The sequence below is a fragment of the Felis catus genome, chromosome B4 (assembly GCF_018350175.1).
Source record: "Felis catus isolate Fca126 chromosome B4, F.catus_Fca126_mat1.0, whole genome shotgun sequence".
Lineage (NCBI taxonomy): Eukaryota > Metazoa > Chordata > Mammalia > Carnivora > Felidae > Felis > Felis catus.
In genome coordinates, this window is record NC_058374.1 from 56,170,709 (window position 1) to 56,314,887 (window position 144,179).

At 37.0% G+C, this 144,179-nt stretch overlaps 1 protein-coding gene and 1 non-coding gene across 2 annotated transcripts; both read left to right on the forward strand.

The window, feature by feature from the left end:
* The first annotated feature begins 3,123 nt into the window (after positions 1 to 3,123).
* Positions 3,124 to 70,805, forward strand: ETNK1 (ethanolamine kinase 1). Its single transcript, XM_045061549.1, has 8 exons — positions 3,124 to 3,533; positions 23,185 to 23,444; positions 35,282 to 35,422; positions 38,448 to 38,590; positions 47,753 to 47,836; positions 49,998 to 50,158; positions 64,658 to 64,731; positions 65,072 to 70,805. The coding sequence occupies exons 1-8, from the start codon at positions 3,378 to 3,380 to the stop codon at positions 65,142 to 65,144; spliced, it is 1,092 nt and encodes a 363-aa protein (XP_044917484.1). The 5' UTR covers positions 3,124 to 3,377; the 3' UTR covers positions 65,145 to 70,805.
* On the forward strand, positions 9,221 to 9,352 carry LOC111561563. The gene has a single exon (XR_002744206.1). It is a non-coding gene; the product is annotated as a small nucleolar RNA SNORA72 (small nucleolar RNA).
* Positions 70,806 to 144,179: the final 73,374 nt, after the last annotated feature.

The window sequence follows — 144,179 nt, forward strand, 5'->3', positions numbered from 1 at the left end:
AGCCACAAAAATAACTTGTTGGGATTTGCATTGGAACTGCACTGTATAGATCAAGTTGATAAGAACTGACATTTCTTATATATTTTTAGGGTTTTGGTTTTAATATTAAGGTTTTTAATCTCCCAGAATTAATTTTTATACATAATGAGGAGAGATAAAAAATTTTCCCCATATGAATGGCAATTGTTCCAGTACCATTTATTAACTAGCCCATCCTTTTTTCACTAATTAAAAAAAAAATTAATGTTTTTATTTACTTTTGAGAAGAGAGAGACAGAGCATGAGCAGGGGAGGGGTAGAGAGAGAGACACAGAATCCGAAGCAGGATCCAGGCTTTGAGTGATTAGCACAGAGCCTGATGTGGGGCTCGAACTCACAAGCTGTGAGATCATGACCTGAGCTGAAGTCAGACACTCAATTGACTGAGCCACCCAGGCACCCCTTTTTTCACTAATTTTTAAAGCCACCTTTGTCACATTCAAAGTTATCATATATGTTTAGGTCTTTTTCTGGAATCAGTATTAGGTTCTACTGGTCTATTTGCCCATTCCTAAACTGTTATATAATAAATCCTACTAGGAGGGGTTCTCTCAACTTATTCTGCAGCCCTCCCTTCCCCACAAAAAAATTATAGCTGCTTTTCTTGGACAAAGTTTGGCATACATTTTAACGTCATTTAACCAAGTTCTGTGAAAAACCCTGTTGAGATTTTAATTATAATTGCATTATAGTTATTGATTAGTTCAGTCAAAACAAAGATCTTTATAAGTATCTTTTCTTTTTTATGAAAAGATTTCTCCATTGATATAATTTCATCCATAAAGGACTTGCACATCTTTTGTTAATTTTATTCTTAGGTACATAATATTTTTTTTTTTCTTGTGAAAGGATGCTTCTTTAAAATTACAAACTTATGGGGCCTCTGGGTGGCTCAGTCAATTAAGCGTTGGACTTTGGCTCAGGTCATGATCTCAGGGCTTGTGGGTTTGAGCCCTGCATGCGTCTCCCTGCTGACAGCTCAGAGCCTGGAGCCTGCTTCAGATTCTGTATCTCCCTCTTTCTCTTTGTCCCTCCTCTGCTCACGTTGTCTCTTTCTCTCTCTCTCAAAAATAAGTAAACATTAAAAAAAATTACAAACTTGTGCAGTTCTCAAAATAATTTTTTTCTTTGGATTTTATTTTTAAGTAATTTCTACACTCAATGTAGTGAAGAAATTACATTTCTTTACAACCTTCAAACTCACAACCCTGAGATCAAGAGTTGCATGCTCCACCAACTGAGCCAGCCAGGTGCCCCTCAAAATGATTTTTTTATAATTTGCTAGTAAATTATTTTACAATTCAAAGTATAGTTTAAAACATTTTAAAATTTCATCTATATAGTATGTATTATATGTACTACATATGCTATATCAGTATAAAATAATACAAATTATACAAAAATAAAAGAGATACTATCTAAAATGTGAAAGTATTGTTACAGCAAATACTTGGCGTCCAGGAAGACACAAGCAACAAGCACTAGGGGAATCAGAAAACTGTTTATTTCGCACCAGTGCTGGCCCAGTGGAGTCACCTCCAAAGGCTGAGCATCTGGCTCAGGTTTTACTGATCTTTTATACATATGTGTTTTAGTATTAGTATATTATTTCTCCCCAATTTGGAACGTATAATCTATTGTTTATTGTAGCACATGATTTAAAAAAATATCTGGAAAATGTGGATTCAACTCCCTTGCTGTATTATAATACTGTATTTTCTTTTTTCAGTTTATTTTTATTTTTTAAAAATTAAAAAAAATTTATTTTTGAGAGAGACAGAGACGTGAGTGAGGAAGGGGCAGAGAGAGAGGGAAGGAGAGAGAATCCCAAGCAGGTTCCATGCAGCCAGCACAGAACCTGATGCAGGGCTCCAACTCATCAACTCATAAAACCATGAGATCATGTTGAGGCGAAATCAAGAGTCAGATGCCTAACCAACTGAGCCACTCAGGCGCCCCTCTTGTTTTTATTAAATTCAAGTTAGTTAACATATAGCATAGTGTTGGTTTCAGGAGCAGAACCCAGTGATTCATCACTTCTATATAACACCCAGTGCTATTTTCTTTTTCTTCTTTTTATGAATTTACCTTTATTGACAGTGAGCTATTTATTTTGTGATTTACAAAGCTAAATAGGTTCGTTCTGAACAATCATTGTAAACTCATGTTAAGGAGGTAAACATTTGAATGTTAATTAAGCTGAATCCAGTTACTGATTTACCACTAATAAACATATTCACCATGTACTAAATGTTTCAGGGAAGACATAGATTAACAGATCATATCTCAGATCATTTTGCTCAATCATAATGAAGATTTGGAGGTCCCAATAAATTGTGGATTATCCAGTTTCCAATATTATCTTAACAGAGGAAAAGCTGCTATAAAACTTGAAGCTTAAAGTTTTAAGGTAGTTATTGTAAGGTCCATGCAGGAATAAATACCCTGAAACAGGCGTGGAGCCACTGTAAGTGCTGAGTCTCAAAACCATTTTTCTTCCCTTCCCTTTCATCTTCATCCTAGCCTATAACCTGTTTTTCCTGGCTCTGAATAATTCTCAGTATGGTTAAACATCTGGCATCAAAAATAAATCTTTAAGTGTTGTCGTCTTTACACAAATAAGTTTGTCCTAAATACCATGACTTCTGTATACTGTTTGCCCACCCAACTGTGTGGTCGCCAGTACAGAGCGGCTTCGAGATCAAGGCGAGCCAGTTAATATCCCATGCCCATATTCCGGCCAAATTCAAAGGCTGATCTGGGGGTTACTTCAGGGCACGTTCCTCGCTTCCGAGAAAAATTCAGTCATAACTCAAATTCAGACCCCAAACGCCCCCGATCATGTGATCTAAAGCTTCACAGCCTTTCGAGTCTTCGCAGAGCTCAGGCTCATTCCGGAAGAGGAGCCTGCGTTTTCAGATTAAAAGCAAGCGGGACGAGCTTTAGACGACCTAGGCACCGAGCTAGCTGCAGTCGCCCATTGTGCTTGGGGCTAGAAAGTCGTCTTCAGCCAACTGACGCAGGCGGAGGCCCCGCCCTGCGCGTGACGCTAGCGTCAGGCCAGTCCCGGCATGCTTCGCGGCCGCCGGCGGTGGAGTGCAGACGAGCGGAATTTTTCCCGTGAACATCTCCGGCTCAGTTGAGCTGCCGTTCAGACCTGGGTCGGTGAGAGTGTCGTGTCCAGCCGTTTTCCTACCGCTCGCCCGTCAGTCTGAGCGCCCCTAGCCCTCCCGCGAGGGCGCCCCGGGACGGAAGGATCCACCAGCCTGTCGGCGCCCGCCGTTCTCGTGGTCGCCGTCGCCGTCGTCGTGGTGGTAGTTTCTGCCGTCGCCTGGGCCATGGCCAATTACATCCACGTTCCGCCCGGCTCCCCGGAGGTGCCCAAGTTGGACGTCACGGTTCAGGATCAGGAGGAGCAGCGTTGCCGGGAGGGGGCCCTCAGCCTCCTGCAACACCTGCGGCCGCATTGGGACCCTCAAGAGGTGACCCTGCAGGTAACGCCCACATCTCAGTACGGGGTCTCTCACAGCCCAGACTCGGCCCCGGGGGGGTTCTCACAATCCCTTTAGTTCTCTGTCGACCCGAGAGAACCAACGGTAACGTCTTTTTCCTCAGTCCTCTGGGAAGTGACCCTGTGTTTCCTCCATCAAACCTAGGAAGGTCACTCCCCCTTCCTTCACAATTGCTTAGCGAGGTTGTCCTTAGGGCAGATTTTCTTTCTGGAAGCAGCTACGTAAGTGACGCACCCATTCACACCGGGAAAATCCCTGTTGATAGTTGCCCCTCCTCCCACTCCCCTGGCCTTTCTAACTGCAAAAGGAACCTTTTGCATTCCCCTTGCTAGGGGGTCCTCTTCAGTCGTCTCTAGTTACCTTCTCTCCTTACTCGGATAATGCTTTAATTAATTCATCTGGTCTTTTCCTTCCCCTTCCCACCCCTCCCCCCACCCCCTTCCCCCCGCCCGTACCCCCCACCCCCTTCCCCCTACCCCCTTCCCCCTACCCCCTTCCCCCCGCCCGTACCGCCACCCCCTTCCCCCACCCCCGCCCGTACCCCCACCCCCTTCCCCTTCCCCCGCCCCCTTCCCCCACCCCCTTCCCCTCCCTCCCCCCACTTTGCCTGCCACCCCTCCTGGCGGATAACTCCCCTGGAGGTCTCACCCTGCATTATCGTCTCGAACCTTCGGAATGGCGAGAGTATTCGATTTCAAAGTAATAACCATGGTCAGGCATTACTCGATTGAGTTCTTAGGTAGCTCTACACATATTTTATTTGAATCGGTGTTTCTGAATTTTTTTATTCGTCTTAGTAAAACTAGCAATGTCTGATGTTAGGTCGATCAGTGTGTCATATTGATAGACAAAAATTGGGAGAAAAATCTTTAGAGATCTAGGCGTTTTCTAATAACTTATTTCTAATAAAGTATGATTTAGTATACGTGACATTTTGAATATTAATTTAACTTTTAGAGTTTCGGGATCTGTGACAACGAACCTCCATTTTCCTTGCATACACACATGAAAGTCAATAATTTTGAAGGCTGAGGTATTTGGAATTTGTTTCAGATCTGTTTAAGAGGTAGCCAAATCATCTGGTTTGTTTTGTTGACTAATTTATTCATTAGTGTTATTGACTTCACAGTATTTCAGATTCTTTGCTAAAGTAGTCACCTATACAAAGATGAATAAAACATGAACAGTGCTCTAGGGCCCCGGAACAGTTCCTGACACTTGGGCTTTCAGGAGTGTTAGTTTCAGTTCTTGTTGACTAGAAGAGTTTTGAGCAGATTAAAAGGACTCATGTGTTTTAGGAAAAAAATTGTTCGGAATTTTGAAATTTTAAGGGAGCGTTAGCCAACTAAACAGGATGTAGTGACTCCAAAATGATTTTCATGTGTAATTAAAAAAAATTAGTATGCTATATTTCCTTTAATTAAAAAAGTTAAATTAGTTCAAACTTCCAAAATTGAACCTTCCAATTGAAACTCAGAACTCCTTATTTTATTAACTTATTGGTAGTTTATTACAGAAAATTTTTATATTTATTAAAATGATTTATACTCTGAAAGTCAATTATAAACTAAGCATACTAATTAAAGACAGTGCTGCTTCCTGGGAAACTTCGGTGCTGGCAAACTGTGCTACTTTTTAAGTAGAGAGTTTAAAGTTTTAAGCTTGAGACTCGTGTTTCTGTTGGTGTATTTGTCTGTAGAACAGTAAAAATAGCTATCCTGTGGTACCAGTGTTCCAGATTGTGAATTAGGTGATCTATATATTTTATCACTTAATCCTACAAACAACACTATTAGGTACTTTTTTTTTCTTTTTTTTTAGGTGGAATTAGTGAGATAAAGCCAGGGTATAGGTAAAAAAGGGACAAAATGGGAACTTTTTGGTTATTGGAAAGTACTTGGGATTGACTCTTGCCTTTTATCTACATAGCAACTTTTGACTTTAAGACCTTTGCACTCATAATCCAAATTTCTAATATACTTGTCAGTGAAGATAAATACTACCAGGGGTGTCTGGGTGGCTCAGTCGGTTAAGTGAACCACTTCGGCTCAGGTCATGATCTCTTGGTTTGTGAGTTTGAGTCCCGCATCAGGCTCTGTGCTGACAGCTCGTAGCCTGGAGCCTGCTTCAGATTCTGTGTCTCCCTCTCTCTCTTCTCCTCCCCTGTTCATACTCTGTTTCTGTCTCTCAAAACTGAATAAATGTTAAAAAAATTAAAAAAAAAAAAAGGTAAATACTACCACTTACTTTGCTGTAAGGATGATTATTAGAAATATAATCATTCCATGAGCAAACAACTCTTGATTAGAAAGTCTGACTTGGTGGTTATTTATTGGTGGTTTCTGAACTTGGGAAAATCTGACTCCCAAATTCCGTCATTCAAAACTCTTCTTTACTTTTTAAAAATTTTTTTTAAGATTTTATTTTAAAGTAATTTCTATACCCATTGTGGGGCGAACTCAGAACCCTGAGATCAAGAGTGTCATGCTCTACCAACTGAGCTAGCTAGATGCCCCTCCAAACTCTTCTTTATGATGCTTTAGGATTTCTTTAGTAAATCTCAATGGGAATATTTTTTTTGAGATTTGCTTTTATTTCCTTTGAAGTATAACGATAATCATTCACATTTCAGAAGGGAAGTATGTATCATATGGTCAACAGATTAATACTGGTATGTAGCCCATTTTTTTCTAAAATTTTTATGTAATGAAAATGTGCTTTAAACATACCTTACAGGCCAAGTCTACTAACACTTACTTTACTTGACGATTACTCATGTCAGCTGAACTGTTCAGAATATATTGGAAAATCCAGAAGCCAGCAAAAAAGACTTTGATGCAGTCAAAATGATATAGGGCCCAGTCTTTGCTCAGAACTTAAGAGACACATGGAATGCTGTATCTCATTTTAGATGGGATTTTAACAAGTTAAGTTTTTGGTTTTCCTATTCATACAAAATTGAAAGAACAAAGTATAAAAGGGGTGGTGAGCTTTTTGGAGTGTACTGTACTGCCCTAGAGTAGATAGAGTACATTTGAAACAATAATACCAGTCAGTGCTTTTTATTTCATAATATTTTACTGAAATTCCTAGTCAGATGGGGAAGATAAATAAAGTCATAATGTAGTGTTTTTAGAATGAACATTCATATTAATATGCGAGGATTACAGAAGAACATTTAAAAAGCATACGGTTTTTTCCCTTTTGTACTACAAGTTTTTCCATGTTACTGGATGCATAGTTTTGAAATCCCCCCTTTTTTTTAAGCATACATAGACTGTCTTGGAAACCAGTGCTGTGTTTGGTTTGTAGCTACATAGCAGTTTCCATATCCCCTTTCTTCTCTTTAGCCATGTTGGAAATGGTTACTAAAATAGTCTATTAAAAATCTATAAGCCTTCTTATTTTAATATCAATATTTGATATTTAATCTTTTAAATGAAGAATCAAAACATATATATACATAGAGAGAGAGAGAGTTCCAGTAAGCTGTGTCTTTACTGTTCTAACTTAATTCTCCCCCACCCCTTTTTTTTAAGGTATAGTTGACACACAATGTTACGTTAGTTTCAGGTATTTCTTTTTTTTTTTTAAGTTTATTTATTTTGAGAACGTACCCCCAAGAGCTTGCATGTGCAAGCAGGGGAGGGGCAGAGAGAGAATCCCAAGCAGGCTCTACACTATCAGCACAAGAGTCCCATAGTAGGCTGGAACGGAAGTGTGAGATCATGACCCAAGCCGAAATTAAGAGTTCAGCGAAATTAAGAGTTCAACGCTCAACCGACTGAGCCACCTGGGCTTTTTATTTTTTAATTTTTTAATTTTTTTTTTTAATTAAAAAAAATTTTTTTTTTCAATGTTTATTTATTTTTGGGACAGAGAGAGACAGAGCATGAACGGGGGAGGAGCAGAGAGAGGGAGACACAGAATCGGAAACAGGCTCCAGGCTCTGAGCCATCAGCCCAGAGCCTGACGCTGGGCTCGAACTCCCGGACCGCGAGATCGTGACCTGGCTGAAGTCGGACGCTTAACCGACTGCGCCACCCAGGCGCCCCAATTTTTTAATTTTTTATTGTATGCATTTATTTTGAGAGAAGGAGAGATAGTTTGTGTTGAGAGCAAGTGTGAGCCAGGATGGGGTAGAGAAAGAATCCCAAGCAGGCTCTGTGCTGCCAATGCAGAGCCTGATGACCCATGGCTCAAACCCACGAATCTTGAGATCATGACCTGATCTAAAATCGAGAGTCAGACGTCTAACCAACTAAGCCACCCAGGTGCCCTCTTTTCTGTTTTTAGAAAGATGAGTTTTTTCCTTACTTTGAGAAGTTTCTGAAAAGTCTTAGGTAGATTCAAGTAATGTATTAAGTATGCCAGGAGGATATGATATTTATAGGAACTAAGTCGTGTAGATAAATAATAAGGGTTCACAGTTTTTTCAACGTAAGTTTTATTTAATAAAAAAATTTTTTTTTACATTTATCTTATTTTTGAGAGGCAGAGAGAGTCAGAGCACAAGTGGGGGAGGGGCAGAGATAGGAGACACAGAATCCGAAGCAGGCTCCAGGCTCTGAGCTGTCAGCACAGATCCTGATATGAGGCTCGAACTCACAAACTGTGAGATCAGGACCTGAGGCAAAGTTGGACGCTCAACCGACTGAGCCACCCAGGCGCCCCTCGATGTAACTTAGAAAAAAATTTTTTTTAAACTTTTTTGACAGAAAGAGTGCATGTGCATGTGGGTTGAGGGAGAGGGGCAGAGAAAGAGGGAGAGAGAGAATTCCAAGCGAGCTCCCCACTGTCAGTGCAGAACATCATCCCCTGAATCCACCAAAGGTGAGGTCATGACCTGAGCCAAAATCAAGAGTCCAAGCTTAACCAACTGGGCCACCCATGTGCCCTTCAGCATAACTTTTAATATAAATGGTTGGGTCCAATTTTCCATTTTGTATTCCTCCTCTTTCTGTTTTCAGTGTTTTATAATAAAGTATTTGATGGGTGGTAGGCCCTAAGACTCTGTTGACTGTGGCTAAGAGAGATGTATGATGTTTGATAGGCTCCTATCAAAGATGTGTAATTTAAAAAAAATTTTGTTTTAATGTTTATTTTTGAGAGAGATACAGAGTGTGAACGGGGGAGGGGCAGAGAGAGGGAGACACAGAATGTGAAGCAGGTTCCAGGCTCTGAGGTTTCAGTACAGAGCCTGAGGCAGAGCTCCATCCCATGACCCGTGAGATTATGACCTGAGCCAAAGTTGGATGCCTAACTGACTGAGCCGCCCAGGAGCGGTTAATTTTTTTTTTTTTTTTTTTTTTAAAGTAATCTCCACCCAACATGGGGCTTGAACTCATGACTCTGAGAGCAAGAGACCCTGAGCCAGCTAGGCTTCCCAAAGATGAATGTTTGATAGGCTCCCATGTCTTTTATTAAGATGGGACTAAAAAGTCAGAAGCCTAATACGGTAGTTCATTTTCAGGTATTAACAGCTGTCTGATTTGGACTAAACAAGTAACTTGACCTGTTTTGGGGGGCTTCAGCATAATGTGGTAGAAAGAGGATGGTTTTTGAATCCTGATACTAGCTATTTGTAACCTTTGGCAAGTTTTTAAATCTCTGAAACAGGATTTTTATCTACCTTGGAAAGCAGCAGACTGGTAGAAAATAGTAGAATTTACCACTTAATACTACTTTATTGATTTTGTAATAATCAGGGCAGGCTAAACATTCGCTATATTAAGACCATGCATGTGTCCCCAGACTTAGCTCTTTCCCTAGGTCTGGTTTTAACAATGCTGGTGATAAACCAACTCTGACTTACATGATGCATCCGTGGAAAATGTCTGTGACTCTAGGTATCTGATCATCCTTGAGAAATGACAGCAAAGCTAGTGTAACAACTTTTGAAGATAACCATTGCCAATGTGATGATTACCAGTTGCCATTAAACAAATTGTAAAACTGTTATGTCTTATTTTCTAGAAAAAAAAATACTACTTTATTACTAATAGTAATTTTACTACTAGCACCAGTTTTTACTACTTTACTACTAATAGAATATCCTAAGGAATGAAATGCGTAAAGTTCTGCATGGTATATTTTAGTACTACGCGCTTCCAACTTTTCCCCTCCCATCTCCCCCAGCACCCTCCCCCATTTGTAAGTGGAATACTTCATCTGAATTGTAAGCTCCTAAAATTCAGTAATTCTTTTTTTTTTTTTTTAATTTTTTAAAAATGTTTTTATTTATTTTTGAGACAGAGAGAGAGCATGAACGGGGGTGGGTCAGAGAGAGAGGGAGACACAGAATCTGAAACAGGCTGCATCCAGGCTCTGAGCGGTCAGCACAGAGCCTGATGCGGGGCATGAACCCATGGACCATGAGATCATGACCTGAGCTGAAGTCGGACACCTAACCGACTGAGCCACCCAGGTGCCCCTGAAATTCAGTAATTCTGACATATATTTTTTGTAACAGGCACGATGCTATTTTATAACCTTTTTTTCCCAATATTTTTCAAGTTTGTTTATTGTGAGAGAGAGCGGGGGAGGGGGAGAGAGAGAATCCCAAGCAGGCTCCACACTGTCAGCACAGAGCCCAATGTGGGGTTCGAACTCATGTATTGTGTGATCATGACTGGAGCTGAAATCAAGGGTCAGACGTTTAACTGATTCAGCCCCCCCCCCCGCCTCCCCCCCTCCCCCAGCCCTAGCACGATATTAACTTTAAGCAGCATCCTTTTGTACAACTAACTGTAACAAAAGGTAGGCATGGGAAAATGTAGAAGGGAACACTTCCTAGAGGAGGGGATACCTGAACTGAGCTTTGAAGGAAATATATGGTCAGATGGAATGGGGAAGCATTTCTGGGCAATGAAAAAAACTACTTTCACAAAGCTAGACTATAAGGGGGAAAGAACAAAGCTAGACTGAATATTTTGGGCCAAATGGAGTGTGAACAAGAAGAGTAGGACTGATTTTTGAGAAAGGGAGTTGTTAGATATGAAGGTTTTGTGCTTCATTAAGGAGGTGATATTTTATTATCTAGGACATAATGGAAGCCATTGAATGTTTTTAAGGAGGTGAGTTATAGCATGTATTTTTTAAAAGCAGTAGCAGGCTATATTGAAGGCAACTGTAGTTGAATGAGATGTTTTGAATTGGGGAATAAGTGATCCACTTAGGACATTGGTTTTGAAACTAGTGGTTACTCCACATGAATAGAATGCTAAGTCAGCAGAGTGGGTTGAAACTACTACAGTTTAAAAAGATGAGTTAAAATAGGATGCAATAGGATAGATCAGAGAGTCTTGCAAATAATAAGGTGAAGCTTTTTTCATATGAAAGTATGGTACTGAATTAGATGATAAATATATTTTTGTCTGAGTATCACATTAAAAAATGTTGGAGAAAACCTTAACCTAGGAGGACTGTTAGTTCAGACAAGAGTTGCTGCTACTCAAATAAGGACAGTGGCCTTGGAGATGAAAATAAAGGGCAGATTGGGCATTTTGGAAAATAAATACGAAGGAGTTAATTGCTTGTTTGCAGGTGAGGGAACAGAGAAGCTTAAGGATTTTTTTTTTTGGGGGGTGACAAAGATAGGGAGGTAATAGAAGACCTATACTTAAGGAATCAGAGGCTAGATATCTCCCTTGAGAAATATTTTGTCTTCTGAGGAGTTATTTTGCTCTTTGATATAATAGATGGGCTGTAAATAAATTTTTATCATCCTTTTAAAAATCGTGAGATATAATAAACATACAGAAAAATCTATGAAACGTAAATTTTTTTGTAGAACAAATACTGTGTAACCCAAACCATGGTAAAGAAAATATCAGCAACCCAGAATATCTCCATTTTACTTCCTGGTCCTAATCTCTCCCTCCCTCTAGTGGTAGTCACAATAACAGGTTTTTTTTTTTTTTTTTTAATATTTATTTATTTTTGAGAGAGAGAGAGAGACAGAGCATGAGTGGAGGACAGGTAGAGAGAGAGGGAGACACAGAATCTGAAGCAGGCTCAGGCTCTGAGCTGTCAGCATAGCGCTAGAGGCAGGGCTTGAACTCATAAACCACAAGATCATGACCTAAGCTGAAGTCAGATGCTTAACCAACTGAGCCACCCAGGCGCTCCACAATAGCAGTTTCGTTTCGTTTCATTTCGTTTCATTTCGTTTCGTTTCGTTTCGTTTCGTTTCTTTTCTAACTGTTTTTCTTTAGTAATTTTTTGCAAATCAATTCTGGAAAACAGTGTGGAGTTTCCTCAAAAAATTAAAAATAGATCTACCCTATGACCCAGCAATAGCACTGCTAGGAATTTACCCAAGGGATACAGGAGTGCTGATGCATAGGGGCACTTGTACCCCAATGTTTATAGCAGCACTCTCAACAATAGCCAAATTATGGAAAGAGCCTAAATGTCCATCAACTGATGAATGGATAAAGAAATTGTGGTTTATATACACAACGGAGTACTACGTGGCAATGAGAAAGAATGAAACATGGCCCTTTGTAGCAATATGGATGGAACTGGAGAGTGTGATGCTAAGTGAAATAAGCCATACAGAGAAAGATACCATATGTTTTCATTCTTATGGGGATCCTGAGAAACTTAACAGAAACCCATGGGGGAGGGGAAGGGAAAAAAAAAAGAGGTTAGAGTGGGAGAGAACCAAAGCATAAGAGACTCTTAAAAACTGAGAACAAACTGAGGGTTGATGGAGGGTGGGAGGGAGGGGAGGGTGGGTGATGGGTATTGAAGAGGGCACCTTTTGGGATGAGCACTGGGTGTTGTATGGAAACCAATTTGACAATAAATTTCATATATTGAAAAAAAATTTTTTTTGCAAGTCAGTACTATGAGAAAATAATATACTGAGTATGAATTTCCTTTTGTAAGGGACATGAATGTGAAATAATTTAGTTTTACTACAAAGATATATCACAGTATTGAAAGTTTGAATAGGGAGAAAAACCATTTCTGATCCATATTTTATGAAAAAAAATCAGTTGTTTTTTCATTACCTTCTTTTGCATAGTTAGGATCATACCAAGTATATAATTATGTAGTCCTTTTTTTTAATGCGGACTTTCACTTTCCCGTGTTTGTATGATATTGACTATAATTTTTGATAGCCATAAATATAATATTTGGTCATGTTGAACATCATGTTCCTGAATTATTAAAATGAAGTTTAAAAATTTTTGAAGAGCTGTGCCTGGGTGGCTCAGTCAGTTAAGTGACTGACTTCAGCTCAGGTCATGATCTCACGGTTCCTGAGTTCGAGCCCCAGTCGGGATTGCTGCTTGTCAGTGCAGAACCTGCCTCAGATTCTCTCTCTCCCTCTCTCTCTGCCCCTCCCCTGTGCTCGCGCTCTCTCTCTCTCTCTCTCTCTCTCAATAAAAACCAAACAAACCAACAAAAATTGTGAGGAGTATAAACTAGAAAATTAGAAAGGTTCATATGCTGTCTAAACGTGTTGGTTTTGTTTAAAAAAATACAAATAATATATGCTCTTAATAAAATATTTAAAAAATATACAAGACTATGTAAAATGAAAAGTAAAAAGTGTAACTCCCTCAACTTCCAACTTCCATTCATTCTCCCCACAGTAATTTTGTGAGCAGTTTTTTTGAACTTCTAAAAAATCAGATTATGGGTTTATCCGGGCACATATTACCTATATTAATAAATATTAGTAAGTATAACCATATCCCTTTTGTAATGCAACAGAGTTATTCTGTATCTTGGATTTTAAAATAATATATCTTAGGCATCCTCCTGTGTCAGTATATGTAATCTACCTCATATTTTTTAACCTTTTTTTTTTTTTTAACTTTTTAAAAATAATCTCTACACCCAACATGGGACTTGAGCTCATGACCAAGATCAAGAGCTGCATGGTCCATCCACTGAGCCAGCCAGGCACCCCCTGCCTCATATTTTTTAAACAACATTGAATCATTTCTATTTTTTGCACGTTAAAGTAGTTTTGCATGAACTGCTCCTATACATATGTTTTGGATAACTTTTCTAAGTATATCCATAGAATAAGTTCTTACTAGTGGAATTAAAAAGTTAAAAACTGTGTGCCAGTTATGGGTATAGTATGTGGGCTTTATTTCAAAGAATTGGCTCATGTACTTGTAGAGGCTGGTAAGTCTGAAATATAGGGCAGGATAGTAGGCTAGAAACTTAGGTAGGAGTTGATGCTGTCATCTTAAGGTAGAATTTCTTCAGGAAAACTTAAAACTTATTTTATTTTTATATATCTTAAACTGATTGGATGAAGCCCACCCTCATAACTGATTGTACAGGTTAAGTGTAGCTACCGTACCTTCACAGTTGCATCTAGATTAGTGTTTGAATAAGTGGGTATTACAGCCAATCCTAGTTGACTCATTAAACTGTCATGCTGTTTCTCACTTTCGTATTACCAAATTGTCACAAAAGTTGCATTAATTTATACTTCTCAATACAGTGTTGGAGAACACGATTTTCCTTATACCTTGTCCAATCCCTGATACTGAATTTAAAAATTTTTGCCAGTGGGATACACGAAAATGGTATTATTATTTTACTTCTAATTTTATTATTTTGGAAGACGATGGAATCCAAGGGTTTCTTCCACAAAACAATTAACTGATAAGTATTAATTTCCACCTTTCTAGGTTTTTTAGTTGGTTTAGCAACCATTAGCTTAATAATTGAAACTTGCCTTTACTATTTGCCTTTACTATTTACTATTGGCATGAGAGTTTATTCATTTAAATTCAGTAGTTAACTGGTCATTCTAGACCATAAATACGTGTCAAAACAGGTTCCCTTTTTGGCATATTAAATCATTAGGACTAAAGGAGTTTCATAGTTGATATGTAGAATTTAATATTTTTACCATCTCAGGGTTTGTAGTTGCAGGACAGTGTCAAATATTGAAAGAAGTATTGAATTATGATTTGAGGGTCTAAAGAAGACCTTCAAGTTTATTAATACCACTGTAGCTTTTAAGTGTCAATAAAGCCATAATCTTGGGGCAGCTGAGTGGCTAAGTCGGTTAAGTGTTCAACTCTTGATTTCGACTCAGGTCATGATCTCACTAGGTGTGGAGCTTGCTTATGATTGTCTCTCCTTTCCCCTCTGCTTCTTCCCTGCTTGCACACTTGTGCTCTCACTCTTTCTGTCTTTCAAAAAAAACAAACCCCAAAAAACAAAAAAAAAAGCCTCACAACTTCCATTGTGTTGGAGCAAATAGATTTGCCATCTGTCTTATCTTTCCACTTCCTAGTGAACCATTCTAATTTTCTTGGTATTATTCCTAAGACCCATAAAGGGAGGCTTTAGACAGCAAGTCTGATACAGCATCCTGAATGGTTTCTTGCGTTGGTAACAGTAAAGTTACGTGGGGGACCCATATAGAAGGAGCCATCTTTTTTTTTTTTTTTTTATTAAATTTACTTATTTTAATAATAAATAAACAGGGGAGGGGCAGGGAGAGAAGGGGAGAGAATCCCAAGCAGGCTCCACACCAACATCGTGAGCGCAACACAGGGCTTGAACCCATGAACCATGAGATCATTACCTGAGCCAAAACAAAGAGTTGGATGCTTAACCAGTTGACCTACCCAGGTGCCCCATAAAAGAAGCCATCTTTATCATACAGTATTCATAGTGACCTGGGGGTGAGACATACTGAATATCTTGGTCACTGGAAAGCAAATCTAGTATGGTCTATGTATAGCATATCAGCCCTTCATCTGGATTATTCCACTTTGCATGCAAAGGAGGGACAGGACTCTTCCTCTTCTCAGGATAAACAAACTTTCTAGGCACTTTCATTCATTGTACCAGGCTGGCACTCTTGTTTGGGTTAGTCACTGCCATTCAGGAGCTATGGATCCTGCATTAGCTCAAGCATGGCATGGTCTTCATAGACTGCTCCTAACTTAACCATTCTTATGAGCCATGTTAATAAAGGTTCTTCAGGGAACCAGCTATATTGACCCCACTAAATAAGACAACTTTTACGCTATCTCCCCTGGTTTCAGTAGTTTCCTGACTTTGTCTCTTCGTTACCTGAATCATTTTGGTAAACAGCTGTAAATCTGCTCAGTATGATTTTTCTGTTTTGTGATGGTTTTGAAGTGAGCAGTTTGATGTTGGATTGGATCAGTTGGAATCTGGCTCTATTTAACATCACAGCCCACCCTAAAACTGTCTTTAGCTTTCTGTTCTAGGTAGTATGCTAACAATAGCCAGGGAATTGTGCCTTTAACCAGTTTCTTATTATTTTGCATTTTATTGTAGATTCAGTGATGAAACTCCTCTCAGGTTGGATCTGTTTCATCTGCTAGGTTTCATTTACTTTTACCTCCTGTAACAGATGGCAGCACGCCTGCTGTTTGATACTGTGGGTGATTTGGCAAACACCTGGCATCAAGGATTTAGCCTCTAACGCCTTTTATTTTCTCCCCCCAAAATGCTTTAGCAATATTACACTGAGTCTAGGATCATGCTAGCAAATTTGATATCCTTGGAACAGATTAATAGTCATAATACCAGCTTTTAACCTGTTCTTCCATTGTGTGATTTTGGATAAGTAAGGGAATTTATCTCGGCCATAATTTTCTCATTCTACAAACTGAGCATTTCTGAGGTATTTTACAATCAGTCTATACATAAACAAACATTTATTGAATATTTCTTTGTTGTAGGCCATTGTTTCTCAATCCTTTTAATAATTATTCTCGAAACAAAAATTAAAATGAAATTAATTAAAAAGCATTGTTGATTTCTATCTAACAGAAATTGTATACCAAAGAATAGGATTTTGTCAGGTAGTATTGAGCTTCGGTGAGCCACAAACCATTGTAATAGCTTTTTCTTGCTTCTTTGGTGATACCTGTTTTGAGAATGCATGTAATAGACTAAGAAATTTTATTTCATTTCATATATATGTATCCTTTGACTTCTGATGTGGTTATGTCCTGATAAACCCATTGTAAGTCAAAAATCCCCCAAATCGGAAATACATTTAACACATGTAACCTACTGCACATCATAGCTTAGCTTAGCCTATCTTAAATGTGCCCGGAACACTGACATTTGCCTACAGTTGGGTAAAATCATCTAACAGAAGGCTATTTTATAATAAAGTATTGAATATTGTATGTAATTTATTGAATACTGTACTGAAAGTGAAAAACAGAATGGTTGTTTGGGTACAGAATGGTTGGAAGTGCATTGGTTGTTTATTGTCATGATCATGTGGTTGACTGAGAGCTGCAGCTGCTGTTAACTATCATCATGAGAGGATCAAACTGCATATCGCCAGCCCAAAATTCATATTCAAAGTATGGTTTCTTCCAAATGTGTATTGCTTTTACACCTTTGTAAAATTGGAAAATCGTTGAAGGTAATGAGAAGATTAACGTGAAAATACATTCCTCCCGCTCTGAATATTGTGTTAACTCTTTAATAAAAGTCTATTTATTGTTGATAAGTGATACACATAATAAAAAGCACACAATTCATCGAATGTAGAACCTGATGAATGTTCCTACAAAATGACCATACCTGTGTAACTTATTACAGGAAATGGATTTGGGGAAACAGTACCCCTGAATCTTATGTTCCCCTGTAGTCATTATTCATCATCTCTCTCCCCAGCCAAAGATTACTCCTATCCTGATTTCTTACATCATAATTTTGTTTATGAATTTTTTAAATGGAATCATGTGGACTATTTTTGTTTTTTTGTTTTTGGGGCTGGATTTTGTTCAAATTTTGAGAGATTTATTCATGTATATATAGTTCTTACAATAACTTATTCCATTGTGAGAATGCACTTCAGTTTCTTTATTTCCTACTGTTGATGGACATTTGGGATGTTTTCAGTATTTGACTATTAAAAATTATGCTGTTACAAACATAATTATATATATTTTTGGTGAACATAAATGACCCTTTCTGTTAGGTGAATAGTTAGACTTGCTAGGTCATCTGGCTTAAGTATTTTCAGCCTCACTACATATTTTCAGTTTTCCAAAGTGGTTGTGCCCAGTTATACCCATAATGGCAGTATATGATAGTTTCAGTGTGTTTCATTTTTACCAACAGCTGGTATTGTCTTTATTTTTATCATTCTTGTGGGCATTAGGGATACCTTATGGGTGTAATTTGCATTCTGCTGGTGGCTAAGGGCATCTTTTTTGTGTGTGTGTTGGATATTTGGATGTCTTCTATTTTGAGGTACTTGTTCAAATCTTTTGCTGATTTTTCAGTTTTTCCTTTGTGAAGATGTTTATATGTTGTAGAGTTGAGTCCTTTTTTTTTTTTTTTAACGTTTATTTATTTTTGAGACAGAGAGAGACAGAGCATGAACGAGGGAGGGTCAGAGAGAGAGGGAGACACAGGATCTGAAGCAGGCTCCAGGCTCTGAGCTGTCAGCACAGAGCCTGACGCGGGACTCGAACTCACAGACTGTGAGATCATGACCTGAGCCGAAGTCGGCTGCTTAACCGACTGAGCCACCCAGGCACCCCGAGTTGAGTCCTTTTCAAATAAATAAATATTACAGTTATTGTCTGCCAAAATGTAGCTTGCACTTTCACTCTTAGTAGTATATTTGATAAACTTAAAACCAGTATTTGAATTTTTTTTCCTTATAGGTTGCTTGTTTTATGTCTTGAGATCTCTTCCTGTGTCAACCTCATGAAGATGTTCATTCTTCTGTATTTTGTACAAGCTTTATTGTTTTGATATTTTATATCTTGATCTAGAATTGTGTATGATGTTAGGTAGAAGGGATCATGATTAATTTTTTTCCATGTGGCTATCAGTTGACTCATTATTGTTTATTGAAAAGGCCATCTTTTCCCCGTTATAGTGTCATCATTGTCATAAATCAGGTTGCATTGTATGTGGGCCAGGTTATGTTGTTCTGTCCCTTTGGTCTGTTTTATCTGTTGCGCTGGTACTGTACTATCTTGATTACTCTCAGGCTTTACTATGGTTGTTGGAAGCTGATATAATTACTGTAGTCCATGATACAGGGTTTTAACTTTGTTCTTTAAAATTTTCTTGACTATTCTTGACTTTTTAAATTGCCATATAAATTGTAGACTCAACTTTTCAATTTTCACAAAAGAAACTGGATGAGAGTTTGATACTTTGTGGACTCTATAGATTTTTGAGAAGTAACATCATTAACAATATTGAGTCTCAAAATCCATAAACAAGGCATATCCCATTTATTTAGTCCTTTAATTTTTCTCCACATTTTTGCTTTTTGTTTTTAAACTTTAAAAAAAATGTTTACTTTTTTGAGAGAGAGAGAGCACGAGTGGGGCAAGGGCAGTGAGATAAGGAGAGAATCCTGAGCAGGCTCTGCACTGATGGTGCAGAGCCTAATGTGGTGCTTGAACCTACAGACTGTGAAATCATGACCTGAGCCAAAGTCAAGAGTCAGATGTTCAACCAACTGAGCCACTCAGGCACCCCAAACTTTTCTTTTTTTTTTTTAAAGTTAACTCTGCCCCTAATGTGGGGCTTGTACTGATGACCCTAAGATGAAAAGTTGCATGTTCTATGGACTAAGCCAGCCAAGCATCCTAGGAAGTTTCATTTTATTCTTAGTTGCACATGTGTTTATCATACATGAGTGTTGATTTTATGGTATACTTTTTTTTTTTTTTTTTTTGCTTCTCATGATGATTGCATGATTTTCCTCCATTTTTCTGTTGAGATGAATTACATTGATTTTTTAAAAAAAATTTTAATGTTGAAAACCTTTGCTTTTTAGAGTAAGCCCCATTTGGTTGTGACGTGTTCTCCTTTTTAAATATTAGTTATTGATATGTTTTTTAAAGTATTTATTTAAGTAATCTCTACACCCCATGTGGGGCTCAGACTCATGACCCCCAAGATCAAGGGTTGTATAGTGTACCAACTGAGCCAGTCCAGTGACCCTAGTAACTAATATTTTGATTGGAATTTTTGCAACTATGTTCATGAGAGTGGTCTTTATAATATTCTTGTAATGTCCTTGGCATGTTTTGATATCTTATTGATAGTTTGTTTTCTTTTTTTTTTTCCTTGATAGTTTTGCTTGGAAGTGATCAACCTTATCTTTAAAAATAACAATTTTTGATGGTTGAATTTTTGTGTTTTATTGATAATTTTGCCCTTTTATTCTCTTCCTAATATATATATATATTTGAAGAATTACTTATCTAGCTTCTTGAGCTGGAAGCTTAGATCATTAATTTTCTGCCTTTTTAATTTTTAATATTTTTATTTACATGACCCTGCAAGCATCCACAAGTTTTGAAATGTTTTTGTTATCATTCAGTTCAGAATATTTTTCGCTGAGCTAGTACTATCCTAAATATTTGACAAACAGTGCAAGATATAGTTCCTGAGAAAAGGAGCTCCATGAGATTTGTATTAGTTTTGTCCTTCCTCCATTGAGGTGAAAATTTACATTTCTAGTATATATCTAGTATATGTATCTAGTATATACCTAGTATATTTTACTGTATGTTTCAGAAGGTTCAGCACCTTCTGACTTTCCTGTAGGTTTATATATGAGGTGGGAACCATCCAAGGGCAAAAACCATTATCCATACATCTTTATTTAAAAAAATTTTTTTTATTACTTTATTTTTGAGAGACAATGAGACAGCACGAGGGGGGGAGGGGCAGAGAGAGAAGGAGATGCAGAATCTGAAGGAGGCTCCAGGCTCTGACCAAGCATTCAGCACAGAGCCCCACGTGGGGTTGGAACCCACGAACCTTGAGATCGTGACCTGAGCTGAAGTCAGACACTTAACGGACTGAGCTACCTAGGTGCCCATATCCATACATCTTTAAAGCCAGTGTTCTCCATTAAGAACACACTTTTAGCTAAACAAGTTGGGTTCAAGAGAGAACTTACACCACTAGGTAGGAATAGTAGGGATCTCAGTAAGTGGATGTTACAAAGGACTTAATAGGATTTGGGTTTGCTGATTTGGGAAAGTGTTCAAGTAAGCTAGGCTTTCCTCTGGATTTGGTGTTGTCAGGAAGTGGGGGCAAGTCTATGACTGGGGATATATTAATTTTATCTAAAGGACTGGAGGAATGAGGCAGGGCCAAAGCTGTGACTGAAAACGAAGAGCAGTCATTCATACTAGCCAAAATAGGGGGATATTTAGTCATTTTTGTGGTTTGAAAAAATTTTATGATTTTGTCTACATTCAGACATGATTACAGAATGGCTTTGTTTTTGTCTTGAACCATTGTGGTCAGAGTGGCCTCACCTGATGTTGGTGTTCTGTGAAATTATTTATGTTCAATAGGACCTCAAGGCTTTACTGTGTGTGCCAGGTCAGTTCCTAGTTGTTGGGCTTCTTTTCTGTTAGTAATTTAATTTTTCAAATGTAAACTAGGCTCATTGCAGGAAAATGAAAGTGAGAAAACATACATAAACCAAAAGGAAAAAGTTTAGAGAAACAAAACAAAAAACAAGATTTAACCTGTCTGCCTAATATTTTCTTGAATATCTTTGCAGACATTTCTATCCTTATTTATACATACAATATTTTTATAGATGTGAAGTGATATTATTCATGTATTTATTTTTTTACAAGAATTTATGGTTTATTATTTCATTGGAAGTATGTAATTGCACAGTAGAGGATGCTGGGGTTAGTTTCTCAGTCTTTGTTACAGTAAGTTGAAATATTTTATCGTACATCTGAAGTTACAGAATAATGTATATGAATTGATATGACCTTGTAGTAGACAGTATGCTTTTCAACACAGATTTTAATAAAATGATTTTCATTTAGTGTAAGTGCATATGCTTCTTGTCAATTCTACATACAATTTTGTGAAATCTAGGTGGAAAGCAATACTTGTATGTCTCTGCATACCTGAAAAAGTATTTAAAATAAGCCTCTTTACTTAACTCATGTAATTTACCTGCATTATGTGAATAAGGATAATAGTCAAGTCTTGTATATAATAAAAAAAATATATATATATAAACTAGTTGGGGTGACTGGGTGGTTCAGTCAGTTGAGCATCCAACTTCAGCTCAGGTCATGATCTTGTGGTCTGTGAGTTCAAGCCCAAAGTTGGGTTCTGTGCTGATAGCCTGGAGCCTGCTTTGGATTCTGTGTCTCCTTTTTTCTCTGCCCCTACCCTGCTCATGCTCACTCTCTCTCTCAAAAATAAGTAAACATAAAAAAAAAAACTAAAACAAAAAAAACCCCAAACCTAGTTAGCTGTGTATTATATTAACTTTAGTAAACAGTTCCAGATTTTCACCTGAAGATATAAGCCTTTTCAGATGTCGTTTATCATTACAATAATCTTATTGAAATGGAAACGTTTACATTTTTTTCTCAGGCATTAACTAAATATGTGTACATTTAAAACCTATCCTTTGGCTCTTTTTCCTGTTATTTTTTTTTGACAGTTTTCTTGGAAAAAAATGTCCTTAACTCTTGCTTACACTTTGACTTTTATCTCTTGTCCCTTTATTCCACCTGAGAGCCTCCAAAAGCTTTGAGCAAATAGAAAAATTAGTTTTAGTATCAAATAAGAGGAAAATAAAAATTGCAGTTTTTGAATAGATTTGAACTAACACTGCTAATCATCTGTTTGCCTTTTAAGTGTACCATTTGTGCTCAGATACAAAAAAGAACTTGACATACTTGACATAAGCTCTTGAAAAGTCCCAAAAGTCCCTTTTAGAAAATATTGTGGAAGTTTCTACTTAACCTGTCATTTCCTCTCATTAAGGTTGTACTTCTCTTTTTAGCCACAGTATTTAAGTTTAAAAAGTTATAACCTAAATGCTTACAACAACTTCTAATGCATGTTGTGTTAAGTAACCTTTTAAAATTGGCATTTAAAATTCATTTTTTATAAGTTGGAGATTTACCATAATTTGTAACGTATGGTAGATTTATATTTGTATATTTAAACTTGTGAACATTATTATTATTTAAACATTTTTATATCTTAGGGAGAGAGCTCGAGTGAGCAGGGGAGAGGGGCAGAGAGAGAGCAGATCTTAAGTAGGCTCTGTACTGAGCGTGGACATGAGGTTTGATCTCACGACTGAGATTATGACCTGAGCTGAAACCAAGAGTTGGATGCTTAACCGACTGAGCCATCCAGGCACCCCCTAAACTTGTGAATATTATTAAAGACCTTTATACGTTAAATGCCATGCTGAAAGAGGGCAGTGTCTCTGTTTTCAGAGAGTTTCCGGACTATTAGACATAGGAGATTGTGTGTGTATACACACATTTATAGTGATTGCAGTACAAGGTATACTTTGAGATACGATAGCATCAAAACATTGTATAGAAGTACTAGAGATTGAATAATTAATGCTTTTGGATCAAGAGAAAAGACATAATGTTATGGGAATTAAGGGCAACATATTAAGCGGTAGCATTCCTTTTTATTTAAATCTAGAATTAAAATTATAGACCTGTTTGGCAAAATTGTATTTAAAAATTTTTTTTTTATGTTAAAAAGTAGATGTTTCAGTTATTTTCAAGTTATCTGCTATTTCATTTGTTAATGAAGTGTATATTTGGTTTTTCACTCATTTTTTCTTTTTTTTTTTTTCCTTTGGCAGCTTTTCACAGATGGAATCACAAATAAACTTATTGGCTGTTACGTGAGTAATACAATGGAGGATGTAGTCCTGGTGCGAATTTATGGCAATAAGACTGAGCTGTTAGTTGATCGAGATGAGGAAGTGAAGAGTTTCCGAGTGTTGCAGGCTCATGGCTGTGCACCACAACTCTACTGTACCTTCAATAATGGACTGTGCTATGAATTTATACAGGGAGAAGCATTGGATCCAAAGCATGTCTGCAACCCTGCCATTTTCAGGTATATTTACTTTCTCTAAATTTTTCTTTCTGATGAATAAGAGTATTAAGTGTACTGGGGCGCCTGGGTGGCGCAGTCGGTTAAGTGTCCGACTTCAGCCAGGTCACGATCTCGCGGTCCGTGAGTTCGAGCCCCGCGTCAGGCTCTGGGCTGATGGCTCGGAGCCTGGAGCCTGTTTCCGATTCTGTGTCTCCCTCTCTCTCTGCCCCTCCCCCGTTCATGCTCTGTCTCTCTCTGTCCCAAAAATAAATAAAAACGTTGAAAAAAAAATTTAAAAAAAAAAGAGGATTAAGTGCACTAAGGAATTACATGTATTTTAAATGTTTATTTATTTATTTTGAGAGAGAGAGAGAGAGACAGAGGGAGAGAGAGAACCCCAAGCAGGGTCCGTGCTCAACGTGGAGCCCAACGTGGGGCTCGATTCCATGAACCATGAGATCATGACCTGAGCTGAAATCAAGAGTCAGATGCTTAACCAACTGAGCCACCCAGGTGCCCCAGGAAATATATTTTAAATATTTAAAAGGCAATTGCCTTTTCTTTGAGCAATTATTTGGTTAATTTAGAAACTTCTTTAGTTTGGACTCTGCTTTGTCTTTGCTGAAGAAGAAAAAAAATCCTTTCTGTCTGCCATCTCGTTATTGACTCTTTGCAAAAGAAAGGACTCTAACGTGTGGTTTTGGATTAGCCTGCTACTGAGTGTCAAGGCTTCCCCTTAATTTTTTAAAGTAGTGCGTGGATTAAAGCATCACACATTTCTTATTACTAACTTTTGTAACTCAGTTGGTCATATTTTCAGAGATTTTGCTTACTAAGATGCTTTTAATTCTGTTAGCGTTATATTTTTAATTCATTGTATTATGTTTTCTATAACGATAACGTCTTGCATATGCTTGATCATTTTTCTAAAATTGCTGTCTTTTAGAGTTCTCTTTCTTTTAAAAACTAGCAAATGAGCTTGATTTGAAAACTGCAAATTCATTCATAGTTTAAACCAGAAGTTCTCAGACATTTTGGTCTTAAGATCCCTTAACAGCTCTTAAAGGTTATTGAGGACCCAAAGAGGTTTTGTGAGTTACATCTATCAATATTTACCATGTTAGAAATTAAAACAACTTTTTTTTAAATTCAGGAATCTCACTTGCACATTGTTAGCTATCCGTGTGATAACATTATCACACCACTTCATGTAGCTTCTTGAAAACTATACTGTATACTCACGAGAGAGTGAAAAAGGTAAATAATACCTTATCAAAGTAGTTTTAACTGTATAAACTTGAAAGGGTTTTGAGGTTCCAGGGATCCTGGGTCATATTTTAAGAGTTGCTATGTTAACACAGTGATGAAAATGGAATGGACCAGTATTTATGTATTTTATAACTGTTTCAAATAATATTTAAAAATATTTTGGTATAGAAATCTATTCAAACCCCAGTTTTTAACAAGATAGAGTCTCCTCCCTTACATGAGTATAATGTTTAGTATGTAATTTTTTAGGTTTTAAGTAATCTCTGCATTCAACATGGTGCTCCAACCTACAGCCTTGAAATCAAGAGTCATACACTCCTCTGACTAAGCCATCCAGGCTCCCCTGTTTAGAATTTATTGAAGGATCCCAATTAATAGATAATGTCTTTTTTCATTTGTGTTACATTTTTTGTTGCGTTTAGGTTTGTGCGTGCGTGTGTATGAAATTTATTTATAAACCCTTAAGCTTGTTCACAGTGTCTGAAGTATATCAATATAACAGGATTAAAGGTGATTAGATGCATAAATTTGGCCAAAGGAAAAGCTGGAGTTAGATTCAGATACAAAAAGTATATTCCATAATGTTCTCTTCTCCATAGAGAAGGGCCATCTTACTAGTAACTAAAGCAAGGAGGAAAATAATGAGTCCTTGTCCAAGAGATTTAAGAAGAAAGTTGCTTAAAGCTAATACAACTTTAACTGGTATAGCAGTCTTCTTTTTTTTTTTTTTAATGTTTTTTTATTTTTGAGAGAGAGAGAGAGAGCATGAGCAGGGAAGGGGTAAAGAGAGAGGGGGACAGAGGGTCTGAAGCAGACTCTGTGCTGACAGCGGTGAGCACGATGCAGGGCTTGAACCCATGGACTCACAAACCATGAGATCATGACCTGAACCAGATTGGATGCTGAACCAACTGAGCCACCCAGGCACCCCACTGGTGTAGCATTCTTTTTTTTTTTTTTTTTTTTTTAATGTTTTTATTTATTTCTGAGAGAGAGAGAGACAGACAGGCAGAGTGCAAGTAGGGGAGGGGCAGAGAGCGAGGGAGACAGAATCTGAAGCAGGCTTCAGTCTCTGAGATGCACAGAGCCCGACATTGGGGTCACACTCAAGAACTGTGTGATCATGACCTGAGCCAAAGTTGGACACTTAACCAATTGAGCCACCCAGGCGCCCCTGGTGTTGCCGTCTTAACTGCCTTAATGTTGATATTCCTAAACTATCTTTAACACACTGAATTTAAACTTTTCGTTGAATTATTGGCAGTGGGTACTATCTGTTGGTCAGTAGTACATATTCAGAAGATTTCTCACTGCTCTTTATTCTATAATCATGATGGAAAGTAGATGCTCAGGACAGTTTTTTTCCTCTTTGATCGTGGAAAGTTACAGAATCAAAAGTCATGTGAAATTCTTTTTTTTTTTTTTAATATTTATATTTGAGAGAGAGGGAGACACAGAATCCGAAGCAGGTCCAGGCTCCATGCTGTCAACACAGAACTTGATGCGGGGCTCGAAACCATGAACTGGGAGATTATGTCCTGAGCTGAAGTCGGATGCTTACTGACTGAGCCACCCAGGTGCCCCAAAAGCCATGTGAAATTCTATATATGGCATTATACCTCTGCCACTATGAATATACAGTGGAATAAGACTGCTTCAGCTTTATGAGCTATGTGAAATTGGGCATAGTACTTAAACATTTTGTGCCTCAGTTTTCCTACCTAAAAAATGCGAATAATAATAGTACCTATTTCTAGGGGGTTGTTGTAAGGATTAAAGTTGTAGTGTATGTAAAAAGTCTAGAACAATGCCTGGCATGTATTAAACACTATGTAATATGTTAGCTTTTATAATTACAATTTTTTTCCTCAAGACTTCACATTTTAACTTATGGAGAGCTTTTAAGAACTTAGACATTAATTGAAGTATTAAATACTAATCAATTGACTTTATTATGCTTTTAGAAACATTTTATGAATTTTAAATTTCATAGAGTTTTTTTTTTTTGCTCTTGTGTACTATTATAACATTATATATTGTTCCTTAAGGTGTGAGGTGTATGCAAACAGCATGTAGATGTAGCATAGCAAGTAATCATTGCCGCTAACCCCCCCCCCCCCCCCACTTGTTTGTGATAGACAATACTAACCAGACTTGGAATTCTTTCCTCATGAACATGGGAGATTTCAGAATCTTTCTCAACTAAGCGATTTTAGGTACTTAATACTCATGAGTAGTCCCTTGTTTTAGTTTTTATTTTAGCTTTCTTGAAGAGACCATTTTACATTAAAAAGTTAAGATTTTATTTTACTTTATATTTTTAAAGTTTATTTATTTTGGAGGGGAAAGAGAGAGAGAGGGAGGGAGGGAGGATGAGCAGAGGAGGGGCAGAGATTGCTGAAGAGAGAATCCCAAACAGGTTCTGCACTCTCAGTGCAGAGCTCCAAGTGGGTCTCGAACTCATGAATTGTGAGATTGTGACATGAGCTGAAACCAAGAGTTGGATTCTTAACCAACTGAGCCATCCAGCCGTCCCTGAAGATTTTATTTTTAACTAATATTTTTAAAAAAGAGTAATGGGTAATAGAGTAACAGGTATGTTATAATTTTTATTAATTGGAGAAATGATATATTAAAGTGATGATGGTGGCTAATATTGATACAACACTTAATATGAACTGGACACTGTTCTGAACACCTTATGTATATGCATTTTCTTAAATATATTTTTTAATTAAGTAAACTGTATGCATGATGGGGGGCTTGAACTCATGACCCCAAGGTCAGGAGTTGCACACTCCACTGACTGAACCTGCCAGGCACCCCAAAACACCTTAAGTGTATTAATAAAGTCAACTCACAGTAATGCTAGGGAATAGATAATATTAAAATCCATTTTAATAGATGAGAAAAGTAAGATTTTAAGTAATTAGTCATGTGACTAGTACAAGTACATCCCAGAAGATAATGAGTAACTTAATCTTTTTACTTACTCACTGAGAAAAGAACATAAAATGTAAAGGAAAATAGTAAGGCCTTTATTACTCCACCTATTACAAGTAAAGTGAAAAAGATTCAAGAAGAAAATAAATGTAGCTTCCCCCATTTATTGATTTGTGATTATTCTCTATAATTAAATCATTGCTGTTAAGCTTATTATAGAATTTCTGTTTTAAAGGGAAAGCTTTTCATAATGGTATGTAATCTTAAGTAGAAAGATGGAAAATTACAGTTTTTGATCAAGAATACTGAATTTTTGTTAAGGCTCATTTTGGTATTTGATACCATGTCATAAAAATGTTTGCATTAAATCAACTACATGACATTCTGAAAAAGACCAAACAATGGAGACACTAAAAAAATCCGTGGTTGCTAAGGGTTAGTAGGGAAGGAGGAATGAATAGGTGAAACAATTTTTAGGGCAGTGAAAATGTCTGCATGATACTTTAATGGTGGATACCTGTCATAAATTTGCTCAAAGCCATAGAAAGTACAACACCAAGTGTGTACCCATATGTAAACTATGGTGATAACAATATGCCAGTATGGGTTCTTCAGTTGTAACAAATGTACCACTTTGGTAGAGGATGTTGATACTGAAGGAGGTGATGTTTCTGTCAGTGTAGGGGGCATTTGGGAAATGTCTGAACCTTCCTCTCAGATTTGCTGTGAACCTAAAACTGCTCTAAAAAAAAAAGTCTATATAGAAGCCTTTTCCTGTACTTTCAGTTAGATCTACTTAGAATATGTATGATACTAATGCAGGTATATATACATTTCATTAAAAAAAGAACCCTTGCTGTTAGAGACCAAAGAGCTCGCTCGCTCTCTCTCTCTCTCTCTCTCTCTCTCTCTCTCTCTCTCTATTTTTTTAATGTCTATTTTTAAGAGAGAGAGAGAGCACGCACTTGTGGGGGAGGTGCAGAGTGGGAGACACACAATCCAAAGCAGGCTCCAGGCTCTGAGCTGTCATCACAGAGCCTGACCTGGGACTTCAACTCACGAACTGTGAGATCATGACCTGAGCTGAAGTCAGATGTTTAACAAACTGAGCCACCCAGGTGCCCCAACAATATATTTAATTAAGTTCTATGATACTTAGCTTGCAGTGAATGATATATTGAATTGACCTATAGTTTTTTCTTAAATGTTCATTTATTTATTGAGAAGAGAGCCCATGTGCACACCCATGTGTGCAGGGGATGGGCAGATGGAAAGAGAATCCCAAGCAGGCTCCATGCTCAGCGCAGAGCCTGACACAGGGCTCGATTTCACAACCATGAGATCATGACATGAGCCAAAATCAAGAGTGGGATACTCAGCCTGAGCCACCCAGGCACCCCCAATTGACTCATATTTTTGAAAAAAAGAATGGAGGTTGAAACAGAAATCAAAGAAGATGACAGGTAAGGATATGGCTAGTTGACACTATAAGTAGTAGCACTAGCTATTTACCTTTTTTCCTATTAAATTTATTTCAAGTTACAGTGTAATTCTCTTATGGTATGTATAAGTGTTCAGGTTTTTTAAATTTCTTTCTCCTTTAAAATGTTTATTTATTTTGAGAGGGAGCGTGCATGTGAGTGAGTGCAAGCAGGGGAAAGGCAGTGGGGAAAGAATCCCAAGTAAGCTCTGTGCTGTCAGTGCAGAGCCCAGCATTGGTCTTGATCTTATCATGAGCTGAGTTGAAATCAAGAGTTGGACTCTTAACCAACTGAGCTACCCAGGTACCCCCAGAAGGTTTTGTTAATTACTGTAAAACACAGAAAATATAAAAAGAAGAGCTAATTGAAAGAAGGTCATAGCTGAATTATAAATGATTTTAAAAGGGAATATGGTTTTTACTGGTTTCAAATATGTACAGTGGAATACTTTTTAAAAAAAATCGAGTAAGCAATTGAATAAATGATAATTCTGGAGCCCCAAGAAGAGGTTAGGGGTGTAAATTTGGGATGATTGATGTGCTTGCATTTAGCTTTTCTCCTTTAGAAAATGAATTTCATATATTTATGGTAAAAGGATTTGATTTATTAAATAAGGACTTATTACTAATTTCGGGTTAGGTGTCACATTTTGAGCTGTTGTTATTAGGTAAGCTTGATATGCAGCTAACAGTCTGGACTGATTGATTAATCAGAGCTTCAGTAAGTGCTGATTGAGCCTTAGATCAAAGTCCAAGGTGCTGTCTTGGCTTTGGCTCCTTCAGGCATAGCTACTTGCCACTTGTGTATATTATGATTGTAATAGAGTATTTACTTTGAATATAAAAATTTGATACATATTTATGTTTAGTCTAGAGAAGGAAAAAGAATTCAGACAATCCCTTTTCTCCTAGTAATTTGCAGTGTGACGGACAATAATCTTGGAAAAAAGTAAGCTAAATAGTATACACAGAAAACAGAAAAGGTTTTCAAAAAAAAAGTACAGATAATTTACTGTGTATACTTGGGTAAATTCGGCAGTGTTTCACTGAGATCTCATTTAAACTGAACCTTACAGGAAAAGGCAGAGCAGGGAAGAGGCTGTGAGAGAATGGTATGATAAAGACAAGTGGTACCAAGTTAATGCTTAACTAGTAATTCAGCTTATCGAAGTTTACCATGACATGTTTTATTTGAACTTTTCTGTAGCAAACAAGTATTGGAGAGACCTTCAGAAAATTTTTTAAAATTCACAGATGTTTGGGAATTTTCTCATCAGGTGTTTTTCTAATACTTTACTTGCCTCCTGCTAGGAATCCTGGCTATAGTTTAATTTAAAACCACTTGGGGGAGACTGGGTGATAGTTGGTTAAGCTCCAACTCCTGATTTTGGCTCAGGTCATGTCAAGGTTCATGAGTTCAAGCCCCTCATTGGGCTCTGCACTGACAATGTGGAGCCTGCTTGGGATTCTCTCCCTCTCCCTCTCTCTGCCCCTCCCCTGCTCATTCTCTCTGTCTGAAAATAAAAACTTGAAAAAAAAATGTAAAAAAACCCACCCAGCAACAGACATCATGGGAAAAATGCAGTTTAAAATCAATTATTGCACATTTATCAAAATGCATAACTAAAAAACACTTCCAATGTTGTATGTATTGTAGCGGAACCTGGTACATTGTACATTGTGGGTTATACGTGATATTGGTAATGTTCTCTTGGAAATCAGTAGGGCAATATATAATCATAAAATAAAGTTATATAGTATGTTTCTATCATGACGACTCTTACAGTCAGGTATAACCAAGGCATATAAACACAAATAAATGTACTATTATTGAAATCATAATTTTGGATATTGTCTAAAATAATGCAGAATGGCTGATGCAGGCCTAAGAGGAAAAAATTCACTTAATAGATGAACTTTGCTACAATCACACAATAATTTGCTTATGTGAAGACCCAAAGGGAGTATGTAAAAATGAAACAAGCTCTATTGGAGTGGTAAGATTAGAGATTACTTTTCAATTAAAAAAATTCCTGTTATTGTTATAATACTCTTAATTTTTTGAAAGCTTACAAGAGTGGGAGCAATTAGTATTATTGAATATTTAAGAAGTTCTCCGAAGCCTTGAAATTTTCAAATGTTTTGTTTTACTGAGTGTGGGGTTTTAAAGTAGCATTTGCCTTGATATTAGTGCAGGGAAGCCTTACTTAACTGAGACCAGGTAGAAGAAGGACCAATCTATGACAGTGAAAATCAGAAATCTTGAGGTAATTTTTGATTACTTTGTTATATATACAAATAAAAATTCATGGTTTAGGGGTGCCTGGGTGGCCCAGTTAAGCACCCGACTTGATTTTGTCTCAGGTTCGTGGATTCAGGCACATTGGTGCTCTAGGCTGACAATGTGGAGCCTGCTTGGGATTCTCTCTCCCTCTCTCTTTCTACCCCTCCCCTGCCTGTATGCACATATGCTCTCTCAAAAAAAAAAAAAAAAACAAAAAAAAAACAAAAACAAAAACCCAAAACATCATGGTTTATTAAGTAGTGCAGAATTACATTATTGAAGAGATTTTTTTGTAGTTTTTTGTCTGTTGTATGTAAAATTTACTAAGAGAAAATAACTGAATTGCTCTAATCAAGTCTGGTTAAGAACTGTGTAACCATTTAATTTATTTAATTAAAAAGATTTTTTTTGGTGGAGGTGCTGGCCAGTAAAAAGGCATATAACATTTGCCCTCTATTTTTAAAGTATACTGTTAAGTAGTATTAAGTACATTCCCATTGTTTTGCATCCAGCCTCCACAGTTATTTTCATCCTATAATACTAAAATTTTATATGCATTAAACAGCAACTTTCCAATTCTCCCCTACCCCCAGCCTTGGCAGCCATCATTCTACTTTCTATCTGTATGAATTTGACTGCCTTAAATACCTCATGTAAGTCGAATCACACTTTTGTCTGTTGATTGGCTTATTGCACTTAGTAGGGTGTCTTCAAGGTTCACCTGTCTTGTAGTATGTGTCAGAATTTCCTTCCTTTTTAAGTCAAATACTCCATTTTATGTATGTATTACATTTTGTTTATCCTCTCATCCATGGATGGACATTTGGGTTGCTTCTACCTTTTATTCTCTTTCTCCCCCCAATAATTTTGTTTTTCTTATTAGGAATCTGACACTCAGAAATGAAATGATTTGCTTATTTAAGTTCAGACTGAAAGTAACAATGGCAGAGTCAGAATGAAAATCCAACTAATTTAATGTAGTGTTCTGGTGGGGGGGTGTCTATAGTGAGAAAGGCTTGGCTTTTGCATCATGCAGTCTTCCAAATCCTGGCTCAGCCCGTTACCCACCTTTCTGTCAGAAAATTTGAAGGCACTCAAAATTAGTAGGTGCTTTCTCTTCTAGTAGCTCTTCATGTTTAACAAATTCCCTTAAATTCTAAGAGCCCCTTGGGTAACATTTTATTCAGTTTTGAAGTATTTACTGTAGAATTGTCATTTCAGTCACTCTCAGCTGAATAATTGATAATTGGATAACTTCTGAGACTACATTTTGTATTTTGTAAATCAGGGTTTCGTACAGACTTTGGGGTAAAACTATGAAAAATGACACTACTATTCACTTATTTTAAAAAACCACAGCAAATAAAATTTGTCCGTGTTAAATACGTGTTCTACTATGTGATCCTTCTCCTGAATCACTGGTCTCATTTGTTCAGTAAACATTTCTAGAACGTAAGGTTTGGTTGACATAGATTGCCCTTTGAGTTTATGTAACATGGATTGTACCTTTCTTCAAGACTTTTGGTCCTGGCTTTCCTCTTTAAAGTTTTAAAATCAGTTCTTAATGGGCTTAAGATGTATGTGTCACATATACACGTGCATGTGTAAGCATATATGTATGTATGTGTATGTGTATATATACAAAACTTTTCTTTGTTTTAGTTTTGTTATCTGACTTTTTCATTAAGTTTCTTGGTGCTTAAAGTACCATATATGCATTTGGGCCTACCTTTATATGTATGTGTGTGTGTGTGTGTGTGTGTGTGTGTGTGTGTGTGTGTGTGTGTGTGAGAGTGTGAGAGATTGGCTAAAACTAGATTTTTTGTGTGTGTATATTCATATAGACATGAATACATATATATATATACACACACACACACACACACACACACACACACACATATATATATATATATATATATATATATATATATATATATGTATGTGGCCTGGGGGAAGATCAGTCAAGCAATACTTAATTTATGTAAAGCAATGTTTGCTGATTTGAGAGATATGAACCAAGGCGCACGTATTTTGTGTAATGTATTAGGTAATCTAAATTGTGTAATATTTTGGTAATATATTAGGACTCTTGATAATTGGAAAATTCAAACTGACTTAAAGAAGGAGGGATTTATTGGTGCATATAGCTGAGGATACTGAGTTCAAGCATGGGTGGATCCAGGGACTGTTAACATTGTCATTAGAGCAGTATCACGTTTCTCTTTTATTCTGTGTTAGCTTTATAGTCTTACAAGTTTTCTTAAGAGTGGCAGTAATAGGGGTACCTGGCTGGCTTGGTCATTGGAGCATGTGACTCTTGATCTTTGGGTTGTATGGTTGGGCTCCACGTTGGGTATAGAGATTATTTAAAAATAAAACCTTAAAAAAAAAGATGGCAATTATTATTATTAGCAATTACAGGCCTATCTAATCAGTTTAGCAGTGGTGGGAGGAGGGCAGGGAGCAGGGGAGTTCTTCTTTTTCTAATAGTTTCAACCAGTCAGAAGCATCAACGAAAATTCCCTTTGGCTTAGTTTGAATAATATGCTCAGAACCAATCATCATGGAACAAATATGGAAGAATGGAATGCTCTGGGCAATTCTGTGTCATATTCTAACTCCTAAAATTAGTGCTACAGATGTGATACAGGGTTAGGATTGAGGTCAGCTCTATATGAACCACATGAACTAAAAGTGAAGGGAATGGAGATTTCTTCAAAAGAAAATCAGAACTCTTTTATTACTAGAAACTAGGTACATAAGAATATTCACCATACTATAAAAATATAATAAAACTGTGTATTTAATCACAGTACTACAGTGCTAGAGTATTGTGTGCTTTAATGCAGCAGTTTTCAAACACTTTTGCATATCAGAGTCCTCTGAGAAACTTAAATATCTTGATGCCCTGGCTGTACTACAATTAAATCAGAATTTTTAAGGGTAATACCTTGGCATTTATTTATTTATGTATGTAGATGTGTATGTGTGTATGTTTCTGAAGTTTGATTTCAGTATAGAGCCAGGCTGCGGAATTGGAGCATTATATCAGTGTTTCTCAAACTTTACAGTGTATTGCGATCACCTGGAGTTCTTGTTTGAAATGAGAGTGCAGGGTCCCACCCTCAGAGATTGTGATTCAGTAGATCTGAGGTGGGGCATCAGACATTCTAGATGGCACTATGTCATAGCTCCTAAAACTTGTACTTTGAAGAGCATTACATTAGATTGTGAGCATCTTCAAAAGTAGCCAGTTTTAAGTTCTTACTATTAAGTCATTACTTACTATTAAGTCATTTTTCCCACCTGCTAGTCTTTATATATAGGCTGTTTGGTAACTTGTTTTGCATGCTTATTCTTATATTAGCGTTTGCTGTTCTAGGTTCTACAGATAAAAAGATAGCATGGATACACGTATACATAGCTTCAAATTATTTTGTTGAATTGAGAAGATTGATTCTGACATCAAAGACCTTTTTTTTTTAAAGTTTATTTAAACAGCGCAATTTAAATGTATTGCTGATTCATGTCTAATATGAGCCTTGAAATCATTTATAATTTTTTGTTGTTCTGCTGGTCCTAACCATTGTTTATGGAATCAGAATAGACCACTTACTTCTAGACACTCAACCCCTTTTGGATATAACATTTATTCACTGTATCAATTGTAGGTGTTTTTTTTCCTACTGATGCTTTAATCATTTGTTTGCCTCTCCTTCTGAGAGTTGCCTTGACAAATTAATTTTGACTCTTACATAAGATAAAAATGAAATCCTGTTCTAAAATAAATGCATACTAGTTATTTTAGTTTACCCATGAGTAGACATAAAACCTATGATACTTAACATTTTCTTTTTATGCTGTTTTGTCTTAAAACAGACTCATAGCACGTCAGCTTGCTAAAATCCATGCTATCCATGCACACAATGGCTGGATTCCCAAATCCAATCTATGGCTAAAGATGGGAAAATATTTCTCTCTCATTCCTACAGGATTTGCAGATGAAGACCTTAATAAAAGGTAAAATTACTTTTACATTTTAAATTGTTTTACCTTGTTTTGCTATACATAATAGGGTTTTAGAGGTAGCTTACAAGGTTTCTGTGTATAAAATCTGGCTTGGTTGCTCTCTTAGTATTTGATTAAATTAGCATTGCTTCATCTGACTCTCAAGATGGCACTACAGGAGTGTAACTGCCTTTCTTGCCCAGCCAACTCAAGAACAAAAAAGACAATCTACACAATCCTGGGAAGTGGGTAGTACGTAGATGGTAGCGATGACCAGTCAAGAAATAAATATAGAAACATTTATTTGGAAGAAGGATAGAGTAATGATTGCTCTGAAGGGGTACTTTTTGCATAGAATGAGTTGGCCATGGAGCCCTTTTTTAAAGAATTCTTTTTGTTAAAAGCTGTTTTAAATAGGCGGAGAAATTTACATTTACTACTACAGTGTAGTAATACTGGAGTGTGAAAAAGTTTGCATTGTCTTAGTTTACTGAGAATTTAAGCCCCAGGTAATAAGGTTGAAAATTCAATTACTTGAGTCTTTTGAGAGGGGTAGGAGGTGGGGGGGGGGCGGGTAGGGAGAGGCAGAGAGAATCCCAAGCAGGCTCCACACCTCAGTGCAGAGCCTGATGTGGGGTTTGATCTCACAACTATGAGATCATGATGTGAGCTGATATCAAGAGTTGGACGCTTAACTGACTGGGCCACCCAGGTGCCCCTCAATTACTGGAGTCTTACTTGGCTTTTGTAAAACTGACTCCCCAGGTTCAAAAAGTAAGGCACTTCATTATATTTTATATAAAAACACTTGTAAATTAGTATTTGGAATCTAAGTTATATGAACACATTTTTATACAGTGTGATGAATACTAGTATAAAAATTAGGAATTTTATTTTCCCCTTTATATCCAGGAATTTTTCATTTTAAGGACAGTAGAGGCAGGCAGGACCTATAGAGCTTTCCTTCTTTCTGTTTACTTTTTATAATTCATTAGAGAAAAATGACTATTGTTCTGTTCAGTTGGATTATTTCACAGATTAGTTTGATTCACTCAGTGTATGTGTTTTTATTTGCAGGTAGTTTGTCAGACTTTGATAGGGACAGTATACCCTTTTACTTGGGTTAGGCAAACATCTGTAAATGTGTCCAGTATGCTAGATATTCAGGAAGTGACAGCAGAAACCCCCACAAAATCCTCTTTTGAAATAACTATTTTATTAAAAAATTGGGGGGAATGTCACTTAAAAATAACGAAGTAGATGGCAATGGTGAATGTAAGATTTTCTTGACTTTATAAGATAATGCAGAGTTCGGAGGCAGCATAGTATTGTGTGGATTAAGAGCACAAGATTCTGGAGTCCAGATTGCCTAGGGTGAAGCCTTAATTCTGCCATTTAACGGTTCTGCTGTGTAACTTTGGGCAGAACTGTTGCAGTTCTGTTACCTGGAACTGTTACCTGTTCCTCGTGTGTAAAATGGAAATAATAAGAGTATGGGGCGCCTGGGTGGCACAGTCGGTTAAGCGTCCGACTTTAGCCAGGTCACGATCTCGCGGTCCGTGAGTTCGAGCCCCGCGTCAGGCTCTGGGCTGATGGCTCAGAGCCTGGAGCCTGTTTCCGATTCTGTGTCTCCCTCTCTCTCTGCCCCTCCCCCGTTCATGCTCTGTCTCTCTCTCTCTGTCCCAAAAATAAATAAATGTTGAAAAAAAAAATTAAAAAAAAAAGAAATAATAAGAGTAGTATATTTACCTTTTAAGGTTTTTATGGGGATTGAGATAGTATATGCAAAATACATAGATATTGTATACATAGATAATACACAACTAAAACATTAAAAACAAAGTATGAGAAGTATGTTTCATATTTTTTTGGTTCCTTTTTGTTTGTATATGATTGTAATTATCACGTTCAATCCTTTGATTTTTAGTTATTTCTATTCAACACTATAGATTTTACATAGTTTCTTGAACAGTTACACCGTCTTCAAAAGAGCATGCATGTAAGGATTACTTTTGGAATCTGTGTAGAGAAGAATGGCAGTAGTGGGAAAATGCAGGAATCACTTGAATAGATAGATTCATTAAAATTAAATTAATTGATAGAGAGTCTATTATAAAATGGAAAAGTAAGAGAGTAGTTTGAGAGACTGTAAAGAATGAAGAAAACTTGGCTTAAAGTGTTAAGGAAAGAGAAAGTGTAAACAGCAATTTTGTAAGCCAGATGGTACCCTGGAAGAGTTAGTGGTAGCATTCTATTTTTGTTTTGTTTTATTTTTATCAAGTGAATATAAGTATAGCATAATGGTACAGAAGAGTGAGTGTAGGATTCAAAAGCCATAATCTGTAGTCCTGCTTGCCACCCTAGCTACCCTACTTCCTAGTTTCACTACTCAGACCATTTCTATAATAGATAATGGGAGTATTCTACGATATGATTATCACAGATAATACTTGATGATTATCATGTAATTTATTTGGTTTATCAATAGTAGATCATGCCTGTTGACTTTGATAGGTAAAGTTAGCATTCACCCTTCTAAACTTGAAATAGATGTTTTAGTTCTTTAATAAACTGTCTTTATAACTTTAAATAATGTACTTAAATAATTAAGTACTTAATTATTAATTAAGTAATTAATTAAGTAATTAAATAATGTACTTAAACCTCTTTTTATTGAACTCTTTGTGTCTTAGAGATAAATGTAAAACATTTAGAATTAGAGCTTAGTAAATGTTAGCTATTAAGTATATGTATATATGTCATGTATTCCTTTCCTCCCCCAATTTTATAGTAATTGATTTTTTTACTTTTCTACTTTCCTTTTTACTTAGGTTTTTTTTTTTTTTAATTCATATTAAGTTCATTGTAAAGATTTTCCTTTATTCCAACTTTTAGAATAATTGGCTTATTTTAACTCAGGAATCTGTGGTATTGAATGGAAAGAATTTATTAAAAATAGATTTTAATCTTTAATTAAACTTGAAAAAGTCATTAATGTAAACAGGATGTAATTTCTTTTTTGTTTTTAACCTTAAAGGTTTTTAAGTGATATCCCAAGCTCTCAGATTCTTCAGGAAGAAATGACTTGGATGAAGGAGATTCTTTCCAACCTGGGGTCACCTGTTGTGCTTTGCCATAATGACCTATTGTGTAAGAATATAATCTACAATGAGAAACAAGGTAGGTATCTGACTTTAGCAGTAAGTAAAGTTGATTTCTTTGATGTTCTTAATGGTCCTTTGATCTTTGTATCAGTAAATAAATTTAATTCAGATGTTAGGATTAAAAACATTCATGAAGTCTTTATTTTCTTTTAGGTTAAAAAGTCATGGTAACTCTGCTAAATTAGGAATATATTCTTTATATAGTTGTATAAAATACGTTTCTTAGAAAGCTTGTGGTTCTTGTTAAGAATTAAATGAAAAATGATAAAATGATTTTGTTTATAAATTTAACTGTAAAACCTATTTGGTAATTTATGGTTTGAAAATGTACCTGCTTGTAATGGGAGTTACTGAAAGGCAACTGACATTGCATTGCTTTTAATAAATACATAATTTTCTCAGTGTTGGGGAGGACAGCAGTATTAGAAACAAATTTGTCTCCAGGTTCTCTATTACCTCTTTATTCTGATTTGTTAGATATTTTGATGATAAGGAGAGAGCTACATATGGAGGAAATGTTATTTGTACTTGCTGAAATTTGTACCTACTCAACTAATAATCATGAAGCTTTGGTAAATAGTTTTAACATTTTTGAGGTATAGACAGTGATACTTTTTGGTGAAATGTTTTTCTGTGATTGTTTATATCTTGTTGTATTCAAATTCTCTGTTCCATATTTAAGAAACTCTTGGTTGTATTATATTATTGGATAAAGTGGTTTGAGGTTTGGTTGCTAAACCATAGATTTCCCTTTAGTAATAAGTTGAAATTAAAAAATATAATTTTGGCTGAAGGTTTAGTATTAATCCAGAAAGTCTGAAACTCTGACCCTTGCATTTTAAAGGAAATCAGTTTTGAGAGTAGTCATTATAGTTGGAAGATTATTTTAAGTCAAAAGTGTTTTTGTGAAGATGCTAAAGTCAAAGAATTCTGATTAAATGGTCATAATTCTATTAAATTGGTATTTATGACCATTCTTATTAGATTGTAAGTCGAGACTGTTCTAATGGAAAGGTTATTAATATTTGTAACTGCCTTTAGCTTGAAGAAAGTCAACCAAAGAGCACTGTCAAGGATGGTAGACTGAAGCACATATTTTCAAAAACGTGTCTGAGTATCTGTTATATTTTATATTTTTATCTGGATTAGAGATTCTATTTTTAAATGCAGTGAGCTAACATCTTTAGTTTGAATGTCTTGAAGTTTTGGTGTAGAAATATTTTTTAAAAAAACTTAAGGTATACCCTAAAACATGAAGTACTTGACAGTGTCCTTCATTATATATTGTCCATTTATTACATATAATTGTCATTTGTCATGTATATACTGCATTATTACTAGTAACCAAATCTCAATGCCATTTGTGAGACATGAGTACTAGTTTTACATTAAACGATGTGTTAGCTTTTTAGTTCAGTGCAAGACCAAATAACACATTTTATAATGGAATTTCAAGTGAGGGACTTCATCTTACTTTTGAAGTGGACACTCAGCTTTATTTTTAACTGCAAGTTAATCAAAGAGAATCTGTTATTTCCTTTGGAATATAGTTTTAACTTTTCATATTTTTATTTTATAAGTTTCTTTTGCATATTCATTTCACAGAACAATCTTGTTTATGAAACTAAAATACAGGGGACCAAAAAAATCAGATTACTTTGTCTTAGGCATTAAAAAAATGCATTTTTACTTTTTTATTTAATCAGTTGCCTATCTAAACTATTGATCAGTGATATGAAAAGTTCTCATTTTTCAAACAAAATCTTTATGCTTCAGTTTGACTCCTATGTTGTCATTTGTTTATTTTACCAAGAGTTACCTAATTTTTCTTTCCTACACAGAAAGAATGAATTTCACAGTTCAACAAGTGTAATTATTTTGATCTATTTTTCCTCTCTTCAGAAAGTCTATTGTGTACCATTTGTTTCTTCTTGTCTTTGTGGTTATATTTTGTGTGTTAGTTATGGATATGTTCTGTTATTTTTCCTTACCAGTGGTTTTAACAGTGTCTGTTAGGAAGGCAAGTTTGGACTTTATGGCATCCATTAAAAAAAAAGTCAATTGCTATGTGATTAGTTGATACATAGTATTAAGCAAATAGGGTTGGAATGTTGTTCAGTAGAATCTAAAGGTCATGAAAGTGTGGCATGGGGTTTGTTCTTTGTATTGTTATCTGTTTCAAATTAGGAGCTAATGGTTTTGAAGTAATATAACTGTATGACATATTTACCTTTAGTTATAAGGAGGAGATACCTACCATGCCTCGTGCTTAAAAAATTGTAAAATTCTATACATTTAGTAAATGTAATTAGCAAACAATTAAACTAGCATTAATTTTTACAGCCGCAGTCTTAAGGAGGATAATTAAAATTAGAAATAGGGACGGCAAAAGTTCTTTATCTTAACTAGTTACCTTGTTATGGTATCTAAAAGCCCAAGTGTGAAGTCTTTTGAGATTAAAATAATTTCTACATAGAATAAGTGATTAAGCTGCATATCCTATCATAGGTGTGTTTAATTTGTTACCACTTTTTAAGTCATTCATGTGATTTGAGCTCAGGACTTAAGTGTTTTGTACCCACTTATGAGATATAAATATGTAAACATAATAAGATGAAAGCCAAGGGACTGGCTTTGACATCATCAAGCTTAGTATCTCTAGTATGTTTCAGACCTTTAATTTCTCAGAAGTGCAGATTTTAGTTATTAAACTTCATGAATTGATACTGGATCATCTTGAAGTTTCCACATGTATTTTTTCACCATAATACTTTAGATTTTGTATATTGTCACGGGATTAAACATTTCTAAGTAATTTTTTTTTAAGTTAATTTATTTTGAGAGAGAGAGGGAAGGAGCAGAGAGAGAGAATCTCAAGCAAGCTCTGTGCTCTCAGTATAGAGCCCGATGAGGGCTTGGAACTCATGAACTGTGAGATAATGACCTCAGCGCAAATCAAGAGTCGGACACTTAACCCGATGAGCCACCCAGGCGCCCCTAAGTAACTCTTAAAAGTAGATGTGTTAAAGCTTAGTTACAACTAAGAGAAAGTTGGAAAGGGTATAGATGTTGGAACCAAGCACACTTAGGTTCACACCCCTGCTCAGTCACATACAGAAGTAGGTGGTATTAGACACATTGTTTTATCTCTATCTTTTAAAATTTTATTGTTAAGTAATTTTTGTGTCCAAAATGGGGCTCTAATTTACAATCCCGAGATCTAGAATTGCATGCTGTACTGACTTAGCTAGCCAGGTGTCCCCATTTTATCTTTTTATGAACTGTTTATATTTGAACTTAACTATCTGCACCAGAATCACCCAGGGTACTTGGGAAAAATGGATGTTTCTGAGTCTCATCAAAGACTAATTGAACAAGAATTTCTGTAGTTGGGCTTAAGAATCTGCATGTTTAATGGGTTTCCAGGCAGTGTTATACTTCTGATAGCCTAGAAATTTAATTTGCCTTATTCCTAACTTATTTCTAACATCTACTTCATATGTTTCCTGGAAAGATTTTAGATCATGCATACAAGTGTATAGCATTGGAGTAGGTACCTAGCAGCTCCCAGCTATTGCTGTTATAATAGGGGTTGGCAAACTTTTTGTGTAAGGTGTAGATAGTACATTTCAGGCTTTGTGTACCAGATAGTCTCCTTTGCAGTGTAGCTCTAACAGAGCCATAGATAATACATCAATAAATGTGTGTGACTGTGTTCCAGTAAAACTATTTACAAAACCAGACAGTGGGTTGCATTTGGCCTGAGCATATGTAGTTTGCCAACCCCTTTATTATGTTTATAGGATGCATTTTACAAAATGTATTTGATTCTGAAAAAGAGTGGTTACTGTAAGCTAGTGGTTGTGTCTTGTAAATAGGGTAATTATGGCTCATAGATGTGAGATGACAATTCACTTTGTCTTTAGGTGCAGCTTACAGATTTTGTCTTAACTGTAACTTGAGTAAAGTTTAAAAATGTATATATGTATGTGTGTATGTATACATAAGTACATATTTATACACACACAGGATGATGAGCACCCTGCAGTTCATAGGCTTTTTGTACCTGTGAATGTTAACAGGAGATAGTAGGCATCACAGGAAGAAACACTGCCTCTACCTGTTCTCACCATGTCAGTTGACAGGACTCAGGAACATGGGAGAAGAGTGAGCTTCCTTTCTGAAGTTGATGGTAACTATCAAGATTTTTGAAATGTTAGGCAGTGCCAGGAATTAGGTGGTTGGTAAACAGCGGCCCATTCCTTGCCTTCAGTGAAATGACATCTTAAAAAGGTAAGGAAAGAATACTTAATGATGATAAAATTTATTACATGATAAGAAAACCCAATAGCAGTGGTTCTTGTTCCAGAACTAAGACTTACCAGTTGTATTTTATATTAATCATTAATTTAAAAAAAGTTATATGAAGTAGAACAAGTTGTAATATTGCTTATTGACTAACCAACTTTAATTCTAATATTTTAATTTCAGCTAACTCTTTAACTGCTATTTTAGAAGTAATTGCTAAAGCTTTTCAGTATGTTTTCTCATGTCTGATGCTCTGTTTATTGGTGGCTGTTTCATTTATTCTCCCCCATTTCTTCATAAAAGCTCATATAAAGATCTAATATAGAACTTTAAATTTCAGTGATGGCAATCATTGATTATTTCTCTGTGAAATACAGGAAGCTGATTTACAGCTGTTTAAAGAAATACAAATGAATGGAAGAAAAAGGAATCTTTTCCTGGGAATTATGGTGTAAACCAGGTTTTTCGTTAGAGTTTTACACAATGTAAAGAGAAAACGGATGAGGCACCATTCTCAGTCACTTGGTTGACTCTAAATCTTACCCAGTGTATTATTATTTGTGAAAGATACTGTGGTTTGGTTGTTTCATTGGTATTTTAATGACATAGAGTTTTGTTGTTGTTGGTTTTATTTTAAAATTTAAGTAAATACAAATTTATTTTTGTATTTGGTAACCTGTATTTTCCAGGGTGGAGTTTTTAATGAAAGATAGTGTTAACCTTGTTTTAACTTGTATTCTGGATTACTATTTAGCATAAAATATCCTTAAATCAGTAAAAGCTTAAATGCACTGTAAAAGCCTGAACTATTAAGGAAGAGCTGCCTAAAATAATTACTAGATAAGTGTGTTTTTCTTTACTCATACATTCATTCCCACTGTATGTTCAATCATATACTTGGATAAGAATGTCAGAAATGCCATGCTTCGTTCGTTCTTAGTGTTTCATGCTTATTGCTTCTCCCCCATCTCCCATTTAAACGTATGTTAATCGTTGTGTCTCAGCATTCTCTGCCAAACCTTTGTTTATAAGCATTTGAATACTTACTGTGTGCTAGAGATTGCTCTGTGGATTGCGTGATGAAAGATGAAGGGACCTATTGTCCTTCCAGGAAGCCATATGCCATGTAGTGGAGGAGTCAGATCATGAAACAGATATTTACATTCAGAATGATGAGCGCCATGGTGAAGGTGTACACAGGTACTACTGGACGCCAGAGTGAGGGATGAAGGGAAAGTTTCTCAGAGCAGAATATTCCCTTTTTCTGTAAAAGAGAAGAAGCATTTTGCTAACAGTAGGAAATCATGGTTATTTTTCTCTTCGTTCTCTTTCTGCCTTACCTAACACTGCAGAGCAAGTAGAGTGAGTTGAAAAGATTTTCAGGTTCTCATATTGGTTATTTTGCTTTTTATTTTTATCCCTTTCCCCTTAGCAAAATAAAGGTATCCAAACAAATGTAGCATGTGAATTATATAGCCTTAGTTAATGAACTAAATTTTTTGATTTCAAAGGACTTTAAAATTTGGCTGTTTTCAGCCATACTGAGATTTGAACAGTTAAACCCACTAATGTATGGATTTTATTACTCTCAAGCCATACAAAAAATAAAGTCATAAAAAGAAACATAGTTTTTGAAAATCCAGGTTATAATTTTATTCATTAATCTTATGTTTTACCCATTATGTGCAGTGTGCCTTATTACATAAAGATCAATGATACATGGTCTTAGGCCTTAAAGCAGTGCTGCTTTATTTTTTTTAGAGGTCAGGGATCCCTTTTAGAATCTGGAAGATTGAGATTGCCTTCAGAAAATGAACATACACATAAGATTTTATAAAAATTTTGAGGGAGTAGTCTCATTTTTTTCCCTACCCTTGAAACTCCAATTACAAATTCGTGTCTTAAAGAATTAACAAGATAGTCATGCCCTGTGAACTATTAATTATTAATAGTGATGTGGATGTTTCTCTAAATAATTGGTAATTTTAGAAATCAGAAATTAAATTTATATAAGAAAAAAGTTCAGTATATTTTCTGTTGTTAGGAAAGCATTTCCTAGTAATTTGATTTTTCTGGCACCCAAAATAAGTGAAGTAGGCCTCTTTAATTTTATTTTGCTGCAGAATATTAAATTTAAGGTTGAGTTCCACTTTGTTTGCAATAGTTTGAAAAAAGAATAGTTAATGCAGATTTTTAAAAAAAATTTTTTTTCCTTTTAAGCTTTGTGTGTTGTAAAATGTGAGTTTGCCAAATTTTCTTCATCTGCTACAGATTAGGTATGCCATTGTTGCTGCCATGTGGCGGCGCACCCCGTGCTTCTTAAACGCACTGACTGGAGGTTTATCGCATCACTTGTTCACATGCACGGAGCCTGGTAACAGCCTCATCTGTATCTTGTTAGCTTCATTTTCTTATTTTTTAAATTTCATTATTTATAAACTCAACATTGCATTTAAAAATAAAGGCTAGTTTTAATGAATTAATGCTACTACAAACAGTCATTGCTAAAATTTTCATACTGAAACAGATTTTAACTTTTGTTAAAATGATCTATGTCTTATTTAAATTGTATTTGTAAGCAGGGATTTTTACCTGCCATTTTAACTATATTTGCCAAATTCTAAATATAATTTTGAAAATTGAAATTGAAGCTTTTGTTTATGTGGCAAAAGTAAGCTTCAGGACTGGGCTGTGTATTTTTATTGGCATGTAAGAGTTAATATGAGCTCTACAAGAATTTGTGTCTAAAGAGTTAAAGCAATCAACAGCTGCAATTAAAAAAATATGTATAAAACTGTTTGGTTGGCTCAGTTGTGCGACTTGTCGAATCTTCTTGAATCCTGATTTCTTAAAGGCTGGGTGGATAGGTATATCCAAAATCATTGGGTTTAGTCTCTTCATCTATTGACAGTTTTATTTAGAGAATTCATCTTAATCTTTTTAAACTATTGGGTTTTTTTCCTCCTAAAAGTAATGTTTAATGTAAAGAATTTAAAATACAAGCGAAAAAGGTCACTTGTCTATCACCTGTAATGAAACCAGTTGAAACATACTGTTTTGGTTAATTTCCATTCATCTTTTTTTCTCCTGTGCATTATGTTCTTTCCCTATCTCTAGGCATAGTTTAATAATTTGAATCACTGTGTTTACTATTTTGTATCTTTTTTTCATGTAGCATTTCATGTAATTCTCCTGGTCATCAAAAATAATTTTTGAAAATTAAAATTTTTTTTCATGGCTGCAGAGTATTTTATTGTGATGGTGGAATTCACCCTCTTATTACCAGTGTTACCCAGAACAAACTTTAAAACATGTTCTCCCTCCCCATTCTGCAATTTAGTAAAGTGATTTGATTAACTTTAAGACTTTCTGTGGGATAGTTTTTTGAATTCAAGATTATAATACTTGTGGTGGTTCAAAGCAGTGATTCATTGTAGTCACCAACATTTTAGAACCTTATATTTATTTCATCAGTATGCATATAGATTTTAATTAACTGGGCTTTGATATTCTGATGATGTTCACTTAATTTACTCTAGACCTAACTAGTACTTATACAAGTTTAGGATTAATATATTAAATGCTGCGACATTAGACATTTTTTTTTTGCTTTTATGTAAAATATGCCATTTGCCATGATATTTTTGTGTCATGTAATTCTTTTTCTGAGTTTGAATATGATCAACATATACCCCTAAATTAAACATACATATCCATATCAAGATAGTATCATTCAAAGCTCTTTTATTTGGGAAATTCCAGAGTGTGTGGACCAGGAGTTTGTTTTGTTACTTCAGTTTGATGTTTAAAAGACAGTGTAACTAAGGCATATGCTATGCATTTTCTCAATATAAGCCTCTTAGACACTATTCTTACAACCATCTCTGTGCGTGTATCCATTTTAACTGTATGGCTCCTTAAGCCTTTGAGTTTGTGATGCCTGGTGTCGACAGTGACCCATTTTGATTTTTTTTTTTAAATTTCTTTAGCCCTTTCTCTCTTTCAAAAACTTTTTCTCGTCTCTCTTTTAAAAAGACCTGTATCTTTGAGACAAACCCTCTATTATACTTAGTACTCAAAAATGAAAGTTCCTGAGCAGGAGTATTTCCCCTGGACAGGCAGACTTTGCCTTTTATCTTGGGAGAAATGTAATGAAATACACATATATTTAGCATTAATTTAGAATAGGAATTTAGCTTATATAAAAATCTCTGAAATTAAAAAAAGTTCACACGCAACTATTCCTTTGTTCTTTTTAAAAGATAAAACAACCAACTTAATGCTGCTCAGGTATTCTATTGTAAATTTTAGTTATGTAGCATTCCTAGAAACTATGAGTTTATAGCAACTAATTTCTTAAATTAGGAATATCGTTAAATTGACCAAATATTATAGCAGAACTGCAGGGTTCACAGAATTCAAGTCTATTAAAGTTTATATTTGATTTGTATATGTAAAGTGGCTTGTCCGTTCACTTTTGGAGTATCATGATTTGTTAAAATTGCACAGGTTATTAACAGTTTCCAAAGATAGTATTTATTTTTTAATTAAATTTGAGTTTTTAAGTATCCGATGCCCCCTTGTGGTGAAAGACATATTTTGCTTTTGTTTGAATTTGGAGAATTATACTTTGACTTTTCTTTAATAAAGTGGACATTAATGTTCACAAGCTGTTGACGATATGTAATTTGAATTTTGTAAAGCTCATTGCCATAAAATTCACAGCCTTACCCTGTATTGTCTCACAAGTGCATGTAACCAAGCACATACAATGAGACAAAATTTTGGAAGCTATTTAATTACAAATAGCATAGGGATTTTCTGATCTTGTATATGATTTCTTATGTCTTTTTTTTTGTGTCTCACATAGGTGATGTACAGTTCATTGATTATGAATATTCTGGATACAACTACCTGGCATATGATATCGGAAATCATTTCAATGAATTTGCAGGTAAAATCCAGGGCTTAACTAATGGAGCAACATGTATAACTTTGAAGTGATACTTAAAAAAGTTTTTTTTTTTTTTTTAAATGTTTATTTATTTATTTTGAGGGGGCAGAGAGAAAAGAGGGGGAGAGAGAATCCCAAGCAGGCTCCATGCTCAGTGTGGAGCCCAGTGTGTGGGGCTAGATCTCAAGACTGTGAGATCATGACCTGAGTTGAAATCAAGAGTCAGAGGCTTAACTGAAATGATACTTTTAGAGTTGTTTTTGTTTGTTATCTTTAGGGAAATTCACCTGGGAGTAGGAACAACATTTTTTAACCCTTTACTGACTTTTTTCTTTATTACTAGAAGAAAGAGGAGATGACTCTTTTCTAATCCTTTAAGGAAAATAATAAATAATCATTGTGGTTAACATTAAGACCTGACATAATGCAGAGTGTTTCATAAATCTCATTTTTTCCCTCCACAACAATATAACTTAGGTTATATTCCAGTTTACACATGGAGAAAGTAACTCACCAAAGGTCACAGTAAAATACAGAGAACTTAGATTTGCATTTTTTTTTTTTCTAATCCTTTAAAAGCGTTTGTTGTTTCCATTTTGTACTTGAGCTTTGGAATGTTGGACAACTAAGAAGCTAAATAATTTGTTTTTTATTTTGTCTTTGGCTATGAATAATGGAAAGCCTTGTCATTTTACCCCTGAAAATTAATCTTTTATCACTGTCAAGTATAAAAGTTTTAGGTTTTTTTATGTTAAAAGGAATTAATCTAAAAATACATTTTATGACTATATTTAGAAACATGAAATGCTCTAAAACTAAAGATTAGAAAATTCTCTTGGATGATTTATACCTAGTAGGAACTTTTCATTGCTGAATTTGTATTTGTTACCATTCATGCATTCTTATATTTACATATACTTAGCAAACTAGGAAGAAGTTGGAGAGGGTTTTAATTTATGTGTTTTCAGTTATTTCCCTACACCAGACCTTTCATATACATCCTATATCCCCACACATGTGCTATACATATTAAAAGGGAAAGCAGCTGTGCATATAATGAGATATCACCATATCCATCTTAGTATAATGGGTCATCACTGCTGTAGATATGAAAGAGGAAGCTCTGGTGATCCTAATATGATTTTGTGTAGGGAAAAATTGAGCTGAAGTTTGCAAGTTAGGTAGAATTTGAGATGTGCAGATAGAAGAGAAAGGAAAGCACTGCAGGAAGGAGGAATAAAACTTCAAGGTGAGTGTACATGTTGGTAGGATATAAAACTCATGGAGGAGCATATAGGACTTACAAGACCAGAGAAGTGAAGTTTGGACCAACTCATGAAGAACACTGAGGGGTAGACAAAATAGTATAAACTTTTTTTTCTAGGTTACTATTTTTCCTTTTTCTTTTTTTATTTAAAAAAAATTTTTTTTAATGTTTATTTATTTTTGAGAGAGAGCACAAGCAGGGGAGGGGCTGAGAGAGAGGGAGACACAGAATCCGAAGCAGGCTCCAGGCTCTGAACCATCAGCACAGAGCTCGATGTGGGGTTTGAACTCACAAACCACGAGGTCATAACCTGAGCTGAAGTTGGATGCTTAACTGACTGAGCCATCCAGGTGCCCCTAGGTTACTCTTTTTCAAATAGCACATCTTAAAACCAGATTTGGTGGGTGATTATTTTAAAACAAGCAGCGGAAAAGAAAAGACATAGAAGGTATCCGAGTTGGAAGGAGTAGTTAGGGTAAATATTGTTTTGTGGAACTTAGTACCAGGAGAATGTATAAAGTTTCTATGTAAAATGTATTTCTTACCCTGTGAGTAATGGTAAAAAATGTTTTTAGAGCTGGAGTTCTAGGAAATACTCTAAATATTCGTGTGCTTAAGAATCTCCTGAGGTGCTTGTTAGAATGAAGATTTGGGGCTTCTGCTATGGGTGGTTCAAGCTTCACACTTTGAGGAGAAATTGAAGCAATGAGAATTGATTATGATAATGAAACAGGTCATACATTAGGATTCAAGTTTCAGCACGTTAGATTTTTTGGTTTATTTTAATAAATGCTATTAATATCTAGTTATTTTAGGATTACTTTAGGAATTATTCAAGTATATACGAGATAATCGTGTTTTTAAAAGTTTTAGTGTTCCTTTTTTCCATTTCAGGTGTGAGTGATGTAGACTATAGTCTCTATCCAGACAGACAACTACAGGGCCAATGGCTGCGTTCTTACCTTGAAGCTTACAAAGAGTATAAAGGCTTTGGGACTGAAGTCACTGAAAAGGAGGTTGAAATACTCTTCATTCAGGTCAATCAGTTTGCATTGGTAAGTTTAAATATAAACAATGAAAGATTCTTAATATAATTTAAACAGCTTTTAAAAAAAATGTTTATTCATTTTCAAAAGAGAGGGAGCAGGGGAAGAGGGACAGAGAGGTAGCAGAGGATCTGAAGTGGGCTCTGCACTGACAGCAGTGAGCCCGATGTGGGGCTCGAACTGACGGAACCGTCAGATGACCTGAGCTGAAGTGGGATGCTCAACCGACTGAACCACCCACATGCCCCTAAAAAGCTTTTTAATTTTCATCATCTTTTGTGTATTTTTGTTCAAAATTAGGACAAAACATGATTTTTTTTTTACAACTCCCATATTAAGGAGCTTTTGAGGACAGAGATTTTGTTTTATTCATTATTTTATTCTTAACCTCTAAAATAACAGTGCCTTACCCACATGGTAAGTGCTCAGTAATTACATGATGAATGGATTCTAGCTAGAGTTAGGATTAATTGTGAAGCAGTTTTTTATATTCTACCTATTCTCTTTATGTTACAAAAAACATATAATCAAGGAAAGATTTATGGGAAACGAGGCTTTCCACAGTACATTTAAATTTTTTTTTAATGTTTGTTTATTTTTGAGAGACAGACGAACGAGGAAGGGGAAGAGAGAGAGGACACAGAATCCAAAGCAGGCTCCAGGCTCTGAGCTGTTAGCACAGAGCCTGACACTGGGCTTGAACTCATGAACAGTGAGATCATGACTTGAGCTGAAGTCGGACGCTTAACCGACTGAGCCATCCAGGTGTCCCTCCACAGTACATTTAATCATCACATCTTACTGTTAAGATGATAAAAGTAGATTGGAAGGAATAGAATTATGTTTTCATAACTTACCTAGTATTTTGTCTTGGTCTTCTTTTAATAAGCAGTTAGTTATTTCCAGCTTCTTTGATGTGTTAATGCTTTATTATTATTTTTAAGACCCACTTTTCTGTACTCTTGAGTGCATTTATTTTTTAAAAAAGAGTTCAATTATCTTTTGAGAGTGGTGTGATGAATTAGAATGAGCTTTCAGCTAAGGTGTTACACAAGTAAATTGAATACTAGGTTGAAGTTATTTTAGCTGTTTCTTCTTAGTTTTAATACAATTCGGTACAATTCACATGGGGAATATTTGCTATGTTGTCTTTACAAATAAACCCTGTTGATGGCTCATGGGTGTACTTTTTCCATTGTTTTAAGAGCAGCATTTTCCCAGAGCCATTCAGAATACATCTGAAATAAGAGGGTGTGCTGAAACTTGACTCATCTTCTGTTCTGATATCTATTTTCAGTGAACTGTTGGCTAAATTAATGGCCTGCTCTCCAGCTGGTCCTAGGATGCCTGCTGTTCCCATTTATTTTATTTAAGCATGATCTTAAAGTAGAGAATGTAGGGTTTTCTTTCTCATGACGTTACTTAATAAACTTCAAAATTTACCTACATAGTTCTGTTTAGCCACTGTCTATATTAATATGAGGAATATTATTGTCGCTATAATTTATATTTTTTCATGTACCTATTTACGTAAATTATTCCTAAGGCATTGAGTTAATTTCCACAGAAAGTCCACATAGCTTATTGATTAGTCAAACAAAAACACTGTTTACTATTAGCTAACTTGGGTTCTTTTGTAAACTTTTGATGATAAAAATTTAACAGCTTTGGATACTACGGTTGTATATATATCATGGTATTGAAAAATAACTACTTCTGGTTTGATTATCAAGTTGTTTATAATACCCATTAATAAGATACCTAGTACTTACTACTCTAGGTCATGTAGATTGGAGGATTAAAAGAAGAATACAATAGTGCATTGCTTCAAAGTACTTACAATTTGGAAGGGCAAATAATATGTACAAAATACTTTTTAGATAACATTTAACACGCATCCCTGTTTAAAATTCATAGCAAATTAGAATTGGAGGGAAACTTACTTAACCTGATTAAACAAACAACCTGATTTTATTTTATTTTTTTAAGTTTATTTATTTATTTTGAGAGAGAGCGAGCACAAACGAGAAAAGGCAGGGGGGCGGGGGGAGAGAATCCCAGACAGGCTTTGCACAGTCAGTATGGAGCCCGATGCCGGTCTCAAACTCAAGAACTGTGAGATCATAACCTGAGCCGACTTCAGATACTTAATGAACTGAGCCACCCAGGCACCACAATTTAACCTGAATAAGAAGAAAAAATATATGAAATGTACAGCAAACATTCATGAAATGTCATGATCAGTAGAAGATCTTACAGAAAAAGAATAAAGGATGGTTGATGAGGGACACCTGTGTGGTTCAGTTGGTTAAGCGTCTGACTCTTGATTTCAGCTCAGGTCATGATCGATCTCACGGTTTAAGCCACACATCGGGCTCTGTGCTGTTAGCACAGGTTGGGATTTTCTCTTTCCCTCTCTCTCTCTGCCCCTACCCTGCTCATGTGCATGTGCTCTCTCTCAAAATAAAAACTTCCAAGAAAAAACAGAAGGATGGTTAATGAGACATAAAACTTTGATACCTTTTTAATAGTATTCCTTATTTAGCATGTCCTTAATTTACATAATCTTTAGTTTTCATATACATTACAGTTTATTCTCTGAGAGTCTGTTACCAATTTCCGATTTTTCCTCATTAAGAAACCATTGAGAACCAGGTATGAAGCCAATTTTGGTTTGAATTTCTCTTTTTATTTAAATTGTGCTGCGGTCCTCTTTTATGTGCTGTTCTTGACAACTCTCCAGAGGTGGCTTACTTTCTTGCATCAGGACTTCTCTTGCTATCTTTAGAATAGAAAGAATATAGCAGAATTTAGATGAATGCTCACATTTGGCTTCACAGCCCCTCTTACTTGAGATTATTAATTCTCCTGAGATTTGATGTATATGCCTTTCTTTTCATTTTTTAAAGAATCATTTTATTATTTTCTTTTTTAATATTTATTTACTTAGCATGTATGCACATGCAGGGAAGGGGTAGAGAATCCCAAGCAGGCTCCCTGATGTCAGTGCAGAGCCTGATATGGGGGCTTGATCCCATGAACCATTAGTTCATGACCTGATCTGAAATCAAGAGTCGGACACTTAACTGATTGAGCCACCCAGGTGTCCCTGTATGCCTTTCTTTTTCAAGATTTTTTTTTTGCAGTTTTTTTTTCTTTTTTTAAGCTAGCCCAGTTTACATAATTCTTTTACCAACTCTTAATTTCACCCCACAGTAATTAAGTAAATGTCTGTCGCAATCTCAAGTGTTGGAATGAATAAATAATTGGGAAGGTAGGGGGAAACAAAAGCGAACCCTCTGTCTTTTTTCTTTATTATCTTTCATGCACTCCTCAGGCCACTGCAATCTGTCTTCTCCCCTCACTATTCTAAAAATAAAAAATAATTCATGGCAGGGTTACCAATAATGACATAATTACTAAATACAGTTTGAACTTTAAGTGTTTATCTTATTCTGCCAAAATCATTTGACAGTATTTACCATTAATTTTTAGAATTTTTTCTTTATTAATTTTTGTGATAACCATTCTTCCTTGGTTCTCTTTTGTATTTTCCTACTCAGTCTCTTTCCCTGGCTCCTCCTTTTCTTCCTCTTTTCCCAGTCCTCTTGCAATACTGGTGTTTCCTATTGTCCTGATTTTGGGTTCTCCCAGCTCCTTTCACTTTAAATACTTCCATTGGATGATTTAATCCCATTACTTTTTTTTTTTTTAAATGTTTATTTTTGAGAGAGACCGAGCACGACCAGTGGAGGGGCAAAGAGAGAGGGAGACAAAGAATCCGAAGCAGGCTCCAGGCTCTGAGCTGTCAGCACAGAGCCCAGCTTGGGGCTCGAACTCATGGACCGGGAGATCATGACCTGAGCCGAAGTCAGACTCTTAACCGATTGAGCCACCAGGTGCCCCTAGTCCTGTGACTTTATTGTACTTCCTATTAATGATCCCAAGTTGATTTTTTTTTTTTCCTTTGTTGATCTCAAGATCAGTATTTGCCACCATCCAGGATACCATTAGTAATTGACCACAGTATGTCCAAATTTGAATTTTATTTCATGCATCCTGTCCTCTGTTCCATTATTTATTCTTTGTTCTGTCTTGATTTAATTAAATATCATCCATGTAGTTGCTGTATTCTGAAATCAGGAAAAAAGTAATTTTCTTTTATGTCATGTGTTCCTCTTCTTTATTATCAATTTTTTCTATTTCCAAGTTCTGTTACTCTTAGTTCCTAAAATTCTCTCAATTCCAGCCATATCTCCTTAATTATGTGACATTTGATTAAGCCGTTAATTTCTCACCTATCTCAACTTCTACTGGTCTCTTTGCCTCCAAGTTTCTCCTGTCTATATTTCATCCTGTACATTTAAAAAGTTAATCTTTTTAATAACTAGATCTAATTCATGAATATAAGTATGTCTCTCCCATTTTTATGGTTCCCCGTGACCTACAGGGTGAATCCAAATGATAGCAGTCTGTAAATTCTGTCTTCTTTCCCACTTCCACTTCTGCTTTAGCAGAGTCATCTTGTTTTCTGTACATTCCATGTTTGAAGCCTATATGCTTTTGTATAAGTTATTTCTTCCTCCCTAGAGTGCCCTTTTCCCTGCATCCTCTGGCAAATTGTTTTTGTTCTTTATAGACGTGTCTTGTATACTGTTTCCTCCTCTAAGACCCTTCCTTCCTTGATTACTTGTCATGAAGACAGCATATACATACATTTTAAAGCTGATTTGATAAGTGGAGAAAAGAGGTTTGAGTAAGATTAGGATATAGATGTTTTTTAATGAATGGCTGGTTAAATATTTACTGCTGAGGGCGTGAGTAGACTTGTAAATATTAAAAGACTTCATATGTTGCTGATTGTTTATTGTAATTAACTAATACTGAGATGGTAAACAAAAGTAGGCATTTGTATTATAAAATCAAATAGAGTATACATATGGGTTTTTTAATTGTTAGACACATTGTTTGCAGACTTTGGATTATTTCTAAGAAAATGTTAGTTTTAGGAAACCAGTTTTTAGGTTTTTTCAGAAACCAGTTTGAGGATTCGTTTTAGTTACTTGTTTGTCTTATAAAGCCTTGAATTGTTCTTTGCCACAGAGATGGGTACCTGTTCTCAGTAATATGAATTCACACTAGATGCCCTTCTGGCTTTGTGGAGGGAGACTTTATTAATTATAAGGGGAAGAGAATATAAGGAATTAAACAATTATAGTAAACACAAGGAAGGAGAGAAGTATAGAGAAGAACAAAGAAGGGTTAGTACACCAAGTCAGGTACTTATAACATCCAACCTTCTTGCTAGGGAAGCCCCGTGGTGAATAGCCCAGTTGGAGTCCTGATAGAGGGTTGTGGGCAGAGCATCCTCCCCTCAGGTGGGACTTCAAACAAGCTATTCCCGCCAGGGCAATGTATATTACCCTTGTGTGACTTATGGTTAGTCATTAAGTTTGCCTCAGTGCAGTCCCGAGCTATACTGTTTTTCTCTGTTTCTCTTATCGTATCTCACAATCTTAGGAGCCTGGGCTTCTGCATATTCCTCATCCCTCCCAGATCCATCCTGGTCTGGCTCAAGGAGGAAGGTGAGGCTTGTTAATCCTTCTTGTTGTCAGGAACAGAAGCGTCAGTTCTGATCCTGAGGCCAGATGCAGAATAAGCCAACTGAGGCCCCCCCCCCCCCGCCCCCCGATTGTGTTTGTGCGGCTGTCAGAAATGCATGACAGGTCATACAAACAACTTCTATACAGAACAATAGCCTAGAAGTTAAAATGCCCTTTAATAGACTTACATATCTATAACTTCCAAATTTGAAAGAAATAATAAGAGTATAAGTAAATCACATAGAATATTACATTATTTTATTAGGACTTAAGTATTTTCTTTGATATTTTGGGGAAATGATGAATGGGCTGTTTTCCTGCATTTCTGTTTCATCCATTTAAGAGTCTAATGTATATAAATTTTTCATTTTTCATCCTATAAAAGGTGTTGCCTGTCAAAAAGAGGGATTTTTGTGAAGTTTGTGTGTAGTGCATCTCTAATGTAGAACTGTTTAGTTATTTTATACTAGTATATGAATGAACGTTGCTTGAAATGGCGGGAAGAGCTGGTTTGATGTTATTTTTAGGTGTAGAATTTCCCGATTGCAGTCTTTTCTACTCACAGAACTGGCCTGATCAGAGATTACAGATGATTTTTATATCACTTTAAATATGGCTAGGTGATTTAAACTAGTGGTTCTCAAACTTTTTCATCTCAGGATTTTCTTTTTACACTTCCAAGATTATTTTTTTTAATGTTTTTTATTTCATTTTTGAGAGAGCATGCGTGCGTGAGTGCAAGCAGGGGAGGAGCAGGGAGAGAGGGAGACTGAGAATCCAAAGCAGGCTCCAGGCTCCGAACTGTCACCACAGAGCCTGATGCAGGGCTTAAACTCACAAACCACGAAATCATGAAGTCAGACACTTAACCAACTTGAGCCATCCAGGACCCCCCGCCCCCCGATTTTTTTTTTTTAAAGAGCATGTAAGCAGAGTAGGGGCAGAGGGGCAGGGAGAGGGGGAAGACAGAGAATCCCAAGCAGACTCTGTGCTGTCAAGCACAGAGCCTGAGGCAGGGATTGAACTCACAAACAATGAGGTCATGACCTAAGCTGAAATCAAGAGTCAGATACTTAACTGACTGAGCCACCCAGGCGCCCCAATATTTTTTTTGAATGTTTATTTATTTTGAGAGAGTGCAAATAGGGGAGGGGCAGAGAGAGAGAGGGAGAAAGAGAATCCCAAGCAGGCTTCATGCTCAGCCCACAGCCAGACATGGGGCTTGATCTCATGACCCTGAGATCATGACCTGAACCCAAATCAAGAGTTGGACACTCAACCAACTGAGCCACCCAGACATCCCTCAAGATTTTTTTGAAGACATCTATGAGCTTTTGTTTATTTCAGTTAATTATCAGTATTTGTCATACTGAAAATTAAAACAAATTCAAAATATTTATTAAGTAAAAAATAATAAACTTGTTAACATAAACATCATTTTGAATGGCAAATAACTATTTTTCCAAAACAAAAAAACAATTTAGTGAGAAGAATGGCATTATTTCACACTTTTGCAAATCCTTGTAATGTCTGGCTTAATAAAAGTTAGATTCTTTTTTTTTTTTAATTTTTTTTTAATGTTTTATTTATTTTTGAGACAGAGACAGAGCATGAGCAGGAGTGGGGCAGAGAGAGAGGGAGACACAATCTGAAGCAGGCTCCAGGCTCCAAGCTGTCAGCACAGAGCCTGACACGGGGCCGATGGCGGGGCTCAAACTCACAAACCACGAGATCATGACCTGAGCCGAAGTCGGATGCTTAACAGCTGAGCCACCCACGCGCCCCAAAAGTTAGATTCCTATATCTACTTCTGCATTTCATCTGTCGCAATATATTGGCTTGGTTAAAGTATACAAAGAAACTTCTGTGTCACACACGTGTTGGAAGAAATGAGTACATTGCCTTTTCAGATAATGGTGGATTTTCTCTTTGATACAGCACCAGAACTCAACAGGTGGTTATTTCTTAAAGGTTAGTTGCAATGTGCAGTCAGAAAACGTCAATTAATTTTTCGTATTCTATTATATTATAATCCATTGATTTACTTTGCACTTTGATGGCTCTTTTGGCAGTGCATGATTTTGTAATTTTAACACCATTCAGTATTATTTGGGAAATATTGATTCATTGAGTTGTATACATCTTACAGATGTTAATACATCTCATTATATGATATAAAAATATCACATTTGCTGATATCACAATCAGTGTCATCAGAAAAGTTTTAAATACTGTATTCAGAAGCTGGTAGGCTCACAGAATCAAATACAAATTTTCCAAAGTTCTAATTTTAGGTTGAATACTTGAAGACTATCATTGGCAACAAATACTGTCAATTATTTTCATTGAAATGACAAGTGCTCTTTTTTATATCTGAGAAATATCTGCCAAATGCCCAAGTCTAATAAGTGGTTCGAATGTCAGTTGTTCTTTCAAGTAAACATGATGTTCCATTAAAAATGTGCAAGTTCAGCTCACAACTCAGTCATAAATGTTTTTCCTTGAAACAACCTTCCTCTTTTGGGTGTATAGCAGACTGCTTTACGTGTACTTTCCTATACCATCTCACAGAATATTAGAACGTGTACTCAAGGGTAGAGATTTAATAAAATTAATAATTTCAATGGCTTCGTAAAGGACATTCTTCACACAGACAAGACTAGTCTTTTACTGTGTGTAGTGGTGATGTGAGTGTGTGTGTTTGGTGACACTGCCTTGACATATTGTAAGGTACTAGTAGCTTTACCCACCATTGCTTTTAAACCATCATTGCAGATGTTAACATATTCAAGAAGGCAAGTAGCATCTTAATAGTATTATAAGAAATATATATTTTTTAAATCCAATGTTTTATTAAAACAAAAATAGAACCAAAGTTAAAATATACTTGATCCTTTTTTTTTTTTTTTTAATAGCAAGAGAGTAAGGGCTTTAATACTGCTATCATCAGTATTTGAAGACACAGCACTGAAACAAAACCAAATAATTTTTTCCCTTACTGAAAAATTCAACACTCATGTAAGAAAGTTAAAGAAAAATACACCGTTGGGGTGCCTGGGTGGCTTAAGCGTCAGTTAAGCATCTGACTTTGGCTCAGGTCATGGTCTCATGGTTCGTGAGTTCAAGCCCCATGTTGGGCTCTGTTCTGACAGCTCAGAGTTTGGAGCTTGCTTTAATTTTTTTAGTATTTATTTTTATTTAATTTTTTACATTTTATTTTTTTTAATTTACATCCAAATTAGATATCCTATAGTGCAACAGTGATTTAATGCCCCTTACCCATTTAGCCCAACCCCCCTCCCACAACCCCTCCAGTAACCCTGTTTGTTCTCCATATTTAAAAAAAATTTTTTTTTACATTATTTATTTTTGAGAGACAGAGTGAGACAAAGTGAGAGTGGGGGAGGGGCAGAGAGAGAGGGGGAGACACAGGATCGGAAGCAGGCTCCAGGCTCTGAGCTGTCAGCACAGAGCCTGACGTGGGGCTCGAACCCACAGACTGAGATCATGACCTGAGCCGAAGTTCGACGCTCAACCAACTGAGCCACCCAGGCGCCCTCCATATTTAAGAGTATTTTATGTTTTATCCCCTCCCCCCCGTTTTTATATTTTTTTTGTTTCCCTTCCCTTTTGTTCCTCTGTGTCTTAAAGGCCTCATATGAGTGAAGTCATAAGATACTTGTCTTTTTCTGACTAATTTCGCTTGGCATAATACCCTCTAGTTCCATCCACATAGTTGCAAATGGCAAGATTTCAGTCTTTTTTTTTTTTTTTTTTTTAATGTTTTATTTATTTTTGAGACAGGGAGAGACAGAGCATGAACGAGGGAGGGTCAGAGAGAGAGGGAGACACAGAATCTGAAGCAGGCTCCAGGCTCTGAGCTGTCAGCACAGAGCCCGGCGCGGGGCTTGAACTCACGGACCGCGAGATCATGACCTGAGCCGAAGTCGGCTGCTTAACCGACTGAGCCACCCAGGCGCCCCAAGATTTCATTCTTTTTGATTGCCGAGTAATACTCCTTGTGTCTGTGTGTGTGTGTGTGTGTGTGTGTGTGTGTGTGTGTGTATGTATGTATGTGTGTGTGTATACGTATATATACATGTATATACATATAGTATATGTACATACATATGTATATATACATATAGTATATGTATATATACATATATACATATAGTATATATATATATGTGTGCATGTATGTATGTATACACACCATTTCTTTATCCACTCATCCAATGATGGACATTTAGGCTTTTTCCATACTTTGGCTATTGTTGATAGTGCTGCTACAAACATTGGGGTGCATGTACCCCTTTGAAACAGCATACCTGTATCCCTTGGATAAATACCTAGTAGTGCAATTGCTGGGTCCTAGGGTAGTTCTATTTTTAATTTTTTGAGGAACCTCCACACTGTTTTCCAGAGTGGCTGCACCAGCTTGTGTTGCTACCAGCAATGCAGAAGAGATCCTCTTTCTCAGCATCCTTGTCAACATCTGTTGTTGCCTGAGTTGTTAATGTTACCCATTCTGACAGGTGTAAGATGGTATCTCATCGTGGTTTTGGTATGTATTTCCCTGATGATGAGTGATGTGGAGCATTTTTTCATGTGTCAGTTGGCCATCTGGATGTCTTCTTTGGAGAAGTGTCTATTCGTGTTTTTTGCCCATTTCTTCACTGGATTATTTGTTTTTTGGGTGTTGAGTTTGATAAGTTCTTCATAGATTTTGTATACTAATCCTTTTTCTGGTATGTCATTTGCAAATATCTTCTGCCATTCTGTTGGTTGCCTTTTAGTTTGGCTGATTGTTTCCTTCGCTGTGCAGAAGCTTTACATTTTGTTGAGGTCCCAATAGTTCATTCTTGCTTTTGTTTCCCTTGCTTCTGGAGATGTGTTGAGTAAGAAGTTGCTGCAGCCAGGGTCAAAGAGGTTTTTTGCCTGCTTTATCCTTGAGGATTTTGATGGCTTCCTGTCTTACATTTAGGTCTTTCATCCATTTTGGGTTTATTTTTGTGTATGGTGCAAGAAAGTGGTTCAGGTTCATTCTTCTGCATGTTTCTGTCTAGTTTTCCCAGCACCACTTGCTGAAGAGACTGTATTTCATTGGATATTGTTTCTTGCTTTGCCAAAGATTAGTTGGCCATATGTCTGTGGGCCCATTTCTGGGTTCTCTGTTCTCCTATATTGATCTGAGTGTCTGTTTTTGTGCCATATAGGAAATAGTTTTGAGTCTCAGACACCTCCCCTGGGTTGACAACCACTGTTTTAGACTTTAAAAAGAAGGAAGCACATCTCATCTCATAATTCATTTCTCAATATGTGTGACTTCCTCAGATAGAAAGAGGACCATTTTTGTTATGTTATATTTTATTTTTTATTTTATTTTATAATATTTTATTTTATTTTTTAATGTTTATTTTTGATAGAGAGTGTGCGTGCACACACGCGCAAGAGCACAAGTTGGGGAGGGGCAGAGAGCAGGGAGACACAGAATCTGAAGCAGGCTCTATGCTCTGAGCTGTCAGCACAGAGCCAGATGTAGGGCTCTAACCCACAAACTGTGAGCTCATGACCTGAGCTGAAGTCAGACGCTTAACCCACTGAGCCAACTAGGCACCTCAGAAAACCATTTTTGAAAGTTTTTATATTTTTATCATTCTAATTTTATATAATTATAGTAATTAGCATTTTATTGAATGTTTGTTATATACCAGATATATATACTCGGCTCCGATGTGTGTTTTTTCTACATCACTAAGTAGTTCTCCAGTTCTCAGCAGTGTCCTGCAATTCCATAGGTGTTAGATCCCATAGGTTAAGGGTTCAGTCTCACGACACTTCACTCCACTGTTCCCTCTTTCAGGTGCCAGTTGTAAGTCTCATTTGTTACCTGTGATTCTTACCCACTGGCTATAAATCGGAGGTTTCCAAAATTCCCACTTTGGGTGCGGTTAATTTGCGAGAGTGGCACTTAGATCTCAGAGAAGCATTTACATATGTTTACAAGTTTGTTATAAAGGATACAGAAGAACAGTCAGATGAAGAGGTACATAGGGCAAGGTCTAGAAGGGTCCTGAGCATAGGAACTTCTGTTCTCGAGGAGGATAGTGTATACCACCCTCCAGTGTGTGGATATATTCTGGTTCACCAGGCCTGGAAGCTCTCTGAACCCTCTCCTTTTGGGTTATATGGAGCCTTCATTACATAGGCAAGATTGATTAAAACATTGGGCATTGAAAACTGAACTCCCATCTCTCTCCCCTTTCCCCTCCCTGGAGGTTGTGAGATGCCCACCCCTCTAATCATTTGATTGGTTTCCCTGGCAACCAATTCTCATCTAGAGGTGCTTTCCAAAACTCAGGTGTGGTTGAAAGGGACTTGTTTTGAATAACAAGATACTCCTTTTACGTTTATTGTTCTGGAGCTATTTCAGGAACTTATAATAAAAGACCAAATATTATAACAAAAAGATGTTCCCATTGCTGTTATGCTTAGAAAATTCCAAGGATTTGGGGAACTGTGAGCCAGAGACAGTGGATAAAAACCAAATATTTATTTCTCATTATAAATCATATCACACCTGCATTTTACAGGTGAGGAGACAAAGGTACAGAGAGGTTAATTGCTCAAAGTCATATAGGTAATAATGTTTGCAATTTGACTCCAGAGCTCAGCTTTTCTTAAATTTTGTTTAACCATTAGACTTCATGTGCATGTGACTTTAGCTGTTTACTCTTTACTACAATATTTATTCTTTTCTATATCTGTATTTGATGGGAAGTTATATATCCTGCTAGTGATTTTTTGAGGAAGTTAAAAGCAAAGTGTGATAATATTTTTTAAATGGATATTATTACAACAACATACTTTAAAGAGATCTTTAGAGGTTAAAAGTTTCATAGATATCTGTGTGTGTGTGTGTGTGTGTGTGTGTGTGTGTGTGTGTGTGTGTGTGTGTGTATGAAGTAAGGGAGATGATTCTTTTTCAGAAATACCAAATAAAAGCTGTGCTGTCTAGTTAATAGTAGGTTTACAACCTATTGGACATATATATGAAACCCCTCTCCCCCCCCATAATGAGTGCCAAACCCTTGGACACTTCACTTCCCCATTCTTCCCCTTCTCCGTTTCGCAGGCTTATTTTTACAGGTTTTGCAGTGAGCGTGAACCAAAGAACAACAGAGAGACTGAAAGTCTGTGCATCACCTCAGGAAATGTACATTATTCCAATTAGACTACTTTTTGCCTTAGATGGGCATAGGTGATGGGGTAAGGCTACAATCACTGTAGTACTCAGCCAGTGAGGATCCAGAGGAGGAACTTGCACACTAGGAGATAAATTGTCTGCTGTGACTGCTCCGAGTGTGCTTGTCTGTCAGACACCTGCTCTTGCAAGACTGTTGATTAAAGTCTTGCTTCACTGTGCTCCGAGTCTCCGTGTCCCTCCTTTGATTGGGTCAGTGAGGTTATTTCCCACAATATATATAATTCCCTTCCTTCTTTCAAGGCCCCCGAGTAGGGGGTAGAGGGGCAGAGGGAAAGAATCTTTTTTTATTAAATGTTCATTTTTGAGAGATAAAGAGTGTGAGCACAAGCAGGGGAGGGGCAGAGAGAAAGGGAGACAGAGGATCTGAAGTGGGCTCTGTGCTGACAACAGAGAGCCCAATGCAGGGCTTGAACCATGAGATGATGACCTGAGCCAAAGTCAGACACTTAACCAACTGAGCCATGCAGGCGACTTCCAGAGTGAATCTTAAGCAGGTTCCACACTCAGTGTGGATCCCATGACCCTAGGATCATGACCTGAGCCTAAATCAAGAATTGGACACTCAACATACTGAACCACCTACACACTAGATGCCCCCTCCATTAATCTTTAACACAATCCTGTGTGGAATACAGAATGGCTAATAGTTTCTTATCTTTTAAGTGATAATTCTGACACTAAAAATTTGTGACTTACTGAAGGTTGTTGCAAAAAGAGTTAGTGACAGAACCTGGACTTGAAACCTCCCAATTCACAATTCAAATTAAGAATCCTTCCTCATTCATTGTGTTGCTTTACCTACCCAATTGGTTTGTTTGATTATTTTAATACCAAGATCACAGCTGTTGAGGAATTTTTTTTTCTGAGATACCTTTTGTTGTTACTATAAGGAATTTAGTTGAAATAAAACCCTTCAAGACTTTTTTTCTAGCTATATTTCTAGTTAGAATAGACTATTTCTTGGGAAGTGAGGTTTTATTAGCTAATATTCGAATCTTAAGATATTTTCTTGTTTAACTGGAAATAGATTGTAAAGCACACACATAGCAGTTATTTTATAGCTCGTACAGTCATCTGTTTTTCTCTTGAAGTCTTAAGACCCATTTTTGTCTGGCGTAGGTAAAATCATGTTACAGTATGTCATGGTTGGTTATAGAAAATTGTTGGGCCAATAAAAATTGTTTTGAGATGTTTGGCATGTCTAGAACATTTTTCATATTTAAATATATTTTTCATTTTTGAGATTTGGATTTTCCCTTTTGTTTATATTTTTATGTCAAAAAGCCAAAGTCCTTTGATAATCCCGTATTTTATAGGAAAAGCCTGTTGGCAGTTTTAATCATTAAAAATAATTAACCAACATCTATTAGTACTGATGCTGAACTCTGTCTCCACAAAGCAGTTACAGGAATTGGGCTTTATTTTCTTAAGAGGTTATAAACATATTATAATGTCTTTTGGTGTGGACATAGGTAGTCATCCAGATAACTGTATGCTCAGTATTTGCTGTTTTTTAGACAGAGCATCAAGATTGTATTCAGCATGGAGTTGAAGAAAAAGAACATTAATTATTTGACAGTTGTTTTATTAAGAAATGTATTACCATAATTCTTGATTTTTCTTTCCTCTTTTTAGGCTTCTCATTTCTTTTGGGGATTGTGGGCTTTGATTCAAGCCAAATACTCCACTATTGACTTTGATTTCCTTGGGTAAGTTTAATTATACTCTGTGTATTACATTTGTCTCTACTTTTTTTTGTTTTTTTTGGTGTACATGTAGAAGTCATGGGGTACACTGTAGTTATTATTATTTTCAGTCAAATCTTCTAAAGTTTTCATACATTTAATGGTTTGCAAGGAAATCTGGTATACCAATCTGTTAAATACTCTATTAGAAAAGTGTCCAGTAGGTGGTGCAGTAAACCAAAAATATGTCCTTTGAAAATCTTAAAACTTAAAAAAAAAAATCAGCTTAGAAAGGTGAATGGAAAATGAAGGAAGGATTAAGATTTTCACCTTTGATTAATTGTTGTTATTCATTTCTCACTAGGTATGCAATTGTTCGTTTTAACCAATACTTTAAAATGAAGCCTGAAGTTACCGCATTAAAAGTGCCTGAGTAAAGAAGAGATTTGATTATTCTCAAGTAGCTGAACAATGCTTGTGAAATCTTTTCTTAAGAAATTTTGAAAAGCCAATATTTGTTAAAATTCTGTTGTTTAATTTGGTTATCTTGCTTTACAAATTATGCCTCTAAACCAATCTATTTTTTAAATAGACTGAACGATGTCAAGAAGTACACCTACTGCTATCAGTGTGTGGTGGATTAGAAGTTTGTTAAATCTGCAAAAAGGTATAAAGATGTCAGTTTAATCCTTTCTTTGATAATTTAATCTCTGTTTATGTGAATTATTTATTATAAACTTAACATAATTCTGTGACTGCTTTCATCTGTTGGTTGAGTGTAAGCAATGAAAATGTTCCAGAGAAACTTTTTTTTTAAGTTTTACTTTAATATTAATTTTTGTAAACATTCTAAGTGTTCAGTGTAACTTTTTTATCTCGATACACTGTAAGAAATATGAATCATTCAGTCTTGAAATGCCAGATACTGGTATAGATAACTTAGGGTGTTCATAGAAAAATTTCTGTGTATGAGGGTAAACTGCATTTACTGTCTATGCTTAGTGGTACATCTTTTTGAATTGAGTATTGGATAGTGTTTTTTGGGGGGGGGTGGAATCTATCTTTAAATTCTCCTTTCCTTACATAGTCTGGCAGTATAAATATTAACCATATAATCCTGGAATAGATATGATTTTGTATTACCAAAATCTGCATTAAGTAATGTTTTCACATACTAAATATGGTCATTTAAGTTGCTAGTTTATTTTTAAAACTTGGTTGTATCATATTGTTTTTTACCAAAAATTTTGTTTTACTTAATGAAATATTCTGTGTTTTTTGTCTGTTTAGCTAGTAGAACAAATGCTAATTTTTGAAACAAAGATAGAGTGGTTATCATACTTGGGAACAAGAAAATATCATTTAGATATTCTTTTTTACCTTTGCATATTCATTCCTTACAATTTCATTTCATGTTTTAGTGTTGCTCCATGTCTTTAGAATGACATGATTACATGATATATGCAGGTTCAGAGAACTAAATTGAAGCAGTTAAAAGAAAGAAATAAGGAACATTTAGGACTTTGATCTACTACACTTAGAATCTGATATAACAAATGTGAATTAAGCAGATATACTTGTGGTAGGAGGGCATCTTGTTTTAGTTTCTCTTGATTTTGTTTGTGTATTTTTTTAATTTTGTTTGGGAATGAGAGGGTGGTAATTATTATATGGAAGGAAGTTAGATCTTTGCGATAAGTAGGCTTCAAGTTTTGAAGACTGCCCCTGTGTGGGGATGAGCAGTCATGGTTAACTTAGAAAATTAGTCTGACAAGCTTTGCACTTTGGTCACATAAGTGCCCATGTACAAAGTTGGCTTAATGAATCTGCATATTCAGAATATGCAACTACAAATATATCCTCTAAGAAATCTTCTGGGGAGTTTGATGTATTATTCCAAATGACTTATATTCTCAGATAAGTGCTTTAAAATACTTGGATTATCTCAAGATGTTTAAAGCTAATAAAGTAAGTAGAAACACTTAAGGCCATTTTAAATGGTAAATTCTAGTTACATAAATAGAATCTTAAAATCTGCTTGTGTCTGTAACAGTGTTAGACTAAGATTTGTTTTCTACCTCCCCAGTGTTATAAATGTTCACTTCTGTTTTTTTAAACTGTATTAGTAAAGGATCAATAGAATTTTACCTAATTGACTAAATGAATGGAACCAATTAAACAGTAGCTTTTTACATAATGTTAGAGTGAACTTGAAAAATTGTTTTTGGTGGAATTTTTATTTGTGGTTGGAACATTTTCTTAGGACAATGAATAATATGTAATACCCTTGATTTTTTGCTTTCTGACTTCTTAGAGTGAGAACTGTGTGTATGAGAGGAGACAAGATCAGTTTTCTACTTTATTCCATATTCTTCAAACTATTTTGAATAGGGATTCACTGAGCCTTTTCTGGTAGACTGTGCATAGCTGCTAGCTGTGGTACTCTTCGAGAGATTCATATTAGAAGTGAATGTAAAGGGGAATAAAGGCTCTCACTTTAGCCCTAGGAGTATGCAGTGGGAGTTGGAAACAAAATAAGATATTTAAGATATTTTCCCCACTCTATGGCTAATTTTGGGGAGTTATGATGCTCCCACTTCCTTTGTGATGCTCCAAAACCTTCCCAGGTTTTTGGTATCATGCTGCAGCCTAATAATAGGGTTCAAAATTGCTTCCCTTTTTATTGACCATTTAAGGGAACCTAAAGGAAAAACTTCCTCTAAAATTTGTCCTGTGGCTTGCTGAGATGTCTGTTGCCTTTTTATGTTAAGCTAAGGAACTTGAATGCCTTACCTAATAACTCAGCTGGTAGTAAGTTCATTTTGTAAATATGAAAATGGTTGTTAGAGAAGTGGCATTCATGTGTACTCATTGTTAGTCAATAGACCATAGTGGCCTGGATGCTTTAACAAGCAAAATTCCACATTTTTTCCTTTTGTTCCTTACATACTTGTATGATCTTACCTGACCAGTAATATTTGATTTTTTTTCCCTCCTGACCCCATGCTACCACTTGATTTTCCAGAAATCAAAGAGATGTGGTAGTAAATCATACTGTTCACATGGTCGTTTGAGATCAACATGAGCACAAAAACTCAACTAGGTCTGCCTGGAATGTATATAAAACAGTGTAAATAAACATTTGTAAATTAGTGTGAATTGTATCTTGCATATGAGATTGTGTATTGTTTTGCATTCTCTTCCCTTTTGTAGTTTTATTTTTTTTTAGGCGGGGGGGGGGGTAAGGAAATGATTCAGCTCTTTGGTTTTAGACTCAAAATAGCCAAAAGTTCTGGCTGCACAGTGGGATAGCAAGAGGAACTGGAAATAGGGTTTATCAGGTTTTGTCAATGTCATTACTTATTTATTTAGCCTCTCAGTGCCTAATACGACTTTTCTTCATTCTTTAGCTGGCCATTAGTTTTTGTGAGGTTAGATTGCTATAAGCAGTAAATTAATAAATTAATACACTCTAGAGCTCCTTTCTTTGAGTCATGATTCTAAGCTAAAGCAAATTAAAAATATAATGTGATGATTGCAGACTGAAGTATTACCCTTTCCTGTTTCAAGGTTGTTTTCTACCAAAAAACCCCCAAACAAACCTTGACATTTTACGTATCTGTGTGAATCTAAATCCCGTATGTATGAGATCTTGATAAATAATAGCTCTTAGCTCAACTTAAACATATCTCAGTTGGCTTCTATAAGTATAAAGTTGTTCATTACGGGATTGTAAAAGACAGAAAAGACCTAAGTAATGAGTAATCTTTTAATGACATAGTGCTATTTTCATTTTTGCTGGACTGAAAGTATTTACTTCAACTTCATAAAGGAAGTTAAAGGAAAAAAGTTCCCCCAAGCACTCTCAGTGAAAAGTTAAAAAGTTCCACTTTAAATATATAGGTTTTTCTTTTTTATATTACACAAAGCTTTCTGTACCATTTTTAAATTCATAGTACATATGAAAATACTATCAGTTTGATATTCTGCTTCAAATTGCTTTTAATAAGCATTTTATATGCATTCCAAAGTGATACAGACTTAAACTTCTAATATTAATCAGTCATTCAGTTGATATAGACAGAGTTACCAGTGCTTTATGCTAGGACAAGAGTTCTGTTATTGGGAGCAATTTGCACTAATTTCCTCAAAAAGCAAATGTGAGTAATATGCACAAAGGAAATGAATTATAAGTATGTGGTAAAACAGCCTTTTCCTTATTTCAGAATTGATATGCTCTGATTTTGCTTCCTTAGTTCATTTGATTTTAGAATGTCCTTTGATTGGAAACTAACATATTAAGGTAATCTGTTTTGCTTCTTCTTTTCCTTTTTTTTTTTTTTTAAAACATTAGTTATTGAACCACCTTTTTTTCCCAGTTACATATATCACGTGTGTGATTATAGTGTTATGTCTTGGGTTAGAGGTCTTTGGACAGAAAAGCATATCAGTTATTTTAAATGATTTTTCCCCTATCTTTGAAGCTTAGTCTGTAAATGTCTTCTTGTAAAACAAAATGCTTGGGTTTGCATTACTTGAATACTTGAAAACCGAAATTAATAAGGTATCTTACATAATGAATTAGATACTTCCAATTTTTACATTAACAACTTTCATTTTTGGATAATTTGAAATGGACAGAGGATTCAATTATTTGAATGGATAAAAATGACAGTGTTTATAGAAAAATTCCCTTTTGTGTTTCAGTCATCCCAAATTCAACTTCTTAGGTTTCTGTCTTAAGATCTGCTTTTTTTTTTTTTTTTCTCCTGTACTTAATGCACTTACTATGCTATAGATAATATCAGATAGCAGGTTAAAATAAAATCTTTGTTCATTATGAATCGTTCAGCTTTTCTGGTTATGAAAATTGCTCTGTAAAGTACTCCTAATCCCTAAATATAGGCATATTTTTGTTTACATCTTACCCATTAATGGTATAAATACCATTAATTATTGTAACAAAACACAAGATGTTTATAAAAATTGAAAACATTACATATTGTATTTGAACTAGTTAGTGAAGGGTAAGAAAACGCTGCTGATTTGAATTGTTTTCATTAAATTTCAAAACTCTTAATAAAGGAATGTTCAGAGATAGGTTGTGACCCATTGATCTCCATGTAAACCAGCGTTCATGACCTGGAGAAAACCCCAGAAACACAGTGGAGGAGGCAAGAATATTTACTTGCCATGGTTGTGGTGTGCTGCTACTTTTTAGGTAGTGACACACTGAGATCTTATTGTCCAATAATCTGAAGAAGTTTCCTGTTAGTTATGTGTACTAAAGTAACTCAGTTGGTAGAATCTGCTAAGAGGAAAGTTAAACCGTACTGTATTTAGGAACCTTTTTACAGCTGGGTGAAGTTTCCATGATATGAAGTATTTGAATTTTAAAATATACTGCTATCATAAGAAATAAGACATGGCATTATTCCATGTTCTTAAGTGATAATTTCCTTATTGAGTTTCAGAAGAAAAAACAAAATGAGTAATTGTCACTGCGTTAGCTGTATGTTGAATTGGGCAATTGTGGCATAAACCTTAAATTTGTGTTTATCAAATGTGAACCATAGTAGTATAATGCTGCTTTGTATATACTGTAAGTGCTACAAATAGTCTCAGCACTGAAAATGTATTGATACCTCTCAGATGAATGCAAATTTTGATGTAGGTGTTTTGATATGCCTCAGAAAGTATCTGAGTGTCTGAGAACTTGTCAATCTGTTTGATAATGGAGATACTTCCTGTTTTTGGTTGCATATTTTCATGTTTAAAATTTAATTTTTACATTTTTACTACTGTTAATTTAAGCGTAAAATTTATTCTGTGGATAAAAATGGGGTTGCCAGTGAAGACAATAAAAAAACAGCCTCATTCATGTAACTGCTTACGTAAAAAATACATTTTTGCTGTATGTTCATAAACTTTTAATGAAGGTGTTTGTATTTCTGTTTGAATATAAGTGATGTTTAGGCTTTATTTCTGCTTAATAAGGCCTTTTACCATTGATTAAATGAAGGAATGTATCTTTTTGAAGAGATTTATATTCTGTAAATAAAAATTGGTTGTAACAATAAAGTTGGGTTCTAACTGCAGTGTACCATAAATCTTGTTGTTCTTTCAACTTATTTTGGTGGATTTTCTTTTTTGGGGGGTTAGAAAACAAGACTTTTCAAAGTTATTATATAACTGTATATTTGAAGTGATTCTTTAAATTTCTAATTCTCTGGTTTATAGTATTAAAAAGGTTCTTTAAGGGGCGCCTGGGTGGCACAGTCGGTTAAGCGTCCGACTTCAGCCAGGTCACGATCTCGCGGTCCGTGAGTTCGAGCCCTGCGTCAGGCTCTGGGCTGATGGCTCAGAGCCTGGAGCCTGTTTCCGATTCTGTGTCTCCCTCTCTCTCTGCCCCTCCCCCGTTCATGCTCTGTCTCTCTCTGTCCCAAAAATAAATAAACGTTGAAAAAAAAAATTAAAAAAAAAAAAGGTTCTTTAAAAAAATTTTTTTTAATGTTTATTTTTCAGAGAGGGAGACTGCTGGGTAGGGGCAGAGAGAGAGGAAGACACAGAATCTGAAACAGGCTCTATGCTCTGAGCTATCACCACAGAGACTGACCTAGGGCTCGAACTCTCAAACCACCAGATCATGACCTGAGCTGAAGTCAGATGCTTAACTGACTGAGCCACCTAGGCGCCCCAGTGTTAAAAAGTTTTTTTTAATGTTTTTTTTAATGTTTGTTTATTTTTGAGAGAGTCAGAACACGAGCAGGGGAGGGGCACAGAGGGAGACACAGAATCCAAAGCAGGCTCTAGGCTCTGAGCTGTCAGTACAGAGCTTGACCTGGGGCTCGAACCCATGGACCGCAAGATCATGACCTGAGCTGAAGATGTATGCTTAACTGAGCCTGGAGCCACCCAGGCGCCCCTAAAAAGTTTTGAAAAAAGTTTGCTTTCGGAAATTTGGTTGAGATGAGAGTGTGGGATATTATGTAACTCAATGAACAGATTCTATTTACTTAGTTTAAAATTTAATTATTCTAACCACTGTGATTTGTATCTTCACTCTGATGAGGGCTGGAAACAGATAAACTGTCTGGAACTTAGCATCTTACAGTAGAGGCAGTGAATATCCATCCATTCAACCATTGTTTATTAAGCTTTAATTATCAGGTAATGTGGTAGTGGAGATACAAAGATACCTCTACCATCAGATAATCATGAAGATCAGTTCTCTATAGCAAAAATAGCTGTGTGTCAGTGTGTGTCTTATAAAATGTTTTCAAATTTGGGTTTATCTAATGGGTTATCTTTTGGGTTTTTCTAATGATTAGAATGAGGTTATCACCAGCTGAAATACTACAAAAGTGATGTATCCTTATTAGAGTATCACATCAACTCATTGTTGATGTTGATTTTGATTATCTGAGGAACTCATTGTTGATGTTGATGTTGATTTTGAATGTTCTGTATCTTCACTGTGTAGTATTTATTATTCCCCTTGTGGGGAAATAAAGTAATCTATGGAGAGAAACACTAAAAAGATTATGTAAGTATTTTGCTTGTCAAACATCTCATTTCCATAACACTTGATAATTGTCTAAACCAATCTTTATTATCATGGCTGCAAAATAGTCATTTTCAGTTCTGCTATGTGGTACACATGTATCAGCATTTTATTGCAAGGAATCATCTGTGTGTATAAGTGTGTGTGTGTGTGTGTGTATCATCTAGCATTCATGTGACTGTATTTTAAGTACAGACTCTTAGGTTGCTATTTTTTAAAAAAAATTTTTTAAGGTTTATTCATTTTTTGAGAGAGACAGAGCATGAACAGGAGAGGGGCAAATAGAAAGGGAGACACAGAATCCAAAGAAGGCTCCAGATTCTGAGCTGTCAGCACAGAGCCCAATGTGGGCCTTGAACTCACGAACTGTGAGATCATGAACCGACTGAGTCACCCAGGCACCCCCTTAGGTTTTTTTTTGTTTGTTTTTGTTTTTTCTTATTCTTAGTGGATTATAATCTGTTACTGTACTTTCTTACATTGATGTTAAAATGAGATTTTGCTTAGGGGAGCCCAATTAGTTCTGGCTTATTTTGGTGTACCAAAACATTTTTTTGAGCACTTCCTTTATAGTAAAATAAGATGTTCTAGACTAATTTTGGAACCTTTGAGAGTCTTGGAATTAGCCATTTTTGTTGTTTTTTAGGGAGGATGGTACTTAGATTTTTTTTTTTTTCAACGTTTATTTATTTTTGGGACAGAGAGAGACAGAGCATGAACGGGGGAGGGGCAGAGAGAGAGGGAGACACAGAATCGGAAACAGGCTCCAGGCTCTGAGCCATCAGCCCAGAGCCCGACGCGGGGCTCGAACTCCCAGACCGCGAGATCGTGACCTGGCTGAAGTCGGACGCTCAACTGACTGCGCCACCCAGGCGCCCCGGGAGAATGGTACTTAGAAACTTAAATCTGAGAACTAGGTATGCTCATTAATTCTAGGTTGTGACATTCTTGGCCTTTTTTAGCTGGCAGAGCAAGGAAACACACACACACACACACACACACACACACGTAAATATATATTTTAGAAATTGTGAGTGCATACTGACACTTCCAATTTTTGTCAAAAGTTTTATTTATTTTGAGAGAGAGAGAGAGAGAGAGAGAGAGCAAGTTGGGGAGGGGCAGAGAGAATCCCAAACAGACTCCTGTCAGCCCAGAGTCCAATGTGGGGCTCCAACTCAGAAACCACGAGATCATGTCCTGAGCCGAAGTCAGACTCTTAACCAACTGAATCATCCAGGTGCCCCTGACACTTCCAATTTTTAATTTACCTTCACAGTTTTCCCTTGCCTCTCCTATTTTATATTTGTTTCTCCCTTTTCCTTACTGTGATAATATAGGTATTTTTGTTAGGAATACCATAGAATTAATGTGCCCTTTTCATTGTATTACACGAGGTATAAAATGTTGATATATGTATTACTAGTGAGTTTAACCTTGGTCATTTCATTAAAGTTGTGGCTGCCAAGTTTCTCCCCATTTTCTACTTACAATTACTAAGTATCTAGTGGGAGGAAATACTTTGAAACTATGTGATTTTTGTGCTATTTTAGCATCCATTAGCAGTTTTTTGCCTGCAGCAGTTATTGTGATGTTTGCCTAATGTTGATTTTCTCTTTCTCTTTCCTTCTTTCTCTCTTTCAATTTTAATTCTAAAATTGGAATTTTACTCTAAGGGAGAGTTATAGTTTCCTTAAGTTTACTTATTTATTTAACTATATCTCAACAGAAGGATCTTTAATTCTATAGGCTGTAATCCATTACAATCGTTTTGTTGTTCAGTTTGTTCATTTGGTGATTGAGAGCTCCGTTAAGTTGGTTGCTACATCCTTTCAGTATGCTCCTATTACTCCTTGAGCACTTCTGTTCTGGCAACATAAGGCTTTCCAGGTGAGGCTTGGACTTTCCCTGCCCCAACCCTCAATTCAGTAATTCCCTCAAGGAGCCCTGACTTTTTTTTTTTTTTTTTTTTTTTTTATAGAGAATGAGATTTAGAAACTAAGCTCTGGGTGCCAGGTGTGTTCACTGTTACTGGAGAGTGTTACTGCTTCTATATTCTTTCAGTTGACAGAATCAGGAAATTTTATATGGATACGTATATATATATATATATATATATATATATATATATGTCATATATGTATATATTTCTAAAATGACACATCTGTATTTCCTTATCTATCTGTTCTTATGACTTTAATTTATTTTTTTAAATTTACATCCAAATTAGCATATAGTGCAAAAATGATTTCAGGAGTAGATTCCTTAATGCCCCTTACCTGTTTAGCCCATCCCCCGCTCCCACAACCCCTCCAGTAATCCTCTGTTTGTCCTCTATATTTAAGAGTCTCTTATGTTTTGTCCCCTCCCTGTTTTTATATTATTTTTGCTTCCCTTCCCTTATGTTCATCTGTTTTTTATCTTAGGTCCTCATATGAGTGAGGTCATATGATATTTGTCTTTCTCTGACTAATTTTACTTAGCATAATGCCCTCTAGTTCCATCCACGTAGTTGCAAAAGGCAAGATTTCATTCTTTTTGATTGCTGAGTTATACTCCATTTCATATATATACACACACACACACACACACACACACACCACATCTTCTTCATTTATCCATCAATGGACATTTGGGCTCTTACCATACTTCGGCTATTGTAGGTAGGGCTGCTATAAACTGGGATGCATGTGTCCCTTCGAAACAGCATACCTGTATCCCTTGGATAAATACCATTTTTAATTTTTTGAGGAACCTTTATATACTGTTTAACAGAGTGGCTGCACCAGTTTGCATTCCCAATAGCAGTGCAAAAGAGATCCTCTTTCTCTGCATCCTCACCAATATCTGTTGTTGCCTGAGTTAATGTTAGCCATTCTGACAGGTGTGAGGTGGTATTAATTTTTATTTCCCTGATGATGAATGATGTTAAGCATTTTTTTCATGTGTCTGTTAGCCATCTGGATGTCTTCTTTGGAGGAGTGTCTATTCATGTTTTCTACCATTTCTTCATTGGATTATTTGTTTTTTTGGGTGTTGAGTTTGAAAAGTTCTTTATAGATTTTGGATACTAACACTTAATCTGATTTTCCATTTGCAAGTACCTTCTCCCATTCCGTCGGTTGCCTTTAGTTTTGCTGATTGTTTCCTTCACTGTGCAGAAGCTTTTTATTTTGATGAGGTCCCAGTAGTTCATTTTTGCTTTTATTTCCCTTGCCTCCAGAGACGTGTTGAGTAAGAAGTTGCTGTGGCCAAGGTTAAAGAGGTTTTTGCCAGCTTTCTCCTTGAGGATTTTGATGGCTTCCTGTCTTATATTGAGGTCTTTCATCCATTTTGAGTTTATTTTTGTGTATGGTGTAAGAAAGTGGTCCAGGTTCATTCTTCTGCATGTCTCTGTCCAGTTTTCCCAGCACCACTTGCTGAAGAGACTGTCTTTTTTCCATTGGATATTCTTTCCTGCTTTGTCAAAGATTAGTTGGCCATACATTTGTGGGTCCATTTCTGGGTTCTTTATTCTGTTCCATTGACCTGAGTGCCTGTTTTTGTGCCAGTACCATACTGTCTTGATGACTATAGCTTTGTAGCAGAGCTTAAAGTCTGGGATTGTGATGCTTCCTGCTTTGGTTTTCTTTTTCAAGATTACTTTGACTTTTCGGAGTATTTTCTGGTTCCATACAAATTTTAGGATTGTTTGTTCTAGTTCTGTGAAGAATGCTGGTGTTATTTGGTAGGGATTGCATTGAATATGTAGATTGCTTTGGGTAGTATCGACATTTTAACAATATTTGTTCTTCCTATCCAGGAGCATGGAATGTTTTTCAATTTTTTTGTGTCTTCTTCAAGGGCTTTCATCAGCTTTCTGTAGTTTTCAGTGTATAGATTTTTTACCTCTCTGGTTATGTTTCTCCTAGGTATTTTATGGGTTTTGGTGCAATTGTAAATGGGATCGATTCCTTGATTTCTCTTTCTGTCACTTCATTATTGGTGTATAGGAATACAACCGATATCTGTGCATTGATTTTATATCCTGCAACTTTGCTGAATTCATGGATCAGTTCTAGCAGCAGTTTTTTTGTGGAATCTTTTGGGTTTTCCATATAGAGTATCATGTCATCTGCAAAGAGTAAACGAACATTTTACCTCCTGGCTGATTTTGATGCCTCTTATGTCTTGTGTTGTCTGATTGCAGAGGCTAAGATTTCCAATACTGTGTTGAATAACAGTGGCGAGAGTGGACATCCCTGTCTTGTTCCTGACCTTAGGGGGGAAGCTCTCAGTTTTTCCCCATTAAGGATGATATTAGTGTTCGGTCTTTCATATATGGCTTTTATGATCTTGAGGTATGATCCTTCTATCCTCACTTTCTTGAGGGTTTTTATCAAGAAAGGATGCTGTATTTTGTCAAACGCTTTCTCTGTGTCTATTAGGAAGATCATGTAGTTCTTGTCCTTTCTGTTATTGATGTGATGAATCACATCAATTATTTTGCAGATATTGAACCAACCCTGCATCCCCGGTATAAATCCTACTTGATTGTGGTGAATAATGTATTGTTGGATCCGGTTGTCTAATATCTTGTTGAGGAATTTTGCACCCATGTTCATCAGGGAAATTGGTCTACAGTTCTCCTTTTTAGTGGGGTCTTTGTTTGGTTTTGGAATCAAGGTAATGCTGACTTCATAGAAAGAGTTTGGAAGTTTCCCTTCCATTTGTATTTTTTTGGAACAGCTTCAAGAAAAGGGGTGTTAACTCTTCCTTAAATGTTTGGTAGAATTCCCCTGGAAAGCCATCTGGCCCTGGACTCTTGTTTTTTGGGGAGATTTTTTATTACTAATTCAATTTCTTTACTGGTTATGGTTCTGTTCAAATTTTCTCTTTTTTCCTGTTTCAGTTTTGATAGTTTATATGTTTCTAGGAAGTTGTGCATTTCTTCCAGACTGCCCATTTTATTGGCATATAATTGTTGGTAATACTCTCGTGTTGTTTTTATTTCTGCTGTGATGGTTGTGATCTCTCCTGTTTCATTCTTGATTTTATTTTTTTGATAAAAACTGGCTAGGGGTTTATCAATTTCCTTAATTCTTTTAAAGAACCAGCTTCTGGTTCATTGATCTGTTCTACCTTTTTTGTTTGTTCCAATAGCATTGATTTCTGTTCTAATCTTTATTATTTCCTGTCTTTTGCTGGTTTTGGTTTTTATTTGCTGTTCTTTTTCCAGCTCTTTAAGGTGTAAAGTTAGGTTATGTATCGGAGACCTTTCTTCCTTCTTTAGGAAGGCCTGGATTGCTATATACTTCCCTCTTATGCCTGCCTTTGCTGCATCCCAGAGGGTTTGGGCTGTGGTGTTACCATTTTCATTGGCTTCCACGTACTTTTTAATTTCCTCTTAAACTTCTTGGTTAGCCCATTCATTCTTTAGTAGGATGTTCTTTAGTCTGCAAGTATTTCTTATCTTTCCAAATTTTTTCTTGTAGTTGATTTCGAATTTCACATTATTGTCTGAAAATACGCACGGTACGATCTCGATCTTTTTGTACTTGCTGAGGGCTGATTTGTGTCTCAGTATGTGATCTTTTTTGGAAAATGTTCCATGTGCATTGAAGAATGTGTATTCCACTGCTTTAGGATGAAATGTTCTGGATATAGACCCCTTAATTATGATATAATGCCCTTCTTTATACTGTTAGTATTTTAATGCCTATAGATTGTCTGATGTAAGTATGGCTACTCCAGCTTTCTTTTGTTGACCATTAGCATGAGAGGTGGTTCTCTATCCACTTACTTTCAATCTGAAGGTGTCTTTAGGTCTAAAGTGGGTCTCTTGTAAACAGAATATAGATGAATCTTGTTTTCTTATACATTCTGTTACCCTGTGTCTTTTGATTGGAGCAGTTAGTCCATTGACGTTTAGGGTGAGTACTGAAAAATACATATTTATTGCCATTATGTTTCTTGTAGAGTTGGAGTTTCTGGTAGTATTCTCTGGTCTTTCTAATCTATTGCTGTTTGTCTTTTTTTTGTTTGTTTGTTTCGTTTTTTTCTCCCCTCAGAGATTTCCCCTTAAAATTTCTTTCAGGGATGGTTTAGTGGTCACAAACTCCTTTAATTTTTGTTTGTCAGGGAAATTTTTAATCTCTTCTTCTATTTTGAATGACAGCCTTGCTGGATAAAGAATTCTTGGGTGCATGTTTTTCTGATTCAGCACATTGAATATATCCTGCCACTCCTTTCTGGCCTGCCAAGTTTCTGTGGATAGGTCTGCTGCAAAACCTGTTCTGTCTTCCCTTGTAGGTTAGGGACTTTTTTTCCTTTGCTGCTTTCATGATTCTCTCCTTGCCTAAGTATTTTGTGAGTTTGACTATGATATGCTTCCTTGATGGTTGGTTTTTGTTGAAACTAATGGAGTTCTCTGTGCTTCCTGGATTTTGATATCTGTGTCTTTCCCCAGGTTAGGAGAGTTTTCCGCTATGATTTGCTCACATAACCCTTCTACCCCTTTTTCTGTCTTTTCATCTTCTGGGACTCATGTGATTCTGATGTTGCTTTTTAATGAGTCACTCACTGATTTCTCTAATTCCTAAATCGTGCTTTTGCCTTTGTCCCCCTTTCTTTTTCTGCTTCATCATTCTCCATAAGTTTGTCTTTATTCTGTGCCTCATCCATCCTTGGTGCCGTGGCATCCATTCATGATTGCAGCTCAGTTACAGCATTTTTTATTTCATCCTAACTAGCTTTTACTTCTTTTATCTCTGCAAAGAGGGATTCTAATCTATTTTCGACCCCTGCTAGTATTCTTACTGTCATGATTCTGAATTCTGGTTTAGACATCTTGCTTGTATCTGTATTCAGTCCCTGTCTGTTGTTTCTTCCTGCTCTTTCTTTTGGGGTGAATTCCTTCATTTTGTCATTTTGAAGGAAGAAAAGGAATTAAGGGAAAAAAATTAAAATTAAAAAATTAAAAACAGCACACACACACAAAAGAATCAAATAAATGATGCTAGATCCTAGGTGTGTTTTGGTCTGGTTTTTGAAAGGAGCTTGATAGATTAGAGGAAAAAAGGAAAAAAAAAGATGTTTGAAAATTTGAAAAAATGGATACAATGAAATAGAATAAAGTGAAATGATGGAAGTAAAATAAAATTTGAAAAAATTACAAATAAGTAAAAAATATAGTAGAAAAAATTAATATTTTTAATAAAAATTGAAAATATTTTTCCTCTTTCTGTACTCAAGAAAAATGAAAAAGAAAAAAGAAAATTGAACAGATGGACCAGTGAACAGACTGAAATATGATTGAAATTACATTGTTTTTCCCTAGAAGTCAAACTATGAAGCATTTATAGTCCATAAACTAAGCAGGCTGAGAGACTTGTGTTCCTGAAGAGCAAAGGTTGTCCAGTTGGGCGGGGCTTAGTGTAACTGCTCCGTTCTCCACTAGATGGCGCTCCCTAGCTTACTAGGGTGGATTGTTGTGGCGCTTGTAGGTGTGTTCACGAACATGCGCGGGGGCTGTGAAGATGGCGTCTCTGAGCTCTAGTGCGTAGTGTCGGAACTCTCTTCTGGGTCAGCAGTCGCGCACCCGGCCTTTGTCTCTGGCCTCCTTCCATTGCCTGCTTGTATACTGTTGGTGACCAAGCCGTCAGGTTGCCAGGCGGCACCTCCCTTCTGAATTTTAACTCAGATGTGGCTGTGTTTCCTAACCCCTCACTTCTGAGGGACTGTGGCTTTGACCCGCTCAGACCTTCTGGGGGAGGGTCTCTCACCGAGCAATGTGCTGGCCACACCCAGGAACATTTGCTTGACCGAGCTGCTGCCGATGCCCAGAGACTGCGGCTGGGTGCCAGCCCACCCCAGAAAATGTTCCCGCGGTCGCGTAGCAGCAGCGTTTCAGGGATTATGGGAAATCACAAACACATCTGGCACCAGGCTTCATGCTTAATGATCTTGTTCCAGCACCAGCGAATGTGGTTGTTATCCGGGGTCTGCTGGCACCTTTGCCTGTAGGGGGCCACACAGCCTCTACCAGATGTCCTTCCAGCAGGGGAACCACCTGTCCCTGAGTGGCCCGAGGACCCCTGACTTCACTCTGTACCTGGGGATTCGCCCTTCTCACCAGAGCACCGCCAGGTATTGAACTGCAGAGTTTCAGACTCTGCACTCCCTGTTTATAGAGTCTTAATGGAATTCACACCCTCTCCTTTCTCCTTTCTTCTTTTTTAGCTCACTTTCTCTCCAGCTGCTTTTGGTGGGGGGTGGGGGGTGGGGGGGGCTTTTCCTGTATCTCCCCCCACTCCCCGCCCAGTCCTGTCTCCATCCTCTCTCCGCAAGCAAATACAGCTCTCTGCCCTCTGTGGCTTCTCTCTCCCCAAGTTCACCACTCCACGCTGTGTACCTGCTGAATTCTGTGGTTCAGGTTGTGTCTATTGTTGTTAATCCTCAAATCAGTTTTCCAGGTGTGCAGGATGTTTTAGTGTTGATCTGGCTGTATTTCATGGATGCAAGACACAAAAAAACTTCCATGCTGTTCTGCCATCTTGGCTCCTCCCCCATGACTTTATTTTAAAATCCTTTAAGACTTAGGAAAAGTTACAATAATAGTTCAGTGCACTGCCATATATCTTTTTCAAAGTCCCTCAATATTTCACTTCCTTTTCTTTATCATTTTCTCTTTTATATTGTTTTTTGTGAATTATTTGAGAGCAGTTCGTGCTCATAAATATCATTTACCCCTCAATACTTGTATGTCCTAAGAACACTGCCTTCTCACCTCCATTTTTGTGTGTGTGTGTATGTAGTGTTATTTTTTTTCTGGTTTCAAGAGTTTTTCATTTTAGTTGGTTTTCAGCAGTTTGATTATGATGTATATAAATGTGCATCCTTTGTATTATCCTGCTTCAGTTTTGACTTTTTTGAATCTGTAAATTTATCTTTTACCAAATTTGAGGTAAGTTTCTGCCATTTCTTTACATACATATTCTGCCTCATTCTCTTTTTGCTGTGAGTCTCCAAAGACTGTATGATACTGTTTGACACATCACTGATTTTCTATTCATTTTTTCCCCAATATCTATTTTCTTTCTTTTTTTTTTTTTGGATTGGAATATTTGTACTGGTCAGTCTTCGTATTTCATGGACATTTTCCCCCATCTCATTTCCAGTGACTTTTTTTTTCATTTTGGATATTATTTTCAGTTCTGGCATCTCCATTTGATTATTTGTTGATAAGGTTTCTTTTGAGTATGGTTTATATTTTCTTTGTATGTCTAGTAGTTTTGATTTGTATACCAGACATTATGATTGATATGTTATAGTGACTCTTGATTCTGTTACGATCATCTGAAAAGTATTGATTTTGTTTGTTTTAGTAGGCAGTATAACTTGGCTGTACTCAAACCTCAAACTCTGGTACCTCTTTGGTAAGCGGCAGCTAAAGTTTTCAATTCTTTTCGCTTTAGCTTGGCTGCTTGGAGTATCCCCCCCCCCCCCCCCCCCGTCCCACACATGCATACATCAGAGGTCTGTCAGACATTTGGGCAAAGTGGATATACACAGATTTTAAGGCCATTTCTCTCTGGTTCTTCTTGGAATTCCTTTTCATACTTTCCAGCTGCTGAGGTTGCATTGAATTCTCTCTTTTCATTCTTCAAGTAAAAGTGCAGGTTTTCTCAGTTTTAGCAACACCACAAACCTCTGACTCATGGCTTGTCCTCAGGCATAGTGTTAGTAAAAATTTTTTTGGTATCATTCCCTTTTTCTAAGTGTAAATTCTGTTCTAGGTTTTTTTGTTTTTTGTTTTTTTTTTTTTTTGTTTTTTTTTTTGCTACAAGTTGCTATTTGCTAGCACTTTTAGGTAGTTTTATATAGTATATCCCAAGTTTATGGTTATTCTTGGGAATCCTGGTCCAGTAGGAGTCATTCCTCCATCATTCAGTGTACAACTTTAAAAAAAAAATTATTCTTGAGAGAGAGAGCATATGCAAGGGAGGGGCAGAGAGAGATGGAGACAGAGGATCCAAAGCAGGCTCTGCACTGACAGTAGAGAGGCCAACGTGGGGCTCGAGCTGACAAACGAGGAGATCATGACCTGAGCCAAAGTTGGATGCTAAACTGAGCCACCTGGGCACCCCTCAATGGAGAACTTTTTATCTTAGTTTTTTTTGGTTGGGAATATAATTGATCCTTTAAATTGGTATGGGTGTGAAATGTTCTAAAATTTTCTCTATATACTATCTTCAACCGAATACTGTATATTCTAACTTGCAGTGTTTTAGTTACTATTTTTCAGGAATTTTGTAATTTGTTCCTTTGCACCCAAGAGTTTAATAAAAAGTCATTTCATTTCTAGGTGGAAGGACATTTTTTTAATATCTGGTTTTGTTCTTAATCTCTTGATTTATTCCAGGTGTTTGTAATATTTCTACTTTATGGAAATTATTGATGTTTTGACTTAACATATGATCCACTTTTGGGAATGTTCCATGCATTCTTGGGAAGAAGGAATATTCTCTATTGTCAGGGTGTGGTGTTACACATACAGACACACACACAGTCTATCCTCAATATTCATGGATTCCATATTTACATATTTGCTTATTTTATGAAATTTATTTGTAGCCCCAAGTCATTTCTCGGGGCTCTTTTGTGGTCGTTTGCAGATATGCACATATGCAGAGTGGTGAAAAATTTGAGTGCCTGATATATACATTCCCAGCTGAGGTGGAACAAGCTGACACTGCCTTCTTATTTGACTGTCATAAACCGTTGACATAAACAAGTGTCCCTTTCACCATATATTTAATGCCACATATCTTACTTTTTGTGCTTTTTGTTGGCATCTTCATTGTTTAAAATGGCCCTCACACATAGTGCTGAAGACTTGCTTGGCTTACTGTCGCTTCCCTTCAGCTTCAGATCGTCTCACCTCCCCGTCCCTCTCCACCTCCCGCTGCCTTATACTTTGAGTAGAGCAACACCTGTCTATTTGCTTATGGTTCTGGCACACATTGCCAGTCTTGTTCATATATCTGTGTTTTTTTCATGCTTCTCATCCTCTTGACCAGGTTAATGTTTACCTTGCCAAAACTTTTAAAAACAATTCAAACTCCTTTGGAAGTGTCCCTTCCAGAAAGCCATCTCTCTGTTTGGCTAATTGTCCATTCTGGTCCTCTGGTCCTCTGGTCCTCTTCCTCCACCTCACTGAGTGCCCAAGAACACCGCTTATCAGTGAACTTACCTCATCATATTACTGTTTATGAGTTTGCCTCCCTGAGTAGATTTTATGTTCCTTAACAACATGAGCTTTCTTTATAACATGGTGCTAGGTACATAATAGGACCTCACTTAGTTCATTAAATGAATGAATCAAAGTAATAGGAAGTATTTCCAATCAAACAAAAAATCAGTAAAGACAGTATTTGATCTTGGAGAGACAGAAACCCTGGAAATGACGATTTAGAATAACTTTTCCTGAGTTTATAGGATACACGAAAAGCTACTTCATTGGGGAAGCTGTACTTAACTACTTTGGAAGTTAGAGATCCATTTTTTTTACCATGTACTTCTGCGTGATTTGGTTTTAATATATTTACTTGAACCAAAACTTACCGAAGTACGTAGATATTTTGTTAACTCTCACTGATTGCCTAGGGGAGACCAGAATACAATGTTCTTAGAGTCTAGCATGCCAGCAGCTTTTCAAGCCCCACCCAAAGTATATTTTTTTAAATGGAGTGGTTCAGCCAGTTGAGTGTCCGACTCTTGGTTTTGTCTCAGGTCATGATTTCATGGTTCGTAGGTTCAAGCCCCACATTGGGCTCTGCATTGACAGTGTAAAGCCTGCTTGGGATTCTCTCTCTCTCTGCTCCTCTCCTACTTGGGCTCTCTCTCACTCTCAAAAACAAATAAAAAATATATATGTCTATAACACTGAAACAAGCAAGATTTTTTTCTTTACATGAGTTTCAGTCAAAATCTGTAATTGTTATTGTCATAATATTGTGTAAATGTCAATAAAACCCAAGGTAAGCATCACCAACTTGTACTTGAACTTTATTATTTAAAGTGGCCATCATTAATAATTCATTATGCAAGCAACAGTTTACTTTTTTCTAAAGATTTGGCAGCTGCATTGGATTATGTCCTCTGTTCCTTAGCCAGGATATCACAAAAGAGGAATCTGTGTAAAGCTACTTTTTGACATATTTTTTTTTACTGTATTATTTTAATTAATTAATTGCAATGCAAGATCATGAACCAAATGTCCTACTTTGTACTGCAATTTCTCTAGTTGGTTTTCTCAACTATTTATATTGTGAATCTGAATAGTTGAAAATTTATTTCGTCTCTTACAAAGACGTATTAGTAATTGGTTGATAAAGGATTGCCATTTTAGTCTTCTCACCACATTTTAAGAGTCTAACTCAAACTGTTCTCTTTTTTCCCAGTTTTGTAACACTTGGAAAGAATTTAAAATTTTATTGTGCTTCTTGCAGTTTTTTTTTTTTTCACATGGAAGCAGAAGGCTGTGTAGGTGCCTTGTAAAAGGCTGTCTTAGTGACATCCCTAACAAGAACCCAAAGCAATCCTGCTAAAAAAGATTTTGAGTTCCAGCTTTGAAATATTCTAAAAAGAAAAATAAACAAGAAAGAAAATGTAACCACTTGACCACATTTCCCATTGCTAGTGAGTTTCCTTCCTCAGTTTGAGGAGCAGTTTTTTGTTGTTGTTGTTGTTGTTGTTGTTGTTTTTCCTTTCCTCTTATGTTAGCTGATATTGTGTTGACAACATCAGCTTAAATTATCTTTTGCAATAAAAAAATGAAAGCTAAGGGGGTTTGCTAATAGACACTGTAATAGTTGAATTGAACTTAGTTTCTGCTTTTCTTTTTCCTTGTCAACTCAGAGTATCTCTTTGGGGACATCCAGAAACTAGAGTTAAGTGTTGGGTAATGGAAAGACCCTGGTCAGGTGGCAGGAACTCCCAACAAGGATGATGGGTTTTATGGGCTTCATTTTCTCATTACAATAACCAAAATACCTTTGAAAAGATGTCACATAAAAAATGGGACTCTTTCATATAACTTTGTCACTTTGGCATATCATTTTTCTTCCTTTGTTGCATTCCCTGCTTAAAATCCCTGTTCTTTCAGAAGGTACATGAGCTGATGATCCCACTGTATCAGAACACTGGCTACCACAGGAAGGCATCTTGTCTTTGGAGAGCTGTCTTTGAGCTTTACTTTTTCAAGTCTTTGATCTATGAAATATTATGTAGGTTCTTTTTGAATGGGGCCATTTCCACCTACTTTTTGGATTATTCTGAACTGAATGTTTCTGTTGCCCTCAAATTCATGTGCTGTAGTCTGCTAACCCCCAGTGTGGCTATATTTAGAGATGGAGTTTATCTAAGGAAGTAATTAAGAGTAAATGAACTAACTCATAAGGGTGGAATAGGATTAGTGTCCTTATAAGAGGAGACTAGAGAGCTTGCTCCCTCCCTCTCCAAGTACACGCTCACTGAGGAAAGGCCACGTGAGCACACAGCCTTTACAATCCAGGAAGAGAGTTCTTAGAAACCAAATCAAATGGCACCTTGATTAGGGACTTCAGCCTATAGACAGAAAGTAAATGTCTGCTGATTAAGTCACAACAATTACGATATTTTGTTATGGCAGCCTGAACCAATTAATACAGATCATAGGAACATGGCTTGTCTTAGAACTTTTCTGTTGTAAGTACGTAAGGGAAGGGGTGTGAGTGAGTGAGTGTGTGTGTGTATATGTGTATGTTGGAGGTGGGGTTTAAGGGATGAGAATATATAAATATTAGCTGTTTTACAGGGTACGTAGTTTCTTGCCTTAAGTGAGAATAGCCTTTCTCCTGAGGGTACCATTTAGTCACAGTCCCCAAAGCAAAGGCTGTGCATTCTTTCATTAACCCTATGTCCAGGGCTCAGCATGGAGGATATTTTCTTAGGCCCTCACTGCTATTTCTCTCCAACAAACACTAGCCCTATGTGAAATTCATGAAACATGGCTAGATCATACTCAACTTGTCCTTACTATTCTTTCTTCCTCTTCTGGTTATACCTCCTTACTCATGAAGAGCTTCAGTATCTGAGTCACAGTCCTCTCTTTTTCTTACTGCTGGCATCACCACAGAAAACCTAACTGTACCTGTGAATATCCCTTCCAGTAACTCAAGCTGAAAGTTCTTTGGTGTCTTCAAACTTCTGTAGTCTTCATTTCCGTTTCATATGTACAGCCTAACTGCATGGATATAGTCCGTGCCTAATTCATCATCTGAAATGTGCCGCAGAAATGTAAAACCTTTATTATACCTATTTTTGTCTACATTTTCCTGTTATCCAGATTTCATTTTTTCTTTTTCCTTTCCTTTCCTTTCCTTTCCTTTCCTTTCCTTTCCTTTCCTTTCCTTTCCTTTCCTTTCCTTTCCTTTCCTTTCCTTTCCTTTCCTTTCCTTTCACCTTTCCTTTCCTTTCCTTTCCTTTCCTTTCCTTTCCTTTCACCTTACCTTTTCATTTAGCCCATTAAAACTTCCAGAACTTGGACCTCTTCCTTTTCTGTGCAAACATCCTTCTTCTGGTCTATCAGTTACCCTAGACTAGATACTGGTATGTCACCTCAGAACCTCCTGCCAAGCATCCTCAACTATTGACCACCTCTGTTTTTCTCCCACCAATGTCCAGCCAATTTTTAGGCTTGGCTGTGTCCAACCATGTGCCTTATCCACTCCTCTGGGTAACACAGTTCTGCTAGTTGATGCCTCTACAGTTAGTTCCAAAATCTCTAATGTAGCATAGACCTTTAAGAGGGCTGAGTTTATTGTACTCATCTGCTAAATCTGTGTTATCACTATTGGTCCTAACAAAGCCCTTCTAGTTAGTTTGCTGTTTAATTTTTTGATTCCTTTTTTTCAGGTATGTCCTCTATGCCTATTTCCCTACTTCTCATAAGTAACCATTTTATTATATACCTTTTTATTTGAATGTACTTTGACAGTATGTGTATAGTTTTAAATTCACACAACTGATGTTCTTGATTTCATTCTTGTTCTCACTTTTTCACCAAGTACTACATTGTAAAGATGAATTTGTGTAGCTGTGTGAATATGCATCTCTAAGGTACTGTGTCCATCAGCTGCATAATACTTCATGGTGCTCCTCCAACACACTATGCTCATCCTTTCTCTCAGTGATGGACACCCAGGTTGCTTCCAACTCTGCCACCACTAACAGCGATACAATAATGAACTTCCTTATTACGTATCTACTAGTGGACACGAGTAACAATTTCCTGGGGTTATATCCAAGGAGAAGAATTGCTGGGTTGTAGAGTATGCACATATTTATTCTGATCAAGAAGTGCCAGGTAGCTCTTTGGACTGTTCTAATGTTCCTTTTATCAGTGAATAACATTTCTATTGCATCTATATCGTTCTATCATCTATCTCAAAAGAATATATATTCTTGTCAGATATTAAACCTGCTACTATAGATTACCTAGCTTTATTTTGTTCATATTTGCCTGGTATACCTTTTTCCTTATTTATCTACAACCTTATTTATGTTCAACCTTTCTGTGTCTTTTTGCTCTGAATGGCTCTTAAAAGCAACAATTTGTGTATCACCAAATTCATTCTGAGGGTCTTTTTTAATTGGTGAGTTAAAACATTTACTTTTAGTGCAATTATTAAAACTTTGTTCTCAGTATCTCATATTATGTTTTATTGTACTTTCTGTTTTGTTTTACTCCCTACTTTCTATTGTATATATAAAATTTACGATGACTGGGTTAAAGGTGATACATTCTATTTATTTTTTTATTTTTTTAAAAGCTTATTTATTTACTTTGAAAGAGAGAGAGAGAGAGAGAGAGAGAGAGGAGGGGAGGGGTAGAGAGAAGGAAAGAGAATCCCAAACAGGCTCCTCACTGCCAGCACAGAGCCAGATACAGGGCTTGAACCCACAAACCGTGAGGTCACAACCTGAGCCGAAATCTGGAGCTGGACACTTAACATAAATAGCCACCCAGGCGCCCCTATGCATTCTATTTTTATTCTTAAGATGGTTAATCTTAATTTATAAACACATTCATATATATTTACCCTAACAAGGTAAGTATTTGAACTTATCAATATTTGTATATTTATGGAAGATTTGGAAATGTGGTGCTCAGATCTCTAAGAAAAAACTTTGTATGGAGTGTGATTAGCTGATAGCCTCCAGCTGTTAGCTCCTTCAGGCTCTGCCTCATTCAAACTGACATCACATTCCTTTCAGGGCAGCCCCCAGCCAGTGGTACAAAGACCTAATGATTTCTTCCCAGTATGGAACTCTTCCAGTGGGGAGTCTTTGCCCTGGAGCTCCCCATTGATCTGGCAGAGACTGTCAGGCATGCCTCATCATCTGGAATTTTCCCCTGACAAATCCTGCTTCTTCCTCTTTCACAGGTGCTATTCCCTAATACTTAGTCTTTTACATGTCAAACTCTTGTCTTGGCATTTGTTTCCAAGAAAACCGAGTCTGTAGCAATTGGTGATGAGTGGTCCAAGAAAGCAGTAGTAAGATAAGAGTTTGGAGCTGGTTCACTCACTATCCTAGTAGGTGGTACACAGACAGGCCCTGGCACTAAGTGGCAAACTACCTGATTAAACTTTCACTGATGATGAAATAGGGTACTGTGCTTGTAGATGGAAATGCATTGGCCAGTGTGATCATTCAGGAGTTTGAAATAATAGGAAGAATGATAAATCTGAAGATAATAGAATTGGATTATTGTTAGTAAATTACATCGATACCCTGCAGTTGGATAATGAAAAGCTAGATCACTTAACAGAGGAATTACAAGTCAAGTAATAGAGCTCATCTCTTTGGTAGCTTACAATGAGTTGACTGATTTGCGGGCATTCTCTTGGGGTGTACAGTTTAACATCCGAGTCAGAGCTCCAGAGGGTGATGCAGACTTGCTGCTAGGGTGGTTCCTAGAAATAGGCAAAAAGCAGTGGGTGAGATTGAAATGCCTGAATTGCCAGGATAGACATTAGAAAAAGGTACTAAAGGGGCAGGAAAGTGTATACATGCTGAAACTGGATGTATGAGGCCACAAGACTCAACGGAGGATTATGTTTCACAGGGAGGTTTGGAGGATACACCCTTCACAAAGGACATCTGTAACGGGCAGCTGAAAGGGTTACCAGCATCACCAAAAAGATCAGTAATGGCCTTTCTCTGGAACCCAGGGTTGATAGTAGGAGAAGCTATCACAGAACTTTTCTCAGTGATAGCAAGGATAATGGTGCTCCTTAATGTATAGGCCAGATGGTGATGGTTAACGAGGTGGTCATGATTGCCAAGGCAAACAACAAGCATGAGGTAGCAGCCAAGGGAGCCTGATGAGTTGAGAGTTAACAGAGATTATTAAATGTGAGCAAGCAGAGCCCCTACTATGGGCTCTGTGTTTTGGAGAACCTTAAGTCTTCCTCTGGTGCCTAGTCTCAGGTGGGGCTGGGACTGTCATCCAGGCAGAATACTGCAATACTAGACCAGGTGCCCTGGGCTCCAGTTCTTATGTTTCCATTTAAGAGCTTTTTGGTCCCCTTCCCTCATCTGGGGTTAACCAGATGTCCCAACGAGCTCAGGAACTCATGCTTATGAGGTTGTCCTGCAGCCCTGTGGCCAGGCCTGAGTTATAGGAGGCCAGCCGGTGAGTGGATCACAACTACTCATCATGGTATTTTTTTCATGGGATCGTGTCAGCTGTGTGCTGATAAATGTTTAACAACCAGCTCTCTCACAAAAAGGCCCTTGAAGAGTTTGCTGATTCCCAAGGTGTAGATAACTCTCATGATGGCCAGTTTCAAGCTACTAACATGATGTCACTGAATGCAGAGTTTGGAAGAGATGTTAACAGTTGGCTTTCATGAGCTAGTACCAGCCACCTCTAGCACATCACAGATCATTTAAGACCACTACCTAAATAGTTCTGACATGCTGGTTTTGGAATGACTGACTCATGTAGGACAAGAATGAGTTTAGGGTTCTGGCTTACCAATGGTCTACTGCTGACTCTTGGGACTAAACCACATGTATGTAGGCCCATGCATTGACTCAAATATGTATGTTTTGACCATGGTACTAGCTTTGTTCTATTGCACAAGGGCAACTGGTATGCCTTTAGACATCCTTTACTCTGCTAGCTCTCCTCCCACTAGTACTGAGAGTGGTCACTCCACTCTTTCCTTAAGCATAAGCAATTTTCCCAGGGTGATCACAGCTAACTCTTTTGAGGGTTTTCAAGACTATGGCTCTGTGATAACAAAGGGTCTTTTGCCTCTGATTAACGTGGATCACAGTTGAGCCATGCCAGATGAAAGATAGACATTCTTTCTGCAAATAAGACCCTTGTTCTTACTCCACTAAAGCATCCCTCATCTATCCTCCCTGCTGGTGGTAGTATATGGAAGACAGTGATGTCAAGTAAAAAGGGACTATATTCTTGGAATGCAGTGATACGGCCTAAAGAGTTCAAGAGAAGACGTGGTTGGAAGATACATTATTCCATATTTTTGCTATACAACCCAAAATGGTAAATTTAACACATTATTGTTCACATTTTCTTGCATTCTGGGTAAGACTCACATTTGCAGTTATCATCAACAAAGCACAGGAATAACTTTGAGAGAGTCAGTGGAAGCCAATATTCATGGAAACTACAAAGGATGATGCAGGATCATAAGTAATGATGTAACAAGCATTAAATAAATGGTATAAAGGAACTGCAGGCAGATGCAAAAAGATCTTTATTGTTTCAAAGCAAACATTCTGAAGAGCCATAACATTGTGATTAATAATAGTGTTGCTACTTTTTTTTTTTTTTTTTTACAGTAGAGGTTCGGAAATTAGCCAGTCATGGTGCATTTGAGAATAAAGAACATTAAGAGATGGTTCCTAGACCTAAACACAAAGAGATGGTTTCTGGACACTACAAAGAATCCTTATATGCACTGACTGGGCAGAAAAACAATATGTAAAATTATCTCTTCTCTATTATTCTAGAACTTCATTGATAAGTCACCATACTTCACATGGGCCTATAAGTTTGCTATTACACTTTATTTTTTTATTTTTATTTTTTAGAGAGCAAGCAGGAGAGGGGCAGAGGGGCAGAAGGGCAGAGAGAGTTTTAAGCAGGCTCCATGCTTAGTGCAGAGCTTGGTGTGGGGCTTGATCCCACCACCCTGAGATCATCACCTGATCCGAAATCAAGGGTTGAACGCTCAACCAACTGAAGCACCAGGTGCCCCTTGTATTACACTTTAAATCTAATTAAAATATGGACCGAACCCCACAATAAAACATTTGCTCAGAGCCCTGTGCACCTAAGGATTGGTTCTGGTGGAGATGGTTAATAGAAAATAGCATTCCCTGGGGCAAAAGAGATGAGCATACTATATGTAAATAAGAGCAAAACTGGATGAGCAAAAGCCTGAGGACAGTTTTGCTAATACAAGTCTCCTGCCCAATCATTAGACAGGAACAATTTTCAGGGCTCTTGGGTGGCTCAGTCGGTTAAGCGTTTGACTTCGGCTCAGGTCATGATCTCGCAGTTTGTGGGTTCGAGCCCCATGTCGGGTTCTGTGCTGACAGCTCAGAGCCTGGAGCCTGCTTCGGATTCTGTGTCTCCTTCTCTCTCTTTTCCTACCCTGCTCACGCTCTGTCTCTCTCAGAAATAAAGATAGATTTAAAAAAAATTAAAAAAAAAAGAGACAGGAACAATTTTCACATCTGAAATCCATTTACAAAGGAGTTGGCTAGATTCTCAGGGGGTTGGTAACTGTAACACCATAGTTAAATAAAATTGTAATGATTCTCCAGTCCTTATCTGAAGGGACTTATAGCCATTGAGACTGTACACTGGAAAAAGAAGACTTACCTGGAAAATCTGAGGTCTGTTGAACATAGAGTAGTAATAACTGGAGACAGAAGTATCATGATGGTTCCCCCCCCCCCCCCCCCATTAGAGTTGGGGCATGTGGAGATCAGTTTCTAAGTGGAGTCCTTATCAAATTCTGGCTGTATTGGATTTATTAGGTTCATAAAACTTCTTGGTGGTCATTTTCCCAGTACCATTGAAAAACTGGAGTTTATATATTTGGATGTTGGAGTAACTTCCATATTGGATCCTTGGCCTATGAGGTGATATCAGTGGGATATCAGTGGCCTTTCATAGTGGGAAAGGCCATATGGAAGCCTTTGACACTGCCCTCACCCAAGCCAATAAAATAATAAAAAATATTATTGCATCCTGAGGAATATGATGGAGATTAGTCCCACTCTTAAAGATCTAAAAGATGCAGAAATGGTCGATCCTGTCATATCTAATTTGCCAGTTTGGCCCTTGGACAAGGTAGATGACTTTACATAAGGCTTTCAGTTTTTGAAGGCTGTAGCCTGCTGCAGCCTCCTTTGCCTGGTAAAGCAATAACACTATTGTCCCTCTTTAACCCCAACTCTGTCTTCACATTATATTTTGGCTCTGAAAGATGGGGTTGGTTTTTGATGACAATAGAATGTCTGGGACAAAATACGAATAGTACCAAAAGATTTAAGTAGACTGAGCAGACAACCTGTTCCCTATGTCATCATATTTGCACATTGTCCCTTCTCCAATTTATACCTATGGTCATATGGGAGGTCCTGTATGACCAGCTGAAGGAAGGAGAAAGAGCCTCAGCTTGGTTTATAGACAAGTTGGCTTGGTATGTAGATGTAAACTGGATGTGGACAGCAGCTGAATTACCACTCCACTCAGGGTGTTCTTGAAAAATAGTAGTAAAAGAAAACATTCCCAGTGGAGGGAGTACTGTATGGTATCATAGGCTATTCACTTTGTGTGGAAGTTTACACTATATAAGGACTAGTAAGCAGGGACAAGCTGGTCAGAGATGAAAGGAAAGAAGACTGAGAAATCAGTGACAAGATCTGAGATAGAGACATATAGATGGATATATGGGAGTGGGAAAAAATGTTAAGATCTTTCTATCATACATTAACATGCCCCAGATAGCAATCCATCATCGAAGAGGCACTAACCAACCAGGTAGACAAAATGGCTTGGCCATTGACATTAGCCAGTTTTTATTAGTGGCCACCCTGGAGTTAGCATGATAGGTACACGAAGTGGCCACATTAGCAGTGATGGAGGCTATGTGTAGGTTTAATGGCATGAATTCCTACCTACGAAGTTGTATCTGCTGCCTTTGAATATCCAACCAACAAAAGAGAACAACACTGAGCTTCTGGAATGGCATAAGTCCTCTTTTATAGGTGTTACTTTCCAGTGATCCTTTGTACTCCCAACTGTCTCTGTGTCTGCTTTCCAGAGAATACCTCCTGTGACATGTCTTTTCCAAGAAGGCATTATTTGTGGTGGTTCTTCCAAAAATATATCATGCTCCTAAAAACCACTATTTCACCCCTGTACCTCCCTCTCTCTCTAGCAGTTGATCTTGCCTCCAGTTTAACAAAGAATCAAAAAGTCCCACTGCATCACATCTTCAAAACCACAAGTATTATGTATCCTCATCATCTGCTTTTCTGCAGCTTTAGAAGTAGAGATGCTTTAATGCCCTTTATCTTGTTCAATACCAGTGCCTCCCTCTGTGTCCTCTCCTTTATGTCCAGTATTTCCCCTTTAATAGCTTTCCTCATAGGACATGAAAATACTGAAGTTTCATACCTTAAAACAGAGAAACAAAATAACAATAAGTAAATACCTCCCTTTACCTACAGACTTCTATATTTAACTTCATAACCAAAGTTCTTGGAATATTAATTTACTCTTGCTATCTCCGCTTCACCTTTTTTATTAGGGTTCTCTGGAGAAACAGAACCAGTAAGAAACAAATATAAAATAATGTATTGGCTCACATGATTATGGGAGCTGAGAAGTTCCATGATCTGCCGTCTGCAAGCTGGAGACCCAAGAGGGCTGGTGGTGTAGTTCAAAGGCCTCAGAGCCCAAGAACCAATAGGGTTGATTCCACTCTGGATCTGAACTCCAGGGAATCAAGAGCATCCAGGGCAGGAAAAGATGGATGGCCCAGCTCAAACAGTGAGATAAAGAGCATTTCTTCCTTTCTACCTTTTTGTTCTATTCAGGCCCTCAACAGATTGAATGATGCCCACCCACACTGGGGAGGGCCATTTGCTTTACTCAGTCTACCAATTCAAATGCTAATCTCTTCTGGAAACACTCTCACAGACACACGCCGAAATAATGTTTAACCAGCTATCTGGGCATCCCTTGGCCTAGTCAAGTTAACACCTGAAATGATAACCTTATAACCTTCAACTTCCTCTTTCATCTATTATGGTTTTAGTTTATTTATTCATTTTTTTGAACAAAAGGGTTTTAAAAATGAATATATGATATCCATTCTAGTGAGAGCAGAGAGTTTCTTTATTGGTTTTCTTTGTAAATAAACCAGTGCAAAATTTTGGGTGAAACCTGAACTTAAATAAGTTTCCAAGCATTTGGAAAGAATCAGTCTGTCCACTAACCTCTGGTTAGGAGAGGGAAGCCCAAGTCTAGTGAAGTAGATCCAGGTATACTGGACAGGTGTACGGCCTAGATATTCTTTCACTAATTCCACAGGTAACCTTCCTGTTCTCCATGAATAAAGGTAAATTTCTAGTATTCTCCAAATCCCTATAGTAAGGAGGAAGCCATAGTGGGGGATAGGGGGGTAGGGCTGGGGCAACCAAGGAAAGAAGGGTTATGTGAATAGTCTGACCCAATATATTGACACATATCACCTTTTCCTCCTAGTTCCCTCCTCTCCAGATCATTTCCATTCACTGACACTGACCTCAAGAACATATTGATCTGAGTATTTGACACTACAGCACATATGACCAATTGGCTTAACCTTCTGTAAAATTCCATAGGTCTTTCTGTTATTAAGATTCAGATGCTCTTTTAAATTCAGGCCAGCTTTCTATATTCTTCTTTCTTGATGGCCTTGGGGACTTAGACTCCTTTCTTCTTCCTCGTCTTTTGAAAAAACTCACCACTTAATTTTTTTTTCCCCTTATCATTATAAAGACAATACCTGTTCACTGGAGAAAAATCAGAATTAGAGAAGTCAACAAATTATTTATAAACTGATTTGCATTTTGGTATATATATTTTTAAAACTTCCATTGTGCATGGTTATCTTGTGTTTGTTATTAGGTGTATGTATGTACATAAATCTATTGCATTAGTCCGTGATAGAAACACACACACACACACACACACACACACACACACACACACACAATTGACCACAGTTGTTTTATAACTAGTGTTTGTTTTTTGCTTTCTAGGAGAATAATTTTCAGTTTCATACTATATCATTTTTAATGGCTGCCTAGAATTCCATTCTATGGTTATAACACAATTTACTTTGCTAAGCTCTCATTCTGGACATTTTGGGTTTCTTGATTTAAAAAAAAAACTGTATTAATACTAAATCTGTGTACACTGCCAATTTCAATCCCTATGAGTAGAGTTCTGGGTCTAATGATGCACATATTTTTGATATATTTTGTTGTATTTACTTCCAGATGACTTAAACAAATACTCCTATTTGGAGTTTGAGAATGCTTGCAACACTGGCTAATTGTAATTAAAAAAATATGCAGTCCGGGGCCCTTGGGTGGCTCAGTTGGTTTCACGTCCAACTTCACTCTGGTCATGATCCTTGAGTTTGAGCCCTGCATTGGGCTCTGTGCTGACAGCCTCGAGCCTCGAGCCTGCTTCAGATTCTGTGTCTCCCTCTCTGTGCACCCACCCCCCCAACTCGCACTCTGTCTGTCTCTGTCTCTCTCTCGAAGATTAACATTTAAAAAAAAGTGTTCATATTTAAAAAAAAAAAAAAAACACAACTCAATCCAGTAAGTCCCAAATGGTATCTTCTTTTCTTCATTAAAGCTTTGGTCACCTGCTCTATTTTTTTATTTTTTAATCTTTTTTTTTTAACATTTATTTGTTTTTGAGAGACAGAGCAAGACAGAGCACGAGAAGGAGACACAGAATCCAAAGCAGGCTGCAGGCTCTGAGTTGTCAGCACAGAACCCCGAGCAGGACTCAAACTCACAGACTGAGATTGTGACCTGAACCGAAGTCGGAGGCTTAACCGACTGAGCCACCCAGGCGCCCCATCATTTCACTCACTCTATTTTTATCCTCCTATATTTTGGAGATTAGATTCCAGCAGATAGCTGTAGTAGAAGGCAGCCAATCTTTACTGCATACCCCTGCCTTTCCGGGCACTGTGCTAAGTTCTGGGAATACTTAAGTAAATATAGTAATCCCCTCTTATCCGCAGTTTTGCTTTCCGTGTGTCAGTTACCCTGGTCAACCATGCTCCAGAAACAGATGATCCTCCTGACAAATCGGCACAAAGTCAATAGTTCCTAACGCTATGTCATGATGCCTGCGTCATTCACTTCATCTCATCACCTAGGCATTTTATCGTCTCATATCACCACAAGAAGACGGGTGAGTGAGTCCGATAAGATATTTTGAGAGACAGAGACCACATTCACATAAGTTTTATTACAGTATATTGTTATAATTGCTGTTTTATTATTAGCTATTGTTAACTTCTTACTGCACCTAATTTATAAGTTAAACTTCAGCACAGGTATATAGGCATGGGGGAAAAATAGTGTATATAGGGTTTACTACCATCTGTAGTTTTAGGCATCCACTGGGATCTTGGAACGTGTCCTGTGTGGGTAAAGAAGGACTACTACATAGCACTTGTCAGGTTGCCTTACATTTGAGTTTAAGGGGACTAAAGGAAGGGATTTAGAGAGACCAGTATACATATTCTTACAATACTATGAGTTAAGAGTAATAGTGTGAATGAGCATTGGGAACATTCAGTTGGGAAGTGAGGCTTGCCATGAATATTAGGTCTGAGTGTTCACTCAGCATCAGAGTTAAGACAAACCAAAAATGGATTTTTGGAAAGGGATAACAATGTGTGCCAAGGCAAGGAAGTGGGAAGCACTGGGCGGCTTGTTGGGAACAGCAAGCAGCCTGGTATGGCTGGAGCAGAGTGTATAAGTTGGGGGAAGGGCAGAAAGAATGAGAGTAGAAAGCAGCACAAACTGGGTTATGAAAACATTGGCTGCCAACACTTAGGATTCTTTTCTTGTGGGTGTTGAGGAGTGCTGGAAGGTATTAAACAGAGTCACATGGTTAGACCTGCATTTTGGAGAAGTAACTGGAGGCAGTGAGGAGGTCAATTGAAGAGGCTGCCAACTGGAAGCAGGGAGACCAGCTAGGACTCTAGTGCATTAGTCCACGCACTCAGGAGAGCAAGTGCTCACACAGAAAGAAAGTGGACAAAGAAGAGGGTGAGTTTAGAAGGTAACACAGGTGATATAGCATTTGGGCTATCTGGGTTGTTATTTGTGAGAGAGGTGGAGTGTTATGGCATGGGTCATCTGGTTGAGTTGAGGGGCCATTTTAGCTTGAGAATCTCTTTGTTTTGGGACACCGGGGTGGCTCAGTTGGTTGAGTGTCCGACTCTTGATTTCAGCTCGGGTCATGATCTCGAGGTTTGGGAATTCAAGCCCACTTCAGGCTCTGTGTTAATTGCTCAGATCCTGCTTAGGATTCTCTCTCTTTCTGTCTCTCTCTGCCCCTCCCCTGCTCACACACACACTCTCTCAAAATAAATAAGTAAACATTAAGAAAAAAGAATCCCTTTGATTCCACATTTGGTTTCCTTTGTCTTATGGTGCCACCCCATATACATGAATACATTATGCTGCTTTGTCATATACTGCAAGAAAAATAACTTCTGTGGAGTTGGAAAACATTAGAGAAAGGTGAGTAGAAAGCTCAAAGAAGAGTTATAAATTAAGATTAGTCAGGCTGGAGACAAAATGATGAAAAGATGACATAAATGGAGGCGATGAATATGTTTATTACCTTGATTGTGGTGATGGTTTTACATGTGTGTGTGTATCTTCAAGCTCATCAAATGGTATACATTAAGTATGTCCAGTTTTTTGTATATCAGTTGTAACTCAGTAAAGCTTTTTTTTTTTTTTTTTTTTCCTTTGTTTTAAAATTAAACCATTAGGAGTTTGGATAAAGTGAACAAGGATTTGTTCATAAAGTCCTGAAAAACCAAATTAGGAACTAATCATGAATATATAAAAAGGGACATTTTGGACAATAAAGCTTAGTAAATGTAGGGACCTTGTGACAATGAGTGGAGGTACAATCAGAAAATATTAGGAGAGTCAAGAAAGTTTAAGTCACAAGTAAGAAACTTCCAGACTAAAGCTTAGGGATGGCCTTTAACTCAGTTACACCTGGTGTAGTTATAGGCACAGTAACCCCACAGATGCCTATAGGTGTGAAAAAACATCACAGTGTACATATTTGGGGGCAATATCCTAAAAGACCACAAGGTGGTAATGTCATTTCACAAGTCTGTCCTTCACTCTCCTTGCTTCCTCTTTTTCTGTTTATATTTATGCCTTTTTTTCTCTGAGTTTCAGTCCTTTTAATTTTTCTGCCTCTTTCTGCTTTATATATCCTCCCTTATCTGTATCCTCCTTAACTGGCCATCATTAGCAGTGATGCAATTTTTCCATTATTCACTGAATAGAACTTTGTCATGAAATTAAACAAAGGATATTGTAGAACAATGGAAACCTGTATGAAGGGCACAGAATGGTATAATGAATCCCTATGTACCTATTTTCCTTATGCAAAGTTAACTCATGGCTAATCTTATTTTACCTGTATCTTCACCCACTTCACTGCTTTGCAAATTATTTTGAAGCAAGCTCCAGTTCGGTAATGAGTTCATCTGTAAACATATATGTATATATCTTTCATACATGGGGACTCTTTAAACAAAACATCAATGCCAATACTGTTGGCACTGTTGCTTCAAAAATGTTAACAATTCCTTAATATTACAAAATCCAATTAATGTTCAAATTTCCAATGCCTCCCCCACTGCAGATTTTTAAATATTATTTAAAAATTTGTCTGTTGGAATCAGTATTCAAATAAAGTACATACATTGTAATTGGTTGATTTCTTTTCATATATATATATATCTTTTCATATATATATACATATATACACATATATGTGTATGTGTATATACACATACACATATATGTGTATATATGTATATATGTACGCACACATATGTGCATACATGTATGTATATATACATATATGTGTGTATATATGTATATATATGTGTTTTACTATATACGTTCCTTGCTTTCTTTTGCTTTCTTTTTCAACTTTCAGTTTATTTGTTGAGGGAACTAAGTTCTTTTTCCTGTAGTTTCTACAGTCTAGATTTTTATGATTGATGTCAATTTTTAAAATGAGTAGTGAAGCATTTTGTAATTTTCTCAAACATTTTAAGATGAAGCTAACCACTTGTTTTCTTTGTTTCTGTTGCTGAACTTCTGAACACTAATGGAAAAAAATTACACAACTGCACAATTTGTGGCATGAGTATCAATACAGACCAAATCGTCATTTTTCTTGCCCCTAATACATTTTATTTTCCTATATCAAACCTTTACTGTGCTCCTTAAATTCTAAGGCATATTCTTTCTGCATCCTGCCTGTACCCTGTGGTGGGTGATCTTTTCTCCTTCATCTGAGATTGACTCTTCCACTGGTCCTTGCGTTCTGGTTTCAGTATCCTAAAACAATTGATGGTGTTGGGCACATGGGAGGGGGTGCTCTGCCTGCTAGTCTATGTGTCCTGTGCAAGGAATGGTGCTTTCCTCTAATGTGCACAAAGGGGTCTGTGAGCTAGTGGTATCTCTGCTCCTACCTCTTCTATAAATGTCAACAATTTGCATTCAGTTCTCACCTCTGTTCCACAAACTATTCTCTCTAGAGATTCTAACAGTCAAAAACAAATGACCCATCTTCCATGTTCTTTTTTTAACTAATGGCACAACTGATCATCCCCAAAAGTGCTGGTGTCTGCTTTTCTGGACTCTGTCTTCTGGTGTTTCCAGGAACAACTCTTCTTCCGGTTCTCCTCTTGTTTTTTTCACTGTTGCTTCTTTGTTTCTTTGGCTGGCTTCTCCTATCTCTTAAATTTTGTGGTTGCTCATGGTTTCCCTACTCCCCTCTTCCCACCCCTCATAGTCTCTGCCTGGTTTTATCCATTTCCATAGCTTCAACACCATTTCTAATTCTATACTGATGCCTCCAGACTCTCTAAAAGTAGTTTCAATTTTTCTCTTGTGCTCCAGTCTCCAACTTTAAATGGCCTGCACATCTATCAATCTCGAATTCTGCAGCCGCTTCAGAACTATTCTGTCTTGTGAATTCTTGATCTCTGTCACCATTCATTCAGTTTTCTAAGCTTGAAATTTTAGTCATCTAACATTCTCATCTATTAAATCCAATCAATTCTTAAAGTCTTTTAAATTTACTTCATTTATTCTAAATATGCCCATGGAGGTTCTGTGGTAAAGTGTCTTAGGCAACAGGGATCAACAAAAATCCCTGCTCTTATGGAATTTACAGCTCAGTAGGAGACAGAAAATACACAAATCATTAAGTAAATACATGGTGTAAAAGATGATGGCAAATAATGTGGAGAAATTTTTAAATGTATCTTGTTCTGGCCTTTCCACTGGTGCTGCCACTGGTCTGGCTCAGGCCTTCTCTACATTCTCCTTTTTACTGTTATCCTGCCTTTGTTTCTAGTCTTTCCACTGCCTCCTCCATTATCCGTATTTCCACTTGGCTAATATTTCTTAAAATAAAAGTCAGCATTAATAATGCTTTTTTTCCCCTTAAAAACAATGGGCTCCCCTACCTGAAAAATAATATCCAAACTTTTTAGCATGGCAACTAAGGCCCAACTTAACCTTTTTAGTCTCCTGTCACTGCCCACTCTACTGATGTCACGTCCAGCTTCTTGACTTTGCTAGTATGTGCCCTCTTCTAACACTGTACTTTAGATCATTGCCTATTCCTCTGCCTTGAATATTGTTTATCACGTTTACAGCTTGAATCTCATCCATCTCAGGAAGCTTTCTTCAATCTTTCAGGTTGAGTTATCAATTCCATCCTCCATGCTGGACCACCACACTGTTCTTAGTTCTGTAATAGCTTCTAGCATGTTTTCCTTGGAATTAAAACCCCAGGTGGAGGTGTGGCAGAAATATTGTTTTCTGCTTCCGTGTGTCTCACCCATCCATGTGATTCTAGGACCTACTGTGGAGCTTCACCCAGGTGGTGAATCAGAAGGCCAGAGCTCTGGGCCAGGCAGGCCAGGGTCTGACTACTGGTCTGGCCACTCACTAGCTATGTGACTTTGGGCAAGTTACATACACTTCCAGTGCCTCAGTCCCCTCATGTTTAAATGGATATTGGTAATTGAATATATCTCACAGAATTGTAAAGTTTGGTGGAAATAATGCATACAAATCACTTCACAGAGTGCATGGTAACCTTACTTGCTCAGTAATGCTAGCTTTCACAGATGCTTGTAAAATGAATGGAGTTAGCATAACCTGTATGATCTGCACCCAAGTGATTATACTGTAAAATATACTGTACCCCCAAGGGGAAAAAAAAAGATCACTCACAACTGGTTTGGAGGATTCAAAGGGAATAATTCCATGAAGTGTAATTAAGGGAATCTGGGAATACTTTGATAGGGCACATGCCGTTTTATATCTCCAACTGGGTCTAACCTGTACCTTTTAGTGGGAAGCAAAGTATTGGTGGCACTTTATTTAGGATATCATCAGACCTGTTGTGAACTGAGGCAAAGAGTTTGTTTAGAGGAATAAAGGAGGTAGAGGATCTGAGGGAACCATTAATGAGCCCAGCTGCCATTTCACATGCAAGAAGAAGCAGGCTCACAGCATGCGCCTCTCAGGGAGGGAAGAGAAAATGTCAAGGATTGTACTGGGAAGGTGTTGGAACATTTTGTGTGAATGTGGATATTCGGATGAAATGCCTCTAAGGCCCCAAGATAGCACCGCAGGCTGTAAATAGACAAGGGAGAAAGAAGCCAGAAGAGGAGTGTGCTTCTCTACGATGAATACATAGACTACACAATTCAAATGGTTCAGGGTCAGTGGGATACAAAAATGTTAGCCAGTGTCCTTTTTTCAGAATGGCATCACAGAGACGCTATGACTAATTCATTCTGGATTTGATGTTTCATTCTGCTGCTGCTACTGATTCTTCTAGAATAATTAAAAAAAGAGTGAGCTAATGAATTGTTTTATAGCATCAAGGAGGTCTGATATACTTCTAAAAACCTCTGGTATTAGTACAAAATAGAATGCCTATGGATATTCTGATATGAATTGGAGATGTTACATTAGTGTGGAGAGTATCGGAGTGTGTGTTTTCTTGGGTTGATTATGAGATGACTTATGCTGTCACCATGGGGAATGTCTGTCAGCATCTCCCCCAGACCTTAGATAGTGCCTATTAATCACTTGCATTGATGTCACCCACTGGTGTTCAGTCTGGAAGGATCTGCAAAAGGTTAATCTTTCACAGTTTCTTGGGATTTGGAGGGCAGCATACTGAAAACCTAGTTTTAATTTTGATAAATGAATTTAGCAAGTAGTTAATCCCTGAAAAGGACCAAGATTTACAAATCAGTCAGAGATGAAGTTAGCAATTTATTATACACATGGGATGCTCCAATCACAAAATAAGCACTTTGACAAATCGAATAAGAAGCAGTCGAATGCTGCTTATGGATATAAATTTATTAGTAGGATTTACCTCTTCTCTCTGTAGGGACATAGTCTCTTTCCTTCATCAGGAGACCTTTTTTGGCAAACCCAGCTGTGCACTGGTCACTCTTCTATTTTTACCTCTTTCAATGCTTCGTGTATTACTTAAAATAACAGAGGATCCTTGGGAAAAGTTTTGCTCAAGCTTGCCATCAGGCATGTTTATTCTTCTCCTGAGCAGTTTATCCTGTGGATACAATGACATTTGTAACTGACCACGTTTCCTGCATACCTTGACTTCAAGGACATTTAAGAATGAAATTTTACTCTACCTGGCAACAATAGATGAAGACGTGGTGTGAATTGGAATGTGCTAATCTTCCCCCCTAAATTTTATTCTCTTTTGCACTTTGCCTTTTGCTCTCTCTCAACTATTTTATCAAAAGTCATGTGTGCATATCTGTAGTAAGCTAGAGGAGAAGGGGCATAATTTTTTTCTTTTCTTTTCTTTTCTTTCTTTCTTTCTTTTTTTTTTTTTTTTTTGGTTACATGCTTTGTTCGTGGGCATGGAATAAATGCTACATAATTTTTTCAAACTAAAGAATTTCTGAGAGCATGCCATAGTGTTTTGGAATAGCTTCTAGACTTATTTTTTGCCACATGTTCTCTCTTCATCCCACAAATACTTGCTCAAGTCAATTGCCCTTTTTCTCCTTCTTACTCCTCCCTAGAGCCATCCTTTTAAAATGCAGATCTGACCCTTCCATTCTAACATTTTTGTTCTTAAAAACCTTCACTCCTTCAGTGATTTCTAACTGTTGCTAGGACAACGGCCACATTCCATATATGGCTTACAAAGTCCTGTGTGACTTAGCCTCTATATCTTTAGCTTTCTCCCACTTGCCACCTGTCACTCTGTTTCAGAGATCTTAAATAATTTGTGGTTTCCAGCTGTAATTAAAGTCTCTAGTCAGCTGAATTTCTGTTAATCAAAACAGAGATTATCCTAGGAGGGCCTGACATAATCAGGCAAACCCTTAAAAGAAGTCAAGAGAGATTTGAAGCATGAGAGAGATTCTCCCACTGACTTTGAAGAAGTAAGCTGCTTGTTGAAGGAGCACCATGTAGTTAGAACCTGGGGGCAGCCTTTACGAGCTGACAGTGACCCCTCAACCCATACTCGGCAAGAATGCTGGGACCTCAGTCCTACAACCACAAGGAACTGAATTTGGCCAACAACCTGAATGAGCTTGGAAGAGAATCCTAGCCCTGGCCTCACCTTGTTTTCAGCTTGGTTAGACCCTGAGCATACAGTTAATCTGCCACCAAACTCCTGACCCACAGAAACCTTGAACTAATTAATTTGTTTTGTTTTATTTTAAACTGCTAATTTTTTTGTTTTTTGTTTTTTTGTAATTTGTTCTGCAATAATGGAAAACGAATACAGAAGGAGACAGAAAGGATGGAAGGAAGGAGGGAGAGAAGGAGAAGGAAGGAAGAGAAGGAAGGAGGGAGGGACAAAAAGAGGGAGAAGGAAAGGAAGGAAAAAAAGAGATATTTGCTCATAGTTTCCATCCTTTGCTCTCTTTCTTAGGACAGAGATATACTTAACCACAATTCATAAATTTTGATGACAGTAATAAATAAGACTTCATCAATTCTTACGTGGTTTTTAAGCTTCTAGATTATATTTTATGGAATGTTTAGGAAAGTTACTAAAGTATATTATAAACCAGTGGCACCTTTGTTTTGCCTTATTTCTGTTGAAGTCGAAGGGTACTGAAATGTTTAAGATTTCCAATGGAGTTTGCTTATCTCTTTCTGTCTTGATGAGATTTTTAGATTTTTACTTCCGTATTAGGCTTTCAACATTCTTTTCCACTTTAAATTTTTGTTTAAGACATATATGTTTAATATATTTGTTTAAGAGACAGGTATCATAAAATCATATAGCAAATTGTATATATGTGTACAGTTTAAAAACATTAACAAAATAAACATTCACATACATATTGCCCAATTAAAACATTTCATTGTGGTTTTAATTTGTATTCCCTCTATAACTAATGGTTTGAATGTGTTTTAATATACGTATGGTCTATTTGTACTTTGTTTCTTGTGAGATGCCTGTTTGTGTCTTTTGTCCATTTTTTCCATAAGGTTGTTTGTTGTTTTCCTCAAAGACTTACACAATTTCCTTATAGAATATGGATATTACTGAGGTATAGGAGTTGAAAAGTAACTGTTTTCAGATTGTGGAATTATCTTTTATTCTCTCTTTTTTTAAAGTTTATTTATTTAAGTAATCTCTACACCCACACAGGCTCAAACTCATGGCCCTGAAATCAAGAGTTGCATACTCTTCTAATTAAGCCAGCCAGGTACCTCAATATTTTACTCCCTTAATGCCATGTTTTGTTGAACAGTACTTTTTAATTTTCTTTCTTTCTTTCTTTCTTTCTTTCTTTCTTTCTTTCTTTCTTTCTTTTTATTTATTTTTATTTTTTTTAAATTTTTTTTTTTTTAAATTTTTTTTTTCAATGTTTATTTATTTTTGGGACAGAGAGAAACAGAGCATGAACGGGGGAGGGGCAGAGAGAGAGGGAGACACAGAATCGGAAACAGGCTCCAGGCTCTGAGCCATCAGCCCAGAGCCTGACGCAGGGCTCGAACCCACGGGCCGCGAGATCGTGACCTGGCTGAAGTCGGACGCTTAATCGACTGCGCCACCCAGGCGCCCCTCTTTTTATTTTTTATTAAAAAAATTTTTAAACGTTTATTCATTTTTGAGAGACAGAGAGAGATAGATAAAGAGCGGGGAAGGGGCAGAGAGAGAGGGAGACACAGAATTGAAGCAGGCTCCAGGCTCCGAGCCGACAGCACAGAGCCCAACGCGGGGCTTGAACCCACAAACCGTGAGATCATGACCTGAGCCGAAGTCGGATGCTCAACCGACTGAGCCACCCAGGCGCCCCAGGTACTTTTTAATTTTAATGTAATAAAATTTATCTTATGATACATTACATTTCTCTTTTCCTTTATGGGTTATGCTTTTTTGTCATTAAAAACTTTCCCGTTTACAAAGATATTTAGAAGATGTATTTACTTTTTTGAAATAAGTTTTAAAGTTTTGTCCCTAATATTCTTACAACTTTTAATATGCATAGCCAATTTTCCTAGCACCGTTTATTGAATGGCCCATCCTTTCCCTAAGATCAATAATGTCAGATCTGGCATAAATGTCTGCATTCTACTATATTCCATTTTGCACTTTTCTATTCTCAAACTGCCACCCTTTCGTAATTATTTTAACTTTTTTTTTAAATGTTTATTTATTTTTGAGAGAGAGCACGCACGAGAATGTAAGGACAGAGAGAGGGAGACAGAGGATCTGAAGCAGATCTGACAGTGCAGAACTCGATGCAGGGATTGAACCCACAAACCATAAGATCATGACCTGAGCAGAAACCAACAGTAGGACACTTAACCAACTGAGCCACGCAGGCTTCCCAATTATTATAACTTCTATTCAAACTTTTCTTATATGGTAAAGCACCTGGTTCTTCCTTTCCAGGAATGTCTGACCTATTCTAGCCCTTGATCTTTCCATATGATTTCTCCTCAATATTTCATTATGAAAAGCTTCAAAAATGAAAAGAAGTTGAAAGAATTGTATAGTAAGCTAACGTTGGTGAACCCACTACTTAGATGCTACAACGAACATTTTACTATATTGTTCTGTCACATAACTATCTGTTCACTAATCTACATATGATTTAAAAAAATTTTTTTTTCAACGTTTATTTATTTTTGGGACAGAGAGAGACAGAGCATGAACGGGGGAGGGGCAGAGAGAGAGGGAGACACAGAATCGGAAGCAGGCTCCAGGCTCTGAGCCATCAGCCCAGAGACTGACGCGGGGCTCGAACTCACGGACCGCGAGATCGTGACCTGGCTGAAGTCGGACGCTTAACCAACTGTGCCACCCAGGCGCCCCAGATTTTTAAAATAGCTTTTAATGTCTCATAAAACCTTATTGGATGGTGAATGGAACTAAATTGAATATATAGAACATATTAGTGATAGTCAACATGGTTGCAATATACACATATGTTTATATAACCCATGAAAGTGGTACCTCTCTCATTTATTTATAGTTTATGCCTTTCAGTAAAATATTATGACTTTCAGTAAAGATGTATATCTAATTTATTGTTTAACTTACATCCAACTTAGGTAGCATATGGTGCAACAATGATTTCAGGAGTAGATTCCGTAATGCCCCGTACCCATTTAGCCCATCCCCGCTTCCACAACCCATCCAGTAACCCTCTGTTTGTTCTCTATATTGAAGAGTCCTTTATGTTTTGTCCCCATCCCTGTTTTTATATTATTTTTGCTTCCCTTCTCTTATGTTCATCTGTTTTGTATCTTAAATTCTTCATATGAGTGAAGTCATATGATACTACTTGTCTTTCTCTGACTAATATAATATATTATATATATACCACATCTTCTTTATCCATTCATCCATTGGTGGTCATTTGGGGTCTTCCCATACTTTGGCTATTGTTTGTTGTGTTTTTTAAAAATTTTTTTAAATGTTTATTTATTTTTGAGAGAGAGAAAGAGACAGAGTGTGAGCAGGGGAGGGGCAGAGAGAGAGGGAGATATAGAATCTGAAGCAGGCTTCAGGCTCCTAGCTGTCAGCACAGAGCCTGATGTGGGGCTCGAAATCATGGACTGCGAGATCATGACCTGAGCCGAAGTCGGATGCTTAACTGACTGAGCCACCCAGGCGCCCCAGTACTTTGGCTATTGTTAATAGTGCTGCTATAAACATTGGGGTGCATGTGCCCCTTTGAAACAGCACACCTGTATCCTGTGAATAAATGCCTAGTAGTGCAATTCCTAGGTTGTAAGGTAGTTCTGTTTTTAATTTTTTGAGGAACCTCCATACCATTTTCCAGAGTGGCTGCACCAGTTTTCTTTCCCATCAGCAGTGCAAAAGAGATCCTCTTTCTCCACATCCTTGCCAACATCTATTGTTGCCTGAGTTGGTAGTGTTAGCCATTCTGACAGGTGTGAGGTGGTATCTCATTGTGGTTTTGATTTGTATTTCGCTGATGATGAGTGATGTGGAGCATTTTTTCATGTGTCCGTTGCCATCTGAATGTCTTCTTTGGAGAAGCGTCTATTCATGTCTTTTTCCCATTTCTTCACTGGATTATTTGTTTTTTTTGGGTATTGGGTTTGATAAGTTCTTTATAGGTTTTGGATACTAACCCTTTATTTGATATGTCATTTACAAATATCTTCTCCCATTCTGTTGGTTGCCTTTTAGTTTTGCTGATTGTTTCCTTCGCTGTGCAGAAGCTTTTTATTTTCATGAGGTCCCAATAGTTCATTTTTGCTTTTATTTCCCTTGCCTCCAGAGACGTGTTGAGTAAGAAGTTGCTGTGGCCAAGGTTAAAGAGGTTTTTGCCTGCTTTCTCCTCGAGGATTTTGATGGCTTCCTGTCTTATATTGAGGTCTTTCATCCATTTTGAGTTTATTTTTGTGAATGGTGTAAGAAAGTGGTCCAGGTTCATTCTTCTGCGTGTTGCTGTCCAGTTTTCCCAGCACCATTTGCTGAAGAGACTGTCTTTATTCCATTGGCTATTCTTCCCCGCTTTGTCAAAGATTAGTTGGCCATATGTTTGTGGCTCCATTTCTAGGTTCTATGTTCTGTTCCATTGATCTGAGTGTCTGTTTTTTTTTTTTTTAATTTTTAATGTTTATTCATTTTTGGGAGACAGAGAGAGACAGAGCACAAACAGGGGAGGGGCAGAGAGAGAGGGAGAAACAGAATCTGAAGCAGGCTCCAGGCTCTGAGCTGTCAGCACAGAGCCCAATGTGGGGTTTGAACTCACCAACTGTGAGATCATGACTTGAGCCAAAGTTGGAAGCTTAACTGACTGAACCACCCAGGCGCCCCCTGAGTGTCTGTTTTTGTGCCAGTACCACACTGTCTTGATGATTACAGCTTTGTACTACAGCTTGAAGTCCGGGAGTGTGATGCCTCCAGCTTTGGTTTTCTTTTTCAAGATTGCTTTGGCTATTTGGGTCTTTTCTGGTTCCATACAAATTTTAGGATGGTTTGTTCTAGCTCTGTGAAGAATGCTGGTGTCATTTTGATAGGTATTGCATTGAATATGTATATTGCTTTGGGTAGTATCAACATTTTAACAATGTTTGTTCTTCCTATCCAAGAGTATGGAATATCTTTTCCATTTTTTTGTGTCTTCTTCAATGTCTTTCATAAGCTTTCTATAGTTTTCAGTGTTTAGATTTTTCACCTCTTTGCTTATGTTTATTCCTAGGTACTTTATGGTTTTTGGTGCAATTGTAAATGGGATCGATTTCTTGATTTCTCTTCCTGTTGCCTCATTATTGGTATATAGGAATGCAACCAATTTCTGTGCATTGATTTTATATCCTGCAACTTTGCTGAATTCATGGATCAGTTCTAGCAGCAGTTTTTTGGTGGAATCTTTTGGGTTTTCCAGAGTATCATGTCATCTGAGAAGAGTGAAAGTTTGCCTTCCTCCTAGCCAATTTGGATGCCTTTATTCCTTTGTGTTGTGTGATTGCTGAGGCTAAGACTTCCAATACTATGTTCAATAACAATGGTGAGAGTGGAAATCCCTATTGTGTTTCTGACCTTAGGGGGAAGGCTCTCAGTTTTTCCCCACTGAGGATGATATTAGCAGTGGGTGTTTCATATATGGAGTTTATGATCTTGAGGTATAATCCTTCTATCCCTTCTTCCTTGAGGATTTTTATCAAGAAAGGATGCTGTATTTTGTCAAATGCTTTCTCTGCAACTATTGAGAGAATCATGTGGTTTTGTCCTTTCTTTTATGAATGTGATGAATCACATTGATTGTTTTGCAGATACTGAACCAGCCTGCATTCCAGGTATAAATCCCACTTGCTTGTGATGAATAATTCTTTTAATGTATTGTTTGATCCTGTTGGCTAATATCTTGTTGAGGATTTTTGCATCCATGTTCATCAGTGAAATTGGTCTATAGTTCTCCCTTTTAGGGGAGTCTTTGTCTGGTTTTGGAATCAAGGTAATGCTGGCTTCATAGAAAGAGTTTGGAAGTTTTCCTTCCATTTTTATGTTTTTTAATTCTCCCTGTACCAGCAATGATATCAAGAATACAAGATGACAAGTCAAATCATACAAACACACATAATTCCTCTACTTGTGTTACCTGTGCTAATAACAAATTAGTCAAAGCAAGTCACATGGCCAAGCCCAGTATCAATGTGGGGATGAGGGGGAAAATTATACTTTCCCCTTTCAGTGCATTATAAGGTTCCATAGCAGGGAGAGGGAGAGAGTGAAGACCCAAGATCATCAAGGGACACATGGGTGACTCAGTTGGTTAAGCCTCCAACTCTTGGTTTCAGCTCAATTCATGGTCCTGTGGTTCGTGGGGTTGAGCACTGCATCAGGCTCATGCGCTGACAGTGTGGAACCCTCTTGGGATTCTCTCTCTTACTCTCTTTCTGCTCCTCTCCCCTCCTCCCCCATAAAGAATAAATAAATTAACTTTAAAAAAAGAACAATAATCAAATCTACCACAGCCTTTCATATGATTAAGTGAAATAACATATATAAAGTACTTGAAACACAATAAATGCTCATTAGGGCTGCCTATTACTATTGTTACTGTTTTACGTAAAATAAGAATTAAGCTAGTTGATCTTTAGAATACTTGGTTTATCTAAATTTTTATAATTTTGCTTTTCATTTAGGATTTTTTCTTTTCTCCTCCTTTTTCCCTCTGTCCCTTTTCTATTATAATATAAATTATAGCTTCAGTGTATGTTTCCAGATTTTGGCTTTAATTAATAAATGTCTTTGGTATCCTTATGATTATAGTCCTTATAATGTTTAATACTCTCAGAATCTTTATCTGCTATGAAATTCAGTGCTGTGCCTGGTTGAAGAAACATTGGTTGTTTATTTACTTTCTGTGTCTGCACTGGTTGAATGTTATCTTGTGCAGATAACTGCTTTTGATTCAAAGAGGAAACATCATTTCAGACCTAATTACTACAGAAGTAATTGCTCCTTGGCAAATGGGACCTGCCAGTCTGCCCAGACTTTAAATGTCAAAGAGCCAACTGAATGCAGGGCATGTTCAGATCCTCTAATGGAAATCCATTGCCCTTCTCAGTTTGGCAGTCTAAAGGACTAGGATTTTAGCTACCCAGTTGCAAAATGGGACTCTTTAAACCCTTTTTCATCTAAGGCCTGAAGACAATAGAAACACTGCATGCCAAGGGTGAGTGCAATATCACTTAAACACATTTTGAGAAGATGGTAGCTATGAACTGATTTTACAGAGCATCCACCTCCAATCTCCCAAGGAAGTTGGAGGGATCAAGAGGAGGTGGTTGGAGATATGAGAGGATTTTTTAGAGAGAGTTTTTAGTATGCTGCTCATTCTCTTACATCATTCAGATGGACTGAATGAAAGGCTTCTTCTAAGCCTCAAGTCAAGCAAAATGGGCTTCAAAGGGGTAAAGTGGATATCCTGATACTGTTCTCTACTGTTTGGGAGACACAGTTGACTGGTGTTTGAGACAAGCTTGAAGAACCTAAAAATAAGATGCTCTGGCTAGAGTTTCCTGTCTTGATGGTGGGACGGGGACTGACACATGAGTCTTTTCCATGCATTAAAGGTGGGCCACATGTGAGAAAGAAAGCTGGCCTCAAAATGCCTTAGGTACTGCCCAGGTACTTTGGGGTTGAGAAGGCAGGGGAAGCTCGTCCAAGAAAGGCTACAGGCATGTGGTGGAAGTCAGGAGCTGGAGGGAGGAATTGTGAGTCATGAACCTGAGCAAATGAATCCTTCTAGTTCTTCAGGTAAGCAGTCTCAGTGAGAGTAGGGGCCTCCAAGGAAGCGTCCCTTACATCTCAGGGGTGAGAGTCAGTTTTAAGACTCAGCAACTGTGTCAGATTGAATCAGTTTTGGTCAAGCAAGGCATTTCTCTCTGTATCCTTAGTTTTTTTTCCCTTCCCTCTCCTGACCCCAGTGCCACCTTCAGTCTTTCATGGAGAAAGGGAAGCCCACAGAGTGGGGGAAGGGTGGGGAGAAGCAAGAAAGGAAATTGAGAAAAAGTTGAATGTGCAGGCCCAAACTGGGAGTGCAGGTTGAAATGGGGAAGGAAGAAAATTTTCACATTAAGCTCTGTAGTTTTGAATTGATTCTTAATTATAAAATGAGACTTTTCCAGACAAAATGACTTTGTTATCTGAGAATGCCTGGAAAACCCAGTTCCATCTTTCCAGAGTTTCTTACAGGCAGAAGGGAAGAATCAGCTCCATGGAATGAACCAAAACCAAAGGCAGTAGTGAAGAAGACAGTGGTTTTATGATTGATTTCTACTAGTTCTACATGTCCACACTTTCAGAAAGGAATGTTTGTTGTTGTTGTTGTTGTTGTTGTTTCTTCAGGCAGTTCCCTCACTTGTCATTCCAAAGAGCATTGTTTTTCAACTTGGGGACCACAGTCACCCTGGGTACTATACTTCTCTTCACTGGGGGACACAGAAGAAATTGGGAGGTAGGAGCAGAGGATGTATGTAAACTAACATGCTACCCAACTGATGACTTCCCTGTTCAGCACCCTCACTTGAAAATTTTTCCTTTAGGTAGACCTGAGACTCTTCTAAATCATTTGCCACTGTGACCATCAGAATCAGCTGGAAAGATTTTTAAAACTTTCCTGTGCTTCACTGTGGACCCACTGTGGGGACTTAGGAGGCATCTTACAAATCTTTCAGGTCATTGTGGTTCTCTGAGCTATAAGGTCTGACATTTGGGAGGATGGGTGTGATATTCTGAGAGTGCTGGAATATGTAATGAATTTATTGCTCTAAAAGGCAAGATATGATGGTGAAAGCACGGCCTGTTACAGAGTTTTTGCTTTTTTCTTTTCTTTTCTTTCTTTCTTTTTTTTTTTTTTTTCTCTTCACCTTTCAACATTTAAATTGCTATTTCAAACCACTGGATAGATGTTAGAGTGTTTATGGGGTTGGTCTTTTTCCACTATATTAGAACATTACTTCTATTCTAGTGGCTTCTTGGGCCATCTGGTAATTCTGTTGATGGGAGCAAAAATGGAAAACAGAGGGCACTATTAGCCCACAACTCCAAAACATAACAGTTGTCTGATTTTCCACCAATCCTGCCAAAACTAGGCGAATGACAATATTGTTTCTAACCCACATGCCTCCTTAAGGCCAATTTGGAAACCCAACTCTTATGGCAGAACAAGTCTGTCACTGATGGAAAAGGATCAATAGGTTAAAAAATAAAGATTGGGTCCAGGAGTTTTGCCAGCAGCAAGAAATGTGTTTCATCAGTAGGGCTGGTTACAGGATAATGATAATTCTAATTTTCTTTGTCTTTTGTGCCATTGTTAAATAAGGACCAAATGAAATGAAATGCACTACTTTATTAGTGTTCCTTTAGCCAGTATACTAATTCTTTTTCCTGACAAATATCTGTGAGGAGGGGTGTTATAGTAGCCTGATTTATGGCTACCTTACTTTGCAAGTCATATGCTCATGTTAGGATAGCACAAATAGAAGAATATTTTAAGTGCCAAAAATATGAAATGTTAAACTTTATTTCTGAGTGATTTTATTTTTGTTCTTGATTTAGAGGCATTAATATATTTTCTTGACAACTGAACAGTGAGGGAGATGTTTTGGCTCGTGTAAATACCTATAGGCTGAAGAGGAGTGAATTTATCAACTTACTAAGTTTTGAGTGTATTATTGAGTGAAGAAATTTTACATAAGGCACCCTCTTTACTTAATTAGACACTGGAGGGTGGTAAGACTGGGGAATGGCATTTTATTGTTCTTAGGTTGAAGAGATGAGGATTAGTTTATTTGAGTAGTGAGTGAGGAAAAGAATGGGATAATTTTTCTCAAATGACTGAAGAGAGATCCTGGGGAAGAATTTTGTGATGCTCCAAGGGGAATAAGAGCCCTCTCCCTCAATCCCAGTACTGAATTAGTTGCTAAGTCCTGATGATGACCTTATTTCCTTCTCTCTCAAATATGTTGGTTCATCTGTACCCTTACTTCTGCAACCTTGGTTTAGACATATTTCCTATTTCTGAAGGAAGGAACAGGGAGAGGGTAGGAGAAAGAAACAGGAAGAAACTTATAAACATTTTATAGTTCTCTTCTCTATGCTTTCTTATATTTTCCCCTTTTTCTGAGTCATTATCTACACTTCAGTCAGAGTAATTGTTCTTTTTTAAAAAAATCTTAAAGTTTATTTATTTATTTATTGAGAGACAGACAGAAGCTGGGAGAGGCAGAGGGAGAGAATCCCAAACAGGCTCCATGCTGTCAGTGTAGAGCCCAATGCAGGGCTCTATCTCATGAATTGTGAGATCATGACCTGAGCAGAAGTCAAGAGTCAGACACCCAACTGACTGAGCCACCCAAGTGCCCCAGTCAGACTAATTGTTCTAATCAGAGCTGAACATTCTTTTCTGATTCCCCAGTGCCTGGAGAATAAAGAACCAAGCCCCTTATCATGATGTACAAGTCTCTTCCTAATTTATCTCTTGCAGATTTGTGCCAGTCTTATCTTTTATCCCACGACCTATTATTCTGGACATACTGAGCTATTTGACGTTTCCTAAAAATGTCATACTCTCTTATGCCTCCATGCTGCCCCATACTCTTCCTTATACCCACAATGTTCTTTCTCTTTTGATTCCTACTCATTACTTATTTATTTTTTTATTAAAAAAAATGTTTTTAACTTTTATTTATTTTTGAGACAGAGAGAGACAGAGCACGAACGGGGGGAGGGTCAGAGAGAGGGAGACACAGAATCTGAAACAAGCTCCAGGCTCTGAGCTGTCAGCACAGAGCCCGACGCGGGGCTCGAACTCACAGACTGCGAGATCATGACCTGAGCCAAAGTCGGCCGCTTAACCGACTGAGCCACCCAGGCGCCCCCCTACTCATTTTTTAGAACTCTAATACTTTGTTCTCTCTGGAGCCTTCTCTGAACACTCCTTTAGCAGAGTTAGTGGCTTCTTCCTCCATTTTGTCAAAACACTTTGTGCATCTGTGCATTGGCATTTATTAATTTCATTGTCAGATTAATTCCATTGTTGGGAGGAGGAGGAAAAGGTGGCAGAGGGGAGAGTCCAAAGAGCACAGAGGTACCAAGTTCATGAATGAGGAAGTCATCTTGGAATGACTTGTCCCTACCCCCATGACACTATAAGCTCCTTGAAGGCAGTTGTATCTATAACCCCAGTTCCAAGCACAGTGTGTTTCTGCAATGGAGCTGTGTTGAAGCTATTTACAAGGAGGTTGTTAATCTCCATATGAGTTAGAACTTTTAAACAATTAAAGTTGTTCAAAAATTGAAGAGGCTGCCTGATACAGAGTAGGTACTTAACAAATAAGTAGAGTATTGAATGGGCTGTGAAGACTTGAATCTTGTGCCACCAGGAGGAAATATTTAAGTTGTTTGACAGGCTCATTCAAGCATCATAAGAAGTGCTTCATGATGAACCACTGAAAAGTTTCCACCAAGAGTTACTGGATTGTACTTCCACTATATTTGAAGCATTTCTATAAATATAAAGATGCTTCAAATATAGTGAAAGTATATATATATATATATATATATATATATTTATATACATCTATCATGATATATAAAAAGATAAATATCTAACTAATTAAAACAATACATTTTTTTCCAGGTCATAATTCTTTCTCTCTTTTTTTTTTTTTTTTCTGATTGAAGATTTGATTAGAACAATCAAGTGTGAATATTACTTAAAGCATTACTTCCATTACTTTTAGGAACTAGGGCTATTCATACCTTTTTTAATTCCTTTGAAAGAGTCTTCTGGGCCATTCTTGCTGCTATTGACAACTAAAGTACCTACATGAGGTGAAGGAGTTGGAAAGAGTAAACACTTTGGAGGGGAAGAAAAAATCTTGTGGTTCCTTTTCAAAGTTAGAGAAAAAGAAAGGGAATTATGCAAAAAGGGAAAGTGGCAGAAAATATGTTTCTTATTTTAATTTTTATGACTAACTTATATATGACAATTTATAAATTATATCTATTTGAATTTTTTTTAATGTTTTTTATTTATTTTTGAGAAAGGGAGAGACAGAGCATGAATAGGGGAGGGTCAGAGAGAGGGAGGCACGGAATCTGAAACAGGCTCCAGGCTCTGAGCTGTCAGCACAGAGCCCGACGCAGGGCTCGAACTCACGGACTGCGAGATCATGACCTGAGCCGAAGTTGGCCGCTCAACTGACTGAGCCACCCAGGCACCCCAAATTATATCTATTTGAATGTAGCATACTAATGTAACCTTATTATCCTTTTTTATTAGAAAAATTTTTAGGTTTATTTATTTATTTTGAGAGAGAGAGAGAGAGAGTACACATGAGCAGGGGAGGGGCAGAGAGAGAGCAAGAGAGAGAATCCTAAGCAGGCTCTGTGCTGTCAGGTCAGAGCCTGATGTGGGGCTTGAACTCCTGAACCATGAGATCATGACCTGAGCTGGAAGCAAGAGTCTGATGCCTAACTAACTGAGTCAGCCAGGCACCCCTATCCAACTTTTCAGAACGTAAAAATTTATATGGGAAAGGTACTACTTGCTACTGTGGTCTACCCATCAGTGTGCAATCCTTGCAAACACAGTCCTTGCCATGAAGTGATTCCTTTGATACCAGCATTGAGATAAACAATATATCTGAAAAGAGCATCTTCCCTGACACAAGGGCAAGATACTATCACATAGAGGTAAGATGGAGTTATAGTTAGGGATGGGATAAATTGGTATAACAGAGAGACAGTTATGACAAAAGTCTCAAGCAAGAGAAGTTTATTTCTCTGTCATGTGTGAGGATGGAGATGGGCTGGTAATCCTGGAAGAGTGGACAACTCTGCTCTGTGGGGATATTCAGCCAACCAGGTTCTAACTGATGTTTTGCAGTTCTGAGGGTGGATCTTCTCAAACATTAGCACACGTCAGAATCCTTTGAAACACTTTTAAAAACAGAGTACTGGGCTTCAACTCCAGAGTTTCTGATTCAGTAGCTCTGGGGTGGGGACCACGAATTTGCATTTTTAACAAGTTCCCAGGTGATGCTGTTGCTGCTGGTCAGGAAACCACACTGAAGAGGCTTGGCCTGGAGTGCTGACCTCATGCTCACCAGCCCACGGGAAGGGAAAAACAGAAAGTGAAAAAGATATGACCCAGAGATTATACATATCTCTTCTGCTTAGATACTTTTAGTGAAATGGGAACACCTACTTCCAAGAGAAGCTACAAGGTGACGACTTTTCTTTTATTAAAAGGAAGAAGAAATCCTTCCACTACTGAGTATTTGACCTATGAACAGAACATATCACTCCAGTTTTGTAGATCTTCTGTAATTAGTTCACCTGTTCAGTGAACAGGTCTTTCATATCTTTTATCAGACCTATTTTTAAATATTTCATATTTTTGATGCTATTGTAAGTGGCATTATTTTTAATTTTTGAGTGTTGCACATATATAAAAATACAATTGTCAATTCTCTCCAGAATGGTTTGTAGATTCAATACAGACCTGATTAAAATCCTAGCAGGCTGTGTGTGTGTGTTTGTGATGTTGACAAGCTGATCCTAAAATTCACATGGAAATGCAAAGGACCTGGAGTAGCTAAAATGACTTTGAAAATTAAGAATAAAACTGGAAGGCTAATATCACCTGATTTAAAGACTTATCATAAGGTTACAGTAATCAAGCTATGGTAATGATGTAAGGATAGACAGATCAATGAAACTGAAACAGAATAGACTATAGAAACAGGCACACATGGCTAACTGATTTTTGACAAACGTGCAGAGATAATTCAATGGAAAAAGGATAGTGTTTTCAACAAATGGTGCTAGAATAATTGTATATCTATATGTACAAAAAAACAAACTTCAATCCAAACCTTCTACCAGATGCAAAAATTAAGTCAAAATCTCAAAATGGATCATAGACCTAAATGTGAAACCTAGAACTATAAAGTGTCTAGAAAAAGAAAGTATAAATCTTTGTGACCCTAGGTTAGACAAAGATTTTTTAGATATGACACCCAAAGTCTATAAAATAAAATATTGGTAAACTAAAGCTCATAAAAATTAGAAACCTCTCCTCTCCAAAGGGTGCTGTTAAGAGACTGAAAAGACAACCACAGACTGGGAGAAAATATGCACAAAGCATATATCTGTGAAGGGACTGTATGAACAATATATAAAGAACTCTTAAAACTCAATAATAAGAAAACAGCCCAATTAAAAATGGGCAACAGATTTAAACAGTCTTCACCAAAGAAGCTATATGGATGGCAAATAAACACATGAACAGATGCTCAATATAATTATTCATTAAGGAAATGCAAATTAAAACCACAATGAGATACCACACAATGAGATACATACCTATTGGAATGGTTAAAATGAAAAAGATTGACCTACCAAGTGTTGAACAGGATACGGAGGAACTGGAGTTCTCAGATGGTGCTGTTGGGAATATAAAATTATGCAGCCACTTTTGGAAAAGTTGGACAGTTTTTAAAAAGTTAAGCATACGCTTACATATGAGCCAGTCATTCCACTGGAGGGTATTATTGTAAGAGAAAAGAAATCATATGTCTACAAATACTTTCATATGAATGCTCATAGCAGCTTTATTTGTAATAGCTCCAAGCTGGAAAATAACTAAATGTCCTTCAATAGGTGAATGGACAAATTGTAGTATATCCATACGATGGAATGCACTCAGTAATAAAATGGAAGGAACTATATGGAACACAACATATATGTACAACAACATGAATATATCTCAAAATGGTTATGCTGAATGAAAGAGGACGCATACAGACTATATATTGTATGAGTCTATTTTTATAAAACTTTGAAAATGAAAACTTATCTGTATTGACAGAAAACTGATCAGGTGTTGCCTGGTGTGTGGGATGGGTAGGTGAGTGATTACAAAAGGCACAAGGACATTTTGGGAGTGATGAATATTCATTATCTTGAATGTGGTAATGGTTTCATGGGTTTATATATATATATATCGAAGCTCATCACATTGTACACTTACTGTGTTTATCATATGCTTTTTATAGCTCAATAAAACTTTTTTAAAAAAGAAAAAAGATATAAGGAGTAGATAGCATATGGAGTTATTTGTAGTTTATATTGATTTTTTTTTAAACATGCTAGAATTCAATTGAAGTAAATGGATATTTGACTCTTCAGCTATTTAAAAACTGGTTCCTGTGCATAAAAGCCTAAGCACATTTGTGGTTGGAGGGATATTTAGTTACATTATCTTCTTGTTACTAAGTGGGAAACATGTACCTAGGGTCAGAATGATTGAGAGAAAGATATCAGAAGACCCAGATTTTAGTTCTGTTTTCTCCAGATGTTCTGGAATGGCTTATTTATCTGACCATTCTAACTTTGCCACTTGTAAAATGGCCAAAATAACACTTAACTCAGAGGACATGTGAGAAAGGAGACAGAACAGCTAGTCAAAGTGAGGTCATATTGTTCGAAGAAAGAATCATTGCTATTATTACGTATTCCCTTTCCCTGCCTTCTTCTTAGTTTTACCACTGCCTGGAAATCTCCTTTGCCATTCAACTTCAGTTGGCATCTTTCCTATTTAAAGCAAAATGTGTTGAGTGGGCAGATTTGACTGACTTCTGAAGCCTCTAGTGACTCGGAGCTGACAAAACTCTTAACTCTTTTTGGCCCAGAGGCTGAAGCTCAGGGATTTGTCAGTTTCACGTTGCATTGAGGCTATTGTGGCTTTTCCCCAAGCTTGATCTTTCAGGGGCAGCAGAGTGAGGGACAACTGAGCGTGTCTGTTTTTATGCCCAAGGGGGAGGTTTGAGTAAAACTTAGCTGCTGTACGAGGATTAAGGGAGGACTGGAATTGACTCCTTGACAGGTAGAAGTGCTAGGATTTCCCAGAAGTGTCTATTTAGGGTGAGTCATTTTAGTTGCCTATATATATATCTGTGGCTGGCACAGAGGCTGCTCATCCATGAAACACTTGCATGGGTGCTTCAGAGCAACAGCATTGTGAAGTCCACCACTAACAAGATTTAAGGTTATAATGAGCAGGCTGTGAGGCCAGACAGGATGTAGAGGATGATGGGCTTTTGTAAAATGCCTTCTCAGTGATGATCTTTCCCTTTCCTATGGGATAAAAGAAAACTTCAACCAGTGAGGTACCAGTAATGTTTAACAACTGTCTCTGGGTATTAGGGAGAGCCCTGATTTGTAGTGTTTGCCAATTTCTGCAGTTTAAGTGCTACAATCATGGCCAATTTCAGGCTGCCAATGTATTGTCAACCAGCTCGAAGAATTCTAGAAAATTTAGGTTGGTTCTCAAAAGCCAGTGGGAGATTCCTCCAATAGACTCCTGGATTCAACAAGCCAGTGGGCAGGGGCAGCCATAAAGTAAAGATATGGTCATTCTCCGTATCTAACCCCACTCTACCCCTGGACTAGCAGGGTCTGTAGAGTTCCTGCATTGTCTAAGGTCACACAAACACTCAGAGAAAGATAGGAGGCTTTTTCTAAAAACTAAAGAATAGATATGATACTGTCTTTTCCCTTCTCATACTTTCTGATTGGCCATTACAGTTTGAGTCATCTCAAACTGAGTTAAGATGATCTCAATTAGTAGGATCAATGTTCCTTTTAAGGAAGGTGATTTTTTATTTCGGGGCTGAAACAGTCCTCCCAGATGCCGAGGAAAAGGATACTGTGATGTTTTCTCTGGAACGTTTCCTAAGTGTACTCATTCTTAAGGGCTCAGAGTGATACCATTCCCTGGAGAATGTTTTGTAAATTTGTTGGGAAGATTTTTTTTTTTTTAATTTTTTTTAATGTTTATTTATTTTTGAGACAGAGAGAGACAGAGCATGAATGGGGGAATGTCAGAGAGAGAGAGGGAGACACAGAATCTGAAACAGGCTCCAGGCTCTAAGCTGTCAGCACAGAGCCCGACGCGGGGCTCGAACTCACGGACTGCGAGATCATGACCTGAGCCGAAGTCGGACGCTTAACCGACTGAGCCACCCAGGCGCCCCAAATTTGTTGGGAAGATTTTTAATTGTCTCAATGATTTAGGTGCCACAGTGACTTGGCATATGAGGAAGCAGGGATTCTCAAGGTTTTGCTATTACCCGGAACAGTCCACCCAAAGAATTATCCTGTATTCTGTACAACTTCAGATATTCCCAGTATCCATTCATGTAGGTGAAAAAAGCTGTTTACAATTTCCTAAGCCTAGAATGTATTCCATTTTACCTAAGAACATGAATAAGTTTGTACTTATGTAAGTTTAAACATATGCAGAATTTTCTAAGGCAACTACAATGTAAATGGAAGGGGAATTATACCATGTTCTGTTGAGAACATTATTGAGCGTGATATAACTTTACTAAGAATTGTGTCCCAGTTTTGAAATGCATATCATTGCCCATAAGATGGCCTAGCATCTGCTACACACTCAAGGTGATTTTAAGTTTACAGGAATACAGTTATTCAGGCTTTATTTCAAAATGTCAGATACTGAAAAACAGTGTCTCTTAAATCAAGACATTTATCATAAATAAGTGTAAACATGAGATTGCTTCATTTTGTCTTCTGGTGTAATTGTGTTTCAGCACAAGTTCATTTTATTATGAAATCTAGTTCATTGTGTTATGTGTAATCTGTCCTCTATCCACTTAATCACACTAACCAGGAAACTAGGAATAATCCTCAACTTTTGTATTCTCACTCCGTATCTTCATTCACTAATTTCTGTTGATTCTCTTAGTTGCCCCCTTCTCCCACTTACCCCCGTACGGCCTTAGCTCAGGATCACACTATTTCTTGTCTAGACTGTTCTAAAGTCTGCTACTTAATCTCTCATTGTGCAATATTTTCCAACCTCTTCTCCATATAAACATTAAAGCAATCTTTCTAAAACACAAATCTGGGAGTGTTGCTTCCTTGCTGAAAACTTCACTGGGTCCTAGCTGAAGAGAGGATAAAACTTAGACTTTCCAAGATGGTACCATGATGATGCAATCACTGTTGATCTCCTTCTGCTCCCAAACAATGCTTCAGTGATATGAAAAGAACCATTCATACTGTTTCACTTCTCTGAGATTTGAACGTGCTATTGTCTTTGTCAGGGAATCTTTCTACTCAATCCTGCCACCTTGACAAATTTCATTCATCCTTTAAGACCCAGCCCAAGTTGTCCCAAATCTCCTAGACATGATGGTTTCGAGTTCTCCTAATACTCATCTTTCTTATGATGTTTAGTGATCTCTATTAGAACAGTTCTATTACTACTACCAGGCATGACTTGAGTCCATTCCCCCCATTTCCCTGTCTATATAAAGAGACTGGCATGGAGGGGAGAAGGACACCATGAAAGGATGTGACTACTGGTTGATCCGCTAGCTAGATGCAGATAATTGGAGGCTCCTCACCCCTTCCCCTGTCCTTAGAATTCATGTTTCACCCCACTATTCCCACACAAGGAACTATTTCCTGGACATAACCTTGCGAGAATAAAGTGTTATTAAGATCATCTGGATAGCATGTGTGACTAAACCCAGTTAAAGCCTGTGTGTAAACGTCTAAGATTCTCAAGGGCATGTGTGGAGATTTTCTCATTTTGTGATTGCTCAAGATAAGCCTAGTCTGCAAATTCCCTTGCTTATTAAAACTGCCACCTACCAGTCTGGAGCGGCCTGCCTCCTTCTTTCATCTCTCCTTGTCCTCTCTATATGGGGGCCAATTTCAAATTTCACCCAGGTTACAAAACAAACTCCTGAGGTTGCAAATCAACAGTGACCCTTGACCTTGAAGGGAGGGTTGTCCTTCCCAGCTGTCGCTTCACCAAGATGCCAAAGCCAAATGAGGAGGGCTCCAAGAGGACCGCCTGAAGGATGCGAAGGCCTGTGTCTTGATTCCTGACAGGATTCTGGCTCAACTGTAGAATCAGTAAGTCTTCCCTGTTGCTGTCAGAGCAAAATGTGGTAAGAGTTTCTTCCCTGAACAACAGTGATGAATACCATTGACCAAGAGCTTATTACATATCAGGCCCTGAATATACACTATTTATGACCCACAAAAGAACCTGTGCGAGAGGAATTATGTTCTCTTTTGAAGAGATGAGGAATCTGGCGCTTTGAGAAGCTAAGTACTCTTGATGACCAACTCATAAGTGGTGAAGTGGCTATTCTGTCTTAGGGTGTAAAGCCCATTCACTTTCTGTATTCATGGCTGCAGAGTAGAGAGGATCGGAGGAAAAAGACGTGGTCACTTCTAAAGATATGTCAGTTATAGTGAAAGTGTAAGAACAAAAATGAGACCAAATGGGGAATCCAGAATTATTAACTTTTACAATTTTTAATGTCATGCTATGGCAGGCATGGCAATATTTCTGTTTCTATTTTTATAAAGGACACTAACTTTAAATATTGTATTGCTAATGTTGATATTTTAGCCTGTTTTGAAAATTTTATTTCTTTCTAATGTGTTATAAGAATTTTACATTTCTCTACTACTTGTAGGAAACACAATATTTGTTTTTCAGCTAAAAGTAGTATTACTTTCCATTTTGTAGAGATTTCATTGCACTTTCACAAATATTTGCTAATTTGATTCTCATAATCGCACTGTGATAGAAGTGGCTATGAGTATCTTATTTTGTACATGATGAGATAGTAGCTACGAATCAGAGATACACAGTGACTCCCTCAAGGTCACACAGCTAATCTAAAATAAGGTTGAGACTCACTCTTGCATCTTCTTTTTCAAAACCTTCTTTGTGATGCCTAACCATTCACATACCTTTTTTATTTACTGAAGAAAAGTATTTTATACAGCTATTTATCTTAAAAGCTGGAAACTGCGGGTGTGTACAAGTTATTTCTGAAATTCCACTTATAAAAAATGATTCTTAATATAAATTATAGTTGCGTTACATGGTTGCCATAGCTAAGAGCTATGAGGCTTTCTTATGTTTAAATTTTTGAATAATTAAATGAACAGCAGCACGTACCATGTAAATTTCTTAAATTTAATTAAATGATACCCCTATCTAAAGCACTATTGTGAAATGTGTGTGTAATGATTAAAAGGTTTAGTACATATAATTTTCCCTAGTGCTTAAAAGGTCACTAGGAAAAAAAAGTGACAAATATGCTGTTTTAAGCTGTTTTTTTTTGCCACTTTAAAAATGTCACAGTGAGTGAAAGGAAAAAGCTGCCCGATAGCAGATGAATGGGTATTGACAGCTGCACCAGTGTTAAATGCTGCGTGGCAGAAAAATCTAGTGAAGAAAAACAAACTGTATTCACGTTTCCATATTGCTTTTTATTAAATTTAAGTAAAGAGACTTTAACTTTGATCTATATCTGAATTTGATAATGGAAGCAGTTTGTTAGATAAATCCATGTATACACAGAAAAACTAGGTATATAAGACATTTTAATCGTGCACTAAATGTAAAATTATCCTGACAACACATGTGATATTTTATGGTGTCCATATGGTATTGCATATGCAGCTTATAATATACAACTGGTATCTGGATAACATATGATATAGATATAAAGCACACCCTACAAGCTTAGAATTCTGTGGTTATACACGCACACACAGAGGCACAATTTTCATGGTTTCTCTGTATGAATATACACTTAACTCCTGTGCCCATGTATTCCTATCATGGAGAGTTCAGGTTACTTTCTAGGTGTGTATTAGATTTCTTTGGCTTGAACAACTTTTTTCCCAGAAGCCTGGAAAATTCATCATGTTCGATAAGCAGGTGTTCTTCATTTGCAAATATTATTACCTTGTAGGATTAAAGAAAGTTTAATTATGAGAAAGGAAAAATAAACAATGCAGTAAGCAGAAAGTCCCAACAGGTCCCGTTGTCAGGGAAAGCCCTCTATGGGACACATTGTCCATGGGTACTCAGAATGTAAGGGGGACCTTTTAAGCGGGAGACCCCAGGGTCCCTGCTGGCAGACTCTGATGCTCAGAGGAGCCCTGAGGCCGGTACCTTTTGTTCTTTGTTATTCTTTATCAAGATGATCTTCCTGCAGAGTAGACCTGACTGATATTTCTCCTGAATAACCGTCATTCCCAGGAGAATCTCATCTTACACACTCAAACTTAATCACTACAGGCAAATCACCTCGTGCATCTGTCTCCCCCATCAGACTGGAGCAGAGACCCATGCTTTTTATTTCTGGATGCTCATCACCTAGCACATTACCTATCATCCAGTAGGTATTCAATAAATATCAAGTAGATAAATAATTACAACTCTATTTCTATCTAAAGTGGAATACCTTTCTGGAGTTCTTTAGTACTGGGGGTAATTTGTTGTACTTTTGTTGCCTGGAATCACAACTAGGTGAATTTGAATTGTCTAGAATTTTCCTGCGTTTCCTCACTTTTAGGACCCTCCTTCTGAAGGAGTTCTTTCATACTCTGCTGTCACAGTTTGCTTTGGTAAGAATAAGCTTGCAGTTATATCAAAGATGCTATTTCCTCCCATCCTTGGGATTCTGGTTATGCATATTAAGAAAAGGAATTTGAGAAAGAATTGCCAGACATCACCCTGGGTTACATATAGCTGTAATCCATTGTAATCCATAAGGAAATAGTGAACAGCATTAATGGAAAATACCTACACTTTGGAGTTAAAAAATTTTTTTCTTTAACTTTGCAAACATCTTTAGGCGGTGTAAACTGATACCAAAAAATTACATTAACAAAATTACCTTGTTGTATAATTAGAGTATTTTAGCAGCATACATAAATTTTGGAAGTGAATGCTGTCAGTTTTTATTTTTAAAAATATATCTTGTGATGGGTGAATAATAATCACACCTGGAAACAGTTTTATAAATAAAAAAATTATATTGCATGAAATTATATTCAAAGGTGCTAATGAGTGTCAGTATTGCTTAAAAAAAGAAAAGATGATTTTTTAGATGCTCAATATGTGCTTATGTGTTAACTAGATGTATTTATGTTTCACAGCCAACTATGCTGTAGTTTAAATGCATAGAGATGGCATTAATGCTTTCTGAGCTATGGTCATTTTTATTATTTTCCATGATAACAATGCCTCTTACCTTTTTTACCAAAGAAATGTCTTACTTGTAGGTAGCTCGAACTTTGCAAACATGATACAAAACATGCATGTGGAAACTAAAACCCTGTCAACCTATGAATGCCCATGTGATGCCTATTAATGCCTATGTGATGTCAAACCAGAGTAATTCATTTTTTCCTCACTGAATTAACTGATTTTTAAAATGAAACCACACAAACAAATACCCAACTATTTAGTTTTCTGTTGACAAAGTTGTAAGACTGGTGATGATTTAAAAAATCTAGTTTGTGATATCTCACCCCAAGTTATCCTGCAGACTGGTGGCCCACCATGCACGCTTACCCTATCAGACCTGCCATTTTGCTCCATGTTAGTTCATGCTCACTTATAGATAATCTCTACTAGGTGTGTGTGTGTGTGTGTGTTTAAATGTTTATTTATTTTTGAGAGAGAGAGAGAGAGAGAGAGAGAGAGAGAGATTGAGAGCAGGAGAGTGGCAGAGAGAGAGGGAGGCACAGAATCTAAAGCAGGTTCCAGGCTCTGAGCTGTCAGCACAGGGCCAGACACAGGGTTTGAACCCATGAACCATGAGATCATGACCTGAGCTGAAGTTGACGCTTAACTGACTGAACCACCCAAGTGCCCCTCCTAGGTGTGTGTTTTTTTAAAAATAATTTATTTATTTAAAAAGATTTACATCCAAGTTAGTTAGCATATAGTGCACAGTGATTTCGGGAGTAGAGTCCTTAATGCTGCTTACCAATTTAGCCCATCCCTTCTTCCACAAACCCTCCAGCAACCCTCAGTTTGTTCTCTATATTTAAGAGTCTCTTATGTTTTGTTCCCCTCCCTGTTTTTACATTATTTTTCCTTCCCTTCCCTTCCCTTCCCTTATGTCCATCTGTCTTGTATCTTAAATTCCTCATATGAGTGAAGTCATATGATATTTGTCTTACTCTGACTAATTTCGCTTGGCATAATACCCTCTGGTTCCATCCACATAGTTGCAAATGGCAAGATTTCATTCTTTTCGATTGCTGTGTTATACTCCGTTGTGTGTATATACCACATCTTCTTAATCCATTTATCCATCAATTGACATTTGGGCCCTTACCATACTTGGGCTATTGTTGATAGTGCTGCTATAAATGTTGGGGTGCATGTGCCCCTTTGAAACAGCACACCTGTATCCTGTGAATAAATGCCTAGTAGTGCAATTGCTGGGTCATAGAGTAGTTCTATTTTTAATTTTTTGAGGAACCTCAATACTATTTTCCAGAGTGGCTGTACCAGTTTTCATTCTCACTAGCAGTGCAAAAGTGATCCTCTTTCTCCACATCCTTGCCAACATCTATTGTTGCCTGAGTTGGTAATGTTAGCCATTCTGACAGGTGTGAGGTGGTATCTCATTGTGGTTTTGATTTGTATTTCGCTGATGATGAGTGATGTGGAGCATTTTTTCATGTGTCGGTTGGCCATCTGAATGTCTTCTTTGGAGAAGCGTCTATTCATGTCTTTTGCCTATCGTCACTGGATTATTTGTTTTTTTGGGTATTGGGTTTGATAAGTTCTTTATAGATTTTCGATACTAACCCTTTTTCTGGTATGTCGTTTGAAAATGTCTTCTGCCATTCTGTTGGCTGCCTTTTAGTTTTGCTGATTGTTTCCTTCACTGTGCAGAAGCTTTTTATTTTCATGAGGTCCCAATAGTTCATTTTTTGCTTTTATTTCCCTTGCCTCCGGAGATGTGTTGAGTAAGAAGTTGCTGCAGCCAAGATCAAAGAGGTTTTTGCCTGCTTTCTCCTCGAGGATTTTGATGGCTTCCTGTGTTACATTTAGGTCTTTCATCCATTTTGAGTTTATTTTTGTGAATGGTGTAAGAAAGTGGTCCAGGTTCATTCTTCTGCATGTCACTGTCCAGTTTTCCCAGCACCATTTGCTGAAGAGACTGTCTTTATTCCATTGGCTATTCTTTCCTGCTTTGTCAAAGATTAGTTGGCCATATGTTTGTGGCTCCATTTCTAGGTTCTATGTTCTGTTCCATTGATCTGAGTGTCTGTTTTTTTTTTTTTTAATTTTTAATGTTTATTCATTTTTGGGAGACAGAGCACAAGCAGGGGAGGGGCAGAGAGAGAGGGAGAAACAGAATCTGAAGCAGGCTCTGAGCTGTCAGCACAGAGCCCGATGTGGGGTTCGAACTCCCAAACTGTGAGATCATGACCTGAGCCAAAGCTGGAAGCCTAACTGACTGAACCACCCAGGTGCCCCCTGAGTGTCTGTTTTTGTGCCAGTGCCATACTGTCTTGATGGTTACAGCTTTGTACTACAGCTTGAAGTCTGGGAGTGTGATGCCTCCAGCTTCACTTTTCTTTTTCAAGATTGCTTTGGCTATTCAGGTCTTTCTGGTTCCATACAAAATTTAAGATTGTTTGTTCTAGCTCTGTGAAGAATGCTGGTGTAATTTTGATAGGGATTGCCCTCCCCTAGGTGTTTTAATGAAAAAAGTAATGATCATATTTCTGGTTGGCTACCACAATGGGATGGTTTGGTGTTTTCCAGCCTCTATTTATGAACCAGTAAGGCTAATGTTTATTTCCAAGAGGAATAGCAATAAAGCTAATTATTTTCTCTTCTAGGAAGAGTTGAAGCTCACAACTTTGCTCCTCACACTTTTATCTTCTCTTTATCACTCCTGGGATGATATGTAGAGAAATATGTAGTAAATAAATACTTGTCCATGACCTGTTCAGTTGAGATCAACTGTGTAATGATAAAAAACACATCTCTTGTTAAAAAAAGGATTAGAATATGTACACTTTATTGTGAAGTGGGTGATGAGAAAAGAGGCTTCTGTGAACCCATCAAGGCATCTGTGCTATAGAGTTGGGCCAGAGAGAAGTTTTGGTTTTCCCAAGAGAGGCTTGAGGTTGGGAGAAGCACCTTAGAAGTGGGGGTGGTTGTCCTCTCAGAACATGTCACTTAATCTGAGGGAATTTGGAGGAGAGTAGACTATAATTCTTTAAATTAGAATTTGGCTGGAATACGGGATCAATATGTCTCTCTTTGATAAAATTACCAAGAGACTGTTAATGATCCCAGGAAGTCTGACTAAGAGCCAGACTTATGGAGCATTTATAACTTACTAAAGCTCTGACTACATAAAACCAATAAGTGAACTATTCTTTATTTAATTGGCTTTGCTTGCCAATCATAATGTCCATTTGGATTGGCTGTACAGTCAATAGATTCTGTCTTTAATAGGTTTGCATACATCAGATTGACCTTTCCCACTCTGTTGTCTTTAAGCATACGGACACAATGGCATCAGAGTGAATTTCACTTGTTTAGTTGGATTTTCTAGGTGGCCTAAATTATTTCTGTGAATAAATTGAGCACTTTTGGGAGTCACATGAACTCTTAAGTAATCAGAAAGCTATAGGGTTTATGGAGGCCATAACTGGGATTACCCAGGGAATAGCTGATGTTGTGAGACTAATTTAGGTGCTAAGAAAATTTAATACATCAGATAATAACTTACTAAACAGTACCCTGGAGGTTTGAAGAATTAATGTAATTTCTGATGCTGTGTAAGTTACTCCTGGAGAGTAGTTTAGCATGCATGGAAGAGAGTTCAGTGAGTAACCGTAATCTTTTTTTTAGTACCTGGGTTCACCTTTGAAATCTGTTTTGGACTCGTCTCATTTATAATTTCAAATTTATAAAATGAGAGCTTCTTGGTAGCAATTTGATCATCTTACCGCCTTTGAAATCCTTTCCCATTCTCAGTATCTTCTTAGAGCTTGTAAAATAGCTTCCAAATTCACTATAATAAAGTCCTTGTTCTAAATTTTGTTTCTATTCTTATTTTTTTTTTCCAAGAAGAAATGACCACTGTTTTTTAGCCATGCCAACTAGCTCTGAAATTCATTCTCTAAAATTTCCCAGATTAAAGGCAATTTTAATAATGTGTATATATATATATATATATATATATATATTTAAAAGATATATACATGAGTCACATGAGCTATACAAGTTTGTTGTTTTTCCAATTAATATTTTAATACTGCATGTAATTCATATGTATATTATGTATGTATTGTGTTATCTGTTTTCATACATATATAGTCGGTATAGTTGATGTATAGTTGATGTAGTACCTATCAAAACTCAATAATGTTTGCTTCTGGGAGAAAGGGAGGAATATTGCACTGGGAAGGGAAATATAGAAATAGTCAAACATATATATCCCTCAAAAGTGATTTGAGGCAAGTATGGCAAAATAATAACATTTATTAAAACTGGGTAGTGGATACATAGCTTTTATTATATTTTTATTTGCAATGCCTTGTATTTTAAAGGAATTTTTAATGAAGAGAAAGCATCTAAAGTGACTTTCCTTGATGTTGTATTCATGGTTTAACTCCTTCTCATCAACTGCTTTTTATTTAACTTCTTAAATTTGTGTCTTCTTTTCTTCCTTAAAATCAGAAAATTACTTTGGCCTTGTTTAAAGAATGGTGAAAAATCTCATTTAGATCTGGGTTGCAGAATCCTTGCTAATTCATCAAAGATTTACTTTTTAAACATTAGTTTAAGTCTGTCCCTCAGGCTGTCACATCTTTCTTCAGGGGTTTCTCTTAGTCTTTAGACGACTCCATCTGCTCTTCTAAAAGGAGAACATCAAACCAGTTTGTTAGACGTGACACAATTAGATCTCAGATGCTCAGTTGCCTGACCATTTGTAAAAGCATTTTCTGGAAATTAGGAAGAGACCAAAGAACTCTGACTTTCTCTGAGGCTTCTATTTAGCCTTGATTTTGTGTGGCTTTGGATTATCTTTCTATTCAACTTCTTCTATTGGGAACGTGATTAATTTTTGTTCAGTCTTTCTTGCCAATAATGCTTCTGCTGTCTTTATTTATTAATTTCATTATTTCATTTCCTCACTCTATCACACTACTCACCTTATTTAAGCATGGTATATGAGGAAAACCAAGTCTGTCATTTATTCTTAATTGAAGTATAGTTGATTGGATGGAAGTAGCCAGATCTGTTGTACAGAAGCCTTGTTTACGGGACACCTGGGTGGCTCGGTTGGTTGAGCATCCAGCTTTGGCTCTGGTCATTATCTCTGTGTCAGCTGTGCTGACAGCTCAGAGCCTGGAACCTGCTTCAGATTCTGTGTCTTCCTCTCTCTCTGCCCTTTCCCTGCTTGCATTCTGTCTCTCTCTCTCTTCAAAAATAAATAAGCATTAAAAAAAAAGAAGCCTTGTTTAGTAAAATGAGAAGTCATTAACAAAAATTACTCTTCCAGGAAAGTAAATCTCTGACTTTTCCCTCACACCCCCATCCTCATTCTGACATCTATATCTATATCTATATACATATCTATCTATCATCTATCTATCTATCTATCTATCTATCTATCTATCTATCTATCTATCTTTATTTTTGAGAGAGACAGAATGTAAGTGGGGAGGGAAAGAGAGAGAGAGAGGGAGACACAGAATCCAAAGCAGGCTCCAGGCTCTGAGCTGTCAGCACAGAGCCCAATGCGGGGCTCGAATCCACGAACTGTAAGATCATGACCTGAGTCCTGAGTGGAAGTCAAATGCTTAACCTACTGATCCACCCAGGCACCCCTGTTATATATTTTTAATTGGGATATAATTAACCTATGACATTATATTAGTTTCAGATGTACGACATGATTTGATTTTGTATATATTGTGAAATGATCACCAGAAAAAGTCTAGTTAGCATGCATTGCCCCACATATTACAAATTTTTTTTATTTGTGATGAGACCTTTTATAACCTACTCTATTAGTAACTTTCAAATATATAATAGAGTATTATTAACTATACTGTATATTACATCCCATGATGTATTTATTTTATAACTGGAAGTTCTGTACCTTTTGACCACTTTTCATTTCACCCACTCCTGCATCCCACCTCTGACAATTGCCAACCTATTCTCTGTATCAATGAGTTCATTATTCTTTTTTCTTTTTTTTAGATTCCATACCACTGGCTATTAATCAGTGGTTATTTCTCCTTCTCTTTTATTTCCTCCTTTTAAAAAAATTGTATACTTTAGAATTTATGCCAACAAATCCATAGTCAAGAAATAAGTTTCCCCTGGTTTTAAAAACTGCATGGGCTTGAAGAAACATGCACGAAAAAAATAAGGACATATACATTTAGTTAGACACAAAATAGGTATATTATCTTGAAAGGCCAGGAGGTCAGCTGCTTTAGCAACAAAGTCTCAGTACTTTGGTGTGGTCCCCATGTAAATGACACAAAAGCAAACAAACACTCTTGATTTATCCCAACTCACAAAATGCTGATGTATAACTCAGAATACCGATTTATTAGTTTACTCTGAGAAAGCTGTGAAGTGGTGCCAATTGTTTCTCCATTCTCTCCTTACAGAGGGAAAGAAAACCTAAAAGATGAAATTATTGCAACCATGAGAGGTGGTAGATATTAACTAAACTTACTGCGGTAATCATTCTGCAATATAACATATCTCAAATTATTATGTTGTGTACTTTAATACATTGTTATACGTCAATTATATCTCAATAAAACTGAATAAAATAGCTAAAAAAATAAAAATGAATTATAACCAGAAGGTTGGTAATTATGGTATGGGGTCAAGAGCAATTGGTTGGATGACCTTGATCTGAAACATCCTTCTTTATGGTCAAGTTATTTTGACTGCTCACACCATTTGGCCAGAGTGCTGCCTCTCCTGGATTATCCTGGATAAATTAAAAAAAAAATTTTTTTTAACGTTTATTTATTTTTGAGACAGAGAGAGACAGAGCATGAATGGCAGAGGGTCAGAGAGAGAGGGAGACACAGAATCTGAAATAGGCTCCAGGCTCTGAGCCATCAGCACAGAGCCTGATGCGGGGCTGGAACTCACGGACCGTGAGATCATGACCTGAGCCGAAGTCGGACGCTTAACCGACTGAGCCACCCAGGCGCCCCTATCCTGGATAAATTTTAAGAAATTCTTCTTCTTTAGGCTTACATTTTCTGGGCTTCTGGATGTTGTTTCTTTTTTCAGACTAGCCTAAGTAGAACTAAATATGGCCATGTTAATAATTCATATAATGTTTGTGAAACATTACATAGGTAGAGAGGAACCAATGTTTGTTGCTTGTAATAGGGAGTATTTACATCTTAGTGACAAAAGCTTGGGCTCTGCTGCCAGACTGCCTGGGCTTGAATTCCAGTTCTGTCCCTTACCAGTTGTACGGCCTTGGGTGAGTTACTGATCCTCTTTGTGCTTTACTTTGCTTAGGGATAAAATGGGGACCATAAGTGTACGAATTTAATAGGATTTTTGCTAGGATGAAATTAGATTAAACAAAATGATACTAAGTATGCATTTAACATTGCTTATTTTTTATAAGATTGCACATATGAGTCATGATTGGTTTTTTGTTTTTGCTGAAATTCAACTACTCAGTTTTTCTCTTTATGTTATAGGTGGCCCATCCATCTTGTCATGTATTTCTTGCTGATCATTTTACTAATTCTTTTCCTTTGAACTTATTGAATTTAGGTTCAGGAACATATAGTACATAAAATCTATAGGTTGTTGTTATGATAAAGTAAGACTCCCAACAATATAAACTACCCCATTCAGTATTATGCATACTTCTTCTTGTAAAGCATGATAATTAGGGATAAATGCTCAATAGGAGATAATAATTTGTGTTTCTTTTACAAAGCCACGGAGACAACTGCATTAGTTCTCTAGCAAATAACGAATGGCCACTGATAGTTTCCTGAGGCAATATATGCATTTTAATAATCATGATTACAGTACATATATCCATATAGAGTCAAGGAGAAACTTTTTGGAGAAAAGTTTCTGAGTGCTGGAATTCCTTTCCCTTCCTTGGCCCTTGTGCACTCCCCTTCCACAGTCCTCTCCTGTGGGTCATCTTTTCTCCAGAGTCCCTTCTAGTGCTACAGGATCCTGCAGCTCCAGGGGGTGCCTTTCACATTGTATTCTGTGTTAATTACACCCCCTGGAACTGTGTAAAGTGGCTGCCCCAACAGTGGCATCCCAGTAGCATTTAGCTTCCTCCTTCCCGTCTTCATACCTGCCTCTTAGTTGGTGCTGTGAGGCTTGTGGCACCATTGTAGTAATAAACGCTATTGTAATAATAGGGCGGGCAGGAAACTACTTACTACACATCACATCTCTGGTAACTATCATCTTTAAGTATTTTGTGCTTCTATAAAACTTGAGCTCAAAAGATAACTTCAGGAGTTTCAAATGAGAGATCTACATAACTTCTGAGCCAATAACCTAGGTGAATAGATTCAGTCTCTCAGACCCTTCAATAACGTTTTCAGAAAAGGGACAATCTCCTTGAGTGCATGTGGCCGCCATTGGTAGGACAGCCATGATGGAGAATGATGGCTGAGCAGACACAGGGGAGAGGGTGGGCAGAGTGTGAATCATCTTGGTATCTTTGGAGTTTGTGAGTCTTGGAACACAGTGGGTGGGATTAGAGTGGGTAGAATGAGGGAGAGAGGGAAAGGGTAGCTAATTGGTGAAATCTGTTTGAGAGGCCAGAGGTGCCAGAACACTCTCCTTTAAACTCAGAGTTCTTGGGAATAGGCCTCCTGTGGTTGTAACCACAATTTCTCCTCCAGGAAATGAAAGTCCTTGAGAAAGTGCCATAATGGGAGGAGACTTCACAAGCCTTCTTATTACTCCATTCCTAAAGCCATATGGATGGACATAATATGATTTCAAGGTTACAAGATAGTTTCTTCCATTTGCTTACTAATTCTTGAAACTTTTTCTTTTCTCTTTTTTTTTTTTTTTTCAGATAAAACATAACAGTTTTCATTTTACAGAGGAAAAGGGAACAGGACAGTGGAATACTCCTTGGGTAGTCATCTACCCTCCTACTATTGCCTTGCCTGTTTAGCCCAAGACTTCTTCCCTTGATAGTCATCTGCCCCAACACTGGTGCTCACTGATACCCTGGTCTGAAGCCTCCTTATTGACACAAAGCATTAGATTGCCCAGAATGGTGATTCTCAAAATGTGGTCCACAAACCAGCAGTATCAGCATCATCTAGGAGCATGTTAGAAATGCATACTCTTCAGCTCCGCCCTAGACTATGGAGTCAGAATCTGCATTTTAATATCCAGGTAATTTGTGTGAACATTGAAGTTTGAGAAGCTCTGGCCCAGAACACTTCTTCATATCTAGTCCTAACTAAAATTTGATTTGTAAATAATGTTAACCATTATAGGCACTTGTTAACAGCTCAATAATTGGTTAATTTTGTCATGTCTTTAGTAAGTATTTGAGTGCCTACTGTACTCTTTGTTTTTTAAGATTTTTTATTTTTAAGTAATTTCCACACCTAATGTGGGGCTTGAACTCACAACCCTTAGATCAAGAGTTGCATGCTCTACCAGCTGAGCTAGCCAGGTGCTCCTTGATGCCTAGAAATTCTTGGTACTACATGTGCTAGGAGTTGGGGATATAAGCATAGTCCCTGCACCACAGAGCTCATAGTATAACAGGCTTATAAAAATAAAACAAACAAACAAAAAAAAACCCAAAACACTCAACAAAAAACATATTTTTTCCCAAGTTTCTTCAAAACTATGTCCTCTAATTAATGCTATATTTTTCTCCTCATGTCTTTTACTTTTCTTCCATAATCCATGGACTTTATGAGAAAAAAAATCAAACTTGAAATGTTACCCTCTTTCTATTTCTTTCCCACTTCATAACTGTTATTGCATTGCCAGGATAAGCTTCTGGATGTAGTAATCTCAGGCCCAAATAGAAAAGCAAATACATAACATTTTTCAAAAATATCAGATTTTGAGTATTTTTTTCTCTACTTTCTCAAACTATTTTCCATGTATGCATGGAATTGTTAATCTTCAATTAACAATGTCTCTCTCATTATTACATGGCATATTCTGGAATTTTACTTATTTCAGGTTGTGTGTGTGTGTGTGTGTGGTGGGGGGAGAGGTTGGGGGAGAGGAAAGGAAATGTACAAGACTCTGTAAGCTTTGAAGACATTGGAAGGATACTTTTAATAAATATCATCTACAATAACATCATAGGGTGAGGGCCCCAAGAACCATTACAGCAGGACCTTAGTATGTTTATGGGAGCTTAGAATGTCTGATTCTGGTGACTTTAGGAGAAGACTTGTGACAGTGGCTTAAAGAGACCTAATCTGTGGGAAAACAGCTGCTACTTCTGTTGCAGAGTATGCTGCTGACCTTTGGAGTCCAAACATCAAATTGATTTGAGTTTAGGTCTGTTGGTCAATAACAGATGATATGAAAAAAACTGATTATTTTATCTTATGGGAATTGATGGCATTTCTCTTATTTTTGAGGTAGCTTTCTAGCATATTTCACATTAGTTTCTAGTATATTTCAAAAACTGTTTTTTTTTTTTTTTTGGTGTATGATTTTATGTCACATTCTGACTTAACCCTTTTCCTAGAAACTTATACTAAAATAGTTACTAACCACAGAGTAAATGAAATTTCCAATATTTTGGCTTTCATTTGGTAGGTTTTGCTGTTTTTGACTTTTACTGCCATTGTCCACTGGTGTTAGCTGTCACAGTGCTGACCCAGCGGGTTGCTTCAGTTTGGAGAAGAGTGAGTAGCATTTGCGTTGCTTACTCAGCATGTTATTTCTCTTTGGAGCAAAGTGCAGTGGCTTCTGGTCAATTTTTGAATTGATTTTAGGATGCTTTTTAATGATTTATAAAGCAGCATTTAATCCTATACATCAGGTTTTGTTTGCCTCATGAAATCAGCGACTACACGAAATTGTCTAAGGCTACATCAATCATCCACTAAAAACAAACACACAAAATAGCTCTTTGGAGAAGATTCTGTATCAGTCTCTGCCTACAACCAAAGTTTCACGGGTGGTCATTTGACTTTTCAAAAATTGTATTTCAGTGATTTCATCCTGCCAAATATTTCAAAAAATTGAAAATAGCACTTCTTCAAATATAAAGTGAACATGTATCCAAGAAATCATTTGTATCTCTGCTGGATAAAAATCTGTAAATTAGAGTATGTAACTTCAGAGTCTGGATTATAATCAATGATAAATAGTAACTCAAAAGTACATTCTTAAATAGACTTGGGACAGACCTATTAAAGAGTGTGTAACATTCAGTGTCACATTGAAAAGATAAGCTGTTATCCTTTTGCTTTATTTTCAGGTTTTGGAAAAAAAGTTTTTTTGTTTTTTTTAAACAAATCACTTCTCCTTCGCAATTGTAAAGAATCTCGAAAGATTATTCTTTATTATTACTTTTTTAATTTTAGGGAGAGAGATAGAGAACATGCAAGTGGGAGGGGGTGGGGGGGAGGGAGAGAGAGAAAGAGGGAGAGAGAGAGAGAGAGAGAGAAAGAGAGAATGTTAAACAGATTGCATGCTCTGTGCAGAGCCTGATGTGGGGCTCTATTCCATGACCCTGAGATTATGACCTGAACTTTCATAAAAGCATTGTATTTTGAATGAATTCATCAAACTAAACATACTCTGCTGATCCTCTTTTTACGTATTTCATTTCCTCATTTCGGGTTCATTGTTTGCAGGTATGCAAAACCAAAGCAAATAGAGCTTATTTTCTCTAACCTTCTGCAACTTTCTATATCCATTTAAATGTTGTTTCTTTATTCCCTTCCATATTCAGACACAATAAGATATTTTACTTTAAGACAAAACCACTCTTTTTTTCCTTTGGAAGAGAAACACACCCATCTCATTTTTATGCATATACATTTGTACTTCTCTGCTCTAATAGTTTTAGCATAGCTTCAACAACTCAGCATTTAACCAAAATAACTAATTTCTATTAATCAGAGGAAATCTGGAGGTAGCTCATTGTGAACTATTTTAGTGACCACAAAACTCATGAGCACACACATCCTCGATAGTCACATACAGCTTTTTATATCCTCTTATGGTAGCAAAAATATACACATTTGTTAACAGAGCATAGAGGCATAGCCTCTCTACAATGTACAAGAAAAAGAAAGAAAAGCACATATATTAAAGCTATGCTACACCTGAAACTAATGTAACATTGTGTGTCAACCATATTAAAAAAATTAGAAAGCAATAAAAATAGTTAGATACTATACAGGTATCCAAGAATTAGCCATTAATTAACTCAATTTAATATTAATTTTTTTTGTCTTAAAGTTAAAAAAAGATCTTGGGTCACCTGGGTGGCTCAATTGGTTGAGTGTGACCAACACTTGATTTCTGCTCAGGTTATGATCCGAGGGCCATAGGATTGAGCCCTGTGTTGGGCTCTGTGCTGAGAGTGGAGCCTGCTTGGGATTCTCTCTCTTTCCCTCTGCTCTTCTCCCTGCTCTCTCTCTCTCTCTCAAATAAAAAATTAAAATAAAAAACAAAACCCAAATCATGAATATTTAAAAAAAGATCTTGAATAACAAGTTTCAGCAGACATACTTTAGGACATAATTACTGTTGATATAAAATGTTTATCAGCTTTATTATTATAATTCTATTTAGCTGAACATATAATGTTTCTCAATTTAAAACACTATGTAAAGGAAAAGTAACTTATCTGAACTTACAAATCAGTATAAGTCGTCTAGGAACTTCAGATTCCTAGTTCCTTTGTGAGAAGTAAATACAAATCTTAAAAAATACAAATGCTTTTAGGGGTACCTGGGTGGCTCAGTTGGTTGGGTGTCTGGCTTTGGATCAGGTCATGATCTGATGGTTTGTGAGTTCAAGCCCCACATCAGTCTCTGTGCTGACAGCTCAGAGCCTGGAGCCTGTTTTGGATTCTGTGTCTCCCTCTCTCTCTGCCCTTCCCCTGCTCGCACTCACTTGTGTGCACTCTCTCTCTTTCAAAAATAAACATTAAAATATTTTTTAGAAAGTATGCTTTTATTATGTTCCACATTGATAAAAATCGGGAAAAGACATGAAGTTCTTTTTTTGTTTTTAAGTTTATTTATTTTTGAAAGAGAGCGGGAGAAAGCGTGAGTCGGGGAGGGGGGAGGCAGAGAGAGAGGGAAAGAGAAAGCATCCAAGCAGGTTCCACACACTGCCAATGAGGAACTTGATGTGGGGCTTGAACCCATAAACTGTGAGATCATGACCTGAGCCAAAGTCAGATGCCTAAGGGACTGAGCCACCCAGGTGCCCTGACATGAAACTCTTTTTAAGCAAAATTATGAAAATCTGTTGTGATTTGTCCAATAATATTCACTTTAATTACATGAACTTGAATTATTATATAAAAATACTTCTGAGCTGGCAGTGTCTGTGAAAAGTTTTTTTGTTTTTTAAAGGCTAATACACTCAGAGTATTAGAAGTTAAGTTTCTTTATTTTTGTAAGAATTTTAGAAGTATTAAATTTATGCAAATCCTACTTGGTTTGTATAACCAAACAGAACAGAGCTTCTTTAAGAGGTTTTGTAGTTTAATGTATTAATATCTGACAGAAGCAGGAAAATATTTTGTGCTCATATATGAAAGGAAAATACTTTTCTCAGTTTTTGAAACAGAGACGCATAGAAAGCTTGCAGCTTCAACTCTGTAACTACAGACATAGGTCTACAGTAAACAGAAACAAAAGCACTCACCACTCTAGATTTTAAAGATATTTTCTCCTTTTCAGTTTTTTCCTAATTGGGTTGAACTCAAGAGTATACAAAACAACAATCGAAAAAGTCCAACAAACTAGATTTTCTGTCGTCACTCACTTGATAAAAAGTAGGTGCCATTATATATACAGAGATCATGAAGTAGTCATACCATAAAATCAGTTTCCAATCGCTGTCTGTACCATGGGGAATAACTTATCAGACTCATGTATATGTAGAGTGATTTCTAGCTACCTAGTTGAGATTGACCTACTGGTTCATAATTTGAGAATCCTTAGGCTGCATGGTAGAGGAAGACATGACCCAAATCACAAATTGGACAAAATGCAAAAAGAACAGCCAGAAACAAAAATAAAGACATAAAATTAGAAGAATAAAGACACAGAGACTCAATGAGGAAAAGTTATAATGTCTTTAGGATTTACTCCAGGATTCAAGAAGAGATGCTGCTGGCAGGGAAGAACTCATAAGTTACACGTCTTGGGTAATACAGTAGAATAGACTCCAGCAGATGAGTCTATCTCAGTGGAGAAAACCTCACAAATTATTGAACATACTCATCAAAAAGTTAAAAAACATGAGTCTTGTACAAATATAAAGAATGTGTCAAAGATTTATTTAATTCATTAATGAGGGATCCAAGTGGAAGGTAAAGTTGGCTAATTTGAAGAAGAATTCAAGGAACAAAGATTTATATAGTCATTTTATGAAAGGCATGATGAAATAAGCTTGCTAAGTAAGAGACAGAACAAGTTATGTTTTACAGAGAAATACAACCATAAGCATTAGGATTATTTTTTTTCTATTGGAGAGAATTCATTACTTAATCAGACAGAAATCCACAAATTAATATATATTGTCACAGGGTATTGGCTGTGATGAACAGCAAATAATGAGTCAAAGATATAATCCCCTAGGAAATTAAATAAATTTTGGGCAGACCTGCTGGACAGTGTTCTAGTATGACATTGAAAAGTAATTCTGACATTTTTTTGCCTTGTTTCCAAGTTTTGGATAATTTTCCTGAACAGTTCTAACATCTTAGAATTTTTATAACTTTAAACAGCATTTTTCAATATTATAAAGGCTTAGAGAAATGATTGAATAGTATTTGCTATGTCATGACATATTGCTTTTATGTCCTTGAAACTCTTTGTTAATTTACAAAGACAACAAATAAACAAAAAAATACTCTTAAATATAGACAACAAACAGGTGGTTGCTAGAGGGAAGTGGGGGGATGGATGGGTAAAATAGGTGAAGGGGATTAAGAGGTACAAACTTCTGGTTATGAAATAAGTCACAGAGATGAAAGTACAGCACAGGCAATGTAGCCAATAATATGGTAATAATGTTGTTTGGTGATGGATGGTGACTACACTTGTTGTGGTTAGCATTGAGTGATGTGTAGGACTGTTGAATCAGTATGTTGTACACCTGAGGCTAATATAACATTGTATGTTAATTTGACTTAAATGATAAAAAAAATTAATTTACAAAGAAAGTTCCAAAGTTTGATATGACATTTGATTTGTTACACCTTATGTTGACCAAGGGAGATCATTTATTCCTTCCTCCCTCCCTCCCTCCCTTCCTTCTTTCCTTCCTTCCTTCCTTTTATTTTTTTTTTAAAGCCAGAGAGAGTGAGGGGAATAAACATGAGTCGGGGAGGGGCAGAAGAGAGAGAATCTTAAGCAGGCTCCATGCTGATGCAGGAGAGAGCCTGGGCAGAGCCTGATGCAGGGCTTGATCCCATCACTGTGGGGCTGGATCTCAGGACTGTAAGATCATGACCTGAGCCAAAATCAAGTGTTGGGCACTCAATCCACTGAGCCATCTAGGTTATTTAAAAATAACCTCAGTGGTTATTTTTAAAGATGCTTACAAATTCTTTGATCCTTCTTTCACTTTAAGTGGTGGAGGTTGGGACACCTGGGTGGCTCAGTCAGTTAAGCTTCTGACTCTTGGTTTCAGCTCAGGTCGTGATCTCATGGTTTTGTGAGTTTCGAGCCCCACGACAGACTCTGTGCTGGCAGTGAAGAACTTGCTTGGGATTCTTTCTCTGCCCTTCCCCTACTTGTGCTGTTTCTGTCTCTCTCAAATAAATAAACTTAAAAAAAAGAAAAAGAGGTGGAATTTTATTACCCTCATGGGGATTAAAGAATGAAAACCTCACACTTACAGGTGTGATATTTAAGAACATCAAATTCAAAGAGAAAAAATTAAAATTATACAAGTTTCTTAATATAAAGATGATCCAGAAAATTAAAAATATCACATTGAAGGTAGACTTCTCAATAGCGACATAGGAGGCAAGAAGACAATGAAACAGTAGTGTCAACATGTTAAAGGAAAAGGACTCAAACTATAGTACTTTTAAAAAGCAATTAAGTCCTTGGTTAATATAACATTTCAGTAACTTGCATGTATCATCATTGCCCTGGTAACACTGCATGTTAGATATTAACATCCTTTCATTACAAATGAGGAAATTGAGGCTCACAGCTATTAAGCAATTTGCTCATGGTAACACAGATAGTGGGAGAATAAGGATTTAAGCTCAGATCTAATTCCAAAGTCTTTTAAAACTATAATTTTATATTTTGCTAAACTATCTTTTAAATGCATGATCATGACAAAGATAGTTTTAGTCATGACATGGCTTTAGAAGTTTTGACACATAAAGACCATATTTTAAAATTGTCTTGGAAGAAATGCTCCAGGAAGGAGAGAAATAATTCAGGAAGATGCTTTGATTGCTATATGGGCAATGAGTGAAATAGGTGAAGGCAATTAAGAGTATACTCACCATGATGAGCAGTGGATAATGTATAGAATTGTTGAATCACTGTATTGTACACTTGAAACCAATATAACACTGTATGTTAACTATACTGGAATCAACTTAAAAAGTAAAATAATAAAAGTAACTTCCAAATGTGCATAAATCTGGAAACCAATATTACTGCAAACATCCTTATAGTAAATATAAACTATTAATAAAATAAAAAAAATTAGAATTATTAGAAGAATAATGAAAACTTACATAATGAAATATTTATAATGCAGCTAGAATAGTACTTTGAAGGAGGTTTTTTTTTTTAATTTTTTTTTTCAACGTTTTTTATTTATTTTTGGGACAGAGAGAGACAGAGCATGAACGGGGTAGGGGCAGAGAGAGAGGGAGACACAGAATCGGAAACAAGCTCCAGGCTCCAAGCCATCAGCCCAGAGCCTGATGCGGGGCTTGAACTCACAGACCGCGAGATGGTGACCTGGCTGAAGTCGGACGCTTAACCGACTGCGCCACCCAGGCGCCCCTGAAGGAGGTTTTATTAAAAACAAATGAGCTCGGTGGAGCCTGGGTGGCTCAGTTGATTAAGTGTCAGACTTTGGCTCAGGTCATGATCTCATGATTCGTGAGTTCGAGCCCTGCGTCGGGCTCTGTGTGGACAGCTCAGAACCTGGAGCCTGCTTGGGGTTCTGTGTCTCCCTCTCTCTCTGTCCTTCCCCCACTCACACTGTGTTTCTCTCTCTCTCAAAAATAAATAAACATTAAAACAAAAACCAAAAATCAACAAAAACAAAAAAAAGAAATGAGCTAAACAGATCGAAAAGTTTGAAAAATACTGTTAAAGGAGATCTTTCTAAGAGGAAAGAAAGTAAAAAACATAAAGACAGAAATAAATAGATGACAAAAATAGAGATTAACAAACCCAAAACTGTTTCTATAAAAAAATCAATAAGGTAAAAGAGTGGTATAAATAAAATAAAGAATGAAAATGAAAACATGACTATAGACATGAAGTTTAAAAAAATATGAACCATATGATAATAAGTTTGATAAAGTAAAAAACCACAAATGATAGAAATAGAGCAGAAAAAAGAAAAATAGCTAATAATTATAGAAAATGGAAATAGAAATCATATGTCCTATCTCCCAAAATCTTCTCACTCAATTTTTCAGATAAGTTTTACCAAAATGTTAAAGTTCTGATAGTCCCTGTCTTGTTCTATGATAGAAAACAATTTAGAGCTACCTAACTTATTTTATACAACTATAACAACCTTATTTCAAAACTGCATGGTGTGGTAATATTTATCTGTATCTATATAGTCTCTCCACACACACACAGCATTTAGTGAATGAA

Coding starts and splice junctions, on each gene's coding strand:
- ETNK1 (XM_045061549.1), top strand. CDS start 3,378: ATGGCCAATTACATCCACGTTCCGCCCGGCTCCCCGGAGGTGCCCAAG. Junction 23,445..35,281: donor TGCAACCCTGCCATTTTCAG/GTATATTTACTT, acceptor GTCTTAAAACAG/ACTCATAGCACGTCAGCTTG. Junction 50,159..64,657: donor AGGTCAATCAGTTTGCATTG/GTAAGTTTAAAT, acceptor TCCTCTTTTTAG/GCTTCTCATTTCTTTTGGGG.